Here is a 144,179-nt window from a genome sequence, read left to right on the forward strand (position 1 = left end):
AATTATCTGGCTTTAGGATATTAATTGAAATTAGACCAATTGGAATTTCGATGAACACCTCAGAATAAGCCCCGGGTTCTAATCCCCCATCACTTTCAAATATTTACCTCCAGGAATACGGGAGATTATGTCCTCTAACTAATCTTACATTGACTATTCCCTATTGACTTCTTCCTCCCTAAGATCGCTTGATAATAATAATAAACAATTTTTATTGCTCTGGGAGCAAAGTCCCTTGGAGCAGAATACATGTTACATGAGGTTTTGAAACCTATGGAGTGAAACAGGTTTACATAATGCATAGAATAAGGTAATTAAACCAGTCACAAAACACAATTTAACATCATTTGAACGAAACCTATAGTAAAATACATACATACAAATACAAAGAACAATAGTTAAATATTTAGCCTGATAGAACAGTAATACAGGATGCACCCAAAACTGGTGGGACTGATTTTCTCTGGCGCGAACGGAGCGGTGGAGGGGGGTCTGCCTGGCAGGGTAAGGTGGAGGGGGCTCTTAGCAACAGACCAACACCAACCTCAGTCGCCTGCGGACTGTCGTTGAGTGAGGACACCGTTTTTGGTGAAGCAAGTTTTTTGTCCGCGTCGAAAAACAAAATGAATCTGAATTTAGAGCAACGTTATTCCGTTAAGTTTTGTGCGGAACTCGGGAAGACGGCAACTGAGACCCTCGATATGATCAAGCAGGCTTATGGGGACACTGCCTTAAGTCGTTCCACAGTATTTGAGTGGCCCAAGTTGTTCAAAGAGGGTAGGGAGCTCGTTGAAGACGACCATCGCTCCGGACGGCCGTCGACGGCAAAAACCGACACGAATGTGGACAGAGTGAGGACACTGCTGAACACAGACCGACGCTTGACCAGTGAAGAAATTGCAGACCAGTTGGGTCTGTCTGCATCCAACGTCCAACGCATTATTTCACAGGATTTGGCCATGCGCAAGGTGTGCGCCAAGATGGTGCCGAAAATTCTGCCGTGGCGCGCTCGTCGTCAGACAGCTCCTGGCCAAATACGGCGTTGCCACGTTGCCGCAACCGCCCTATTCTCCCGATCTGGCACCACCGGACTTCTTCTTCTTCCCCATGATGAAAAGACAGATCAAGGGACGACGTTTTGACTCGATAAAGGCCGTTCAAGAGGCTTCAACGAGGGTCATCAACGGCATCCCCAAAGAAAATTTCCAGCGGGCGTACGGGGAATGGGGGCAACCATATGATAAGTGTGTAGCAGCTCAAGGAGCATACTTTGAAGATTATTAAGTCGATGTAAGTATATCGTCAATAAAATTCTTGCAAAAAAATCAGTCCTACCACTTTTGGATGCGATCCTGTAGGTCATTTTGGTAGTGTGGAAGACAGATATTCAAACATTTTCCTGTTGAATTGGGATAATTTTACTTTATTAGGCAAGCAGTTATGACATGTATGTGATGGCATGTACAGGGTTCGTCCGGAAAATAAGTGTACTGAGCTCAGGAAAAAAAATGTATTACACTTTTACATATCTTAAGCTAATATTCCTCAAAATAGGACCCTTGTGAGTCGATACACTTGTTCCAGCGGCGTTCCCATTCCTGGAACCCTCCCGCGAAGGCATCATCGGGAACCTCTGGAAGACACGTCGTCACGGCCTCTTTGACGGCGTCCAAAGTCCCGTATCGCGTTCCTTTCAAACTCCTCTTTATCTTCGGGAACAGAAAGAAGTCCGGTGGTGCCAAGTCCGGGCTGTAGGGCGGGTGCGGCAGCGTTGCCACGCCGTGCTTGGCCAAGAAGTCCGACACGACAAGCGCCGTGTGAGACGGTCGTGATGCAGCCGCCAGATGTTTTTGATCGCTGGCCGGACGCGGGCGACTCGTTTTCGAAGCCTGTCGAGCACTTGGACGTAAAATGCAGCATTTACAGTTTGTCGTTCAGGTACAAATTCGTAGTGGACGACTCCCCTTTTGTCAAAAAAGACAATGAGCATCGCCTTGATCCGAGATTTGCTCATGCGAGCTTTCTTTTGACGGGGTGATGATGGGGTGTGCCACTCCGCACTTTGTCTCTTCGACTTCGGGTCGTACTCAAAGATCCACGTCTCGTCACCCGAAACAACGTTCTCTAAAAAATATGGATCATTTTTTCAGTGATCCGCAAGTTGTGTCGCGATTTCCAACGATTGAGTCTTTGATCATCACTGAGCACTTTCGGCACCAACTTTGCACAAATTTTTCGCATCTGTAATTGGTGCCTAATAATCTCGTGCACTATTGTTTTTGGCACATTACACTGCTCTGCTATCATCCGAACACTAAGACGACGATCAGAGTTCAGTACATCGCGCACTTTTCGCACATTTTCGTCGGTGAGTGTCGTTGATGGGCGTCCAGGCGGTGGTTCGTCGTCGACCTCTTCTCTGCCCTCCACGAACATCTTGTGCCACCGAAAGATCATGTTTCTCGACATGGCTGACTCCCCGTAAGCCTGGTTAATCATACCGACAGTTTCGGTAGACGATTTCCCAAGCTTTATCGCAAATTTGATGGAATAGCGCTGCTCCAAAAACTTCGGCATCGCGTTCCGTGACGTGGGTCGAGCGTGGAGGTTCGCGTTAACAGAGCTCCTCACTACACCACAGCTCAGAGCCGACTGCCTTTTTCAGCGTCGCTTGCTAACATACCCCCCTCCAATCGCAGCCCGTCAGAGCGGTGCTGGGCGCGCCTGGAGCGGCGGGAAAAAATCAGTACACTTATTTTCCGGACGAACCCTGTATGTATACCTGAACAATGACTAAATTTGTCGGTCCTGCTTTTTCTTCTACTGGTTATACTATATTATATCTGCTGCTTGCTCTATGTTGACTGCGCTTCTTCCCTCCTTTTTATTCAATAGCATTGCCACCGCTAGTTGGCTCTCGTGCCCTCCTCTGTCTATTACTCTTTAACTATCACTCCATTTATCCTCACTATCCTTTCATCTCACTTCGTACAGACTTAAAACATCTCTATTTCCTCTTTCTATCTCTTGTTTTATATTTATTAATTGTCCCGTCCTCAACAATGCCCTAACATTCCAAATTCCTTTTCTAACTAATGCGGTCCTATTCTGAGTCTTTCTTCTGTGCTGTCAGTTTTGCTTACCCATAATATTATTGTAATAATCACTTGAATAATGGCCATATCCACATCATACGTGCATATGATAAAATAAGCACCCATTAGACTAAATGGTATTTAGAAAAAGAAACCAAAAGCCAAATTAGGAAATAGATATCTCCACTGCTCTCCCATTTTAATGCCAATCCCTATAATCGACTGGTGTAATGTGTTTGAGGCAATTCATGCTTTTTTCAAATTATAATATAGCGTTTTTAAATCAGTGGAAGTTAATGGCGTTTTCTGTTATCAAAAGTTTCATTTTTTTGTCTCCAATGTCGTGGCAACGGAAAAGGAAATTGACTCCATCCTTCACCGTTATCCCCCCTCTGCAGCTATCTGCTTTGGCGCCGATTTTCGTTCGGCAATAAACATTGCATTAAAAGACCCAACATCATTGAATTTTTTGGGTGATTTGCAATTCATTATCTCTTTCTAATTTTCACTCGTACATAGTGACAGCCATTGTCAGGACGGATAAATCTTGTCCCGTTACCCCCTTAGATAATAATTTGCGGCCATTCCTAAACTTGTCCAGCCAAGCTTTTGACCCACAAAACCCGTCTTCGCCATTAATTACGGCAAATTGTTTCGCTTCTCGATCTTTGAGGTCTCATATCTGTGAGAACCATTTAAATATGGACTCATCAACTTTCTCGCGAGTTATTTTTTTAATTAGTTGAATTCATAGGGTTGTACATATTGCATGATTTATTTTACGTTTTTTTATAATTGTTGATGGCGATATTTCATATTCCTTGGCAACTCTAATTTTTCATCCCATTGTCATTTAAAATGGATAATATCTGCTCCAAGGTGTTTTGTTTCCTTATCGACGACATTCTGTGAGAGTATATAATGCGGGGTAAACGGCAACATATCAATCGTAAACTATGTCCTGATACACCTTGTAGATTATGTGTGCCTAAAATTTTTCTGTCTATAAAATTGGAGTTCGGGAAATATGTGTATGATAATACGTTATGCTACGTCAGATTAGTTGTTCATACCTTGATTGATAACGTATGTGATGCTTGGTGGTCGATCATCATTGATCGATTTATTAAATCGTTTCAAAATCTAAAAGGCTCTCAAAATCATCGGCACTAAATGAGCCCAAGAAAGAGAAAAACCATCAAATAAAGAAACATTTACAAAGGGAAGGCAATTCATGATAGGGACCATACATGAGAAATGAAAAAAACAAAAGATTAGTGAAAAGTTGGACATGGAGCATAGTTTTGAATGGCTCGGAATCTTGGTCTTTGAGGCAAAGGGATTAGCGTAGATCGGAGGCATTTGCGTTGTGGTTATCGGGAGGAATGGGCTAAGTAAAATAGATGGGTAAAAGTCCCAGATGTGGTAGTGGAGAACAAGGGGGAGTTGCTGGGAAAAATCTAGGGTGAAGGTCAACGTAAACTAACGAAAGGCTATGAGAATACAACAATTTCAAAGTAAAAAAATTATTCGTCTTGACCGAATGTTTTTTAACCTTGTAATTGTTGCCTTATAATTTGAATTACCGGATGACTCCGATAAAAGCCACTGTCACGGCATCGCCCGCAGTTTCCTTGAAAGGTTAAGTGGTTTTTCAGAAAAAGGAAGGATAAGTTAAACGTTAAAACAGTAGGGAAAAAATTAGAACTATTAGTTTATAGTGAAATGTCTTCAGTAGATGGTGTTAGTGACGGACGTGTTTGCCGATTGGTTACAGTACTGTTTGCCTGATGACTAGAGTCCCTTAGTTTCTAACTTGGGTCATACCTCTTGGTCTACCTAAGCCTTCTTAAGAAAAGAGTTCTAATTGGTGCACTTAGGTCATGTGCCAATACATTCTGGGAACCTGCAGGTGGTATAGGGGAAGGAACGATCCACACTATCCTGAAGATGAGGATTTCACGCGCTATAGGCTGTATTTCAAGTTGAGTCTTGGAAATTTAAGTTATTTTTAAATATATTTATGATTTAAAAGAAACATATAAGTTCTAAAAAAACGTTATTATGAATTGGGAAGACACTTTTTACCATGGAAATATATTCTGGATGATTCCCTCTGTATGTAATAAAGATGTACCAATTCACGACTATTGACTTCGACAAAAGCTGGAAGTAATTTCCTCCTTGCCAAATAAAATAAATCCAATTCATTTGAAAGAGAGTATTCAACATATGACTGCAAAAGGCATGGACAGATACTTGATGAGGAGATGGTTCGTACTCTGAAAGAATTAGCAACCACAACTTCAACAATTTTACTATTTCATCTTTGCTAACATTTCCACGTGAAACATTGTGGATGCAGGCACAAAGGACAAAATAATGTGACGAAAAAAACGATTTATAGACAATTTAGTTTTTTATCTGATGAGTATTTACAACACTAAGATTTTGGGACGGCACACTCATGTTTTAAAAGGTATCCTAGATTATGGAGCACTGTTGAAATTATTAAAAATTTTTAAATATGCAGAATAATGGATGGTGGTATTTTTGGAAGATATTTCCGAGCTGCCCAAAATTGGATAAAGATCGGATGTGTTGCCATGGAGAATTGAGCTGTAACTGCAACAAATATACAATTCGACTTTTATGTTCGCGGCATTATCATTGCGTGCGTCAATAACGCTTAACAATAGGTGATACTGTTATAAACGGAAAGTGAGGGGGTGAGGAGGGCGGGGCTACCGGTGGTGGGGGTGCAGCGTCCAGCGACGAAAACGACTCTTCCTTCTCGTCCTCCGGCCCACTTGGCGGTTGTCTCTCGTCACAATAGGGACGGTGAAACCACATCAGGTGAGTAGTCTTTTCTTGCTAAAGCTCGATAAGTAAATTGATCCAGGTATGAAAGGAATTTTTGTAAGTATGTTTCTTGAGCTACGATGGGTGTCCGAAGTGATGTGGCACTAGGTTGGCAAAATGGTAAAAAGTGTTTTACGGTAAAAAAAACTTAAAAAAACATTCGCATGTCATTCGAGGCGTACCAGCATAGTTTACGAAAGGCTGGTTTATTTGAGTAAACACAAAACAAGCTTTTCAAATTTTGAGGCCCCAGCATCATTTGTGCCGTTGATGAGTAAATATTGCACTATTGTGAACGCTATTAAAGGGAGGTATAGGGCCTTACATAAGATGCATAAAATGATCAACCGCACCTTTACCATCACAAATAGGCTAGGTTCACATCATACCTACAACGCTCCGTTCATCGCCGCACTCCGTCCATAATCACGCACCCTTCAATTTCATGTACCGTTCAAAATCACGCTCCGTTAACACATCATTCACTTTCGCAGTACAACTTCTCACGCCGTCCGTATCTCGTGCAGAAAAATATTTTTAATAATTAAAATAGTATAATAATCACTGGCGAATAAAGTTTATCACCCAGTGGCTGCTTTACACTTATTATTATAACCCCTGAAATTGGATGGAAAGGGCTCAAACAAACCTCCAGGCAGCTGGTTTCATTCAACAATAGTTCCGTTTAAAAAATTTTATTTTTTCTTATTAGTTTTTTATGTTCTCATTTTTCTATTAAAACTGGCTGTTTTTCCCTGAAAGTTTGGATTTTCGTGTATATATCTTTCCATAAATCTTCCCACGCTACGTAATTTTTAACAATTCTACGCCTTGCATACTCATTTTCCTTCTTTTTTTCCAAATCTCCCATTTCACCACATCCAACATTTCTGTAACACTATCTGTTCTTTTGTACCCTGCGAATACACATATTGCTACCTTTCGTTGAACTTTTTCCATCTTTTTCATAAGTCCCACCTCACATGGGTCCCATACTATGGTCGAATATTCTAGGATAGGGCTAACCAGTACCTTATATGCTTTTTATATTGGGGCTATGCTACTTCCTTTTAAATTTCTCATTACCCAATGAAGTACTTTAAATGACTTCCTTATCACATTAACTACTTACTTAGGCTAGAGCAGTAGTAAGTTAGGGCTGCTATAGATTTGCATTGGCACATAAGTTTAATTTTGAATGAGGAATGGTAGTACTTTAGGTGCTCAACAGAAAGAAAAAGAGGGGAAATGAATACTAAGAGAAGTTAAGTTTGGCTTTAGAAAGAGGAAGGGGTAAACTGTGATAATATAGCCGAAACGGGGTCACTGATAGCTATTAAGATATAATTGCCAGAATGTGGTTGTTTTTTTCTTGAATGTCAAGATGAGTATATTGAGCACAATCAACAAACAATTTGGAAAGGAAAAGAGTAGAATGGAGATATAAGTGATATGTCGGAAATGCACATGCTCTACATTACCACTCTACACAAATGCGAGTACCGGATGGAAAATCAGGATGGGCAATACTGAGCAGGGTCTATATATATATATGATATATTCGTCCGTTATTACCAGTGTTTATTTACTTAAACGCGGAGGAAATGGTAAGAGAAGTATGGGAAGGGGTGTAGATAGGAATGAAAGTATACGAGTAAATGAACAAGTCTGTTATATTTTCGGGTGATCGAACTTTAGACGTCCAATAAGGCAAGTATTTAAAGTCATTACTGAGAGAACGCATTACAGAACCAGTGTCATGGGTAAGGGATGGGAATAAATAATATGAAAATGAAGGCAATGAGATCCTTAAGGAACAGTAAGGATCAGAGAAACATTAAACTTGGAGGAAATTAACTGGAGACGGTAGACGATGTAAAATGGACTTAGTAGTAAGCACATTGAAAGGAGGAATGCAATAAGCAAAGAAACTTTTGTAAAGAGAGGTTGATGTAATTAATTCATTGGTTATTGTTGAAGGTAGGTTTTGGATGAACATAGGCTATGCAATGGTACGATGACACCTTTTCTTGCTTCTACTAACGAAATAAAACCTGACAACCGGTACAACAACTCTGTAGGACTTCGAGGACTACAGAGCAGGTTTGATTTCCCACGCAGGTAAAATTGTTCTCAGGACCATCAAGAAAAGGATAGAGAGTAGGGCAAATGATTACTTAGGGGATGACCAGTTTGGGTTTAGGAAGGAGAGAGACACACGCGATACCATTGCAGTAATGAGATCACTAATCGAGAGGAATATAGAATACAATCAGGACGTACTTGCCTGTTTCGTAGATTTCAAAAAATGTTTGAAAGAGTGAATTGGGAAAAACTAATGAGAAAATTGCAGAAAATAGGAATAGATTGGAGGGAAAGGAGGCTAATCCGCAACCTGTACATGTCTCAGACTGCTCAGGTGCGGGTGGGGAACGGGGAGTCCGGATGGGCAGTGCTAGGAAGAGGTGTAAGACAGGGTTGCCCATTATCATCGCTACTGTTCAACCTGTATGCAGAGGAAATGATTAAAGAGGCATAGGATGAACTGGAGGTAGGAATGAAAGTGGGCGGGGAATTCGTAAAATCAGTTAGGTTTGCTGATGACCAAGTTTGTCAGTCAGCCAAGGGGTTGCAAGCATTGCTTAGTGAATTGGAAATTCAGTGCAACAGGTATGGAATGAGAATCAATATTAGTAAAACAAAGGTTATGCGATTTTCTAGAAAGAAAAAGGCTAAGCTAAACATTAAAATAGGAGGGTAAAAACTAGAGCAGCTAGAATAGTTTACATATCTCGGAAGTGTTTTGGACCAACATGGGCAAAGTAGTAGGGACGTAAGGGGAAGAATTGCCCTAGGCAAAGAGGCTTTCACTAGGAAGAGGGAGTTGATGACAGGGACGTTGAGTAAGGATGTTAAGAAAGGGCTCGTCAAAGCCCTGATATGGAGTTTTGTTATGTACAGCGCGAAAACATGGTCACTGAAGCAGGAGGATTGTACACTGTAACACTGTAAAAAGGGATAGTGCTTGGCAAACGAGGAAAGGGAAGGAATACAGGGTCGCACCCAAAAGTGGTGGGACTGATTTTCTCTGGCGCGAACGGAGCGGTGGAGGGGAGTCTGCCTGGCAGGGTAAGGTGGAGGGGGCTCTTAGCAACAGACCAACACCAACCTCAGTCGCCTGCGGACTGTCGTTGAGTGAGGACACCGTTTTTGGTGAAGCAAGTTTTTTGTCCGCGTCGAAAAACAAAATGAATCTGAATTTAGAGCAACGTTATTCCGTGAAATTTTGTGCGAAACTCGGGAAGACGGCAACAAAGACCCTCGATATGATCAAGCAGGCTTATGGGGACACTGCCTTAAGCCGTTCCACAGTATTTGAGTGGCACAAGTTGTTCAAAGAGGGTAGGGAGCTCGTTGAAGACGACCATCGCTCCGGACGGCCGTCGACGGCAAAAACCGACACGAATGTGGACAGAGTGAGGACACTGCTGAACACAGACCGACGCTTAACCAGTGAAGAAATTGCAGACCAGTTGGGTCTGTCTGCATCCAACGTCCAACGCATTATTTCACAGGATTTGGCCATGCGCAAGGTGTGCGCCAAGATGGTGCCGAAAATTCTGAGTGTCGACCGACAGCTCCTGGCCAAATACGGCGTAGCCACGTTGCCGCACCCGCCCTATCCTCCCGATCTGGCACCACCGGACTTCTTCTTCATCCCCCCGATGAAAAGACAGCTCAAGGGACGACGTTTTGGCTCGATAAAGGCCGTTCAAGAGGCTTCGACGAGGGTCATCAACGGCATCCCCAAAGAAAATTTCCAGCGGGGGTACGGGGAATGGGAGCAACGTTATACTAAGTGTGTAGCAGCTTAAGGAGCATACTTTGAAGATTATTAAGTCGATGTAAGTATATCTTCCATAAAATTCTTGTAAAAAAATCAGTCCTACCACTTTTGGGTGCGACCCTGCAGAATAAGGATGTTGGACGGGATGAAGGGAGGAAGGAAGTACTCAGAGATGAAGAGGGACCTGATGTAGAGTAGGTTGCGGGATTGCGTTTTGTTAGGAGTCACAAAATATTTATTTGGTAGTTGTGTCCATCCAAAACCTACCTTAACCGGTAGATTACCTAATAAAAAGTACATACACACACACACATCCAGGTAAAAATTTAAAGTAAACGAATTAATTATTGGTGTACATTTAGCCTTATTTGTTCCATTTTATTGAAAATCATTGTTTGCTATTCAATTTTCCTTTGATTGCACTTAAGAAAAGAATCATCCACAGAATTCTCTCCGGAGTGAACAACCCATCTTTTCTTTTAGGATATACTCTAGACGTTAAATATCCCACTGTATTTTTCGCCTTGGCTCTTTTTCCACAATATTTTCTTGATAGATTAGCTAAAATGGCCCACGGTGTCCCGTGGACGTGGCGTTTGGCTCTTGCCTTGGCTCTGGCGGCAACCGGCACCTGGAGAAACTCAGTGGTAGCAGAGGAGGCGGAAAACGTCAAGCTGGAGGAAGTGTATGGCTGGAAGGTCTTGGACTACGCGTGGCCAACCGAAGAATCCAGAGATGAAGCCCGCATCAATGGAACCTTTATTCCGAAGAACAATATCATAGTGAGTACGGAAAATTCAATTTTGCAATTCCAAATTTTACCCCTGGGGTCCGTAGCCTGGTACTTCAAAGCATATCACACATAACCCGCTAAAATTGACTCAATGGGGGAATACTCCCATGCCTCTACCTTGCTTGTATATTAAATCGAAGATCCATGTCTGCGCTCAAGGTCGTATGGAAATAAAAACCATTTCACGTTTTCCACTTATTCATTCATCCTGTAGACGATTTTCCATGATATTAGACATTATTTCTAGGCCAAATATTTCATCTTACGAGGGGCTGATTTAAAAAAAATGCTCCCCTCAGATAAAAGGCCAGTCTAAGATAATCACTCAGGATTGGAACCTTGGATCCTCCCATAGATAACGGAACTCCACCTTACTATGACGTCCCAGTCTGTAACACACTTTGGAGAAATGCATTAAATATGATTGCACTCAACAACGATCTTTCTTGAGTAGATAACAAATTTTGAATTACGCATACTGCAGTTAAGTTAAATACGAGGTAAAATGAACTACTACATTTATAATTATTGTGAATACCCGATTCTCGTGCAGATTGATTAAGAATACGAGGATAAGATAAAAAGTGAATCTCTAAAACATGCACAGCAAATTACTTATTTGAAAGCCACGCTCCTGTGAAGTAGGTAACTTCCTCATGAATGCAATGCCAATCTCGCAAAAATATTTCACTCGCCACTGTTCGCGTTGATTAAATTTATTCCTAGTGCTAAGTATAGTGATTGTATGTTTCCATTTCTCGTTGGTATGGATTTAGGGGGTAGACTAAGATAGAGCTTTTGGTCGGATAATTAAAAACAACATTTAAATCCACATCCCCGCTGCGTCGTATTGTAATCCACATATCAAAGCGCCTTCGTTCTCAGAGTTAGTTTCATGCATTTTTCTGCCGTTTACGTGCTTTTTTCTCAAATTCGTGCCCAAATGAAGTGACGGATGGGACATTATTAAATATCTAGGAATTAATATGGATGCTGATGCTCATGTTTGTCTCAACCCCGTCGCTAGTATCGCATCCGCAGTCTCTTCTAATCAAGTTCTTCCAATAAAATGTCACATACTACTCGTCACCAGAGAGCAACAAAGGTTCCGCTAAAACTCACAAAGATCATTATTACTTGAATCAGGCTTAATATTGAGGAAGCGTTCCGTATTAAGAGACAAATAAATAATCATTAGTAATTTTCCACACGTATGCATTGCAGTATTTCCGGTATTAAAAATTGATCTACATCAAGGATACAACGACCTTGATGATGATAGGCAACGAAAATGGTACTTCCGTTTATTATTAATTAAAAATTGGCAATTTTCCACAATATAAAATTTAATACGACCGGTTTCATTGTAACTACATCATCATCGGTTAACAGTCATCACTCAGAGTCCAGTAAATATGCTGAAAAGCAAGTAAGGGGAGGGTAGTGGGAAAGGGGAGAAGAGGGAGGAAGGAAAGGTGGAAGGCAGTATGGGTAACTATGTGAGGGTGGGAGGGGAAGGGGGTGGGGAAGGCAAAGTAACTAGGTGCAAAGACCTTCAAAGTCCGGAGAGAACGTCGTAGCTGGATGGAGGGGGATTTCCTGTTGGAGGGTTACCAATTTTTAATTAACCATGATATTATTTATTTCTTTAATTTACCAATGTCATCGCGAGTGATCTGCCAATAAACTCTGCGATGTTCAAGCAATAAAATAGGTTAATTCTTTGGAATACTTAGGAATATTCTTTTTTTTGTATTAGTCATTTTAAAGGCACAAGATAAGAAATTATCGTACGTATATAGTTGTGGGCGCTGCGCGCCCACTAGGTTTAAAAAGTTTAAAAAGCCAATGTTAAAACAATAAGATGTTTTCCTCCGGCAAATTCAAATACCTGCGGGAGATGCCGAGACAGTTATCTAAACGGAGTCATCTACTAATGTGAGCCGAAGTGCCGTCGCAAATGCCAGAATGTAAAAATTCCAGCCCCAGTAAATGGCGTCACTTTGTGTTAATGAATTTAAAAAACTCAGTAAAACCCACAACAATTAATTATGTTCCCACACGGGCATTGAATCATACGAAAATGGTTCTTCTAAATCCTGTGCCCGACTTTTGCCTAAGTCGAAACTAAGGTAGGAATATAAAAAAAGTGTTGTGGACTTATGTTAGTTCGTTTTGTCAACAGCGGCCCGACTCACGATTTTGTCAATTAAGTGCTGCCTAAGCGATGTCAGACTAATCGACACATTCACTTTCAGATCAGTGCCAAGACTTGGGGAGACCGAATGTACATCACTGTGCCTCGGTGGCTTCCGGGAGTACCTTCAACCCTCAACTGGGTCCCTTATAACGTTAGCGAGTTATCCACAGACGGGGAACCTCTCTCGCCACCCTTGAATCCTTTCCCCAGCTGGGAGATGCAGGAGGTTGGCAACTGTTCGGCCTTGCAGTTCGTGCAGAGCATGGAGATCGATCCACTGGGACGCATGTGGGTCCTCGACGTGGGGCGGAGGAACATATTCTCGGGTTCCCCGGACAATAGTTGCCCCCCGAAGTTGGTGCTCCTGGATCTCCAACATGATAACCGCGTGCTGCACACCTTCACCTTCCCGGACGATGTGGTGTCGCACACGAACAACTTTATCAATGACTTAGTGATTGACGTGAGCGACGGAGGGGAAGGCTACGATTGGTACGCGTACATTTCGGACCCCCAGACAGGTCAAGGTGAGATCGAAGGCAAAACACACGAAGTGGTAAAGGATATTAAGAATAATTTAGCAAAATTAAATTTATTGGTCCTCAAGACGCGTTTAAGTGCTGTGTCAATAGCTGATTAGACCATACTTCCTCCGTTTGGGGCAATTCAAGCTGTACTTCATGTAATGCGTCCAAATAATCGTGTCCCTATCGAAAAGGAATTAATGAGATGCTGAAGTTTTTAGGTTAGTTTTTACTGGAAATTTCCAGTGTAACTCACCTTACCTTTTCCTAAAATTCGAGGAATGATTAAGACGATTCAATTGTTGATTGATTTGAATCTAGAAAAGATCGGAAGGGGGGGAACGGTCAGAATAGAATCGATCAGATAGAATCATAACTCTTCAAAAAGACTTATATTTGAAAAATTCAAGAACGCTAGGATCTTGAGTATTTTTGCATTTTGCTAGCAAGTCTATTCATCAGGAATTTGCAATATAAAGTATGTGAAACATCCAGCTTCAGAGAGGCGGAATATTAGGGTGAACTTCTTGAGATATCTCTCCGCTGTATTAATTTTTAAAATGATCATTAAGTAATTCATTTTCGGTCAGACGTCTGAGCAACTTTAACATGAAATAAAGCGTCTTCCGTATCCTAAGGGATTGGAAACAAGAATCCAGTAACCTTATGAGAAATTTACGTTTCTAATGGATGCGATTATTTCCATATTTTTCCCATAGATAACGGGGGTGGCATCGTGGTGTACCATCTGGGCACCGACCGGGCGTGGCGGGTATCCGACTGGGCTTCCATGAACTATGAGAGCGGAGAGGCGTCCGAAGTGTACATCGAAGGAGAAAGAAGTGTGCTGAGAATGAACGTGGATGGTATAGGATTGTCGCCATTGGCCGAGGGCGCCGACAAACTGTTTTACGCTCCCCTGGGGAGCTTCAACCTATACTATCTCCCCACAGCCATCCTCCGAAACCAGAGTGCTGAATCCTTGGATGTGACCAGGGCAGTCGTCGACTTGGGTCCTCGGACTTCTCAGGTGAGCAATTGACCATGTCGCGTGGATAGAGGGGGAGAGACAGGACAACAAAAACATGCATTTTCTCTATCCCACCCCCCCAACGAGTAAAAATTGTTCTAATTATAGTAACGATTTGCTTATAAATTCCAGTAATTTGGTGTATTTGGAGGCTTGATGCAGGAAACAAATAGCGGTCCGAATCGGTATGAATTTTATCACCCATAATTCGTATTGTCCTTTGGAAACTATAACTCATGGAGATCATTCTTATTAAGCATCCACTGACATAAGACAGTGGTTATTGTTGGTGTTGTGACAAGGTGTAAAATTATTCTGGGGGTCTCCAAGAAAATATGTAAGTCCTCCCATTGTACCTGTAAGCTTACGCCCCTGAACTGGATGAAAAAATTCATTGAAGCAAGATAATAGGCATAGATTAGAGGCTTTTTGAGATCTGGCTGTGTAGGATGGAAAAGGTAAAATGGACGGAAAATAAAACAAATGAAGAATTATTTAGGTACCCATGGCAGTGTGTGAGAGAGGATTGTCCAGGGAAATCCAAAGGAGGCAGGATCGGAGCACTTTTATTGGCAATGGGATTTTGAAGACTTGCAAAGGGGAGAGCAAGGTAGGGGGATGAAAAGAATAAGCATGTTGGGTGGAAGTAAGTATGTGGGTTTTAAGAAGAGCTTATTGTAGTGTGTGATGTCAATTTGCATCTACTTAGGCTACTAGACTTAGTAATATAGTGGTCTTTGGTCTGTATCCATCAAAAACCTTACACGGAAGACTGTCAAATAATAATACATGTTAGTATCCTGTCTAAATGAAGAAACAAAACAATTTTGTTCTCTTTGGTGTGCTGTAAACAATGGGCCCCTTTGTTTAGTAAAATCAGTAGCCTACAAGTAATAAGACCTCATTAGATAGTGTATATTTTGTTCCTGTATATAATAAACTGAATGGAAGTCATGTAACACTGCATATGTGTTAATTCCATGTAGAATGAGGTTGGACCAATTATTTTGTGATATCCCTAGGCAGAGATTACCTGAAAAGACGTTTGAGCAATAGCTATGCAAGAATATTGCTACTATTATACCAACTCAATTACCATTAAAATTGACCTACTTTAAAATTTAACAAATCAGATAATTTAAAAGTTGCAGATATAGGTCAGGTAACCATTACACATCTTGGCTAATATCATTTTATCAACAGGGTGGCGGAATGGCAGTTGATAGCACTGGAGCACTGTACCTAGGTCTTCTTGGCCAAGAAAGCATTGCTCGGTGGTCTCATGAAGCTCAGGTAACAGTGGGGGATCCCTATGAAGCAGAGGTGTTGGCAATAGATCCTGACCGTCTCCAGGGTATAGATGGTTTTGGCTTTGATAATGACAATAAATACCTGTTTGTAATAACAAACAGAAGTCAAAAGATGACAAGATATGATTTCAAACAAGTCAATTTTCGTGTGCTCAGGTATAAAATTCAAGTCAGATCTTACATGTATCCCAACTGAATATGGAAGGCTTAAAAGATTACAATTAATAGTTTTTACTTAAGTACGATATGGATGGCGAACTTAATAAAATCCTGTTTTTTGAAGCATCATTTGATACAGCACATTCAACATGTATTCCAGGTATTTCCTGTATTTAGTGTAGGGTATATATATTTACGTTCATGTTAACCTAGGTATAATTCAATATTGTACTTGTTCATTCTAAAATTTACTCAAATAATGGGAAGAAATATTTACAATGATCGTTTAAATGTATAAAACCACCTCTCGCTATTTACTTTTATTGGATCAACTTTGGTTTGCATTACCTACATGCATACAGAATATTGTATTATTTCACACAGGGTGGGTTATCCTGAGATTCAACCTGTATGAACCATATACTATTGTTTCTTGTTAAGTTGAGTGGTATTTATTTTGTAAGCAAAGAAATCTTTTAAAAATTTGTCTCCAATAAACGATGGTAATAATGTATTATTGCTCATTTCTTAGTCATCAAAATTAACCTCATTAAGGAGCGTAACTCTATTAACAATAATCATCAAAAGATTAGATCAGTATCAGTTAATGTACCTGGAAAGAGCATTATTCTCACAAAACATTACCATTTCACTATTTGGCTTCTTTGTTCCTGTTTTACAAAGTCATCCGTGCTCATTATATGTAATAGGGGTAACACATTCAAAATTTGATTAATCAAGGACAGAAATTTAACTTTCATGCTAATGATATTCCATGGTGCCTACTCAATATACTAAGTATGTCAATAATCCTGTGCATTTTCTTTTTCAAACAAACTCCTTTACAACCTATCAGAGAGTGAAAATGGGTAAATTGTCTCTCAAATGAAAGTACCCTTCACACAAACTTTGAAGGATGTGTAAAGAACATGTGAAAGAAGCATGGATTTGCACAAGATTGTGACTCCAAAGGCAGTAACAATTTAAAATACAGAAATTGCTTAGATGAAATATATATCTAGAACCTTAGAAGATCTGGGAGAGCTTCATTTCATTCCAGGAATACCATCATGAAATACCTAAATGCATCAAAAACTAACAAAATATTTGATCATCAACTATAAATGTGGTAATTGATGAAAAATTAACCTTTGCCAGGAATCAGCAACAATCACAAAATCTATCTCATAATATCAGTAGTTTTTAACAGGAGAATAAACTTTTTGCAAGATACATTTATAGTTCCTTGGACATTCAACTATAATTGCTTTCTTCAGGGGAATTGTGAGAATACAATTGAGGAAAGAAAATTCTGTTCACATTCATAACATTCTTGTAGAGGAAAATTATCCCATTCTACATCTAAACAACATGCCTTAAGCCACCATAAAGGCATGTGGTGTGAGGTGTTAGGTTACCACCCATAAACTAGAATAAAACCACACGCAAAACCAAATCACGTTACCTCTACACAAATATTAATATATTCGTGCACTCGACAAACCTTACACGAAATGTAAGCATGTAAGAAAGTACTTACATGCAACAATATTTATTAACAGGATATGTATGTTCAAATCATGCTGTAGAACTGTTAAAAAGATGGGTCTATTAAATAAAAAGAATAACATGGAGGTAGAAAAAAACAAGATATCAATAAAAATATATGCACTAAAAATTCTAATTATATCCTATGTGATTGCTGTCATGTCAATTATGATCTCCAATGGTTCAACGAAAAAACAACATTTTAAATATATCCGTTCTACAATAAATTTCCCTAATTTTACATTGGTGATCTGATCTACCATAGTAACCGGGGGTCTGTAATGGGGGCCTGTAATATGTCCTTAACATCCCCAGATAAGTAACCTGCCTCAAATTTACAAAGTAAATTTAACCTTTATTTTAGCCTATGGACCACTAGTGGCTCCCATCCTAATTTTTCCAATAGCATCGTGACACTGCTACCTTGTTCGTAAAAACATTTCACAAACCTACCTGCTCTACATTGCACTTACATCTAGTTCCAAAGTTAAGCCTACTTCATAAGGATCCCATACACTCGCAGCATGCTCAATATAGGGCCTAATGCAAAATAACAAAACTCCTTCACCCTTTCATTACAATTTCCAAGTATTCTTTTAATGAATCTCAACTTTTTATTAGCTATGCCATAAATTTCACTAATGTGTTTTTCCCACGACATATCCGTAGTTATCGTTACACCTAAGTATTTTACCAGTTCCATACGTGTAATAATGGTTCCCTGTATAGTGTGTTTTCTGGTGATATACTTTTCATACCAAAATTTATGGAAACACATTTAATCAAATTTTATTCTATCTCCCATGTCTCACTCCACTTTTGGATTGCATTTAGGTTATTAGCTAATGATACTCTATCTTCATGGCTTAATATTTCCCTATGTATCGTGGCATTGTCACCAAATAGACAAATTTTACTGGAAACCTGAGGTCATTAATGCATAAAGGGAACAATAGCGGACCAATAACACTTCCTCGTGGGACATCCGATGTTATGCTTACTGCGTCTAATGATACCTTGTCTAGTAAAACCCTTTGCCCATGGCCTGTTAAAAAGTTATTTATCCAAACTATTACACATATATCAATCCATTGCCAGGGATAAAGACTTAAACCAAAAGATTCAATTGTTCCCTTGAAGTGGTTTACCATCATGGCTATGGACTGATTTCAAGTATACTTACAATCATTTAAACTATCTAACATACACAGAATCCAGACATACACCCTAAGTATTGAATTTAAAAAGAAAAAATTAAGGCATCAATAGAAACCATAGTGTCAAAAAAACATGACGATTTGAACACTTAAGCTTCTGCCTGGGCTTAAATTACTATTTCCCAACAATGGCATTATGGTGTGTTTCCATGCAGGTGTTTAGCAAACTGCATGCACACACATGTAGGTAATGGGCAAACAAGTAGGAACTTTGATAATTAACCATGCCGATCAGTGGCATAGGCAGGGTTACAGGGACAAAGATGTTATGCACTGCATGTGTGCTGAATATTTACACAAATGAAGTGAGTGGCATTTTTAAAATAATGACCAATTTTCATGTTTATACATTCAGATAGTGTTTCCTGTACAGGAACAGGATTAAGCATTTGTGCACAAAAATATTTACGAGTCAATTACTTTTTAGATAGGCCACATTTAATAACCACCTACCCAGCAGTTCCACAGGGCAATCCCCTTCCAGTGCCTCAAAGCCATTATGATGGCAATGAAACCAGATTATTTGCCAGAAATTTCAATATAAAAAATCATTAAATTAATAGTAACAATTGCATTTACTGAAATTTAAACCGGCAAGACATAGAATGAGTAGGAGCCTCCTCCTAGATGAGAACTGCATCCATGACCTCTTGAGCGGTGGTTGCCTGATAATTACCAACAATTGGTTAGTATTACCTGTAGGCCAGCAATACCAGGGGCTATGAAATCATAGCCAGCCAAATTAGCATGGGGATAAAAAAAAACATTGGAGGTAAGCCTAAAACCATCAGCTTAATTTCTACCAGTGTTTTGGTTAATTGCATTTTAGGCTATGTATCTCTCTACCATTGAAGCAGTAGTTTAAAACAGAGAAGACTGAATGAGAACTCTTCACACAATTCACAATTGTCAATGAAAACAGGTTTTTTGGTTAAGTAGTACCCGCACAACGGAGTCCAAGGTTTCCATTCTAACATAAGCAATGCACGATCAATTTCATTTGAACTTAAATTGAAATAAGTTCACTGTATATACCATGTTTTCAGGCTTAACTTTGTGGTAATCTGTTAACACTGGAGTAAAAAAAATTTTTTCACTTTGTATACTTCCATAAAGTGAAAAAAGATCATATCTTTAATAACATTGATTATATATTCCCCATTGACCTCCCTCTAATTCAAGAACATGCCTTATGACTGTCAACTATGAACCTTCCTGGTCACCTCCAACCCCCCCTGCACACTCCTGGGACCTCACTCTCCCCACTTGCTGTCACCCATCTCCTGTACCAACTTCAACTAATGCAGCCACCACCTCTTTCCCATCTTCATCTACATCCATACAATTATATAAATGACCTGCATGAGTAACTTTGTACCAAAGAATAAGGCCAATGCATTGAAACTAGTCGTACCTAATAAAATCTTTGGTGGGAAGATTTTTTTAATGTGTTTATTACTTCAGTAAGTTCAGTGTACATCAAATTTCTTCAATGATCTGCTCATGCTTTCACTACAGATTTCCAGCATTGAAATTGGCTAGGTTAGTTAGAATTTATTAAATATTTACCAAACGCAGTGATTTTCCAAGCTTATTCTCATATAATCCTACCAACGCCAAAACCAAAGCATTTGCTTGGATACAATAAATTTATTTGGTTTGTCTCCAAATAGTCTTCTTACCAAAATTTCTGTTGTCTGAGATTTGCAAGTGCCATTCCTAAATTCACCACATATTCTATGCCATCAAATGTAGATGTGCCTATACATTATATATCACATGCAGTTACCTCCAAAAAAAAGTCCCATATTAATTACCTACACCATTCACAGGATTCATTAACCAACTCATCCATGTTTAAGTTCCTCCAAAGCAATACCCCCTGAAGTATCCAATTAAAAATGTCTATGTTCTTTGTATTCAGTCTATTGAGTATTTCCCCTCTCATAATTGTTTTCAGCAGGTAATATATTATTACAATAGTCCATGTTTACAAGTGTGATGAGTGTAAGGTTTAAAGAATATCATGTGGCTAACACTAGAGCAAGGAGGAAACAAAAACAATTGCAATAAAATGCAAAAACTCAACATCATCTCAATATATTTAATTCCTTCCTTTCATTGAGAAGTACAATAGACAAGCTGTTTCAGTATAAAAAGTATAACAATAAAGTCCAAGAACAAGATTCAAGGGCTCAAGACGTAATGAACTTCTTAGGCCATTGACCTCAATACAATATGGAAGTATTTTCTTGCATACTAAAATAATGTCAAATCATTTGACAGATGGTCTTCAAAATATAACCGCAAAAGACTTTGATAGCTGCAAGAACTCAAGTAAAAATTTTCAGTAACAAATGCGTAGTAAAAATGTCTTTATTTGAAAGTGCTTCCAAAAGTTCACCATACACTTCCCTTAATACCATTTAGTTAACATACACTCACACACACATACAAGGGAAGGAAAAGGACCTTGATTACAGGTTCATGCATTGACATTACACTGTATTGACTATTGCAACAAAAATGCGGCGGTGGACTTGCATACATGAAAGAGTATTGTACCACTAGCCACTTAATTTCATGTTACAACTAACTAGTCACATCAAGAGTGAACAACTAATATCCAATCTTGATCAACAAAAAAAAATGTCATATTTGATAAAACTTGGCATCAAGTAAACTTCATTTCCAAAGGAGATATAGTATTCCTCTCTCCACATACAAAAATCAAAGAGTAAGATCAAAGTGTAGTAAACGATGGAAAATTGTTGTTGTAAACAAAATAAGTGACATTTCTGTAACTGGCTTTCTTTAAATGAGGGCTGCACCAATGAAAGTCAGCGCTCAAATGCTTTACAAAAATAAAAAGGATTTACAAACCCTATCGTTAACATTTCATATTCCAAATGTTTCTTAGAACAGATTCTAAGGAAATTTTTATGGAGAGTAATAAAAATTATCCTATATCATTAGTCTCTCATACATATCTTCACAACATCTTCACAAAAAAAGCACAACTTTTATGTGCTAATACCATTACTTTGCTCGCCATTTACTCTGGGATGATTCTCGTCTTCAGGCAACAAAAGGCCTTTGGTCCCTGGCCTCAAGTCATCAGCAATCACTGTTGAAGTGGTCTTGGGTACGAATGTGGTCCATTCGTCAGTATTTTCATCCAAATACTCAAAACTATTGAGGAATGCTTTTCCTACATAAATAATAAATGGTAATATTAGTTAGGTTTTTGTACAATTGAAGAATTTACATTGGAGATATCCTACTACAGTGAGAGAGATTTAGATGCTTTGTACATAAAAAGGTTTGTAATACTAGAGTTTCTCAAGGTTTTGTCATCGAGTTACAATTCTAACCATGCATAATATTGGCTTGAATACATGATTTAATTTGGAAAATGTTTCCAATCCCCAAAATTACAATCTGGGCTTCTAATTAATTTCTTGTAAAGGCTGAATTCGCTGATTGCCTACACAATACACCTGTAATAAGCACCAATTTGCCATTCCAGCACGACAATTGAAAATACAGCAACTTTACAAGCCAGATGTATAATCATTCTTTCTATAACAGCGCCTTGCTTTGACTCAAATATACCTAAAAACATTTCTACTATGACTACCTCCTTAGTGATAGTATGATTTATTTCCACCATGAGTTTTTTTGGGTTAACTATTAAGTAAATTCCAAGAAAGGCATCACCCCTGATTAAACATATACCATGAAAGTTTAGTTTCTAAAAGTTAAGGCTTAAATGACTAAAATAGCCTCTTTTGGTAACTCTATCAGGATGTATAAAATATGAAGCACCCTCTCAAACCTACTTCTAATAACCCAGGGAAAACAGATGCATCATTTCATTCAACTAACATCTTTAATTCAGCAAGGGACTGGTTTACACATCCTAAATAATTGTCAATACATTTTTCGAAGAAAATGGAACGCTTCTACAAGAATGTTTTAAATGCTAGTATTTTGGGTAATTCAGAGTTTGGTAGTACATTAGAAGAATTTTCCATTTACAAGAGAAATGATACTACAACAATATTCTAATATTAATTGAGGAAACATACTTAAGAACCAAGTTAAGTTTTATACACCTTAACATTTTCACATTCTACTGAGAAATTACATACCTCGATTATATGATAGACAGTATTTCATTACTGAATTAGTGTTTCCCACCTTTTGAATTGTGATGTGAAGGACAAACAACTACTGTGTGAATGTTTATTTGCAGAAAAGAATTAGCATTGACTCAAAAATTGTCCCTACTACATACTAATAAATTATGAATTTGAATATTCATGAAATGCCAATACAAAATTGTAAACTATTATCTCCAAAAATAAATTTTTACTATAAAATTCAGTCTAAACATGAGCCACAAACATTTATTTCTATGTATCTCTCTACCATTCCTTGAGTAAAACCCCAAAATCATTCACATTACCTATATACCCACAATTAAAACTCACTTCATCTATACTAAGCAAGAGGTTTCCAATAAAACGAATAAAAAATGCTTTTATCAGGATTAGTTATCTTAAATCAGAAGCTTAAATATAATAGTTTCTTTAAAATACATACATTAATTATCGAAGACTTCTGTGATGATTGCATACATAGTAATTAAGAAAAAATAGAAATTCCAAAGAGAATTATTCTTATCCAATTAATCATACCCGAAAAGCCACCGACAGCATACAGACGGTCGCCAATAACTGCCACTCCAACATTGGCACGTGGGGTAGTCATGTTAGGTCCTGGAATCCACATCTGCTTCAGAGGATCAAATATTTCAGTGGAGCACAGAGACTGGGTGCCATTAGAACCACCAACAACATACAGCTTGCCTGAACAACAATAATAAAAAACTCATCATTGCAGAACCATGAACAAGTAGTCTTCAATTTCTAAAGCCATGCAGCAGAACTGAACCGTACCTTTAAAGATGGCAACACCACAACCTCTCCTGGCAGTAATCATCCCCTTAGTGAAGCTCCATGTATCAGTCGTTGGATCATAAACTTCAACTGAGTTGAGGCAATTCCATGCATCACAGCCACCTGCTGCATACACACGCCCATCCATTGAGCACACGCCAGCTTGGTATCGCCCTACAATTACCAATATTATACATAATTACCTAAATGAAAACAATGGAAGATGATGAAATCTCTCTTAAATACCATATGCTTTTGCAAATTACTGAACTATAGATGCTTTGAAACCAAATAAATTTGTTGCCAACAAATTGTGATTTCCTAAATTACCCTTCCAAGAGAAATCTTTGACAATTCCTTGAAAGGTTTACTCTCAAAAGTCACTCGACATAATTCTGTGATTTACTCGTAAGAACGGATGCTTTATTGAACTATCTTGATATAATTAGGAGGGACATCTGAGGAGTCAAGGGAGTGTTTTTAGTAAAAATACAACATTGAAAGTTTGAAATGCTCCACGAGCTAATAAAGAATAATAATGACTGGAAATAAAACTATCACTCTACATAAAACAAGATGTCACTTTCCTTTCCCAAGATTGAAAGATTCAAAGAAAGGCACAACAAAGAGAGTTATGAATTGAGGGATGATGCACTTGCATTAAACCTCTATATAATTTTCAAATTAATAAATTTTACACTCCTATGAAAAATAATAGTTAACACACAAACAATCAGTACACAACATGACATTGTTGCGTGCGAAACTAGATCTTTTTGTGCTTCACCAACAGCACATTTTATTATTCATAGCCAAATAGAATATAATCACTCACCTATTTGTAAGGGAGCCAACCCAGTCCACTGTTTAAGCGTAGGGTCATAAGCTTCACACTGCTTAATGCCCACCTGGCCATTCCAACCACCAATACAGTATATCTTCCCCCCGAGCTCACAGACTCCTGAAAGCATACAAGAAAAGGGAGAGGGAAGGGATGATATAATTAGAACGAGGAGTCAACAAAGAGGTTTTCTTAGTTTCACCATATTACTCACAAGAGGAACTAAGGGAAAAAATAAGGAAGTGGGACAATAAACAGCCATTCCGCACACCTTATGCTAATGAAAGACCGCTTGAAATTGATACAACTTTGTGCTTCCTAAAAATCAATGAAGACCCTTTTTGTTCAGCATACCCTGGCAACAAACACGTTGGCTACACGTGACTGAAATTTCCATCAACATAATACAAGAAAAATGCCACTGATAAGGATGACCAAAAACGGGTCGACATTGTTTTTTCAGCATACAAGTAATAAAAATGCATGCACGTGAGAGAGGAAGGGCCCATTAATGTACTTTCAGTGTCAATTATGAAGTAATAATTAAACCCATGCAGCAGTTTCCCAACAACCTGTAAACTAGCATCAACTAACAAGCTCCAATGACCTTGCTAGAGTGCTTCAAACCCAACAACTCTTGCACATGGTACAAAAGAGGTGGGCCCTCACAAACTAATCCAAAATAGTAACAGGGAAACATGGTGATCGATCGTGAAGGCTGCCATTGCAGGAGCTATGTCTGCCATCAGCCAGGAAGGCAGCCAAAGGCCTTTATCAAGGGCTTCTGTAATTGACACAAGATAAAACTAAACTAAAAGAAAACAAGAGTATAGTATGCCATAGTAGGAGACTGCTTTGGGTCAAAACTACTACAACAACAAACAAAAATGCCCCTAGTCTTTTTACATAATTCTTAGCATATGGTTAAAAAAACATTTCACCATACTTACCAAGTCAGGAGATAGTAATTCTGGATATTTTGTGTTTAATCGAGAGAGTCCTAGAAATAAAAATCCCTCGTCTCTTGTGTGAGTAATGATAGAGTGCAATCCTGAGCAGCTTATATCTACAGAATTTTGCCGTGGATTTGCTAATTACACATTTCCACTACCCACACTTTTCAAATTCCATCCAAATCCACAATCCAAAATCCACAAAGAAAAAAAAGAGGAAAAGGTATCCCTCAGAGTGAAGACCAGCAGCTCTGGGGTCACACTCTACATCACAATTGCATTCTTTTTTGTGTATGCATGTGTGTGGCAATGTGCGCGATGATGTCATTTTCTTCTCTGGTGGGACAGTGTGCCTGCCCACCATCTCCTTCAATCTCCACCACAACACGTCACAGCTGAAAACAAAATAAGACAAAACTTTAAATGCTTGCTAGGGTTATGCATCCATTCAACACACAAATTCACCACAGGCATACTTTTCCCAAACATGCCACGGCGAGACTGGTCCCTGCCAAATCTAGATGGAATCTCTCTTTCTCATATACAGCATATCCTCGATATAAAGCAACTCTTTAAAAGTGTACTAACTCAAACTTAAAAAAAACTTGAGTTTGATTTTGGGCCAAGGCAAAATTTCTGAAAATCAAATGAAAACGGCCATGAAGAATAAAAACAAAATTAATGAGTGAGATACCTAGATAAACTTAAAAATTTGGCTGGAATGAATTCTGCAGATCTCCATGGTTTATGAGCATACTGAGGAGACAAAAAAAGGCTCTGGAATGCAAGTCCAGTGCATTTCCTCCTCAAGGCTTGGTTGAAAAGAAATCCATGTTTCCAGAGCCCATCCCTGAGATGCAATTTTTGAAGTAAATAAAGTGAAAGAAGTAGAAAGAGTGATACCATTAAGTGACTTGGGAAGCTAATTTCTTGGAAGACAAGGAATGAGTGTTATTCCCAAATAAAAAATGTGCGATCCACAATATTTGCATCAAACGACAACAGTTGACTAGCCTGAGCAACAGCTTTTGTATTTTCTACAGCTGCAGACATATCAAAGCTTACATCAATGCCAGAGATGAGTCAAACATGTGGACTTATTGGTTTAATTCAAAATTATGATCCACTATCCATGTCAATGTTCTTCCTTCATCTGTAACCCTAATAAAGCATTATGTCGAGGATATCCCACATTCATTCCCATTCTTTCTATCCTCAGTTCAATTGTCAACAGCTGCCACAGTTGCTACTGAAAATACGATTTCAACGTGACTAGATTCCTCACAATAGGCTGCAAGGGTGACTTCCTGATCAGCCAGTCCTAAAAATGTGACTACCAACTGGTTAATGACTGGATGAGATATGCTTAACATTTAACAGAACCTCCGACAAAATCACATTTATACATTTTTGAATAGAAATAAAAAAAGCTATGCTGACTGATTAAATAAATAGGTAAATAAAATTGAAACGCAATAAAATCAACAGGTCTTGCATAGATTAAGAGATGGATACGAATATCAGTTATTGTATACCTTACATTTTATTGTTGCTGAAAATGTGCATGAAGTCAGCTACATCACACACAATGGAAATCATTGGAAAAAGTGCATGGAGGAAACCACATTAATACGAAGTCCTAGGTTTTGCCATGCTGAAAAACAATGGAAAAATATTTGACTTGCACTTAATAACTTGACCTATTTCGGATACCTTCTCCTCGTGGAAATACCCCATAGCAATTTAATCAGTGGCATTTCTCTCAAACGATAAATTTAAGACATCAATGGAAATTGCTTTCATTAACTCTAATTTGTTGAAATTAATCAATTTAAATACCTTTAATTAAACAACCCATTGGTAATTAACTCTTCCATGGATGAAAATATGTTTGATGCAAACCAAATGATTAAGTACAACGCATGTTGACCATTAAGTAATCAACAGAAATTACTGACCAGCATTGGATCTAGCTAAAACCATTGAAGGCAATCGTCCCCAGCGACCTTCCTTTGGGTCATACACCTCAGCTGTGTCCAACTCTGTGGTTCCATTGCTGCCACCAACTGCATAAAGCAGGTCCCCAGCCACTGCTACTGCAAACCGGCCTCTAGCTTCCCTCATGGGTGGTAGAGGAGACCATGTGTTCTGAGCAGGGTGATAAACCTCAACACAACGAAGGCACTCCCCACGATCATATCCTCCTGTAAAGGCATCAAAAGAGATTTTATACATTCAATAAAATTCTTTGAAGTCATATTTAGACTAAAATAATTCTTAGCCAATCATCTCTTCAATTGCTTTTCCAAAAGAGTAAATTCTACGAAATGACTAAAAAATATTTAATGAAGCAGTGCACTCTATGGATGGGAAATATTTCCACTGTCACATATTGATCATGAGTCATACCAATGGGGGTATTTGTGTCATTGAAACTGTTAAATGTTACTTGAAATATCACATAATAGTGATATTTCAAGCAATAATAAGTTCCCAATGAACTTAAAAAATATTCTACCCAACCATGTCATCTCCCGTACCAAGACAGTTATCTGTTACAGCAGAAGCAGTCTTTGTCATCAGTTCTATGCTCACGTAAGAATGAACTATCACCACTGCAATAACTTCCACAATACCATGACATCCTGTGGATAGTAAAATGATATCCGCAGGTAAAATTCAGACACCACAACAGATATTTTATGCACTCACCACAAACAAGGAGGGATCCACCAAGACTTGCGCATCCCACGGCACATTTGACAGAGGCCATATGAGGAAGGGCACAGTACAAATCCGGTAACTGCCCTACCCCTCCTTCTATGCACTCTCCATTCCTGTCGCTGGCAGTCTTCCTCTTTCTCCTCCTCTGCTTTCGGACCTCACCTTCCTCCTCTTCATCTCCACCTTCCCGGCATGATTCTGCACTCCTCGACTCTTCTCCATCAGTCACTCCATTCACATTTGACGGTGATTCCACCTCCACTCCTTCCCCTTCCTCCTCCCCTTCTTCCTCCTCTATTGTGGCTGGTGGTGAGTCCAGAGTAGAAGTTGGGGAAGGACTAGAGGGTAGGTTTAGCCGTAGGAGAACAGACATTGTAGTGAGGCAGCCATCAATTGTGGCAAGGGCAAGAAAGCTGTGGTCTGAAAAGCAATCATCAATTGCTATTAGCATTACTTAAGAGAACAGAAAAGAGTTGCATACAATTGAGCTAAAAACTTCATATTACCATGCACTTTAACGGATGCAATGAGCTTCCATTCTGCTTCTGTTTGTACCTCAACCCTTTCATCTCCACTAATCTCCCTTGAGTACATTATAACTCTAGGTTTGGCAGGCTGTAGAGGACCTTTCCGGCGACTCTGAAATAAAAATACAATTCATATTATTTTTAAAGGCCAGAAACTATCATTCAATTGCAGAAATTAACATGAACCATTTTAAGTATCATTCCTTTGACTGGCCAATGCATAGGAAAATTAAACCTAACCTACGTATTACCTATTTATTTAAAATACTTTTCACTACACACTACAAGTGATAAAATATTTAAAAATTATTGCAAATCGAAACTCTCCTAAAATAAGGAGTATACATAGAAAAATTTTTTTATATTCACTATCATTACCAAGCTGTTATAGGGTAAGTTTCAATAATGCGGAAAATATTTCTTTTTCACTATTATCATATTTAAAAAAATCATAGAATGAGAAAAAATATTGCATTAAAATATTTAAATAATTTAAGTTTTGGGGAAACAGACTCGCAGGGGAACAATCATGGCAAATGAAAATCAAACAATATATTTTTTACTTCTTCAATACCAACCTTTGAGTTAATTTGAGATTTCTTCTTGATGGAGAGCTTTTTATAATCTTGCACCAATTCTGTATCACTCACATCACCTGTGGGTAGTTCACTGCAGTCTTGCAAAGAATTGTCCATTGCCAAATAAAGCAAATGTGTCTGGAAATGGAGGTGAAAATTATAAATACAGAACTACTCATAATAAATTTGCATGCCTACTTGTATACAATAATGAGTACACATGTGTACCTTGTCAGTGAGGGCTTCCATTCGTGCAGGAGGTTCTTCTTCTTCCCAATGTTGCCGGATCCAATCCAAGACAAGCCGACAAAGGGAATCACTGCCCACCAAAGACATCTCCTCCCTTGTTTGATGGAGAACTTCGATGCGGGCACAAGGCAGAGTGGAGATTGCAGGTGACTTGTAAATCTGGGAAAACTGCAATGGCAATAAAATTGATATAATGAAAAATTTATCTGCAAAGGATCGATTTATCAGTTTTTAGGATATCGTCGATTGTACCATGGAACAACAGCAGAAGCATTATGCTTCAACCTAAAAGCAATGTGTGGAGCCCAGTAATGAAAGCTGAAGAGTGTTAAAATATTTTCCCAGGACATAGAATAAAGGTAAGGGTGCAAGCAAGATGGAAAATAGATAAAATAATTGTAGCGTCTGTAAACTAATGTCCTGAACATGATATTTTTACTTGCAAAACCGCATTACATTCGTGAAACTACAGTAATTATGGAGTTTATTTCAGTAAACAATGGACTAAAATCACAATTTCAAAGAGGTGGCAAAAACTAGACCAAAATAAGACTTAAGAAAAAAGAATGGTATGCCTGTGTGAACAAAGGCGCAACCTATTTTTTTTAAATTGGAGAAAACATCAGTTCCTGGACAAATTATAACATTCGTTGATTAAATACGTTATAAACAAATATTTCGTAAAGAGGGGTTTTCGGATACATTCTCCAAGCAAATCTGAAAGTGCTAGTTTTCCCTCATCGAAAAACAATTGAGTATATTCTAAAGGAATAAAAAGGATCCAAATTATAAATCGCCGATGCCAATAAGTCAGCACGAGAAAACAAATGTAGGCATAGGAGACGACAATCATCCGATCTTAACAATTTCTGCACATCACCTTTCATATAACTTGAAAAGTTAGTAATATCACTAAATATATTGAAATGGAGAAAAACAGCATATGTACCTCTTTAGCAATAAAAGCGTCCACTTTGGACATCAAATGGTGGTTGCGGCTGATTCCAGGCAATGAGCGTATCTCAATGCAATTTCTAATGTCAAGAGCTCGAATGAGATGCTGACTGCATTCTTGGACGACCATATCCATTTTCAGTTGCCGCGCAGCGAGGTAAACACTCCTGACTTGGTGATCTGGTACTTGTAATCTGGATAGGACATAACAAGCAACACTTGGTAGAACGCGGTATTTAAAAATACGGAACGGAGAAATGAAAATAATATTCTTTAATAATCAAGAAAGTTTCTTCTTAATGAGCATGAATCGGCCACTAAAATAGTTTAATTAAAAAAACTATACTTCTAAAATAAAAGAATTACTTACCTGGCAGTATACGCATAATCAATTAATTTTTCAAAGGCATTTTTATCGAATATCCCATTCAGTTTGTAGGTTATGATATTCTCTCGAACACTTCCTTTAGATTCATCATCAGCAGAAAATAATTCAAACAAATATGGGCTGACACTCGCCAGAACAGCTCTATGAGAGTGTATTTCTGTACTTCCCACCTGACAGGAATAGAAAATGATTAATAATCACAGCCTTTACTCATTAACTCCAATTACTGCGAAAAATAAGTTGCTCGCAAAAATTAGCGTAATTTATCATCGTTTGCGGCAACAGTAAAAATAGCACATTATCATTACTACTTGGTACTCACGTGTAAGATTACATCACAGAAGTGTCTATTTTTTCTCATCATGTTCAGGGCTTGAAGGGTCCTGCCGAGGTGTTTTTCATCCTCAAACACCAAATCGTTGACTGGTACTTGCTCTATCTGATGCTGTTCAACCATTGTAGAGTGACCCTTGGAGTTGATGGTTAACTCTGTAATTGCAAAAACAGAAGTTAATATTAGTCCTAGTTTAATATCCAGGATATTTGCTTCGTTTTGGTGAAACAACCTCACACTAATATTTCACACACAAGTGTTTTACAAAGACACTCATTTAAAAATCAGGGGACCGTGCATTTCTATGGAAATTTTTGAACACATTTCCATTGAAACTTGCAAGGCGGCGATTAGAAAAGCAGAAATTATGAACTAATACATAAAACACGCTTTCAAGTGTATTTACCGTCATTTTCGGTAGGATACATGGCACTGGTAAATTATTAAATACTCTTGGGGTGTATCATGTACTTCTACTAAAGCCTAAATTAGTGAACCCGGGAGTACACTGCCAGCCAGCAACCATGCTCCTTCGGCGTTTTGCGGGCTAAGGCTGTTCCAATCACCGTCTGCCTCCCTAACCCAGTCTCCTGTTGGCTGTTCCTTTTTAATTTCATTTCGCTCTTCAATGAGGATTAAAATTGAGTAGCGGAGTTTTTTTAATTATATTATTTTTTGTACTTTGGTAAAGAAATTTTCGTGAGATTAGAATTTATTTTAAGCAATTATTCTTTAACCAACGACTAAGGCCAATGAATCTGTTCAAATGGCTACAAGATCAGCAAGCCACGTGAGTGCCAAGAGTTTTCTTCAAATAAGACAGCTAAAACTGAATCCATAGTAAAGGGATCATTGTCCTCAAGGCACCCGAAAGTGATCCACTTTTAGTCATTTTTAGTACTTGTTCAAGTTTAGGAGAAGTATTTACCATATCATTCATTCGTTTTCACTTTAACAGGCAGAAGTGAGCATTGGAAAAAAATAGCAGCATTCAGTTTCAGCGAAGAAAATACCGTCATTTCTAATGCTAAATGCCAAAGCATTTAGAATTTTGGTAAATAGCATATATAGCCTAATTGTTCAATAAGCTAACACATGGTTATCTTTTACCTCATATCTAGAGAGGCGGGGGTACAAGGAACAAACGCTAGTTACGAGCCAAATAATGACTGGGAATCGATTCTGAACAATTAACAGAGGTAATGAACTTATCTCATTCACTTAAACATACCATAATCTCCGGCATCCAATGAGTGTGCCATCCTCAAGTATGGTATACCTTAATATTAAGGATGCAAGTTTGAGTTTAAAATTATGTCGATTATCCAATGAAAATTGGTTGACATTGTACACATTACCAATAATCATGAAGAAAGCGTAAATAAGGCGCGGAGTGCGCAGTACGTAGCAACGGTAGCAACGCATTCTCTCCGAAAAGGTCAGACGTAGTTTTCAGCGGATCGATGAACGGCGGCTCGGCTTCAATGGCTAACATTTCACCTTGTATTGTCGGTCATCAACTGTATTTCCTCGAAATTGTAAAGCAGCCTATTTAAAAAAATAGTTATGACGTTGCAAACCAATTTTACGTCACTTATGTGACGTAAAGTTTTAACGTGTTGCGTAAAATTTACTGATTTATTCATGCATATTTTCGGTATATCCTTGCTACGAAAAATTCTTCGGTTTTTAAAATTACTTATGACGATTCCACATCCTGCATACATATTTTTATCACTAACCAATTGATAAACTATAGCTTTTGTTATTTTTCTCTCAGGAGTTTTTCTTTTCATGGGCATGGGTTGATTGTGTGCATGAAACGGCAAAATCTCTATCACCACCCTAATAAAATACGGTTAAAACCTGCCATGATCATAATAAAAAGAATATTTAAATAGCAAATACATGGGATGCTCATGCGTAAGCATCGTTTTCAAGGGATTTTCATTTTAATAGTAACCGAGAAATTGTCTTCTTCATTTTCTTAATATCGTACATTAGCAGTCGGAATGATAAGTAATAACGTTCCGCTCCTCTTGTAATAACTCTACATTTTATGCATAGTTTTTCATATTGATAAGTCTCACAGGAATGACTTCAAACTTTCCAAGGCAAGGTATAGCTCGCTTAGGCTAAAGGCTAAGCCATCACGGTCCACCATGCCCTAACGGCCCAATTAACCGCTGAAGGGTATTCCCAACACCGGAAGAGAAACTAGAGAGGCAGTCCAAGTAAATATTCATGTGACGTACATTCATGGGACGTAGGGCAAATAAATATTCGAGCATGAAAATTTCTGCCCTCGAGGTAGGAATTAAAATCATTTAAAATAGACAATCTTGTCCAGGATGCACCCGTATCACTTGAGCCTTAATGAATATACATTTACTGTTCCCAGAAATAACACCCAACAGCATGTACTGCTTTGAAAACTGTCAAGGCTATACGTGCAATATTACTCACAGTGTAATAATTCCAGCTGCTGTGAGATTATCAAGATATTTGCGGCTACTTAGAGCTTTATATGACTAATTAAAATAATTCAGAGAAAGCATCTTCTTGGACGACAGCATGGATAATGGTTTACATGACCAGGGAGGTAAAAATGAAAGTACGAAAACTCTTAATCATAAGTCTGGCTCATCCGATCAATGTGGATCTTTCTAGAATTTTTTTCTCATACCTGAGGACACTACCAAACGAAGCGCATTTAACGTTTTTTTCTTTTATAAGCAAGTGTACTTATACAGTATTGTAAGGGAACATTAAACTTTGTGATAAAAACTGGAATATGAAAACATTTTTATTTTCTTCCATGACAGAAATTCACAATCCAGATCTTATGAACAGAGTAACAAAACACGGTATATACTCATTACAATTTTTTAATATCTCTAACACCTCCCACTTCCAATTTCATAAACACGTATGACAAATTTTTTGCAGGAATAAAAAGATTGTTGGAAGGTTAGCCTAACAGGGTTAGCCCAACTGGATTAGCCTAAAAGGTGAAACTAGAATGGGGGACCCTCCAGTCACGAAGAGAGCAAATCAAAAATGAAACTTTTAGGGAGAGCTCTTAATTCTGACACCGGGAAAAATTAAGGAATTCCAACGTTAAGATGGCAGATACAATTTAACAGATGAAATAGAAAAATATAGTGACACTCAAAAACAAGATAAAACAAAACACACTTAAATAGCTATTGCAATAACAACAAAAACCATGGCAAACATTTTGCTATCATACTCCTTTTTGAGACGCTCTTCGTTTACTCACATTATTTAATTGAAAGAGTGGTGTCCTAACGCCATCACTTTGCCAAGTACCCAAGTAAAGGCTTGCTATAAATGAAGTAGATGTTGGTGCATAGTAACTAACTGTTGTGAATTGTCATTCCAAATAGCCAGACGGTAATCAGATGGCAAAAGCGAATACTTTTGGCACGCGCTATGCTCAACCAAGTTTTACTGGATCATTTTATAATTTGATCATTTGGTTTATGACTTGGGAAATGAACTCTTTATCTCCCTGGGGTCAACGGTGATGGAAAAATAACGAAAGCATACCTTAGTACCCTGACTGCGTTCAAATCAGTATCTCTCGGAAGAATGACCTATGCGGCACGTAAAAAGGTAATGAAAACTATTTAGGGGCTACGAAACATTCAAACTTCCATTGCCATTTAGCCGGACCGGAATTTAGATAGTTAAACTAATGCTTCTTAGATTCCTTACACTTTTTTTTAGAAAGGAAAGCGACAAACGAAAACCACACAGTAATACAACGCATATCTGCGAAATATAACTAATATTTTCCATTTCAAGGCAAATTTAATCAAGAATTCTATTCCGCCCTTTTGTTATATCACTTTGAAACAATTAAATGAACCAATAATGAAGAAGAAAATTTAATCATGCAAGCGTATTATGTATTATTTCGTGGTTCCTTATACCTAGGAGAAGGAGGTTGACTAAAGCTTACCCCCCCTTAAGAGGTAAGGCGGTGAAAGGAGGGCACTTGGCGCCGTGCCGCAAGCTATTTGTTTTCCCGTAAAATCGTTTCAAAATGAGAGAAGCATCGTCAGAAAGGAGTATATCGGGGTATAAGAATATTTAGGAGAATATGATGACACTATATATACACATGGACAGCACAATAGAACACAAATAAAATAGTAACACTTAAAAGGACACTCACATTGTAAATTGTTTAAGCTTTCGGCCTTCTCCGAGGCCTTCTTCAAGTAAGCCAAGTAAGACAAGATATATATATATATATATATATATATATATATATATATATATATATATATATATATGCACTCACATATATATACATACATACATATATTATATGTTTTTATATATATACACACACAGATATTGGATGTTGGAGACTGTGATAGAGGGGAACACGTTAGGTAAGCGAGGAAGGGAGAGGAAATAGGATAGGCATGTTGGATGGAATGAAGGAAGGGTGCAGAATTGAAGTGGGGCGCTTTTCAGTGTCGGGTTGGGTTTTGTTAGGACAGGCAAGGTAATGTATCGCTGTACTGTTGCATTGTCATTGACAATACAAAACACACCTAAACCAGTAGAATACCAATAATAATAATCTACTCTATTTCCCGGTCCATTTCACTAAAATTCTTGAACTTAAACCTTAACGGAAGCGAACAGTCATTCCAATTCCACCCATAGTCAATTTAAAAATTCTAAGCCACGTTAATTCCCATTCTTCTCAAAAAGAGGGACCTTTCATTAATACTTTAAAAATATTATTTATAAACCTTACCCAAAACCTTAACCTATGAATGCACCGGCGACCTATTCGCGGTGGCATATGCCATGCATGTAGGTCGACTGCGTTCTGCTCTTACTGTATCGCTTGGCTCTGAAGGTACGATATAATTGTACATAGCCTAAATCCGAGCGCCGCCAAAATTCAGACTTCTTTCTATTTTAGAAAACAGGTGATTCGGACAAAATTATCAGATTCTAAGCGACCTCGGTATTATCCACAGCTGCATTACTTGTTGCTATAAGCACACGAAACTGTCATCATAAACCCGATAGGCAGCAAAATTCACTCCATGAAATCACAGTTGCGATAGAAATTAAGGGAAGAAATCAATCCGTCAAGAGAGTCTTTCAATACTATTGGGCCTAAAGCATCGGAAGTGCATTTGGTACTTAAAAGTTCAAATTAAAAGTCTGGTCAATTTGACATAGTCAAGCCAATAATTGTTTCCCTCTTCTACGAGCCGAAAGTTAAAACTAATCCGCCTATTGACCACGTATAACACAGTCTGCGATTCATTCAAACCCTTTTTATTCTACCAACCTTTTATCATAACAAGAGAAAACTACGCTAAACCTATTATTTCTTATTAAAACTATATTAATACAAATTGACATCACTCAATATCAGTCCATATATATGCTCGCTATTTATATATACAAGATTTACATTACAAAAACCTCTCAATTTTCCCTAAGATCATCCAACTAATTTGATGTAAGATATAAACGCAGTTATCAACCCGAATGTCGATTGGATAGCTCACCCAAGACAGTGCAAATCATATTTCTCAAATTTGTATGAAATATGTGCATTCAACGTCGGACATGTTGGGGTCTAAAGTCAAATCACTTCTGCCAAAGCGGCAAAAAAACACTAATTTGTTTCGCGATACTCCGGTGGGCGCGTTTTACTGAGGATGGTTTCAGAATGATGTCCTGAAATCTGGAGACGGAAGGAATAAACGAGGCAATTGCTAACATGAAATATTTGAGAATAAATTGCCTTTTAACCAAGAATATTAGTCAGTAATTATCAATTCGAAAATATTTGAGCCTCCCAAGTACCCGAATTCACACTTTTGCCCCAGCGGAATGGACTACACCGATTGAGGGTGGGATATGCATTATGCAGACGTCGCACGACGGAAGCACTCACTTTTTCCATCTAAGACAACCCACGCAAACATTAAATCGAAGTGATTAGCCGTATATTTAGAAAAAAAACTTTTAAATTGCTAGCTAAAAGTATTCCTTAATGCCATCCAACGAAAATATCACGGACACGACAAAAAATATGTAACATTTCATCACCGATACGTACCACTCTCAGGATAAGGAGTAACCATTTCACAGGAATTTTTCTGTTTTACATTTAAACATTGGAAATTTTACAAACATTTTTTACTCATTATGGTAATTGACTAATAACGAAAATTATTCATACATTGTTGGTCAAAACAGATGTTCCTCAGCAAACACGCGTTCGCAGTTAATATACGGATTTATAAAACGATAGTGTAATATGTTAATAGGAACGAATTGATCATTGATTAACTTAACTTTAACTTCATCATCAACAGTATTTCAATCCTAAGATTGTTTTTCTTACTTCATCGCTCTCATTCTTCTCTACCCAGTTTTGTTCCCTCGTCCCCTGATAACTTATCTGTTTTACGTCCTTCTTCATTCGTTCTGCAGGTATGAACCTGAATGTACTAGCCTCTTGCTATTTCTCACAGTAATTGAATTAGGGTGCGCCTAAAGCTAAGATTATATCGCAGAATGGTCTTTCTCGCGGGATCTTCCCTTCATTATTCCCTTCTATTGTGTTTCTAACTTATCAATTGTGCCTCAAGGTATACCCAATCCATCTACTCTTTCCTTGCCATAGAGCTCTCCATCTGTTCTTTTCTCTACTGCTCTTCTATAAACTTCCTCATTCCTCATTTTGTCTGACAATTTAATCTTCAGTATGATCCCCTAGCGCCATGTTTCGAAGGCTTCTAATTCTTCGATGCTCCACTTTTCCAATGCTCTATGTCTATGATCCAGTAGAGTGCTCCATACGAACTTTAACTTTTGCTCATTAATTGGATTAATAATGGAACCACTAGTAGTAGGCAGTGCTAGTATCTACTGAAGGAGCGGAACAAAATCACTATATTTCTTTTTAAATAATCCTTGGTCCCAGACCCCGAAATACCTGAAGTAAAATCGTTGACTCATTTTCCTACTCTTATTAGATTGTTCCTCAGGCAGCAGTTTTTCCTCTTCCCACATATGTACTCAATGGGTGACTTATAACTAGGAAGAAAGTTTAAATCCCTGAGGTTTATCAAATGAGGTGATGCCCTTGTTGAATTCTCATTAATCTCAGGGAACGGAAAGCACTATATATTCGTGTTAAAACTTTTATATTAGATTTCACACACAATAGCCTACAGCTCAAAGAGTATGTAGTAGATCACTGTTTCAAGCTAAATTGCGACAAAAACGGATTTCATTTCTTTCATACCCTACCGAATTGAAAGGTTCCTAACAAACACCGCAGTACATTTTGTAAAGGCCCCATTGCACACTTAAATAGTCCACGGGATTAACCAGTCCACGATACGTACTTAAATACATAGATTGCGAAGGCATTAATAGGTTAGGGTATTTGCGATAGGATAACTTTTCGCTTTGGCTTTGGATTGACCTGAAATTCGAGATCGACCATTTAAAATTTTACTCAAAAGTTTTATAGTTATATCAACTTAATGAAGTGAGAAAATAGAAAACGGCAATCGATGGAAGATTTTTTCCGTTTCTACCATTTACCAAGGGTTCGCTCATTCCAGTTATTCAAGAATCAATTTCATTTCATAAATTCTCTCAATTTTATATTCTCTCATTGAGCGATCAGCCACTATTTTCATAATTTTCTCGTTAGTCGCAAATAGTTTATATTTAAAAGTTTATATAGCCAAGAGTTAAACCGTGAAAAAAAACAACAATGTATATAAAAGATATATATACTGGTTAACATTTTCGAAAAAAATATTTTGCATTAAATTGTGGATAAGTATGATCAGTGCTGAATTCCGTCAATTATCAAGTATCAATTCCGTCAGACTGCAAGGGGCGCTACCTCGCAGTTACATAGGGATGTAAGAAATTCACAGATCGAGGTGAGCCCAGACCGAAGCCAATGAATGAGGTTTCTGGAAATACAAAAATGCGTTCAGGGAAAAATGGGTAGAAAAAGTAATAACCATCAAGGTGAGCCATGAATAAAAGCCCATACAGATATTAGTCATCAAACTCTCCCCATTTGATAAGACATAAGTGGGCGTATATCGTGAGTAGAAGGCAAGGTCTTGGATCTTGCCGAACGGGGACCGTCACGTGCGGCGTCCGCCGCCTCGTCCTTCTTTCGTGCCGAGCCACCCTGGGGAGAGGGAGAGTGTTTATTTTCAGAAGGGGTCGAAACCGGCGAAAGTGCAAGTCGAGCTGCAATTTTGACCGTCACGCAACGGTGCGAGAGCACGGGGAAGTACGCGCGTGTCACGGGAGTTCTACTCACGCAAAGAGTTCACGAGAAATGCCCCTGACGACAAATTTCCCAGTGCGAGTACGAAACATTGCATTAAGACTGGCAATTTTTCGATCGGTTTGTTCATTTAAGAACTTGAATCGTCACGTTTTTTGGCGTTGTTTTACTGTGGAAGGGTACTGGAGAGGAAAGTTTTGAGGGGGATACGATAAGAGGAGGAGGTTTGATATCGAACAATAGGGATATACCAGGTTTTTGATGCCTTCATGCACGCTTGAGAGACATTTTCTGTGTATGACGAATATGTGAGAACCGGGAAAAAAGAAATACGTAGGGCAAACGAAGGCATGTTCTCGCGATGCGTAGGAGATAGTAGTCTTTAGTGGCCGCCCAAAACCATTCTTTTAACAGGTAGAATACATCGCGTCGAACGAGAACTGAACGAGAAACTCAAACCTCGTGTACTTTTCCTACACACAGACAAGTGGTCAGGATGTTGAATCAGAAGTTTCAAGTAAATTGTGCTTTTTCAAGGTCATCAGGCTCTTAATATGGAGATGAGGTTACAGAAAAATGGTATGTAATCTTCTTCAGTGCATATAGGAAAGAGTGCAGCCATATTATACTATAGTTTAGAAGGAGACTTGAGTTTAGTCAAGTTGATTTAAGTGGCACGCAAAAGGAGCATAATACTCATACCGCTCCACGTGAAGGACGGGGACTTAATCGTAAGGGTACTTAGTCAAGGTGGAGGAAGTTTTCTTCCTGAACATCCAAAGTTCACCGCATAATCTGCATCAGGAAGAAACCTTCCAGTTGTGTTATGTCTACATTTCCGCAATGGAACCTTAGAAGTCTTCACATTTCCATTAACACAAATAGGAATTTCTCATTTATACTTCTCGCTCACGTTAGCGTTGACAATTTATTTAATGAATGGCTTCATTTAAGTGAGGAAGAAAGAAGTATGTAGAGGAGCAGAAGAGGGAAAGCCCGTAAAGTGAACTCTATGGCGAAGAAGAACTAAATGGATTGGATACAACATGAGGCATAATGGATTAGCTATAAACAGTACAAAAGAAGGAAAATTGGAGAAAAATCTCGTGAGAAAGACCAAGACATAAGCACATAGAAAAAAATTGAGGGCTAAAAACAGGAAAGCTATCAGGGGAGAGGGAATTATCACTGAATAAGGAAGGATGGAGTGCTGCAGTAAACCAATCATATGATTGAAATGATGGTGGTGATGCAGCTGATAATGCCTTATGTTTGCAATTTATCTACTGAATGGCTTTATTGGCTTACTAATTGGTTTAGGGCTTCATCGAGCATTTAAAAATTTACATTTTTCCTTTACATCGCGCCCGCGGAGTATCACAAAAAATCATATTTTTTTTACCGGAGGTTCTGAATAATAAGCCGCTTGTAAAGAATCACTCCCCATAGTTGCCCCTGAATTATTTCACCTCTATGTAGCGTGTAAACTACAATGGTTTGTAATAAGTCTTCGTCTTTTTTGGTCAATTTTTCCAATGGACGAGAGTGAAATTTGTCTTGTTAAAACACATGTAGGTACTTGAAGTATAATTCAAATCGGTAGCATAGTCAGAAACTGATCTTGGGGTATCGCTGTATAATATTTTTAGCGTATTCCCTTTCATCCCTTTTAGATCAATGCCGACACGCTATCAACAGGTGTATCGACCCAAATCCGAATTTCGGTAATGCGAAGAAGTTTCCTCATGGATCCCAAGACGTAATTCAGCTCAGTTGAACTTTTCCCCGGCAAGCCCAATGCTTCAAATGGCAAAGCAACGATGAGATTTGTCTACTAATTTCATATTCTCTTTCCTACGCGACGTTGCACTGACCCAATATTTTAAATTGTAATTACCGAAATAATTTTATCGCGTGGTTCCTCGGTTGAGGTAGTCAGCGTGCTAAGTGTTAGAATTCTACACGATGTGAGCACTCGAAAAATTTTCTTTCCATATTCAATGCGACCATATCAGTTCTATCAATGAAAATGTCCTACGAATGGAAAATGCTGCGGACAATTAATAGCACGTTCATCTGTCAAGCTACCGACTAGTTTCGCAAAACAATACCCTTTCGACGTATCTGCAAAATAGTGGCTTGTTTTCCAAAAAGTTTAAGGCCAATAAGTTCTTCATATTCGGGTTGAATATCGCGGTGTTTGTATGAATTAAAAAGTAATTTCTATTGATAGCAAATATGCTTCAACACATATTTAGTTTCTAAAAATATGATTGTAAATATTTCATATGATAATTTCTTCAGTTTCAAAGACTTTTAGCTAAGCGAAACATTCGCAAAGGCAGTAGGCGTTAATCTGTACATGTTACTCGTAATACCGACATTTATTATAAGTAATGAAAAGCAACTATTTTTTCAATGTTAAATAAAAGAAAAGCTTTTCAGTTTTAACTGACTTTTGAATTCCACTCTTATTTTAAATATGAACTCATATTCCTTCCGTCAATTTTAAATTTTTTACAGAAATGTAATATAATCCCCACTGGTGGCCTAGCCATGGATATAGTTTTCGTTTCATCAAAATTTAATCAGCTCCAGATCTCTAGCATGGAATATCTACCACTGTTATTTGGCCGAATACTTGGAAACGATTTTTTCGTCGATCCCTCCCCTTGTTTTAGCGTAATACGACCGCTGTGTCACGTTTTTTTGGGGTGAATGTGATGGATGTTGAAATTTGAGATTCAGCGTTTCGGGGTTGCTTCCTCCCATTCCATGATTCTCCCCCTTGTTAGTTGATGCCATTACCTAGTTGAAAATAAAAGATCGGGATTGGCTTATTTTAAATTTTTCTCCTCCTTCGTTATTGGTTAAAATGATTCGGGCTTTAGAAACACATGTTGGGACCACATTCGGGAGTCATTTCGAGGGTCACAGTTGGATTGCGGTAGAGGCATCACCAGCGGTGGCGGCCTAGAATGCATCAAATAGTGTACTTGACCGTTGATCACGGTGGCATTGGTGATCGAGGGACATTTTCAAGAGTGTGCATCAGCCGAGTCATTCATCTTATTACAACATCTACATCTATTTACTGAGTGTACAACGGCTGACCAACTTCCAATATGACTTTGAAGACGAAGAAAGGGCTTCCCACGGGCCGGGATACGACAAAATATAAACTTTGCAAGGTAGGTGCCTTATTTATAGTATCAACGCGGCCCTGTATCATACATGCGTTTATGGAGATGCAGATTATTATAATTAGAGAGCAATTTGTTGTTTTTTCGCGTGCACCCAAATCCTTTATGTTATTAAGACCAAAATATTGGGGATACGTGAATAAGCATTTTCATAGATGATATGGGGGAATGAAAATTTCCTCCAATATGGAGCAAATAAAGTGATGCTGTTCCGTTGGATAACGAATTTCAGTTCACTTATCCGCTCTGACATCATTTACATTTTGTAATTGCGCTTACCTATTCACCTTGTGTAGTTAATAGATTGTTAAAATGAAGTCCTCTTTCACCAATGCACGGTCTTTTTAATAACCTAGTTACATCTACGTGATGTTTCATTATAGGTGATGCTTTTTTTTCAAACGAGATGAAATATTTTAGACTCATTGACCACTTTCATTAGATGATATTAGATTGATATGAGTGTGATGTTAATGAGCTGTAGCTACCTAAACCGAATAGACTTAATACTATTAGATGATCCAGAAAATACTATTAGAAACCAGTTAATACTATTTAGATGATCAATCTCGAATTCATAAATCCGGCTTCATTAGTAAATGCTAAAGTTTTTGTTCAAATCTAGGGATTGCGTGCACGTCATTGTGGAAATATATCTGATTGACGTGGATTGCACAGGTTCACTGGTGAGATATTCTCCTTATAATTTACTTTAGTATACTTTGAAGGAGTCAAAGTGACTACGAAAAAGGGAATTCAGTCTCAGTAGCGAATCGCCGCGTCACCATGGAAACCATCGCCTTCGTGAGAGTAACTAAGGGGAAGATGGACGATCCACACCCGGAGCCGGGGCAGTGGCCCCGCGCTAGGGCGGGGTGGCGTCTCTGCGCACTCGCTTTGAAAGGGCCGACGAACTTGGATAATTTATTCAAAAATCAGTTTACAAGTAACTTGCACATGCAGAATTTTTATTTCAGATATTTCAGAGGGTTCGCAAATCGACTTGTGGTTTTGAGAAAAGAACGAGAATCTCGAGATGGAGACTTCACTCAATATCACAATACTTTTTGGTAGAGATTATATTTTTTCCCGACAACAATCAAATATCATTAAAAATAAAAAAATATCGTTTATTATTACTTTTTAGTTGGTTGAAGGCAGGGAAACTAAATACAGCATTTCATTTAAATATTTAAGAATCGTATGGCTATTTAACAAGTTGACGCAAAGCATTGTCTTAATTGCCCTTTTCACGGAATTAAAAAAATCATTACGTTAATCTCTTGTCTTGTAAGTAAGTGTCTTGGTTAAGAACGTCTCAGAGTGAACTTGCTCATGTGATAAGTTGCTTAGTTTCAACCATTTCTGCATCAGTGATAATGCGTTCCATTACTTAACTTCAATTATTTATTTTCTATTGTACATTCAAGAATGGAAAGTAGGATCATTGATATCAGCCATTCAATGAAAGCCTATAAATTGCAAAGAAGCATATACTGATAGATATGATTCATAATCTTTTCTATGAGACTGCGGCGGTTTACGAGAAAGCATAATTGATCAGATTGCACTGAACCGGTATATCGAAATATTGTGAGGACTTTTTTATGTTTCAGTGCACTTGTGAATGTACATTCAAACATAAAAGGGCATGCGCGTACTTCAAAACCTTATGTTATTATTGAGAAACTTACACTCGAGCTACTTATATGAGGTGCTATTTTATGATTCCGCAGCTTTATACGAGCTAAATCGTCGAACAGAAGCATCTTTATTTGCAAGTAAAATGAAACATTTTTTAAGAGTAATTTGAGGAATATTCCGCTCAAATAACTTTAAGCCATATGTGTTGGAGAAACAGTAAATGTATGAGGAAAAGGGCATTTGAATGTCGTAAAAAAAAACAAATACAGTTCCATAGCCGCGTCGGAACTCCTTGAAGAGGGAGCAAATGTCGTTTTCTACCGCTACGTAAAATTCCACTGAATTTCAGTGAATTGATTGAAGATAGTGTGAGCTAGTTTTCAGGAACCACCCCTAAAAATGATTTTATAATATCGACCAAAGATTGACAATATCTGTGCACGCTAAGTAGAGAATAATGGCTTCGACACTCATTATTTTGAACTTAGTCGAAACAAACTGTAGAAAATTTTGCATCACCTTTGTATTGCGATATAAATGTTCAGTCATGTTAACGCTCCTTGAATCGTCTAGAAATTTTTATAATGTGGGAAGGTTTTGAATCTAAATCATCGAAGAATTTACTATTTGAAGTAGGTTATGTTTTAAAAATTATGTTTTTCTGTGATTAAAAAGTTTCAAAATTACTCTTTGTAATGTGATCTTGAAGTGTACCTATGGCAAAAATTTCGATAATTTAAGCCGGTGTATCTTAGCTCTGAATTCGATATTTATAATTAGTCAAGGGATCGATTTAACGCCTTTTTTCACGTTCGGTTTGAGGAAAAATTCTTACGGATAGATACGTTTTTGCATTACTACTTAATCCAACCAATGGCCGTTATTTTTCAAGAACCTCTCAACCGTTCACAGAATTCTTATATTTTGTTAATATGGTTTGATGCTTCCTTACCCCCGATAATTATTGTTCATCCTTTCTACCTGAAATTTTAGGTACTACATAGAAATAAAACCGACACTTGACTATTTCCTAAACGATCATATCCACATTTATCCATGGACACTTTTAGCTTGTTTCAAGGAAGCAGATGCCTATACGATATTCGGCAAGTAATTACTAAAACGCTATGCATAAGGAACACTAAAAAATATTAATAAGTTATTTTACTCCAAGAAATATTTTTTTAAATTTTTATTTACAGGGATTGAGGTATTTAATTTTAGGAAATATGTAATAGAAAATTTCTTAGATGTTGGATAAAAATAATTAAGTACATGTTTATTCGACGCAATTTTAGAATTGATAAGTTTCCCCTAAGTATAGCCGTGGAAAACTCAAATATTCTAATTGATAAATGTGACGTTAATTTGCCAGTTTGTCGTCGTTATTGTATTTTATGAATCACCAAGCCAGGTTTTGAGCAGATTTAGGTTGCTGAAGGGTTTGGAATAAATCGACAACTTCTTTTTCCGCTCTTGGCAGGTTTCATTGAGTTCATGTTTGATAAACATAGCATTGGATGAATATTGTATTATTTTTTTAATAAACTAATGATTTTTTAGAAACCTATGATTAAGTTAATAGTAGGAGGATATTTTTCCGTCTGTCGCAAAGATTAGCCCAGGGATATTGCCTATTTCTTTTCATCAAATGTAGCAGCAGCGGAGCAAAAGGATGATAAAATCCTTCTGGATTAGGAACACCTTCAGAACGAATAATGGATAGTTGTCTAACGGGTGAAGAAGTGTTAATTAAGAATAGCAATCTCGCTCTCTCTCTCGGGATAACGTAAAGTAAAACGTTGTGTTTATGATGATGAACTGGCATTTTCGTTTTTTGAATCCTTCAATTTTAAAATGAACTAAATTCCCAGAGGAAAAAAATAGGAAAATATTGAACCTAGTAATCATCTTTCATTTTGATTTGAGACAGAAGTAGGAATCGTAATATAAATTTGCGTCAAATTCTAAGTAAAAAAGCGATCGAGTTGTATAACAAATGTTAGATGAATATTTTGTTCCCTCTCCATTTACGGTTGATGTTAAGGTTTCTCAGTGGTTGTAGTATTGAACTCCAAGCTATTGGATGGGATTAAAATTTTCATTTTATAAAATGGATAATATCATTGAGCATTTCGAAGAATTCATTCTTAGAGCAAAAAAAGAGTAGAATCTGTTCCAATAGGTTCAAAGAATATTTCAGGAAATAACGCAGACTATGGTCTTTATTTGGGCATATAAAGTATCAAGATATGTATCGACTAATATGTAATTATACGTTAAGAAAACTCTCTTAGGGTTTGATAGTGTAGTGGGTAGAGCGCTAGGTTATTGACCGACGAGCCCGGGTTACGCCTCTGGGCACCCTCAGCCTCACCCAGACTACGCGATTTTTCGGGCACCATATTTGCCTGGAAAATCGCAAAGAAAGGGCTTCTTCACTGATCATTTTACACGGTCTTTGCCTTAGTTCTTATTACCTAGGAGCTCAAGCCATCACCTATCGAACCAACCTTCGGGATGATTGCGGTCAAGAAAACAAGCTTATTTCCTTCTTTAAGTATTTTAGAATATGAGTAAACGAAGTTAATATAAGTGAAGTGAACTAAATCAGCCCTAGGATTGATTACTTGACGTGAAGATGACGAATACCATGGCTACAGGAATAGACTGACAGTGTGGGTTTGTGTATTTTACTCAAGCCTGGAAATTCTCTTTTCAATTTAGATATAATTATAACTTGCCTCAAGGAATATGTAACACAGCAAAGGAAATTAATTCAACAATTTAATGTATGTGATTGATAGGGATCGCGGTAGTCCAGGGGTAGAGCGTTGGACTACTGACCAGAAGGCCCGCGTTCGATTCCCGGGCAAGCCTCTCTGGGCACCTGCAGCTCCACCCAAGATATGTGATTTGTCGGGTATCAGATCTTCCTGGGAAGCCATAATCGGACAGGGAAAGGTATTGGCCCCAATACCCTGATGTGTGAATTTCACACGCCGTCGGGCTTAGTACTAGGTGAACTCTAGCGTCACCTACCAAACCCACCTTCGGGGTGATTACTGTGTTTCAGGTTTTTTTAAATGTATACGATAGAATTAATGTTCACGAAAGATACTGGTTTGGTACATCAATAATTCTGCTCATAACCCTCATGCTTTAACAGAATACCAAACCAGTAAATAAGGCTATAATAATGTAAACAAAATGGGAAAATGAATGGAACAATTTAACCGGCGAGATTGGGATGCTGTTATTCAAAATTAGTATTAATTATATATGCCACTATTACAGCTATGAGTTTAATTCCAAAATAAAGCATTAAGTGGAAAATAATGCAAAAATGACACTGAAGTAATGCATAATGTATTCACCCAACAAGTTGTGAAATCAAGGGAACTTTCAATTTTAGATCAATTAGAGACGGAAATTGTTTTTAAATGTCATCTAAGGTTACCTAAACTTTAGTTTAAATATGGCACGTTTATTAATATGACCCACCATTAATCTCGCTGAAGGCGAACGTTTAAAGGGTAGAAAATGAGTTCTCAATATTTTCGCCACCATTGCTTTAGTTAATGAGGTTCAAGCTGTAACATTTTCCAGCCTTGTCATTCTCCACATTCCGTCAACTGCTCACCATGCCCGGAAGGATGAAAAACTCTGGCCACGCAATGCTTCGAAACCACTAAGCCAACGTCCATTGCACTTTTGTAAATGTCACAGGTCGTCGCCCACGGGCACTTCAAATACAGACGCAGAGGCGGACGTCGGATGCAGACAAGGCGTTGAGGTGGAATCAGTTGATTCGAATGTGGTTGGTTTATGCTTTACGTATTACGTCCGCACCTGTGTAAATACAGTAGCTGGGAATGACAACTGATAAACACATAGCTTATCTAGACTTGGATTTCATCACCGCGTGGGGAGAAATGTGGAGCACAATTTTAGTTTCCCCGTCGTGGATCAACACCTCCACTTACGCGATAAGTATTTGAGGGTACATGATTGTGGCATTGAGAAACTCAAGACGTTTCCTAATAAACAATATACCATGTGGTACCCGGAAAAAAAACTCCTGTGATTAGAATCGTTTGATGACGTGAGAACGTACTATTAATTTATTTAAATACATTGGTAGGCAGGGTAGTAAAGTAAACAAATTAATATGTAAATTAATTCTACATTAAGTTTGGCAAATGCTGCATTAAATCGAAGTAAATTGTGTGATATTACTGCGCCACTTTTGCAGTAAGAATGGCTACTTAATTAAATTTTAATTTTTAAAAAAGTGGTCAGCTATAATTGGAATTAAATTTGAGACTAATTAAGTCTTCGCCGCAATCGTGCGCCGAGAAAACACCAAATATTACATTTACGATGATTTTGCTCTAAGATGCTACTTTTGAATCGTGTATTTTGAGAACTACCGCAAAATTCATCAGCTGTTTAAGATGCTCTCGAAGAAACAGGGAAAAATTGCTGAAGATCTGTTCACGAACTGTAAGTTATCCACCATAAATCTAAACTATGGTAACTAATCACTCGAATGATAATGGGGTCTTCCTGGAGTAAAACCTAATTTTTCATGGATAAGTTCCAGTTAAGGGTTTTTTATCTTCTGCAGGAATGATATTGACATCACAGTCACAGTTTGTGTGATAGATTCAACGAAAAATTATGATTCCATCAAACATGTTTTGAGTCGAAATGGGGTGCTATTTATACGACACTTAGTAAATGATTATATTTTGTTTAAAACATAACAACTAGCATTATTTTTGAGCAGAATTCAGTTTACTTTTCTATTTTAAAATGATTAATGTTTTGCTTTAATTTCTAACAATTTTTTCGTGATTTATTCCTTAACTCGAATAAAAAAAGTAATCTGTAATCTTGTATAATTATATGGAATTAAAAAAATGACTGGTGACAGCAAAAGAAAATTTACACAAGAGCTAGTCATGAAAAGTTTATTCTCAAATTAATCAGTCGTTAATTATATTTTGTCGTAATATTGACAACTCTGTTTAGTGGCGGATAGTATATCTGACCATTTGGGTCTAGAGCGGTGACGATTCTAAGGAAACCTCAACACCTGAAATTTATGATTTTTTTGGGTACCAAATATTTCTGGGAAATCACATGAGGAAAGAAACTGGCCCTAAAATTCTATTGTGTAAATGGCGCATCCCTAAGGGCTAAGTATAATGTGCGTTCTATCCTCACGTATTGATTTAAATGGAAATTGCGCCACTGCTGTAGTTTATTGTTAGAGATGGGGCAATGGGGTAACAGAAACGGGGGACAATTGATGGTGAAGATAGCACCATTTCAATTCCAAACCGATACACGTTGACAGGACCGTGAATTATTTATCATTGTAAGTATACGTATAACCGAGTTTCATTTACGTACTACCATTGTGCATGGTATAACCTGAGGCCAATGTTGTTAGCTGTAATTCACGTTAGGACACCAATCCATAAAATATATGAATATATTTAATCATTCTGCCACCGAGGAGTCTTTATAACATCTCTTCCCTACAATAATAATGCTCAATTTAATTAATAATGGCATTAAGTTTATGCGGAGTAATTAAATTGCTCCCTTGAATTTTTCATGCGAGCCCACCAATATCGAAATACTATATATAGCGAGTCACGAAACACTCAAGAGTGCATAACGGAAAACGGAAGATGACATGTTATCTTCTCTCGTGGTGCGCACGCAAAGCGCTATGTTTACATTTCGACTCGTTGTTTTATGTGTTTGAAAAAATTCCAATGTTTTTCCATCGTGGTTTAGTTTAGAGTGCATGAAAAAGTTGCATCATCATCAAACACTTGATTAAAAACTAAAAATAAGATTACCGGAGCCTCTCATCCCGCCATAGAACTGTGAATAAAATCTTGAATTTGCAAGTTAAATCGTTCCGTTCTTCTATCACGTAATGGACCAAAATCAACAATGCATTAATAAAAAGCTTCATCAGTTACGGTATTATTTTACTAGCAATCGCCCATTAAACTACAAATTGAGACTTGTTAGTGTATATTGGGGTTTAAAGGAAATATTGTGGCCTTATTATCATTATGGTATATGGTTTGACTGCCGACAGACGTTTACGTAGTATTCGCGGTGATAGCCTTGCACTAATTGAGGCGGGCAATATGTAGCTAAGCGTTAAGATGGCCAAGTATTCGTCTAAGCCATGGAGAATACGCAAAGCGTTTTGCTTCCTCAAGCCAAATGGGAGTTATGCAATTAATGCAATCGTTTTCTTGTCCCTGGCCGCTAATTGTATTCATTCTACGTATTATGGGAGGGACGAAAGATACGAACTGCCAAACTATGGGCCAATAGCAAGGAAAATATTCTCACCTATTTTCATTGGTGCACTATTCCCTTCTACTTCACTAATTAGCCAATAAAATGACATTATCTCGATTAAAATGAGAATATCAACTAGCTAAACTCCCACATGAGGACCAGTGACATATAATCTCCTTAATAATAGTAACATATGATTCGCCATTACATTTTTTTATGGTTATCACACACGTTCAGGTTCATTCAACTTTAACTACTACGCCAGCCGTCTACTTCCAACTCCCCGTGATTTCCTGAGTGCATATGTCTCAATGTGTGACTTAGTGTTTTGCAGTCGGAAAATGTTGATTTCTTATTCCTTTCTTCTTCACTTTCCATCCATTCCAAACCTTCTCCTGAAAGAGTGTCGGATCAGCTTAAGTGCAATGCTGCCGATATCATCTGTGCTGCCGCATACACTTTATCCAAGTATTTAAGGTCTATACGCTAAATATTTACTCGGCAGTGGAGCTCTCATCCGGAAAGTGAGAGGTTCCGGGTTCAAATTCCGCGTGTATTATAATTTTCCATGAAAATGTACTCAATTCTCCCGTATGGTATCTTAAATCTTTTTCTTTTTCCCTACACCCAATGTGTATATTTACCATGTTAACACTTAGATGACTCGATTAAATAAAAAAAACATAAGAGAATATAGGAAAAGAAAGTCATGCCGAGAATCGATTAAAATATTCAGTGGAACAGTGGACGGAAGGAGTTCTATATTTTCAAAGAAAATCCGACAGCATATGATCAGACAGTTATGGAACAACGGTATAACAACCTACATACGGTAATTGACGTCGGCTAAAAATTTAACGTTATTCCTTCCCGCTTCGATCAGGAAATCTTCGGAGAAGAGCCTTTAACAAAAACCTTCAATTTTTCGTAACTTCCTCCGTTTAGTACTTACCGTTCATAAAAAAACCTTAATATTTCCAATTTTTTATCAGTCACGAATCTATCACGGTTGACACGTCTTCCTCGACTTCATCGCATTTAGGAGAGCGAGATATTCGTTCATCCACCTGACTCATCTGGGACAACCTAGGGAGACAGCAGCCGGCTCGGCTAGCTCGCCCTTTTATGTGCGCAGTTACGTCTGCTTTAGGTAATCCGTTGGAAGTGAATCGAAAGAAGAATCCGCTGTGGCTTGATAACGAGATTCCTTCTGTAAGAGACAGCGTTGCCTCTCGAAAGGCTAATCCATGATTGACGTCGGACTTCGGATATGCATTCAGGGATGGGGATCTGTTGTGACGAACGTTTTGCGTGAGGGAATGTTGAAATACTTGCATTTCATTTCATCTCGTGACATTATCGGGATTTCAGTTCCGAGTCCTATGGGATTTAAAGGTGACTGATGAGGTCAGAATTGTTGTGGGGATCCAATCACGTATGGCTATGGAAACAGACCAAGATTGTCTTGTTTGCCGTGTTCTGTAAGTCGATATCCCTTGGGAAATACCGAACGCGAACATTCCTAAATTCAATACAATTAATCGCAGACTCCTCCGTTAACAGAAGAATTTGTGTAAAAAAACAGCCAAATTTATTCTTGAACCGATTATAAGCAAAGTGTTACAACAAATTTCGTAGTTTATCGTAATTAAAAAATGTAAGCGTGTTTTTCGTCATTTTCTTAATAACCGTAGGCTATTTAAAAGGTACAAGTTATATGTGGAACATTATCCGGTTCAAATTTTTTGGAAGTACTTCAATTTTGGAGTCATAAAATTTTGAGAAATCGTTATAAAAATGTCGGCTAACACTTAAATGAACGAAAAAGGGTTTTCTTCAACTTCAGCCGTTTTGTTTTCTTATAATGTTTCTTTTGGGGATCATTTCAATTTTGAGCTTAATCGTAGATAAAGAGTTGATCGCTCGAAAGATTGTAAAGTCATAAGAACTTGCTCTCAACACAGATAGTCCTCTACCAGTGGTTACCGATTCTATCCGAATATTTCCGAGCATCAGGTTGATTAAAGAGCTAATCTCGGGGAGGGGAAATGAAAGTTTTGGCGGTTAAGGCGGCGGCGAGACTAGACTGGACTGGCGTGAAAGCAATAAACTGGTCGGATAACTTAGCAGCGATGTATTACGTGCCATGAAACCAGCGGTATATTTCACGGCACGAAATAACTATGGCAGATGGAGCAGCCAAAAGCCAACAGGAACCCATCCATTGCCTAGTGGGCACAGCTGTGGGCTGCGCTGCGGGTAGGAACACAGATTGTGTGACCGAAATATATAGTATGAGCTTTCAGGACGCATGCAGTTACGAAAATGTTCATCTCTCATACACGGCCGTCTCTAATGACACTGGATGCGACGAGGTCCCGGACGATCAATGTATACGCGGACCCAATCACATGCTCGCTACACATTATGGATTGCAGGGGGTCCTTTGAGGGGTAGGCTGTACCGTACTTTGCTTTCATTCACTGATCCGCTTAATTAATCTAACCTGATTGGAACGACCAAATGCGCGTTATTGTTTAGTTTCAGGTTTCCTTTCGATTTACAGCAGACGGTATTCCACCTTCCGTTTTCAAGCACAAACTAGTGAATCGTCGTTCGACTAGCGCACAATCGTCGTTCCCAAATAAAACAATTACGCAAATGCAGAATGAATAATTTGATTTCGCACTTTTACAAATGTTATAAATAACCCCACTCAGTTGAATTTTAACCTTGTAAAGAAATTGGTTCGCTAAGATGATTTTTTGCACATGCTGCGTTTAGGTTCAACAAGTTGTCATATTCAAGTTAAAGATTCGTTTTGAAAATATTCACTCAGTCATGGTATTAATTTATTTTTAATCCTTATAGAGTCGCGTGTACAAAAGAGGAAATGACGAGAGGCTTGGTGACTGAAACATGGCGGTCCAGGAAACCACAAGTCTCTAATTTAAACCCACAAGCTGATTAGATTATCCCCGTCTGCCTTTTGCGAGTCGAGCGGTTGCCACTCTTTCCCATTTGCCTTGCAAACTCTTTCGGAAGACGATAGCATATATTCAAAAGTGGTATTTTTAATTAATATTTCCGATTGCACTCAAAAGCCTGGAGTGTGTGTGTGTGTGTATATATATATATATATATATATATGTATATATACAAATATATATATATATATGTATATATATATATATGTATATATATGTATATATATATATATATATATATATATATATATATATATGTATATATATATATATATATGTATATATATATATATATGTATATATACAAATATATATATATATATATATATATATATATATATATATATATATATATATATATATATATATATCATATAAAATCCAGGCGTGGATATTAAAACACAGAATCCTTTCTTTGTTTTTCTGTGTTTGAATGTCTTAATCAATGTTTATATACTATGTGTGTGTATATAGAAATCAGCTGATTCCATTGAATGTAAGACTCAAGACCTTTTCTTCTTATCTCGACAATGAGAGTGGAGATGGGGTGATGTAATCTTGAATGTAATCTCCATTACTCTCGTCGGAGCAGTCACCTCAGGCAATTACTCAACCTTACTATCGTATATGCGTGAGAGTGGGTCGTACGGTGACCATGAGAGGACTTGGGACCCATTCATTCATATGGATGCCGACCGACTTAATATTCAAGAGAGTGAAAGATCCCTGATTCATGAAGTGAGGTAGTTTAAATATCTTCCATTAATACATGGCATTTGCTACTCGATGCAAAAAATAACAGAAAAGAAAAAATAGAAAGGTTAAGAAATAACTGCACCTGTTTTGAAAATTATGATAACTACTTCACTTAACAAACCAAATTGAGGGATGTGTTAATCATCGAAGAAAATCACAACGGTATTTGGTAGGGAGCTTGCTTAATTAAGCTTCCCGTTTACATGCTGCACGAGGCAATGAAAATATCATGTAGGTAGTCTCGCCCAACTTCTCTCAGATTCGATTTGTTTATGCAATCCGCATAGTTGACTATTCACCAACAGGTAAACCTTGGTTGAAATGTTTAATGCTGTGGATTAGCAAAGGCATTTAAACAAGAGCTCTCCATGCTTATCTGGTTTTCACCGCGTTTGGTGACTTTTCCTGAAAACAGTCTCGCCAACATTCCAGCTGGTTTCCTTCAGGTATCTGAATATTTTTACTTAGTTACTTCAACTGCTATATTATGGTCAGTAAACGGGACATCAAATGTAATATGCTGGTTTCTTTATTAGTAGAACAGTGTCGACGCTGGGTTTCCCTCCAAATCTTCCCCGTCCCACCAGAGTTTTTCGGAACAACCAACTGACCTCAGCATTGGTCTATTGACAATAGATCAATGGCTAATGTTACTTTCTACATATGAACACAGATGGGAAGCATTTCACGACAAATAACAAAACTAAAAGTAGCGATGACCGTGTTGTATAATCGAAAGGACTGGACCACTAAACTTTTTTGTGACCACTGCTCGAGTCACATCCTCGTCGCTCACATAATCTGGGACGATGAACTTTCGAACAATGAACTCCCAGACGACCGCGAAGGACGAGGTTTTCGTGTCTCGCTTGAGGCCTCCACTGGAATCACGTGCCTCTCCACTCCGCCAAGGAAAAGAAGGTAGTAGTAGTAGTTTTTAGGGGAGGCGACCGACAGCTAAGGTCATTTGCGCCATAGGGGATGGACAGGAAAGGATGAAGGGTGGAGAGAAACCCGGCGTCGGCATTAGCCTACTCTTTACGAAAGGCGCCAAGGGGTCCGCAGCTTAACGTCCCATCCGACGGACGCCGTACTCACTCAAAGTGCCCTCCACAAAGCTCCTCAAGTAGGGATCGAAATGCCTCTGAAAAATATTCAACACCGCCGGGATTTGAACCCGGGCCCTCAGGGTGGGAAGCCAGTACGTTAGCCCCCGCACCATCTCGATCCCCGAAAAGAAGGTTCAAACCGTTTTTACCTTGGTTACGTCCATGAGTTGGACATAAGTGTGTTTATTCAGACACGCAGGAATGACGCAGTTATCAGTTTTCGTGCTATTATCTGGAAAAAGCCATTGGTTTTACATTCGTCACGCGTAAACTGTGTTCACTATAATCTCTACCCTATCTCCAGCACATTCGCACTGATTCGAGCGCACAGAAAACACGAATTTGTTCATTTTTCAGGGACCAGAAGATAAAATATTAATCGTCGTGAAGATTTATATGTCCACATGGCAATTACCTAGCCATATCGTATATTGTTTCGACTCAGGTAGGCGCGATAGCTCTTGGATATTGGACTTACGATTAGATAAAATCTTAAGTAAATATTCCCATGCAGGTAGGGATGTATTTACCTGGCATTCGTTTTTTCTTCGGCGAGAAGGTAAAATCGAGTTAGTCCCGAGAGTATTCTCGCATGTGGCGATAAAACAAATGCTTATCAATTGTAGAACTTAATAATTTCCTCAAAAGTTAAGAAATCTGAAGGGCACTGTGTATTTATTGATAAAACATCATCGATAAAACATGTCTTGAAATATAATTAACAATATCTATGTGCTAATTATGGCTAATTATGAATGATTATTCTTGATAGGTTTTTCTTACGCTTCATATGAAAGGCTGAGCAGGAAACAATTTCATCTACATGAAAGCAACTCAAAGACTGTGAACTTAACATTAATAACAATAATACAGTTTTTGTAGTCTATTAAGTTAATGATAGTGGTATTAGAGAATTCATAATAAAATTGACTTATTTGAAAACATTTCATTTAGTTTACTGAATATATACAGAAATGTTTCATATCCAATGGAGAAAATAAATAAGAATTCAGATATAATGCTGCCTTGAAAAGTTGTGCAATTTTTCTTCCCTCTTATTCACGTCAAATATCGCGAGACAACTCTCAAAATTCTGCATAATGCTATCTTTTGTTAAAATATCTAAGTATTCCATTTGATGTAGTCTTTCCTTAACGATGATGCTGTTGCAAAATTTGCCTTTAGATGTTTATGTAATAACACATCTTTAGTCAGTTGTAAATACATTGAAGATGACTAGGCATTCATGCTGTGATTTTTCCTAATATTAGAAAAGCATACTTTTTTCAACTTTTATGCATTATAGCTTTTTTGGCGTCAATTTCGCTTCGACGCCAATTATTTCAACCTATCTGTACAATTCTATACGTTCAACATTTTAGTCGTGACTCTACATTTCATCATCAGTTCAAATGGTACAGTTGCCACTTTTTTACGAATGTATGCAGTAACTTAACCAATATTGATACTGTCAAAATAATGGCTTATAGCAGAGAATGATCAAAAATTAGCAGGATGGATAAGTGGAAAATTCAGTCGTGCTGATTTTTATGTGTTAAAAAGATAACATTAAAAAATTAAATAAACGTTTGTAAACGCGTAAAACAGTCGCAATGTTGAAAATAAGAGTAAAGTAAGCTCATGAGAGACAACTTCTATGCTGGGAAACAGTGATGCGGAAAGGTAAAATCTAACGATATATTTATTTTTGTGATCCCTCCTAATATATTTACCAAGAAACTGTGGGAGATGCTGTGACAGAAACTTTCATGCGAAGTCTTCCGCTAAATGTACATAACAATGCAACAAAATCAGAATGTAGCCTTGATCCTGATCGGGCGAATGATTTTTCCCTTTTGAAATTGTTCCAATATATTGAACTCACAAAAACGAAAATATGAAGTTGATGACCAAATGATTACGAACCGCCGAGATTCATTAAATATTGTGACCATTACAATACTAATGTGCAATATAGAAATGATATAGCAAATATGTATATGATAACAAATCTTTTTTAACGTTATTTTTTTATCATTTTGCTTTTGTTAATTTTGGCTCTGTTCATTTGTTTTTTTTAAGCTCTAGGTTATGTTCAAGTTAAGATCGAGAAAATGAAGCTAAATGCTAGAGGAAGTTTATTTATTAATTCAGAAATGATCTGATTCACAGATAACAAAATGTGTCTGGGTATTATCAATATCTCTGAGTACCCATGAACATTCATTTTGTAGATAATGTTCATCTTCGTGGCCTACATTGACTCAGCGAATACGTAAGGCACGACGGTTAGGAGGAAAAAACCTTTATCGCTCTATCACATACGAAATCTACCTGGATGAAGAAATCCATTTTCTTGTAGTGGGGGAAATTTTCCTACCTCTTCTTTTTATTTAAACTTGGACTAAAGTAAACGTTTATGCAATGGAATAGCAATAGCGATGGGAATTTATTTACCGCATGCATGGAAAATTTGTTCAGTCAACTCTCATGCAAAACGTACTAAGTATTAAAGTTCTTGCTGCAGTACAACTTATTCCTCCTCTTCAAAATTTCAATGAAGTCCTGATAATCTCTGAAGAGATGAAGTAAGAAGACTTATTCTGAAGTAAAAAATCTCCGCTTTTCTCAAAGTATCATCGGTGTGATGATCATGTCCTTCACGAATAAGCAGTTTTAAAGTAATAATATTTATACATGTATATCCTGAAAAGAGTTGGCATTTGAACCTTAGCTACATTTCAGTTGATATTATGGGAACAAAATGGTGCCGTGGTTAATGTGCTAGCATCCCACTCCGATAGCCCGGGTTCGAATCCCAGTAATTGCAGGATTCTTCAAGAGTTATCCCGATCCCTAGTAGAGTACCATGTGAAAAGCCCTTCAAGTGATCAGTAGTACACATAAGATCATCCTTCATTCTACCCGCTAATAACTAATACTGCAAGTTGATATTGACAACTTTAGTTTGTGAGGATCGGGGAGGACACTCGAGTGATGCATGAAGCTATCTTTCTTCTAACTATAACGGGAATATCTAACTTCCTTACATATTGCGGGATAGTCTGTCTTCGTTCCGGTCAAACGGCATCATTAACAATGGTTGTATATGACTAAGACAAACGCCTGTTACAGCATGCTTTAGAGGAAATTGGAAGAAGAAAAATACCACTCCTGACTGGAAAGGTTGGAGAAAGTTTCGGAGACTCCTTATTTATTTCAATCGAATGTTTCCACTAAATGTGACGCTCATTATTCCAAAGACGTTCCCCGTATTTTTAACCTGACAAAGGGACAAAGGGGTTCTTTGATCTTTATCTTTCCATTAAGATAGTTGAACTTGGGAGCGGGAAAGGTTACTGAAATAATTTCTTTACAAAGAAACTGAGTATGCCACCGGGAATGAAAAAATATTTTTAAACTGGGAGGGTAAAAATCACTTTTTTTCAATTTAAGTGATTTGACCTCCGGGACAGAAAGATGGAAATCGGTCGAAATCCGAGAGGGAGCACATAGATTCAGGTTACCTTGGAAATTTAGTTATGCACCGCTCCTCGTCCAAATCCAAGCATTCACAGCTTAGACAAATGACGTGTTACGACGTCGTAAACAAGAGATAGAAGGCTCTTCTATGAGTAATTGAAAGAATTTTCTTCGAAAATCCCGCTTCTCTTCATTTTGGCCCTGATCACAGTGAACGTGGTGTGCTGCCGGGTGTTCTCGCACACTAAGGATCCGCGTTAGAATTACGGTCCAGTTTAAGGTATGATTTGCTATAGTATTCTCTATTAGTTTTGTGAAAAGAGCATGTCTATTTCAGGACACAGTTCATCGGAACGATTTTAAAAACTTAGGGTCCTCGTGCGACTTCGGTCCAGGAAAGGCCATCGCATGACGTTGGACTTGCCCTTTACCTTTCCGCTGAATTCTTCCCGATACTTATTGCTCACCTATTAGTTAATGACTTAAGTAATCGTGAGCCAGCTACTGTCCTTAACTCGAGGTAAAATTTGATTCACAGATAATTTTATGCATACAATTTTCAATACTTCATATTTTTTCTGAAATTTCGATAACTTTTAAATAAGTAAGCCTTGAGTTACTGTACCGCTTGGTTTGTATGAATTTTTTGTGAAAGCATACAAAAGTAATGAGCAGAAAATATTAAAATAATTAATATATCTTCATAGAATGTTCTCGAGCTATTCGTCCGTTCATAAACTTTCTTCCGGTAGATAGCAGCAAATCAAGATATCATGAAATAAGAAAATGGGAACAGGAAGCCTATCTGCAATTTAAGGTGAAGTAATGACTATTCATAAAAGCAGTCGAAGAAGAAAAAATAAATAAAAGACCTTTGTAGAAGTACAAGGTGGACGTATATATATTTTAAGACGAAATGTTTTCAAGTTTTCCATAGTTAAGACCCTAATAATCTTGGGAAAAAACATGGCAAAACGTAATTCATGAACTGGTTTGCTTATTATTTTATAACAGCCCTAGTTTTAAAATATTTCAATCTCAAAATGTAAGCTTTTCCGAAGTCAATTAATGGAAAAGATCGCCATGAGTTTTTAATTTTGTTCCTGCTTCCAAAGTTAAAAGCTTCGGATTTATACAATCACTAAACAAGCTACGCATCATGTACCAAATCATGCCTTATAATCTTAAAAAGTTACATAGATATATCAAATGTTAAAGAAAAACTATCCTGAATATTTTTGTAACTTTATGGAATTTACACAAAATACATGTATTTAAAAATGAAAGATATAACTTAGTAATGCCACACGAAAATGTTTGTGTGGAATTTACAAGTTACTTCTTTCATTTTAAATATAAATTAAATAGCTTTAATTTGTGTCCTACTTCATTTGTAGGTGTACTAACCCTCGTCCCCCCTCATCCAGTAAAACTATATGTTAGCAACGCAGTGACAATTCCTCAGTTCGAACTCTCAACCTGAACGTAGTAAATTAAATTATGCTCAATGCAGGCAAGAGCAGTATGGTGGACAATTCAGTTCGAAGCGATGACACGGATGAAAGGATAATTATTGATTTGAAGCATGGGAAATCAGCTGAAATTTCGAACTGACGTCTAAAAACCCACCCCATAATCCTTGCTTGTGGCCAGCTGAGAGGGAAAATACGTCGTCACCACGAGGGCTTCAACGACGGGAAGGAGAGATTCCTTACGCTCCAGTTTTCGAATTCAGTGGATGCGCGTTTCGAGGATGCACTTCTGCGTCTTCCCGTCCCGCCTAGCGACCCGCGTTGTGGAATGCGAGTTGGCGTCATTGCTATGATTCTAACTGCCTCAGCAAAGATTAATTGTTCTTGCGGAACTAGGCGTCGATAAGGGCCGGTCTTGGAAGATAGGGACTCCTAGGGGGGAATGGGAGTTCGTGTGGATATTCAAGCCTTTCAAGTTTTATCAGTAGGTTGGGGGGGGGGGGGGTTTGGTTTGACCTGAACCTCACTCATGTAACAATACACATAATTAAAAGTATGCTCTTCGCACTGCTCCAAGCCCAATTCCCTGAGTAGTGATTCCCATAGTGTGAATTAACAATAAACGTTAATTGGTACAAAATAGAAAAATTAAGTTGATTATTGCGATAAAAATGTCGTGTTGCATCCCAAGCATAAGGACTGCATAAGAGTTCGGCCTATTAGATTAAACTTATTATGAAAACCGATCATATATACAATTTTTCTAGTGAAGCCAAGGTAATTACTATGATAAATTACCCACAAAAAATGACTCTTTCAAGTATAAATTCCTAAAAAGTAGGCAATAAGATGATATGAGAGATAATGCGCATTATTTGTAGAAAAACGACTCATTTTATTTTCAACTGACGCCGAAACATCAGTATCTCACTTCTTCCTGTAGTAGAAACGCATATCTTCAAGACGACAATGTTCGCCTGAGTAATCAGAACGAGCATGAAGGCGAGAGAAGAAACTACACGGTGAGAACCAGTTCGTGCACAATCACATTATATAAAGAAAAAAAAACAGAACTTGAGAAAACGTTCTTTAAGAAGCAATGTTATCGCATTTCGCACTAGCCCCACAGGAGGGTGTCGTCGGACTCTCTCCCACGTATCCGCGATACAACTTCATCAAGTCCAATCACGTTTCCGAGCACGCACTGGAAAAGCGCTTCCTGTGTAGCTGCTACTGCGTTCAAGACGGCCGCCGTCCTTCGTGAGGCAGTGACGTTGCCACACCAAATGGCTCAATGCCGTCTCTAGCCCTGCCGAAGGAAACCGGCAAAGACTGTTCAGCGTCTACGCCTTAACGTTGCCAATGCAACCTTTCTCCTTTTCATTCGGAGGAGGAATTATTGAGGCATCAGTCAAGGGCAGTGCTGTTTATTGATCGCATGCTGATGGCGATTCCTTGGCTTCACGTACACAATCTCGGGAATATTTCCGATGGCTATGGAGTGTGTCGCTTCACCTTAGCGTAATAATAAGCAATCAGTACTTAGGGATAATCGAGTAATCAAGGAAGACTCGTGCTAATTTTCAAAGAATTTTTCACTCCTGATGTCCATGTTTACTGCAAATATTTGCTTTGAAATCAAGAGCAACGAATAAAGTCTAATCAAAGATTAAAATATGTTTGCTCTTTAAAGCTGAGATCGTAAAGAAAATGTTAAAATTATTTTTGTCCTAATTCCTTTTCTCAAATTATCATCATAAACGCTGTTTTATTGTCCGTGGTTGACTATTACATAGAGAATTATGGAAATACCATCGGTAAAAACCAAAACGTTCCTTAGGTAAAAACAGAGATAACACGTTAAAAGCAGCACACAGGACAGACCAACAGAATTCAACGGGTTAATGGATAGTTGCGATTATGCAAAATAAAAAAAATTGAAATTTCCTGCACCCATAACTATGGAAAAATACAATTTGATTATTTATGCAAGACAAGGTTAATTTCCACAAATTAACACCTTCCATGGTTAATTGCGGGTAGATATAGTTGCAAGTTCAAATGAATATTATCTGAGATGGGAAACCTGTCCCACGATGCGGATACAATACGCCTTATGTCTAAGTACCTAGCAATGATCCTCCTTGGGAAATACACTTCTCCAGTCCTCACAAAGTTTCCGCAGCACATCTTAATACTTCTCCGAATATTCCTCACCCGTAAACCTTCTGCTTCAGAAAGTTTTCAAGCTCCTTTCTGTTATGAACTGCTCTTCAACCATTATAATTTGAACTTTACTCGTACCACTTAGGCGCAAAGAAATACCATGGCTATTCATCTAAGCCTCTTCCTGCGGGAAAATAGAGCCATCAAATTCGAGACACCCTCCTCCCCTGTCTCTCTCTCTGCGTCATCATTCATCATTGGTCGTTCAATCCTAAGATCGGTTGATTGCAGCCGACCGTCCTACCCTATCTGATGCTAATTGGCTTTCTTCCTCGTATTTTTTGCTATATACTGTCTTCCTTATTTTTCTGTATTCATCTGCTCTCTCTCTGGGTGTGTGTATGTGTGTACACATATACATGAGTGGTCTGAAAAGTTTTCGACCTCAAAAATTTCAGAAAAAATGTCTTTTATCTTTGTTAGGGCGGAAACTTTTCAGACCACCCCCGAAAATGTATACACACATATACATGTGAGTCGCGGTAGTTCAGGGGTAGAGCGCTGGACTACTGACCGGAGGGCGCCAGTTCTGTTCCCTCTCTGGACACCTGCAGCTCCACCCAAGCTGTGTGTGCCTATCCCTTTTCCTAATATCTATTTCCATGTGAATGAATATAAATAAATAAATAAATATATATATATATATATATATCGATTATACACAGTAATCAACCCGAAGGTCGGTTTAGTAGGTGATGGTAGAGTTCACCCAGTACTAAGCCCGACAGAGTGTGAAATTCACACATCAGGGTAGGGGGGCCAGTTCCTTTCCATATGTACGTGCGTGTGTGTGTATATATATATATATATATACATACATATATGTGTATATATATAGTATATATATATATATAAATATATAAATATATATATATATATATATATATATATATATATATATATATATATATATATAGAGAGAGAGAGAGAGAGATAATTAGGTACTACCTCATGTTGATGCACAATTAATCAATCGAATTGATCGACGCATTGTAAATGTGGAACTATTTGCTGATGAGAAATGAATCAAGTTCCAGTAGGGGAGAGGAATGAACTAAGATCGAGGAAAAGGGAGACGGATGGCCCAGCGTCGAAAACAAAACGTCTATTATATTTTTTTCGGAAAGGCCACACGAATGTGAGATGACACCAGTGTGATCGATGTTGGATAAGAATAGTGCTATGAAGGCGGATATTTAGAGACGAACAGCAGCTCCCCCCCTCCAGGTTGACCATGAACTTCTCCCTTTTACGATATAGGCACCCCTATTTCAGAAGAATGCCCGAGGAAAGAGTATTTTTCTGGATCCATAGCTTGGCGCTATAAAACAAACGGGGAAACGTCTTTTTGCAAAGTGGTGGTTATTTGGCAGGTACTAATTTTTAACCTTAAGGAAATCCCTTTTTTAAATGATTTTCATTTTTCTTTTTACTTAAAAGAGTTACGGGAGAATAACATGTAGGGTTTACCATTTTGTAGGGCTGACTTCATTGTGAATAAATGAAACGGATCTCTAGGGGAAAAATATTTGGATTATTGCCAACTAAATTCCGTAAACTTACGGTATTTAGTATCAACAAAGGAAAGAAGAACACGGAGAAACAAGCCGAACATTTGAGAGGCCGTAATTGTGTCGAGTGAGTGGACCACGTAACTTCTAACTCCCAATGAGATTTATACGGCTCGCACAATGCGTTGTTTATTTCAAAAGTGATATGAGCGGCGAAAGAAAGAATTTACCAACCAGTAATGATATTATTATTCAACGTAAAATTTCAAATTATTATCCCGCCGGTATATTTGGTACAACGACAAATTTTGCTAAGCGGCTGGTGGGTAAAATTGTAATGGTTTTTAAACCCTCTCGTTCTTGTCAGTACGTATTCATCTTCAAAAGCATTGAATTATTTACTGTTAAATATTATAAATTTTACAAATAAGCATATTGAATAGTGCCCTGCAAGCCACTGTTTCATTGCATGGCAGGTTAATTACACAGCAGAGTACATTTTGCAAAATATTTTTCTTCTCCATTGCGGTCGGACACCGTTGTACTGATACTTTATCGTGCGAGGGGAAAATTGATATCTTACATCCATCTGCTCAAAACTTAATCACTCTAATTTTAATTTCATGATCTCTTCCACCGTAGTAAGATTTGTCAAATAATACATTTTCTACATCATCGCTAAGGGGACATGCTTTTAACCAGTCACTTTTCAACCTAATCATCTGCATTAATTATTAATCTATGCACAATATACCTAAAATTGAGTCATGGAAATGTTTTCCGTGCCCATAACCTTTATTTTACCAAAAAAAGTCGTAAAAATCATAAAATTTCCATTGCGATAGCACAATAGCGTAGGAAAATTAATTAGATTGAAGCCCGAACTCGTCAACTTGGTCAAACATTTCGCCGTCGGGCTTACGGGGTGTGCACTCTACCATCGCCTACCAAACCGACCTTAGGGTTGATGGTTTTTTCATCGTATTGTCTAGTTTTCTTGCTCACGATTAGTTCAGGTAGACACAAAAAGATTGTAGTATGAATGTCGGCCTCGATAATGCATCATCACGGACCCGGGCGTACTTCAATATAGCCATGAATATTTATTTATTCCTCCATTAGCACTCGACGTTATCGCACTATTGTAATGGCGAGAGGGGTGAAAAATTTCGAGGGTTCAAATTCGCACGTGCGAGATTGGCGAAATGGGAAAGGGTGGTGATAAGAGGGTTGGAAGTGGGGGGAGGAGGAAGGAACGTTTTCAGTTCTCGCATAACGTGTGCGGATGACTTCATTAATTTTTGGCCTCGCGCAACAGCAAGTCACTTAGAAAGAGTGCTCACTTGTGCTATTATTTTTCAGTGGAGGGGGCGGGGGAAGGAGGAGCAGTTCTCGAGACAAACAAACTGCGCAAATGAGTGGAGTAACCGTGCAGTTGGCGGAAGGGGGAAAGTCGGAGGGCGCGGGGGAGGACTGGAATGGGGGGCGAGGAGGTTGGATGGAGCATAGGCAGTTCGGAAGCCATGACGTACGTACGTGGTGTATAGGTGCTCGCATTTAGAGCATCGTAGGCCGTTGAAACCTGAATATCGCGCAGAGAGTCGATGGATAGACATCGTGACGCAAATGGGCGATATTTCATTTCATACCAAAAAAAACCCATTTGCACTTTAGACTGTGCGATTCGGTATTAATGGAATGACATTTGTTGTCTCAGGCGTAACTTTATGGAATTTGCATAACATATTGAAATGAAATAATTGACTTTGTAATTCCACACACAAAAGTGTGTGGAATTACAAAGTCAATTATTTCATTTAATTTCAATGGAATGACTATTCACAAAACCGCTATTCTCAATATTTACGGTCTCTATGCGCAATATTTTCGAGGGGTTTTCAGTTGTTCCTAATTTTAAAAATTACATCGAATAATGTTACGCCCGTGTACTATTCAAATAATGCTGGAATATTTTTAAACCGATTCTAGGATTGAAAATTAATAACTGCCCGAGGGTAGCTTGTTTGATTTCGTCGGCATGATGCTGACTTACCGCTATATATTCAACAGATTCAGGCGAAATGCAGTGATAGTTCGTCATTATGTGAAGCAAATTTGCACTTTTCCACAGATTTTGGACTGTAAAAGTGCGAATTTGTTTCTCATAATTACCGCTATACCGCTGTTGAAAATACCTGCGATCACGATGAATGGAAAAGACACGTTAATGTGGATATAATGTGCTAAAATCTTCTTCCCTCAATGCATGAAGTGGAATATCACACATATCAAATTTGAATGGCATTGCTGGACGGATCGACATGGCAATATCGCAATGGAAACGTCTGGGGGAGGGAGGGAAGGTAATCGGGGGATGCAAGCGGTAGGAGGGGGGACGGAGGGAATGGAACTTCGGGAAAGGGTTCCACGACTTCTTGAATCATCGTCGGTCACGGTTCGCCCATTAACGCCACCTCCCCCGACCGGAAAGGGTTCTATTTTCCCAAAATATAACGCTCATTAACTGTCGTTAGGAGAGGTCCTCCTCCTACCCTCCCCTCTTCAGCCGTCTCTCCAAAAAATTATCTACCTGCCTACTATAAGAAGTGCCGCAAGCACACCTCTGTAAAAGAGACCGGGCCAGTCGTAAAGAGTTAACGTTACAATCACTTAAGCGGTGTACCACGCTTGCGAATGGATTCACACCTTAAGTGAAGTGTAGAAGGTGCTTGGGTAAATACATCGCACCATGCCCCCTCTCCCTAACGTATCCCCTCACACTCCATCTCATCCTTAATTGATATCTAGGGGTTTTACCCCTCCTTTCACCCTTTCCCCATTTCCCCCACTTACACGCACGCACGCACAAACACCCACTCTTCTCGCCCAGGGCGTAGCGGTGTGATTTCTCGAGTGGCTCTCTTTTATGGGCAGGCCAAAATGAGTCGGTGACGCAATCTTTTGACCACGAGAGCGCAAATTGCTCAATTTTTTTTATTTTTTTTCAGGTCCCCCTGGTCACCCAGACGTAATTTGCTTATTTTTAAGATTTCGTTTATTGCTCCGCTGAGTGTTGGAGGGTTTTTTTTAAAAGTGCTAACTCTGTCATTCACACCTGGGGAGCTCCAACACGCTCGCCGTCGACTACGTCAAAAACTACGTAGACGCGTCAAAAAAATAAATAAATAATATGAGAGAGGTAAGATTTGTCACTCTGAAGTAGTGTGCGTGTGTGTGTGTGAGTGTGTTCCGTCCTGTGTGAGTATGCTCACGTGCGCATACGTGCGTGCGTGAAGTGCCTCTTTGAAGCATTTCTTGTGTTTGTTTTAAACGCTACTGTGTTTTCTATAGATTTATTTCCATGACGTGCTTGGGTATAAAGAGACTCGGATGAAATATAAGCGATTCAGTTTCCACTCATGCATAAAATTCAATGTATACTCTCTGTCAATAGCAGGTCAAAAATGCTCCAAATTAGCTTTTTTTGCTATTATTTTGGGATACAATGAAACTCACGCCTGCAATGATTACTCATACAGTATGATCTCATTTGAAATATCTGATGAATATTAATAAAAACACAAACGTAACATTTTTACAAATAATAGTAATAAATTTTGAGATGATGATTTTCAAAATTATTCAATCTTCTTCCATACTGAACAGGAAGAACTTATTAATGCCATAGAGACGCCAGGGTAAACTCTTAACATTCATGGTGATCCGGTGATACATAAGTTATAAAATGGCATTTCATCGTTCATGTTTTCAGTGTTTCTCACTAGTCTTTCTTTTAATATAATCGGTTCAAAAGTTAATGGATATCCAAAACAGTGTAGTTCTATTGAGTCTAGGTAAGATGTTGATATTTTTATTTCGGAGATTTTTATCTAGTAGCCTAGAGTAATTCGACTACCGACTGAAGGTTCTCGATCCAAGTCGGGCTGATGACTGAAAATACGTGCCCTCGACATCACTCAAGCCCTATGAAATTTTTTAGTTCTAGATCTTCTTTGGAAACTTTTGACGGCACAGGGAAAGTAACATCGGCGGCCTACCCTGAACGTGAGATACGGCGCAGGACTTGGTTTGAGGTGAGCTCTAACCTCACCTATCAGACCACACTTCGGATATATTACTTTTTTTGTTTCTGATACTCCTGTAGGGAATCTTTACACGGAAAGTCATGGGTCCTTCAGGCGTTTGGAAAACAATGGGCGGCATGGGTAAAAAAAGTGGTCCCTACTACACTCTGGTGTAATTTCACAGAAGTTTGATCCAAACTTAAAGTATATCGATTTTAATAAACACAATAGTATCCACTTTGAAGTATTTCGTTTACATTAAAATCTTTAGGTATTATTTTTAAATAAAAAGTAGGTAAAATTCGTGTGTTTTTTACAAGGAACCGAGTGTTGCGCTGCTATCAAGAAAATTTTAATGAATATCCGCATTATGTTAGTTAAGAACCGATGAATTTTTTTCGTCTTCATTTTTGAAATATTGAACTTTTTCCTTCGTTTCAGTAATGACATCATGTTCTTCATGAATTTTCAGATTTAATTCTCTATTTTTTAACTTATAAAATCTTCAACATTATGCAGACTGCAGAATTTCCCGATTTGAGACATTATTCTTCTAATTATTTTCCGTTTTCCTCGATAAGTTTTTATTTCAAGCTGTATTAAAGAGTAAAAGTTTGATTTTAATACTCGCTGGGGCTTCTGTAATTATTGCTACTTTTGAAAATTGCTCTTTTTGGTTGCAAGAGTCAGCACTTATCGTAATGTCTCCCAATAACATTTGACACAATTTTTGCCTCTTTAAATGAATCAATATTTCCACAGATTCAAGTTGTACTTGGTGGTCATTAGTCCAAACTACACCACATTATAATTCTCAGGATAAATAATGGGGTATCCTTTCGTAACGAAGCATATAAATATTAAGGATGAACTATGAACAAACAGATAAATGCTGTTTGGAATTTTTCAAATCAAATATTTAAATGCCGACATTAGCATGCAGTGTCAATGTCAGCATAGATTTGAACGAATAGAGCTAGTATGTAATGGCTTATCTCCATTTCTTTCATTTTAAATCGTGTAAAACAGGTAATAATAATTTGTTCTTTTTTATTTTTTATTTACCAAGTACCCTGAAAGCCAGCGTAGGGTGCGTGGCAGGAAGTGATTACACACCGGAATACTTTTGAAAATTTCTCTCATAGCGCGGTCGGATGACATTATTTGATCCCTTATCATTCGTGGAAAAAGTGACATCTTAAATATATCTATTCTATACTTTATCTCTCTAATTTCATCGACATGATTACTCATGCCGGCGTGCGATGAAGCTAATAATACATTTTCATAATCATCATTGCCAAAGAGACATCCTTCCAAATTATGCAATAGGTTTAAACTGTAATTTAGCCTTCGCTCGACTTATTCCCAACCTAAATCCTCTAATAATTTTGATACGCTACTCAGCTTGTGATAGTAACGTTTTAGAAATCTAGCTCTTATAAGCTACACGTGATCCAATTTGGCAATCAATCCAACTTCATGAGAATCCCATACAGTATCAGCATACTCTAAATGAGGCATAACCAGCGACAGATATAAAATAAATATTTCACTTTAACCTTTTCGTCACAGTTTCCATTACTCTGGTAATAAATCCTAATTTTTTGTTAGCTGGTTCAAATATTCCCCGAATCATATTCTTAAAATATTCTCTCTACTATTGCTATCTATTATGAAAATACATTCGAGTTGGTGACGTATTATTAAGGCTTGATAATGTTTCGGGGTGGGAAACTGATGTATCTAATTTATATTTTTGTAATCGGAATTTTTTAAAAAACTTTTAAATTCCTTGAAAACGACTAGTCATCTGTGGATTTATCATTTAAAAGAATTGCGGTCACCATCTGTAGCGTTCAAGGCCACTTCGCATATGTCACTAAATGCCCGGCAGTCCCTGTTCGTCTTATCGCAGTCACTGCTCCACTAAGAGTAGAGATTTATCATTTTGCCAAACGAATCCTTGACTTTGAGCTTTCCTTTGAGATTGGGGAAACCATATGGTCGCGTAAATGTGCAAGGATCACTGTTCGCATGGATTCCCAGAGAGGTCGATGGGGGTATTATATGATTAAGGGAGAGTGGTCACATCCCTCCCTCACGTGCTAAGCTGATTATGACTTATGGTATCAGTAGCGTAAAACGTCCGCGCCATAATATGATTTCCCCAGGCGGAGCTCGCACTCATTTAACTGCTGGAGGTAGATTATGATATAATTGAACAGTAAGAATGGCCTTTGTTAAACTATTAATTGATTAATTATTTATGAGTACGTGTGAGAACCACAAAAAATGTAAATTTACTCATTTCCACCCATATCCGAAGGGAATATTTAATAGCCATCTGCTGAAAATTCACGATAAATAATTGGAAGGACATGCCCTGACAAAGTTTATGGGCGTTCATGTCGATGAATGTTTGAGCTGGGAATTAATCCTATGCTGACGATTTGTGTTCCAAGTTTGTTTCTGACTGTTATCTCCTGAGAATAGTTATATCCATCACAAATCAGAAAATTACCGTAATGTATGCTATAGTTATATTAGTTCTAGAATCAAGTACATCGTTGCAGCTTAGTACCATTTTCCCCATGCTTTCGTTCAATTCAAATGGTATAAATAGGCAAATTGAATAAATACTCGTGTAAATAAAACAATTAGTAGTACACTGCACTTTAAAATGATTAAAACTTTTACAATTAGCTTTCATTAATTTTTTTTATTTGACATCTACAGCGAAATAATGTTTGATGGCTATCAATGTGGATGCACATATTTATGACAAATGGAAAGATGCTGACAACAGAACAGTAATGTAGGATCTAAATTCTTAAACTATTTGCCTTTTTAGTTTAGCCTTTTCCACTGTTAACGTAGATATATGGAAAAACTTCAATGTATAATACTCTAACTCAGTTCACGAATTATCGGAGGCATGATTTCACTATTGTAAAATATAATGCTGTTCTGAAATGTCCAATTCATGATTGACATGTGGGATTACATGTCGTATAAATATTATGATACTTCATTTCATGTTAATGAAAAAGAGGAATCAATGCCATTAGGGTTCAATAAATAGTTATAGTTTCTGTTAATACATTAACATTTTCGTGCGAATCTGAATATTTCAGTTGGTTAAAACAGTAGCTATTCGAACTTTCAAATTATGGTCATATCAGGGAAATTTTGGTGGTGGATTCTTGTGAAAACATGTTTAGAATGAGAGCTATTGAGGTGTGCTTCAGATGATAGAATTTGAGAATTGGTTGAATGGGAAATGCCTTCTCCTCAGATGCAAAGCTAGTATTAAGCGGACGACGCTTCCCTTCAATGAGATGGAAGGATTGAGAATATGTTATCTATGATCGGTAGATGTCTATGACGACCGGATGGGCGTTTATTTGTGAATTCGAAATTGGATTTTGTTTGATGTTAGAATGGGGTTAAAGTGCCTTCACTAAGGCTTTTATCTTTTGGATGCGTTAGCGGAATGTACTGTTAGCTTCTTATGTTTTTCCGTGTCTTTTTCCTGAACGTGGTGATTCATGTCTTTCATTCGTCCATCCGTAATACAGGTACTCTAAAATATACATTTTTTTATAATAGTATATAACATTTTTCCTAGTTCTTGATATTTCTCGCCTGTAGACTCTCAAGGAAATGGTACGTATTCGGGCTATCTGTGCGTATCTCGAAATGATAGCTACATATCCGGAATTTGGCAAGATCGTCCGCCTCAAATTGCGTAAGGCTGGCCATAATACTCTACTAATTTTACTGCGCGGCGGCGTCGCGGGAATAATTGAAATCCACAGGATTATGAGAGGACAAAGGAGGCTAGAAATTACTAGTTGGTACGAAGCGTCTATCAAAAGTTGCTTTTTCGATGCTGTCACTCATCCCTAACGCTTTGGCTGCGAGTTCACAGGCGGCCTCCAGCTCTGTTCTGCTTAATCTCTCTTTTTTTGTGTGCGCAAGTCACAGACCAATGAGAAAAACAAAGAGCTGGGCCCGAGAAAAAAACCATTCCACTTCCTTAATTTGTCTCATATTCGAAAAGCAGATGTCTCCTCCGTCCTTTCACAATGCGAGATCGATTCATTCCAGCCATGCGTATGAGTCAACATCGACCGTAGCGTTATCTTGCGAACTTGACGACTCTGTAATGTGATTGATTCGAGTATTCAAACGCAGGCATTTCATGATGTATAATTGAATTTCCTCGTTTCTTTCGGTTACCTTGGAGCGCTGTCGGGCTGGAACTCATCAATGTTGATGTCCACTCATCGAATCCTGATTTTCCGGGGGATGGATATCCTTGGGGCCATTAATGAATTAGGATATATGAATAGAGCATGCGGATATATTGATTGATGTTGACTTTTCCGTAATTATTACGTGAATAAAGAAACAGCTAGTATACTATACAGCAGCAATTACGGAGATATTTTGATCTCTATGTGTTATCCTTGAGACACGTAAGGGATAGTCCATAAATATGCCACTCTCTGTTTGGGGAATTTTGTCCTTCAGCACAAGCAGTCATCTTTTGTGAGTATCCACCCAACCCATGTCATGTTTTCTTATAAGTGTCCGTCTCCACAAAACCTTTGCCTAAAGGCTGAATTCGATGAAGGATTCATTGCATTCATCAATCAAAAAACAAGCCTTCTTCAACGAAATTACGTGGGTAGATAGCACCTTCCTCGTAGAGATCGGTTTTAGCCTGTAGGTAGCTGAAACTGCAGTTTGGACTTCCGAAAATCCTTGAGGACTTCCGAAATACTTCGGAACAATGTGAAAATATTTTTTCGCTTCCTTTTTTATCCATATTATAGTTTTCACGCCACTGCGTACCGTCCGAAATGCCTATTCTAAAACTTTCCACATGCCCGATTCTCTAACTCCAGCAATTGTATCACATCCGTTGACTGTCTGCCTTTTAATATCTCCCACACCTACTTTTTATCTCTACAAATCATTTCCTTCGCCAACTCCCTCTCTTCACCCGCACCATCTAGCACTTCTTGGTTGTCCTCTCTGTCTAGCTCATCTCAATTGTCCTCCTATATGCACGCATTTATAAAGCCTTTTACTAAATTACTAAAGCTATAACGCCCATATTTTTTTCCTGAGAGGACAAGCTTTTGAACACTAACGAGTATGCTCGGCTTTTTTCATATTTGAGGTTTCACTTGTATTTTTTATTATGTCCTCTTTCAGTTTCCCTGTTATTATTCTCTCTTTTGCGTAATTGCTTCTTTTGAAATTATCCATTTACTATCAGATGTTCTTCAATCTTTTTATTCTTTTAAATTAAAAAATTAAAATTAAAAATTTAAATTAAGTTCCTGTTCCTTCAAAATACTTTCAAAAGGCCTGAATTGCTGTTTCTGGTCTAATTTGATTTGCCCTTTCCCTTCTTATTCAGTCTATAATTTAGCCTTGAGATAGTCATTACTTTCACCTTATTTTGATTTATCGTCGTTCAATGCATCTCACATTGTCCTCATCTCGTAAAAAATCTCGCTGAGTTTTTTTTGCCCCGGAAATATTGGACCAACCGTAGTGTACACATGTTATGTCATTTTATATTTGTTGATTTCAGTTTTATGAGTCCTAAATCAGGCAGTCACATTATCAGATGGGGTGTAGTAACTCGGTGATTTTTTATTTTGCGATATGAATGCCACAGATCTTTGCGGAGTGACGTCTATTTCATTAGGTCGATTCATCCATTGTTCGCGAATGTTTATAATCAACTGGGTGTCGAACTAATTAATGCTCTATCAACCCAAGAACTCACAATACCTAAATCTCCTCCATATTGATCTTATTCTTACTCGCATCCCTTTACATCTGTCCCACATGCGTATGTAGTTTAAAAAAAACACGAACGATTGCAGACAGTCCTCTGTCACTCCACTCGCTCACCATAGGCCATCCTGATGCGGAAGCAATTGCTCCCTTCACTTATGGATCTAAAGATATAAAACTAGTTCTCAAAACTCTCTGTCTCGAATAAGAACAAACGAAAATAAAAATAAAATACTGTTTCTTTCAACACCGGAAGGAGTTAAAACAAAACAATGAGCCATGATTTCGGCTCTCTCTGGCCAGTTCGTCTCGTGTGATATTTTAATTTATTTACATATACCCTGCAAGCCAACGCCAGTGTGTGTGGCAGGGGTGAATACACACCAGAATAATTTTACCCAAACATGACCCTACCACGGTTGAACAATGTTATTATGATCCCCTATCGTTTGTGGAAAAAAATGATATCGTAAATCTATTTAAAATTTGTATCGATAAATGAACTGTGTCGTCCATCAAATGCGTCTGTAGATTGGAATACTCGACAAATCACGTAGTGAAGCGAATAGTGGCAGTTTAAATCACTTCTTACGTGTAAGAGTTACGTTACGTAGCATTCGCAACAAGAAAAACAATACTGCTCCTTTTAAGAGTATTTTTTTATTTATTAACCACCAATCTTTTTCGTTCTCTCTCAATAACAATAACAAAAACAATTCTGATTCCTTTCTTCATAACTAAATCAACAATGATAATTTCCAAGAAAAAATTCATAACAACCAAAGGTAAACACAAACTAAAAGAAACACACGGAATGCTTAAATATGAAAAAATATTTTGGGTAATGCATTTATGCTAGGCTTCGTCTCTTTTATCACGGAAACGCGTGGTCAATTGATGACTAAATTTATTGCATCATTAATGTGCAGATTACGTCATCCAATGTTGTGCAAAATCGGAATCGGAAGATTAAAATCACATGTATTTTCATTTCAAAATGGTCTGAATTGTCGAATTATACGATTTATAGGCTGTGTCGCATTCTTGGACATTGTTTTCAAAGATGAGGTGCTGGCGATATCGTGCGAAGTCGCGCATGGAAAGAAGGTAGAATAGGAAAAGTTTCAGTCTAACTACGGTCGTATTTTTGGATGACATCAATGCGACTTAACATTCCTCGGTACCGTCCCAAGAGTTACCTGACGTCATTCCGATCAAATTCCGCTAAATTTCAAGAGCCAAACATTTCTATTGCGGTATTTAAATGCTCACTCAGGAAATTTCAAACATTTAATTTCTCTCCACTGAGAGAAATGATTGTTTACATAACCGACTTCTTAAATGTAAAAACACATTTCTGAATACTAAAAATTTCGTATTTGACGGTGATCTCCCGCTAAACTAAGTTTACTTTCAAGAAATGTGATTCAACGATATTCGAACAATTTAAAGAATGATGATGCACGCGGACTGAAATATTTCTTTGGGAAATCTAAAAAGTATTCGAGATAGTGGTGGAAGCCTACAGCTTCATTTTTGCGAAAACACGAAACCTCAGAAACTTCGTTCTATTAATTCACGGGATGGGTTCGCATTTGGAAGCGAAGTCACGAACTACGGCTGAACTCAATAATCCTCCTAAGGGAAATTAGTCCGATGCGCCATCTTCATTGATGGTTTCGGCGTTACAAATTCCGGACCATCGACGTGAATATGACTACGCGTCTCTACTCCCACACTCAGCCCCCCGAGCTAAGTGCCGACCTTTAATCACCGGCTTGCGGCGAGAAAGAAGAGTCAACTCAAGGGTCATTCAAAAAGCCAAGGGTCAAATTCTGAGCGCTTCCGCGCAGTGACATTTCCAGAGAGCAGAATAAAGAGAAGTCCCTGCAGCCGGAAACAAAATAAAAACGAGAGTTTAGCGAGAAAGGCAAGGTGGAGGAACGGACAAACCGAGAAGGGCGCTCTCTTGACGACGGATAGGACGAAGGCCCGCCTTCATCCCCCCCCCATGCCCTCCCCCTCCTCCAGCAAAAGCAGAGTCGACGGCCTAGAAGTGTCACGTGCAGTTGGGTTAAGGTCAGTCGCGGGAGTGCTTTCTGTACCGTACGAAGGGAATGCTACGCAGCGGCGCCCTAAGAAGAGCATATCACCTCGATCGATTTGTTAAATGGTCATCATGGATATGGACGGGAGTAATGAGAGCGATAGGTAGGTTCATCGGCATGAAACTTTTATTGAACCTGTTGAAAACGAGGTGGAAATACATAAAAATATATGCTCCCCCATTCAATAATGTTGAATATTAGAAGCCGCACAACAAACCTTATTCAAACACTACCTTGTACACCGTCATGATACTCTGAAAGCCACTAAGTAAATATTAACCAACGAGCAAACTTATACATCAAGCACAATATACAGAGGTATATCGTTAATCAACTGAGTGGTGACGAAGTGCTCAAAGGGAATATCTTTTGTTGGGTCGATTGATTGAACTTAATTTTACGCACACTGCCAACTAACTACACATAACCTACATTGTGGTAGAAGGCATCTCTAGTTGATTTTTCTTCAAATTCTAATCTAATTCCAAAGATCAGTTCGGATAAAGATCTGGGACATAATGCTTTGCACAACAGTCGAAATGGTTGTCGTAGTCCATAAGGTAGAACGTTGAACTACAAACCTGAAGTCCCGGGATCGATTCGCGGTAATACCTCCGGGTACAATCAGCTTCAACCAAAGATGAGTGACTCTAGTCAACCCTTTCACAGGTTATAAATTAATACATTACTTGATGAAGTTTATTCACCTATACTTCACATGACTATCATAGTTGGATTGGACGAAAATATGTGTATGGAATATGAGTGTCGATAAGTAGATTTCTCTTCGTTCCGAACGCCACTCGGTCGACCGTTGGGATGAAAAAAAAGATAGAATGTACGCGGCATTGAAAGCGTGTTCTTGTGCAGTAAGCATGTTAGGTTGTCCTGTTATTATACGGGAGCCCTGGAACTGTATAGCGGTGTTCTGGCTGTGTTATAGCGGTGTCCCTTTTAAGTCCACCTCATCATTTGGTCTAAGTACTCATTAAGTCTACCTCAAGTCTGACTCATTATTTTATCCAAGAGAACTTGTTATCGTTTTAGAAAGATTACATGTATTTAGAGGCAGGTCTTGTGAAATGATACGTATTTCGGAAACATTTACGCCTGGTTTGAAAATGGTTTATTTTGAGTACAGCCAAGAAGGGCTTACATTAACTACAAAAGAGGGTACTAATAAAAATACTGGTAACATTTTAACCCTGTTAGTTTATATCATTATCGGAAAGGATACATAAATACTGACTTTGGTTCATTATGCTAAACTAATGTAATACCACTCGACTGGCGAACGTTCAAAGTTCGATAAGTATTCAAATGCCATTTTTCACGAGATAAGTGAAATTTAAATACACTTAGAAAATCAAAATTTCCATCAATTTTGTGTCATAAAATAACTACCATTTGACACCGTTATACAAAGTTCTTCTCTATTTTTCCGTGCTGACGTCATAGACTTATATAAAACTAGGAAACAGTGTGATTGGACTCAGAAAGGAATCAATGGCTTCTCAAAAATAGTGTAAGAAAACGTATTTAAGAATCAAACGAAAGAGTTTAAATATGAAAATATTTCTTTTTCAAGTGGATCGAGAGAGTGGATTGACCTGATTTTAATTCATAGCAATAGTGGAGACAAGGATTTCAATGCCCATTATATAAGCATTGATTGCAAAACAGTGGATGAGGTGAGGACAATTACGAGTGCGCTGTTTAATTGGTGATCAGGGTCAAAATAATTAAAAAGCATGTTATCAAATTTTAGACCTTAAAATTAATTTTTTCATTCATATTTTGATGACATGCATGTTACTAACCGCAGCTAAAGAAACGAAACGAAGATAAGAAACTAAGAATTGCATTTAATAAGCCATATTTTTTTATGATAAATATATTTTCTATATATATATATATATTGTGAAGAAAAGAGAAGATATGTTTTTATGCGCGTACGTATTTATGGTATTAACGTGTTTTTTTTAGATACTCATATAACATTACCCCTAATGAAATTACTTGATATTTTAAGTGCGAGAGGAGAAATCAAGCTTCGCAAGCAAATTTTAATATTTTTCCATACTTTGTAATGGATTAATGAGTGTAGCAGTAGCAATAATAATTCTTATGAATTCTTCCTTGAGTTGTATTTGTAATTTTATTGAAATTTTTGAATGCTGTGCTCTTTCTTGAAAATTACCTCAAAATAATGTGAAATTGTCAGTTTCTCATATTAGCCGGTAGCAGCCTCTAATGAGTGTTTTTACGCAATTTCTAATTTTAAGCTTTTTAAATAAGATATGAATTAAAGTTATTATTGACAAATATAACTCTTGCATGATGTTTTCCTAAAGCCTCCGAGTAACATTTTCCTTTTGGTAGCTCATGAATTGCATGTCTGCAATGGATCAATGCTGCTGAGGAAAGAAATATTGAGTAAACACTCCGCGCAGTTTCTATTTTATATAAGATAATTGTTTACGTAAGGAGTCCTTATAATAAGATTGAACCGAGGCCAGCCAGTTTGTTAGATTTGTCCATCTTTTCCAGTTAACAGAATTGATGGGTGGTCATTCCCTGGCGATCTTCAACCGTTTTCCCTCCTCGTGGATGTTTCTTATTTACAAAGACAGCTAAACAAATAGTATGCTTGACGAACAATGTTTTAAATCTAGCGTTGTTTTATACGTGAAACTTTGCCATTCAACTTAATGTAGTGAATGATATAACGGAGAGACGCTAAATATTCTTACAAATTATAATGCATTCCTGGCAGCATCGGGGACCGGGTATCACGTAAAGAAAATATTGCGTGGAGAAGTCTCAAGAAAACAGTTGAATCACACTTATCCTAATTCCTGGCAAGAACGTAAATAAAAGACACCAGAGTAATCAACCAGAAGTTTGCTTTGATGAGGAAAAGTGATTGCAACAAAAGATAAATGGAAATAACACCTGTCTGTTAGTACATCTAAGGAATAAATAAGATCGTTTATTATAAAAAAACTGAATATTTACCATTTGGCAAGGTGCTGCCGATATTGCATTTTAAATATTTACACGTCATAAAAATACTCGTACAAGTGCACCATTCGTTATGGTGGTAAACCATATACGATACCCACTCTGAAGAGTATTACGTAAGATAACGTTTTCAATTTTCCTACTTCTGAGGTTTAGTCCATTCTGGGACGTAAAGTATCTCCTACTATACAAAAGCCACCATAAAACAGCTGAATGAAAAAGAAATACTCAAAAAACCACACAAAAGTGCCACACATGAACTCTCTATGATATTTTTCTTGGTTCAATTACAATGGGCAGTTAGATGGATTGCTTTATCTGCAAGCATAGACCAAAGGGAGTAGAAATATCGTAGCATCATAATTGAATCAAATATGTTTTTTGCTTGAGGAGTAAAGTTTACATCGAAAACAGTCAGGGTATCAGCAACTTAATGCTAAAAGGATATTTTTAGCGGAAATCATTACGCAATATATCTGCCAGAATAGCACCGGCAATGAATACGACTGAATGAACTTTGTGATTCGAAACCATGGCAAAGCAAAACCAAATTATTACGTTCTAATTATTTATTAATTCCGGGACTACAAGGCTAATCAGAGAATAATTATGTGTGCCAATGAATTACTATACATTCATAATTTATTTTGTAATTTTTAATATTATGTTTTCCGCGGGTTAATTGTTAAAAATTTTATGATTCCTGGAACTAAGGCATATATATTTTTAAATCATTAGTGGTCAGATAGAGTTCAGTGAAGCAGCGTGTATTTTTAAATTTTTATCTCTCTTCAGCACTTGATTTACTGGCTAAAATAATTCGTCCAATGCTGAGAATTACTGAGTAGTATTAGTTTTTTGCTTGAAGGAAAAGGGTAAATACAGATTAATCGAGATTCAAAAGAGGAATTCGGACATGATTTAACGATCCTGAGCACCCGCCAAAAATCCCACGGCACGACGTGGGCACATGGTGACTCTCATTATATAAATGAGCGAGACGGATCGCACTGCTCATTCGGATGGGTTAGGCAGGGAAGGGAAAAACCCGCGTAAATATGTTTGCTTCCTCCCGTGACATCGTTCGTCCCCATCCTTTTTCTTTTTTTAGCCAGCGAGATTTTTTGATGAATAAACATGCTCATGTGTCGCTGTAAAGTGGGTTTTTTTCGCCGAGAGGGAAAATTCGTGGTGGTTTAGTCGTGGAGAGTCAATGCAAGGAGGTAGGAGGGAATTTTATTGGGGTGGGTCGTGGGGGAGAATAGATTGGTGGAAGAGAAAGCCAAGTGGGGCGAAATAGAGAGAGAGAGAGACACTTTATATTTCAGAGGATGCTGAGTGCATTTACATACTAAAAGTTTTAACAGCCACCACTTTTGGGTATCTTGTAACACACTCTGGCGAGTACGCAAAATGGAGGAGTCCGTTATTAGCGTGTATTCAGGGGGATTTTGAACCGCTCGCATCGTTCTCCGCTGATGACCGGTGACGTGAAGCGCAAGGTGGGACTGCGGTGCTTTTCGCACTTGAAGGGCAAAACTACGGTCGATGTTGTCCCCTTCACGCATTTTATCATAATTTCAAGGGAAAACGCTCGTCGCACGAGCGGTTCTTGAATCATTGTTATTGAAAAACGTTGAAAGCATCGTCATCTATTTCCTGAACCAACTCCATGCGTGACAGACAGTGACCATCACAGTCATCATTACGTTTGTCGATGTTTTAGGTGCCGCTAGATACTCATAAGTGAACCACATGCGAACTGGCAGTATTTGCAAATAAATGTTTTTTTCCTCGTAAAATGACGAGGGATGCCGGCACGGGAATGCTTACTTGGCTAATAAACTTTTGGAGTAAGCGCTGCACTCCCCGCTTAAAATGGGAATCGATTTTTCATAAACTTAGGTATTTTGCTTTGTTTAGTACGGGAAGGATTATGGCTCGTAAACAATGCACTTGTTAGGCGCACATGAAATCGTCTACAAGCGGTGGCCAGCAACGTTTTATAGATAAGCAAAGAAAGTAATTCACGAAAACAAGTAAGTTTATTTACGATATAAGTAGCGTTGATAAATTGAGAATGAAAAGATTAGACGAAAGCTGAGGAAAGTGAGAAGCGGAGATAAAATAAAACGTCTAATCATTAAAGATGCATATTAATGTTTTGACCAGTAACAAATTTTATATGTACTTCGGTTTCTATTCAATGCAATTTACTTTTGCCTCTCAAGGGAATTCCCTTCTATTAGCGAATAATTCAAAGTAGAGATATCTCTAATAGGGAAGATGAACACACCGAGGTTGGTCTCAAAGACGGGGATAGTGACGCCCACGTCGGTCTCATTTACGTTAATCCCCTAATGCACTTGATTCCTCGCTGATGAGGCTGGGCCGACCGCTCTTCTCTTCCACCCTCTCTCCTCCACCACCCTCTTCTCTTTGTCCCGTGGTTCCATTTCCAGCAATCTCTCCTCAACCTCCCTCTCCCGACCCGTAATGAAGACCCTCCCCTAAAAAGGGTCGAGGCGCTTCATAATGCCGGCCTCTCCCCGCCCTTCTCTCCATCTCATCCCTCCATATGTAATCCATCCCATGGCTAATACTCCTCTGCTTCGTCCCCCCTTTCATTCTTTCCTCTTTAAAGTAAAAGGGATCTTTTTTAGATTCGTTCCTTCTCCTTGTGCCAACCCGGAAGAGTTTTATCAGCCCGCTCCGACACCACCCCTCTTTGCCTTGTGAGAGCTCCTAGAACCTAGTTGATGGCGACCGGGTTATGACGCGAGCCAATTCCACGTTTATTTCTTTTTTACATTGAGCCCCCATTATACTTTTTCGTGAACGCAGGATAAGTGAAGTATTTTTCTTCGTCGGGAGAAAATGCTCCAGGTTGGTTCTGTCGTAAACCCTACGTCCCTTGTGCACCTTACGACCGGGTAGCAATAGCGAACTCATGGTCAAAAGGGCTCTAAAAGGTGAATCAAAACTTTTACTGCCGTTTTCATCTTGTACATTTTTTATCCGTCGTTCTATCATAGAGACGGAGAAGGGGATTTATGTTTTTCTCTAGCAAAGTATACATAAATAACCGTTCGATAGTTTGACTTCAAACTTTAGAATATAATGTAAAATATTAAATCTATTCCATTTTTCGTCATTGTACCTGAGATTTGAAAAGTTTTGTATTAATGATTACGCAGTCCCTTCAGTGACCTTAGATAGGTAGAATTTTTATTTACAAAGGTTCTTTCTCATTTACTCTAGATATACTTACACCATAGAAGTAACCAAGTTAATTTACAATTTTCGAACTGCGGCTCCTTTACACATATTATATTATCCTAATATGAGACCAAGTATTTGTAGAAGCCTGCTTTGATGTTTTTTCCTAGAAGTATACACTGTGACCCCATCAGTTTAAGAAATGGGTTTAACGCATTTGTCTACAAAGTATATTTAAATAAAAATTTAACCTCCACTTTCACAGATAACACCGTTTTCATTTGTGAAATCTCCACACCTAATCTCAACGCAATTCAATTGCTGTTCCCATTTCTCCATCTGTTGATGTTCTTGCGGGAAGGTGATACTACGTAAAGGCTTTCTGTGGATAAAAATAAATTTATTTAATCAATGGATTTATATCTTCTGCTAGCACATGAAAGCCTTCTTCGATTTAGGTTGAAGTTTTATGACGTTAAGAGGTGCTCTGATGTTTGTGATCTCTAAAGAGATATGAGATATCGGGGTGGATAACAATTTTAAAATAAATGCGGCTAAGTCTAAATATTATAATAACCTTGGCCTACCTCTGTAAGAAAATTAATGAAATACGTTTGAAATATATCTTACACCACAATTTAACTTCTAGTTCTGATGCTGGTTTGCGTGCCAATTTATCAATTGACGAAATCCATGAGCGAGTCCTTGAGATATAATGCTGTCTATCATATCAAATCTTACTCTCCATAATTGCCCGAGCCTCATGTGTGCAGGACAGGGATTCGGGGCTCCAAAATGACTATTTATGACCTTTTGAAAATCATGTAAACACGATGGAGGATATTTTTTTGCATTGGAATTAGAGAGCTACATGGCAAATGCGTGAAATATGTTCTCACGCACGTTACAGGAGCAAGTCAAGTCCAGCGTTTTGCGCACGTAGGAGCAATGGTAATGAGCAAAAATGAGATGAATCGATTTGATCGCCGGATGTTTATTCGCAACTGCCACGGTCAAATATTTTCCCTTTCACCGAATTTCCCGGGGCGTGCTGGTTGCTGCGGGCTTTGGTGGTATTGGGGTACACGTGCACACATCACATAAAAGAACTGAGAAGAGAAAGGGCGTGATAGGCTTCTGGACCCCGCTTTGTGAAATCAGTCGGATTACCATAACAATCCAGGTGGATGCTTAAATGCGGGTGGTGAAAAAATTTAATGCACATCTATTTGGGCAACGTTGATTAAGAAAATTTAAAAAAATCCTAATGAGCTCAGTCACTTATTCTGAAATCAAAATAGCGTAAACGATGGTATCAAATTAAAAATGGATGTTTAAGTATATTCATTTATTGATAACATCTCTCAAGTCTATGTAATTTGATTATTGCCGTGTTTATTTATTGCATATTGAGTATGAAAGCAAATAACTAATTATCACATCTGCGGTTGTTTTAGGGAATAATAACTTATTGGTCATAAGTTACGCCTAAATAACTTCATGTGCTTTAATGATTTAGTAAGTAAAATTTTCCAGGAGGAAATCTGAGGCAAATCGCTCCATCAACTCAACTCAATGATTCTACAACATACCATATAAGAGGAGAAATTCTAAACGACAGTCTTCGGCTCAACTGGCGAGCACGATAACTACCGGTATCTGTCATTAACCAGTAGAATTTCTCCGCGCAATTTTCAGCGCTATTCACCATTATGCTCTTCTTTTTAACCGATATATTCAGTTGCGAGTTAACTTGTCCTTTAGATTTCCAAATGAAATCTAGAAAAAATAAGGAGTCACCATATGGAAGATATTCCTGAATCAGTGACATTCCATGGCTGTGTAAATGCACATGGGCATGAGAGTATTCCAAAGGATATCTACCAACCCAATCGCTTCAGGAAAACCTTACCTATTAACTTATCTTTCAGGTGTCCCACTGAATTAATTATATGTGGGTAGTTTCTCTTGATCGTTTGATGAAATAAAAATATTGTCGATTTCACATATTTTTATTTAACAATCAAAAACGACCGTTTTTTCGAACAGCCTTCATCACCATTTTCATCTAGAATTTCATTCAGAAAACTTGTTAAAATCTGTCTACCAGCAAGGTATAACGGTGAAATGTTTTATGCAATAGGACAAAAGGCTTCGTACGGAAGTCCATGAGACGCATAGTTTGTTCTCTGAAGTTCTACGGGTGATACTGTCTCCTTAAACACAGGAATACGCTTTCAGTGTGAGTTGAAACCCTCTCGTTATCGTAAAGTTTTTAGCCTGTCATAGCATGGGACCCAACGATGCTTCCTCGACCACTTTGGGAACCGACTCGCGAGAAAGAATTCGAGGACCTTAGCTTTCATTTCTTAAGTAGTGACGGTTTCCCGCTTGTTTTTCGGAGTCTCGGGGGCGACATCACGTTAGCTCTGGGACACCAAAGAATCCGTGATGGATAGAGCGGTCCGTTGCCTGGTTGCGCAACCGAATGCCGTCGGAAGTGCTGCTTTGTCAGAGATGAAAAATTGTTTACTGCGATCCAAAAACAAGCTGCTCAAGAAGAAATGAAATAGCTTGCACTCCCAATATAATGGAGTGAAGTAAATTTCGGAAACCTTTTTGCATTTTTGTGGAAAATTTTATCTCTACGGGATAAAAAAATGTTAAATCAACATTGTTTAAGTGTTACTTTTGGGGTTTCATTAGCCTCCTGAGAATACAGGAAATGATAATTTTGAAAAGAAGCTCGTAAAGTCAGAAATTATGGACGGTGTAAAAAATAAAGGCACGCGAAGTAACTTTTATAAAGACGGCTTACATTACAGTGACCAAAAATAAATTTCCAAGCCAAAAAGAATAAAGGAAGAGAAAATGTACTCTTACAAAATAAACAATGTCATAGAGGAAAAAATAAAAGACGTCCTTTCTTATATTTTTCTCTTCTGAAGTGATGGAGAGTAGTAAACTTCACAATTTTAGTAATCACGACTTGGGAGTACTGGAGAAGGGAAAAATAAAATGCATAGCTAGGTGATAACTAACGGGAACTAGAGGAGGAGGAAGACTTGTTTGAAGGCGCTTCCTTCGGTGTCAATAGGAAGGCTTGGCCTCGGCACGTGGAGCTCTTAATGGTAACCAGTGTGAACCCCTTTGTTCGGTCAAGTGACTAATAAACGGATGTGAGAGAGAGAGAGGGACCAGAACGGACGTTAGCCTCTCTCAATCGCATTCGAAATATTTATTCATGAGTGAATCTGCTCACTCTTACATTCGGACTAACATATTTATACAGGTGCGTTGCATTTTCAAAATCTTGGGTGCACTATTTGAAAGAGATTGCTTGTTTTATTAAGGTAATTATCTACCATTGGCTCCGCTTTGCAGACTGAGATTAACTCTTTTAAATTAGAACACACCCTTAGGCGCAACATTTTCTCGTGTTCCGCTGAATAAGATAAGTACTTGATCAACATTCATTTAAAATAAATAAAAGGAAGGCCTGAAAATAGGATATACTATATATACACAATAATCTACCGTAAGGTCGGTTTGGTAGGTGATGATAGTGTTCGCCCAGTACTAAGCCCGTCGGCGTGTGAAATTCACGCATCAGGGTAGGGGGGCCAGTTCCTTTCCCTGTGCCGGTTATGGTTTCCCAGGAAGATCTGGTAGCCAAAATTTCATATAGCTTGGGTGGAGCTGCAGGTGCCCAGAGAGGATTTCCTGTGAATTGAACCCAGGTCCTCCGGTCTCTAGTCTAACGCTCTACCCCTGGACTACCGCGACACAAATTGACACTGAAAACTTTGATATGGAGCGTAGCTATGTACGGCGTGGAAACGTGGTCATTGTAGGAGGAGAATAGACGTAGATTGGAGCCTTTGAAATGTTGATGTGGAGATGAATGGAGAAGGTGAAATGAACCGGAAGGAAAACAAACGAGGAAGTACTTGGTATGGTAGGAGAGGAGAAGCGATTGCTGGGAGAAATTCTAAGGGGGCAGGAAAAATGGGTGACAGGCGTATTGATCGTCAGTGGGATGTTAAAGACTGTTATTGAGGAGAGAATGTTAAGCAAACTAGCTAAGGGTAGGAACAGGATAGGGATGTTGGACTGGATGAAGGAAGTACACAGAGATGAAGAGGGGCTTGTTGCGGTGTTGGATGTTGGGTAGTGTTTTGTAAGGATAAGCAAAATATTTATTTCGTAGTTTTGTCCATTCAAAACCTACCTTAACCGGTAGATTACTAAATAATAATATTATTTATTCATATGGAAATAGATGTGAGGAAAGGGAAAAGAACACAATATATGTACCTATCCCTTTTTCGTTTATCTATTTCCATGTGAATGAATATTTGTTCGCCATATGGTGGGTTTTCGTATTTGAATGTGAATACATATATATACGAGGGTCATCCGGAAAGTAGTACCCGTTCGTGCCGCATGAAGTGCTGACGACGCGAGTAGCCGCTTGACGAGGTCAGATAGCTTCAGTGGCTTGTCTGCCTTCTCTGAGCCAAGTTGCGTGACGCTAGCATTGCCTGTGTTGTTTCTGTGATTGTTTACAATGTTTAAAAAAATTGAGAACGCCGCCAGTTGTGAAGTGAGGGCAGTGATTAAATTCCTCAATGCAAGAAACGTTCGCCCATGTGATATTCATCGCCAATTAAAGGAGGTGTATGGAGACAATGTAATGGACGAGTCGTCTGTTCGGCGGTGGTGTCGCAACTTCAACATGGGGAGGGGGAACACACACGACGATGAGCGTTCGGAGAGACCGTCTGTCATTACAGACCAACTGGTGAGCTCAGTTGACGAATTCGTGAGGAACGATCGGCGCGTCACAATTGATGACATCTGTGAGCATTTTCCCAATGTTTCTCGAACAATTGTTCATGAAATTGTTAAACACCATCTGCATTATGCAAAAATTTGTGCAAGATGGGTCCCTCGCGTATCTCAATGAGCTGGCGGCGAAGGACTATGCAGCAGGAATACAGAAACTTGTCACACGTTATGACAAATGCCTTAATTTGCTTGGAGATTATGTTGAGAAGTAGTTTAAAGTATCCTCTTTCAAATAAAATTTTTTATGTTTGTTAATATTTACTTTTGTGTCTTTATTTCACGAACGGGTACTACTTTCCGGATGACCCTCGTATGTATATATATATATACATATATATATGTGTGTGTGTGTGTGTGTGTGTGCGTGTGTGTGTGTGTGTGTGTGTGTGGTCGCGGTAGTCCAGGGGGTAGAGCGTTTGACTGCTGACCGGAGTGGCCCGGATTCAATTCCCGGGCAAAGCACTCTGGTCACCTGCAGCTCCACCCAAGCTAAGTGATTTTTCGGGTACAAGGTCTTCCTGGGAAACTATAACCGGCACAGGGAGAGGAATTGCCCCCCCCCCTACCCTGACTAGTGAATATCACACGCCGTAGGACTTAGTACTGGGTGAACTCAGCCATCAGTTACCAAACCGACCTTCAGATTGATTACTGTGTTAATTTAAATTTAATTAAATACACGTGTATCGAGACTCATCTTAAACCCAAGACAGACTCATCCGAATATCCCACATTTGCGGAATGCAAATACGGTCCAATTATGGAAACAATCGTGGAAGTTGAACGAGATCTCTGTTTTTCAGAAAAAGTTGCCAACATGGAGATACATTCAGACTCAAAATCTATATTTTCAGTTCTTGCAGTAATTATCACATTAGTCTGTAATGCTTTCTGATTATTCTAAGTTTTCTTGCGTCGTCAATAAAAACGTGAGCGTTAACTGATGACATTTAGCAATGACTATAGCAATAGTTTCCATATTATGTTCAATGTTATGCTAGTTTCAAACTAGTTTGACCTCTAAAAATAAAGAAATCGTGCACAGAGTTTTCGTCCAAATGCTCATTTTGCTAAAATCCGTCACTCACCCAATTATTTTAAATATTTTAGGGCTTCCATAACGTGAAAAGAACATTGCATATTTATGAACGTCGGACGAGTGAATGGACACGCGCTCGTTCGTGGGCGTCCAAGGGCTACCCTTCGATGCTTTATGACGCTCGACATTTATGACGCGAAATTACATCGTACGTCGTTGCTCGGACACCGAGTGCCATTATTGAGTGAACGCCCACTCCACTCCTCACGACTCATACATGAGATACGTGAAAATTATAGTACAAACATGATGTCGCATGCAAAGGATTTTTCTTAGGAAATTCTTAATTAGCCATTGCGTTAGAGTTAAGTGAGAATTTTTTTCGAGCTCGCAAACGTGACCAATCTCGATCTGTATTCTCCAGGTGAAAGGGTACGAGTTTGCAGAATGTGTACCTGCATAGAATAGCAAGTGATATCTGCCGGAATATATTCACCTCCCTCCCCTAGACTTAGGAAGTACGCCGCCCCCTGATGAAAGGCTTTCGTTGAGGGGGTATAAGCCCATCCACGGGGGCTTCATGATATTGCGGCGCAACTTGGAATTTTCTCGTTATTCGATGTGCAACACGTGGACATGGTTTCTTGTGGGATGGACTGTGGTCACGTTATTCCACGATATACCGGAAATTTCTCGAACAAACCTGCATTGGACGAGGGACGCTTATTAAATCTCCATTAACGTCGATCATAAACGCTCAGGCTAGCCTCCTAATTGTCATTTCAACGCTTCAGTTCATCCCCACTGTCGAGCACTTTTTCGAAACCTCACGACTGTAGGAATGACGCCGCAATAATAATAAAAAAATTACCAATGGGGGAAAAAGAGGTTATGCAACTCGCATACGCCGGACCAAGGTCACCGGCGACAGCAAAAAATTAAGCTCACTTAATATGGGGGCGAGAAGGGGGAGACAGAGATAGAGAGGGAGAGTAGAGAAGGAAGGACGAAGGGAGGCTGGGTCTACCAACTTTTGTTCTTGCACAACCTGCGCGCGAGCCTGGGTCATTAAACCTGATCATTCTCCCCAACTCGTTAAAAGATCTCCGGAATGAGAGCAGTTAGGAGAACCAACCACTCGGTCATTGAATCCGGAGGATTTAGCTGCTACTCAAAGGGGGTAGCCCTCTTAATTTACGATAAAATTTTATCCCTGAATGATACATCCTATTTCTAGTCATTATTTCTTTTTAGCTTTGAATACTAATTATCTTTAGTGCATTCTAACAAATCAAGTATTCCTTCTCGCCACAGGGAACCGATAAATTAAATAGTGTCCAGTTGTCGACTTTAACCTAATTAACATATAACATAAAACGTATAATTACATATATGATCATGTTTTTATTAAATCCAGCTAAATTTTAATTATTTTAAAGAATTAAAATTGTAATTTTAACTAGATACAAGAACAGGCATGTTGGACGGAAGGAAGAAAGGTCGAAGGTATATGAAGTTTAAGAATGACTTATTTTATTACAGATTTTAAAGTATTTATTTGGTGTCGTGTAGTTTTGTACTTAGAAATGTACATAGAAGAATCTAGGAAGTGGATCCATAAAAATCTACCACTTTTTGCAATGATAAATAATCAGGATAAAATTATTTAGATCCAAAATTATTTTCAAATAATTCGAGTACTTTATTTCTTTAACTACATACAGTAAATTGTTATAATCTGAGCCTGTCAAAACTTAGACCTGAAATGCCAAGAACGGCAAACGTGGCTCTTGCCTCCATTGCTTCCTTCCTTGATTATGCCACCTCACTTTATTTCTCCCCGTCGGGGTATGGTCATTTACTTGTACTCGCCAAATATTGTGTAAGGGACGTATATATATCGTTATCCCGAACACTCATTGTAATCAGACTGGCATAATACTCCCCATTTCTTAATTTCTGCAGTTCTTCATGCAATTGCAGTAGTTTCCTGATGCAAACTCGCCCTCAAAAAAACACTGACCATTTCAGTTTTTAATGGTTAATAAGATGATAGATGGAACCAGTGAATAAATCAAAATGGTACATTGTCTACTGAGTGAAACGAAATTTTTTTGTGGAATATGTACGAGCACTGTGAATGTGAGAAAAGTAATTCTACGGAGCAAACGGTTAATGATTAGCTTCAAATGATATAAATACTTCACAATCAATTGGTAAGTCATAATTTCGCATTGAATTATTTGTGTGTTGATTTTTGGTATAACTGAAATTAAAACTCATATAAATACCCAGAATTGAGACTGCTAAGAAGTGTTCAAGACTTTCCGTGATCAGAAGCCGAGTTTTTACGACTGATGGCGTTAATGTGTTTTCAGTTGTTCGCCAATGTTATAAAATTGGTTCAAAGTTAAATTAGTCTGCTTGCGAATAAAAGAAGAAGAATGATTTCGATTGTGATATGTTCCAGTAGTGTGATATTGTACCTTTTAGAATAATTTACAAAAATAATTCTTATAGGTATATTAATGAAGAAGAAGTTAATGTTGGGATTAGGTTGATAGATATGTGAGGATTGACTTGGGGTCGGTTTAACCAGATATTCTGAACTACTATGAGCGACCGGCGACGACGTATTTTTCAAAATTATATACTTCCAAAATCTGCAGAAAGATAATGAAAAATCGGTTTAATTGAATATTACTTGGGGTGATCTAGAGAGTAAATAGCCTAATTTTAATTTCGTCTTTGCCATGCTTATTTGAGATCCGCTCGAGGATGTCTCACACAAAACAGGTACCGAAAGTATTCAATATACTATAGAATGTAAGTGACGTGGAATTAATAGGCTATTTCTTTAAGATTGTTTTGATAAAATTAAATATGTCATTATCAGTAATTTTAGGCCTGACCTTGGAATTGCGTAAGAATAAAATCTCTCGATGATAATTATTAAAATTATATGGTCGATGCTGATTCATACCTTATGCACAGTCATTTATGCATCACCCATTATTTCATTGTAAGCCCAATACTTCCACCGATCGGATAACCAATGTAATATTAGATTGAAATATAAAAAAAACAGGAAGTAGACTTCTGTGAACAATGCAATTACATTGAAGGTTATGGTTGAGGTAATCTTGAGTTGAAATAAAAAGTTCATTCATCACAAACAAGTTATTCAAAGAAGTCATTATTCACTTTGAAATTCTCATCTCCCCATTTATGATTGGCTATCTTCCACCCTCACATCTTTCCATCCAACATATCTTTCAAGCTCTGCTTGAAATTCCGAGTCCATCTTATAACCATAAAAGCGTATTGCGAACGATATGAGTGATTTAAGGAAATGAAATAAGTAAATGTCAAATATTAAGAGTTATTGAAATGAAATTCTTTAAATTGTACATAACCCTATTCAAGAAAATCCATTCAATTTATTAAATATTGAAATCCAATGCCAGAAAATTTTAGTTACTTAAAAAGAATTAGACCAGAATCAACAACCCAGGACTATTTAAGCCTGTCACGTGTAATCGTTATTTGAATTTGAGTATATCAGATAAAAGGTTTCACATATTTATTTTCAATGCTTTTTCGTAATTTTTTCCCACATCTCATGATGTGATTATGCCCCTACCCATGGAATTACAATTTGATGAAGCACTCTTGCGGACCAGCGACAGCTGGAGATGAATTTTACCACAATCCAAGGACTTTTCGTGAGGCATATACCTAAAACAATAATTTACAAGCGTGCGGTTATGAAATATTTTCGTACTTCCGCAATCATCATGAAAGTGGTTCACTTCAACGCATAGTGTGTAGAGTTCCTTGTTTATTTGGATCGCCGCCAGTTGAATGAGACTCTCCCACGCATTAATGGGGCAATTAAATGATCCTACCAGTCTGAGAGATCGCCTGTCTGGTTCTCGATGACCTAGGCTTTTGAAAGTCGTCCTGTGGATGGAGTAGAACCTCCGATCCTACGTCAGCACTCCATTGGGAAGAATAACTACTAAATAAACTCGAGGATTAAAACTTATGCCAATAGACCTTACATCGTGCTCTTTACCAACCCGGAGACAGTACTAAAATTAAATGCTCGTAAATACGAACATACTCCAGCGCCTTCACTCAGCTCCCAAGTAACTCCCCCAATGTTGGAGTTTCGGGGACCCATTCCGTCAACGTTTCTCTCACGAGTATAAAAATTACGATAAAACATGTACCAGTTGGTTAATAAATGAAATTAGAAATTATCCTGGTAAAATAGTAGATTTTGATTTAGGAAGGCGGGAGATGAGCCTTTAAAAATTATGCCACGATCCACTCGCAATTCCAGTTGTGCCAGATTATGAGAAGCCTTATGTTGAACTCCCAAGTCTCAGCTCGAAGACTTCACCTTTTATTTATTTCTGGAAAATGAAAGTGTCAAAAAAGTTAACTGCAAACCACAGATAACTATCGCTCAAAGTTAAATGAAATATATTGAATATACGATATATAAATTTTTTAAGTGAAGCGACGCCAATTTTATGTAGAATTTCAGAAACGATTTCAGCCTACTGGTGATACGTTTCATTATGATCAATTCGAGAGTCTGCAGTAGGCTCAGTATTTACTCCATACATCTGTGCGCAATAAACTACAGTTTGTAAGCTGAAATTTCTGATCTGGAATTCAACGGTGTCCTTGGTTCCCGTCTAGTCGTTAAAAGCTCAGCCGCATGATCATCCTTAAGATATTTGATTGAAATATAATCCGAAACTTGGTGAAGTGCGAACATTTATTGGTTCGGTGACATACAGGAGACGTGGAAACACCCTGAGAGATTTTTTTTCGGCGCATAAATTTTAAGACTGGACATTTTCATGGAAAGCCAGGAAAAGGGGCGGCTGGAAGGCAGTTGACTACGGATATACTCTGAAGAGCCACATAAAAACTGTATACCGGCGCGGCTGTCTTACGTCGTCGACGTAAGGTACGCATTTAGCCACAGCTTTGCCTACATGGCAAAACTTTGTCGGGATTCCAATGATAGTCGCACAATGAGATATGAGATTTTCCTGGAATATTGTCCTGCTTGAACTCGGGGAGTGGCTAAAAGAAAGAACCACGGAACCCCTGACCCGGTAGAAGACCCGAGAAAACTTCATCAAAAAGAACCAGAACACCAGACTTCCACAGATGTTAGTTCTAGTACTAAAATCCGCAATGGAGTTAGTCACCTTCTGTTTTTCCGTGGGATGACGATAATTTCTGTTGTTTTATCTAGCTTACGGCTTGACATCCTTAGCACTTTTCTGCAATTATTGTCTTATCTAGCACGGGAAAATTACACGCTTTAACGTTTTAATGACAAAAATATTTTTGTTCCTGGCCAACTATTTTTAGCGACATGAAAGTTTGACGCCGCCGTTCAACGATTTTGCACTTTTTTTTGGAATTTCAAGGTTATTCGGCAAATCTTGTCACATAGCAACCTTCACTAATCCGGAGAAAATCAATTATCATGACAATTATAACGTTTAGCATCGAGGTAGGATACGAACCCGCGGTATTGGGGCTGGGCGACTACCTCGTTATCCGCTTGACTCGTCGGATCTTGGCTTTAGATATCAATAGTCCACCTAGTAGATTCCCTTCAAATCAAAAACACCACGGATCAATCAATCAAGGCACTATGCGTGGAGGGGGAGACAGAATAAAAAATCTAAAGGGAGAGCCAGACGACACGGCGCCGTTACGCACACAGTCTCGGAGAGAATTAAGCTCATTTTGGAGAGACGAAATGTGGCAAGAGAAAAAATAACAAGCAAGAAAAAGCCAGTAGGTTTCTTATTTTTTTCTTTACGACGGGCTTATTAATTATGAAACGCCTAACTTACCGGTTTGCGAGATATTTGCAACTTTTGCGAGAGGGGAGGTCGGCGATAAAATACCACCACGTTCGTTTGTCAGTCCCTCCGCGGCCACTTTTTTGCGGTGGGTCGGCACCGTCTTCAGACCGGCAACTAAACAAGAGACTTCGGAGAGTCTGCGAAGGTAGGCAAATACAAGGGGAGGAGGGGATAGGGGGAGAAGGAGGAGGTCTTGGTGGTTTGTCGGCCCCAGAGGAGGGCTCGGAAGGGGTCGGAGGAGGAGAGAGGCGGGGAGAGTATGGTGGTAAAAGCATGGGAAGGTTGGGAGGAATTGATGGATGGGAGGGAAGGGGTATGGGAGAGGACGAGTAGAGAGATGGGCAGGGAGTAAGGGAGTGGTTGGAGACACTCCCACCTCCAGCCATTAAGGACTCACCGGTGGAAGTCACGTGACGCATTCCACCCCACTCTTTTCTCCCTTCCCCACCTCTCGCGTTTTAATTCCCCCTTTTTTGGTTAGCCGCTCTCCTCACCACATTTCTTCTCCCTCCTAGATCCGCTTCCACGCCCCCTGCGACCGTCCTTCGACTAGCCTCCCCCTTTTAATCCTTACTCCCTCCGACCTCCTCTGTTTCCCAACCCCTGAAGGAGAGAGAAGGTTAGTTGGGTGGGGAGAGAATTGAGGAGGCGGAGGTGGTAGGGGTTGATGTTAAGGGGTGTCCCATTCCTTTACGGACATCACCGCTACCACCTTCCCTATCACCACTAACCGCCACCATCGTCACACACAAAACCACACCCCTCACATCCCCAGTCTCACAATTGTTCCCCTCCCCCTAGAACTCCCTCCCTACCCATGTCTCACTCAGTCGCGACCGCGTAGACCGTACGATCCATCCTCTCCATGCTTCGCCACACAGCCGAAGCCCTCTGTCGCGGAATCATGTTAAGTTTCAGCCGTGTAGTGTGGGCCCAGCTAACTTCTGCTTGTGTGGTTATGTTATTTTCACATTGTCAAGGAATTTACATCCATTCGTGAACGATAGTGTTAAAAAAAACTTCAAAAAAACTGCCGAAAAACTTGTGAATTAATGGCTGGAGTTGAAGTGAAGGCAATTTTTCACAAATATGCAGGCTGTTGCATAAAAAATGCTCATTCTTTACTTTGTTCGAAAAATTTATTCTGCAAAAATTTAATTTGATCTTATATTGTTCGCTTAATGTATCTATATCCTGTGCATATGTTACACAGGTTTCATTGATTTGACCCCTTTGTTGGGTCAGCAGCAGACGTAATTTAAAACATGTTTCAATTCACCTACCCCTGCTCTGATGATAGAAACACCCTTCACAAATGCGTTTCTTTAGATTGGAGAACATGAAAAAGTCACTTACAGCTAGTTGTGGACTATAAGGAGTTTGAGTAACATATTTCACGAAGATTTTCGGGAGATAATCGCGATTTCGCAGCAGCCAAAAGAGTGTCATCTGCAATTTTTTCTGTTAGCAGCGCGGGAAATGACATTTTAAATATTTCAGTTAGGTCTTTCAATGTTATTCAACGATATTCCCTCAAACGGCACCACCAGTGTTAATGTTCACTTCCGTAAAATCAACGACCAAGAGATCCAAGTCTACCTTCCTTTGAAATCATCATCTCCCCACATTAACCATTATAAGCCATATTGCCATAAGTCATACGATAAAGGGAAATAACAGACTGAGAACAGGCGAGCTGAACATGATTCAATTTGAAACGGTTGTCGTTGATGAGATACTGCTTAGTAACATTAATTAAACGTGTACATGTGGGTCGCGGTAGTCCAGGGGGTAGAGCGCTGGACTACTAACCGGAGGGTCCCGGGTTCGATTCCCAGGCACAGGGCACCTGCAGCTCCACCCAATCTATGTGATTTTTCGGGCACCAGATCTGCCTGGAAAACCATAACCGGAAAGGAACTGGCCCCCCTCTCCTGATGTGTGAATTTTACACGCCGTCGGGCTTCATACTGGGTGAACTCTATCACCACCTACCAAACCGACCATCGGATTGATTACTGCATTTATGGTTTATATGTACTATATCATCAACAAAAGGATAGAGAGTTGGGCAAATGATTACTTAGGGGATGATCAGTTTGGGTTTAGGAAGGGGAGAGGTACGAGTGATGCCATTGCAGTAATGAGATTATTAATCGAGAGGAATATAGAATACAACCAGGAGGTATTTGCCTGTTTCGTAGATTTCGAAAAACCATTTGATAGAGTGAATTGGGGAAAACTAATGAGTATATTGCAGAAAATAGGAATAGATTGGAGGGAAAGCAATAATCTGTACATGTCTCAGACTGCCCAGGTGCGGGTGGGGAACGGGGAGTCCGGTTGGGCAGTGTTAGGAAGAGGTGTAAGGCAGGGTTGCCCATTATCACCGTTGCTGTTCAACCTGTAGGCAGAGGAAATAATTCAAGAGGCATGGGAAGAAGTGGAAGTAGGAAGGGGATCGAGATGGTGCAGTGGCTACCGTACTGGCTTCCCACCCCGAGCGCCCGGGTTTAAATCCCGGCGGTGTTGAATATTTTTCAGAGGTATCTCGATCCCTACTTGAGGTGCTTTGTGGAGGGCACTTTGAGCGAGTACGCCGTCCGTCGGATGGGACGTTAAGCTGTGGACCCCTTGGCGCCTTTCGTAAAGAGTAGGCTAATGCCGTCGCCGGGTTTCTCTCCACCCTTCATCCTTTCCTGTCCATTCCCTATGGCGCAAATGGCCTCAGCTGTCGGTCGACTCCCCTAAATACTACTACTACTAGAAGTCGGAATGAAAGTGGGCGGGAAATTCATAAAATCAGTTAGGTTCGCTGATGACCAAGCTTTAGTTTGTCAGTCAGCCAAGGGGTCGCAAGCATTGCTGAGTGAATTGTAAATTCAGTGCGACAGATATGGGATGAGAATCAATATTAATAAAACAACGGTTACGCGATTTTCCCGAAAGAAAAAGGCTAAGCTCAAAACATTAAAATAGGAGGGCAAAAACTAGAGCAGGTAGAACAGTTTACGTATCTCGGAAGTGTTTTAGACCAACACGGTCAAAGTAGTAGGGACGTAAGGAGAAGGATTGCGCTAGGTAAAGAGGCTTTCACAAGGAGGAGGGAGTTGATGACAGGGACGTTGAGTAAGGAAATTAAGAAAAGACTCGTAAAAACTTTGATATGGAGCGTAGCTATGTACGGCGCGGAAACGTGGTCATTGAAGGAGGAAGACAGACGTAGATTGGAGGCTTTTGAATTGAGGCTACCTGCTCTAGTTTTTTTAATGTTTAGCTTAGCCATTTTCTTTCTAGAAAATCGCATAACCTTTGTTTTATTAATATTTATTCTCATCCCAGATATATGTATGCGTATATGTAGTATATACATATATATATATATATATATATATATATATATATATATATATATATATATATATATATATATATATATCACATTGAGGCAATAATACTGTATGAAATTCATTTTTCGCACAATATACTAGGAGTAAAAATTTTTATGATCACTCTTTATTGAATAACCCTCGTAAATTTACTCTTCTAGTGACTCTGGATCAAGTTGTTTGTGCGCAGGATTTACTTTCCTTCCTCTCATATTTCTCGTTTTTTAGTGGAATTTAACTGGATCATACAGGTACCTGTATATCTGCTTCCGGATAGCATCATCCCTCAATTTTGTTTTGAGCTCATGACTCCACGTTATTGTCGTTGGATGGATGGATAGGATGACATACCTCGTCAGTGATAAATAAATATTGAATCATCCAGAAGGATGGGTTCTTTCACAAGAGAGGTTTTTGCTTGCTTTTCACGTTCAGCTACCTCGGGATATTTTTAAGTTCAACAGTTATATTTGCATACATCTGTTGTAATTTTTATACAAGCATGAAGAAAAAAAACTTTCCATTTTTGAAATTGAGTTGATTTATAAGAGTGTTTAAATTGATTGAACCCAAGCTGAAATTATGTGTACCTTATGAAATTCGAGATGGAACAAATACAATTTCCTTTTGATCAGACATCATTTTCAAAGGATATCTCAAACAAGGAATAAAGAAAGCGGAATACTTAAAAAAATGTAAGGTCAATGAAAAAAGGGTTAGGATGTCGTGGATTACAGAGGAAATGCTTAGAAAAAATGGGCGAAAGAATGAAATGCATAACAGCCAAGCAGAAATAAAGATAAGAAAGTGCAACCACCTAAAACGGAAGCTGACACGAGATACCAATATGCTAAATTTAATGTCAATTAAATAGGACGAGATTGTGGCTAGGTGGAAACAAATATGGATGAACTGCGTTATGAAGTTAATAGGCCAGATAGTTTGGATATAAAAAGGGAATATGCTGATAGCGAATGGAAAATCGGAATGGGGCAGCACTAGGCAGGGAAGTAGGACAGGGGTGCCTATTATCAACTGTTTTTTCAACGTACAACATTTGCGGGTGAAATGGTGAGAGAACCTAGAAAATTATTGGAGAAGGGAGTGAAATTATGTGGGGAAATCTCCAAATCATTTAGATTTGCAAATGGATGACCAGATTAATCAGCCATTATTTGAAGCATTGCAGAATCAGAGTGATAGGTATGGGATTAAAATTAATTATAATAAACGGAGGGTACTAATATGGGAAGGTTAAGACGATTATTAAAGTCGGGGGCATTACAAAGAACAAGTAGAAAATATCACCAATGTAGAAGTGCTTTGGATGAGGGTAGGCATAGTGTTTGGAGCATTAAAAGAAGAACTGCGTAAGGTAAAGAAGCATTTAAAAAGAGGCGGGAGGTGATGACTGGTTCTTGAAGTAAATATGTGAGGAAAAAATTATTAAAAACTTATAAATGGATAGAAATTTTATGTGGTTCAGAACCTTGGTCGTTGATACAGGAGGAAAAGCGTCGATTGGAAGCTTTTCAGGCGTGGATGTGGAGTTGAGAAGGGCAAAAATAAAATGAAAGACAAAAAGGAAAATACGCGATGAAGTTCTAGGAAAGGCAGGGGAAGGGAGAAGGTTGTTTGGAGAAATTCAAAGAAGGTAGGATAATTTGGTGCCCGAGGTACTGAGAGGCATTTGGGTGATGGAAACGGCAACAGAGGGGAGAATACTGGGAAATCGAGGTAGAGGATGTAAAAGAATAGGCATTTTGGATGGAATTAAGGGAGATAAAAAGTATGTAAAGCCAAATAATGAATTATTACAGTGTGTAACACAGGACAGAGGGCTAAGCATCGATTGCGGGCTTAAAATTAGATTGTAGTTCCATAGTCGATGAAAAACCTACCCCAAACCTAGTAGGCTACTCCTAACGATAATTTTGAAAGAAAAAGTTTGATTAAAGTCATCAACATCAATTGAACCCTGGGCCGCAACATGATAATGTAATGAAATCCTTTTTGATCAGTATTACCAGGGATCAATAAACACCAGTAGTCTCTGTATGGCATAAAAATATTGTAGCTAAAATACTTGTTTTTCGGCCAATGAAAGGTTACATTGCATTCTCTTAAACATTCGTTCACCTCATAGTTGACATTCTGTTTGTTCGTGAACATCGCAAAAACAGAAACATGGCAGCGTGTTCATGGACTGATACATTTTTAACTGATGCAATCAGTTGAAAGTGTAAAATGAGTTAGCGGGTGATCCTAGAGCTGGCCATCGGGGGTTTAGTCGTTAAGTATTCGGCTGAAGACCGGAGCTAGCCGGTCCAAATCTGGATAGTTCTGGAGAACCATAGCTTAACTCAAGCTGGGTGAATTTTCGGGTGTCTCTTTGAGGATAATAGAGGCAGTTCAGGTTAGGGGACTGACCCCCTACGTTTACGTGTGAATTTCAAAAGATAGGATCTAGATACGATGTGAGCTGTGCTCCATACCCTCGCATCAAAACAACCTCCCGGTTGATTACCGCGGTAATTAGTAATTAATGACCGGCGTTATGGAACTTCAGTTCCACTATGGCTCGGCTTCGAGCTATCTGCGGTTGATAAATTCCTACGTACGTTCTTAGTGGGTACCAGTCACCGGGATCATCACCGCCTCGCCTCTCCACTCTATCGCTTGGGGAGGAGCTGCCGCCGTCTCCCTTCATTGTTCCTCCTCCCTTCCGAGAAACTCTTTAAGCGTTCGATAAAGCAGGCAACAAGTTGGTTTATTCCGACTCACTCGCACGCGTATACTCGCTAAGACGGTAATTGTGTCAGTCTTTTATTTCTTTGTCTCAAGCATCAGCATATCGAGTCATCTCGCGTGGTTGTAATAATTAGCGAAACTGCACGGAAGATGTAATGTGTGGCGCTCAAGGCGAAACGCGATATTTGACGCAAAATAAACGGAGTGATCTTTTTGTCTGAAAATTGTACCTATTTGTTGAGGGTAGTTGTAGGCACCCGCATAAACTTTTTTGGGAAAAAACAAATAACTAATGATCCTAATTTCGTGCACGTGAATTTCATTAGAGACTTCGTCGAATAGTGCGCTAATGTGATTTTAAAATGCACGGCGGTAGTGCTTTAGCGAAAGGAGCGATTCAAAGAGAAAGAGTGGAGGACTTTCTCAACGGATTTTTATAATCCTGTATTGTGGTGTCGATTATGTTTGTCTCACTTTCCAATATCGTTTTTAGAAATAAAAAGAAGCAGACAAGGATTCTCTGTTTTTATCGTAAAAAAATTTCATACCTTGAATGCAGTGTCAGAGATTTCCGTTTTATGTGTTGATTTTACTTCCGTTGATATTTCTGTCTATATTGGCAAGGTATGATCCCTTCTGTAACTATTGTGCCAAAATTTATGCTGGATGGAATTTATGATGTTTACTCTGGGAAAAATTTAACAGAAGGGAACTACTCCGGTCTCACTATGATATATTAAAAGACTCCTCAACAAAAAATTATTATAACCTCAACCGGTAAAAATGGTGCAATAAGAAACACTTTGCATCATCCATTATTTCCAATAGACAGGGGTGAATGCCAAAAAAATCAGCAAATTCAACGAGGATACCTCGAGCATTAAGAATCATAAATTTGCTGTTATTAATCGGTTTTATTCTACCTTGTTATGTAAAGGTGTTGTAATGCCAATATTTACACTTTTCATTAATCCTCATTTGAACTTTAATTCCCTCGGTTGGGTTCAATCCGTCGGTGGGATGAATAAACTCAATTAAAAGATGAAATTAGGACTGGAAGGTTTAAAACCGCCAAACGAACCAGTCAGTTAATTATTTAATATCAACTTTGGCTCATCTAAACTCCTATATTAACTTAAATACCAAGAATTTGAATCCCCATCAGAGTAATCGATTGAGTCCTGTTTACCTGAATCATTTCAGAAAAGGATATACCTTAGTGTTTCCCGGGTCATAAGTGCTCAAAAAACTGCTTCCGTTTACGAGAGCTGGATCTAACTTGCCTGCCGCGGCCTTCCACTCTGACTGCTCGCCCCTCACACTTCTAATCCGGACGTGGAAATATTATGACAGCCCGTTAACAATATGATTGTATTTTTTTGTTTGTGAAAGGCTATATTCTCACATTATAAAAAAACTGTACTCTTGGTTTAGTTATTTCGGCCGTGGACAAAAATTTAATTCCATAGAATTTCCGAAGAAAACAAAAAGAAAAAAGAATGAAAACAACTATTTTACCCATAATTTTGTGGTGGAGGGCCAAAAAAGATGTTTGATAAATGTCCAGAAAGCAGCTTTCAGATTAAATTATTCCCCTTCACGCCGCTCTTCTATTATTCAAAGATAATAGATGACACTTCTGCGTAGTATCTTTGTTCAAATATCGTAAAGCGATACTTTCGCTCATCAACATCATATTTATAGAGATTTTTGTATCAATTCGCATCGCACAAGTTAAACTCGGTAACATTTGGAAAGTTTTGGAATTTTAAATGAGAACGTGTAGGAGTACAGTGGTAATAAAACCTCACATTTATAATGAATGAACTATTTCTAAGGATTACTCAGCTTAATATAAAAGAAATTCTCCGTGACTTCGTGGCTACACATTTATGCCTTTTAAGGAACGATTCGTTAAAGTCGTCATTCATGGGTAAATTGTGGTAATACTGGTAGTGACTGTATTCTCATTCACTCTGGGCCACACAATTCTCCCAAAAATGACTTCATACATGATATCTTTGGCGATCTTGCTCTGAGAAATTAGTGTGGACGTGTGGGAAAAGAGACTTTAAAAAATCTGGCTTCCTTAAAATATACCGCGCGATGTATATTCCAATCACTTAGTTTGATGCGTCGTTTATTTCGATTGCATCTGCTTAACTGGATGAATCTAGCTTTTCCATGGCGGTTGGCGCAATCCAATAATACTACCCGGAGTTCTTCTGTGCTGCCACAGTTCCACGAAAAAAATAATACACTGCGCGCGCAGTTCAATGCCAATGACATACATACCTATTAAAAAGGGTAAGGTATAATTTTAATATTCCGAGTTCCGAGTCGAGAGTTTTATATGAGTCATTCAGTCTTCTTAAAATAAATCTCGCCGTCTCTCTGCGATCTTGAGGACGTCCTTCCGTTATTGGGCCTTCTTTCTTGGAAATAAGGACGCAGAGGTGGTAGGCACAACTTACTACATTTGGGCCACGTAAGAAGCGTTGATTGTAGGAAAGGAAATTCTGTGAAAAAGAACTATTGGTTGGCTTAAGAGGGGGAAATATATTTTGTGACTATGTTTCGCAAATATTTTTTAATCTGATATTTAGTTAAATGGGCAGGGGAAAACATAGTTTAAAATAATTTGATGGGTGAAGCCGGACTAATTAACCTAGAATACTAAGTCCCTTAATTGCGATACAGTAATTGATGGTATACGAAAAATAACTGAGCTTTCCAAATATTCTGTTACACACCGTGCTGCTGTTATCTACGAAGTTATAAGAAAAGCTGGGCAATTGAAAAGATCGGGAAAAAACAAGATGATATAAATATTTGGTCAAAAAAAACAGAACTTCCAGAACCTTCGGTACATGGAAATGGTCCTTGATACATAGCCAGCGTCATTATTATTCAAGAACGACGAAGTTTGCAGGCATCGTTTCGTTGAAACATTCAACTTTGCAAGGCACACTTACTATTATGCAAATTTAGATTAGAGCGTGGTCATTAAAGCATTTAAACTCGAAAATCCGGTCGTAGTTGTGCGAATATTTTTCGGAAAGAAATTTTGGTCTCTAAATCTTTGCCATGTGTCAACTTTAAAAAAACTTGATTCGTGAAAAGGCATGCTTAAAGTTGGCATTTAAAAAAGTACACGTTTTATGCCGAATAAAACCAAATGAAAATGCAATTCTGGCCATTTACTTTGACTTTCGTATGACTCCCATATCCGGTAATTTACTTTATCATCATTGTTATTTGTTAGATTTCTCATTCTTATTTATAATTCAATTGTAATATTGAATATTGCAGTAGGTTTGCCAAAGGAGACAACTTAGACAAAGATTATTTCCATGGTTATTCAAGAAATAATTTAGATCTAAAGATCCTAAATAAAATGCTGAATTTATTTTACGAAATGTTCCCGTCAATTCCTCCAGTTCTTCGGTCAGTTTTCTTAATTTTTACAAATCATTTTAACGATCCATGTCATCAAAACTTCCATTTTATTGTTTCATGTTCTAATAGCACCTCTTTAAGTAATCAATTAAGCAATGAGCGCACTTAAGGCCTGTTTCGAAACCTTTCGTCTAGAATTCATCTTACGGGGGATTGCCGGGAAAGGATAGCTGGTATACGTGTAGCCCCTCGGTCGCTCTGTTTGCACTGTGCATAAGGGAAAGGCAATTGACCTCAGCAGTTTAGAGATAAAAAGGACTCAAATTCCGTGAAGTCTTTGATGCGCTACTTTTGTGCTATGCCTCCCTTATCTGCTCGAGCCCTTGTCCGTGTTGCCCAGTGTGCTTTCCTTGGTCCTGCTTCTCTCCACTCTCCTGCATTACCGTAAAAGAAAATCATTTCAGAGAGAATCCGAGTTCATCCACCTTTCCCTGATCCCTTTCTCGGATTCTGAGTCTCTCCTAGAAACTCCCCTCATCCAACTTTTATGCACCCCGCTTGTTTCCATCATCCTCCTCGCTGTTAAAGTGACCCACCCTCTATCCTCAGTGAAATATCTCCTATCTCGTACCACACACGCCTTCCCTTTAAGGTATTGGCGTATGCGTGTATGTCTCTACCACACATCGATATGTATATATATATATATATATATATATATATATATATATATATATATATATATATATATACACACATACCTATTCTTAACAAGATGCGTGTGTATGTATATATATATGTATACATATGTTTTTGTTTATGAAATACATATATGTATGTATGTGCATTCGTTGATGCCAAATCTCATACGCACTAATTTTTACGATAGTGAGTGCGGCTACGTGCTTGGGTTAAATACCGACGTTTGGTGGTTATCCAGATGCTGACAGAGCGCCATTTCCAGATCGTGATGCTAATCGTGGGAATTACCGGTGACGTATGTTTGTTTTGAATATTATGGATTGATGTAACTTCGTAGCATTCGCACTCACGAGCGAAATAATAGGTTTTGCGCTTTATATAATTTCCTCCTCAGCTCTTCCTGCTTAGCTTACTTAAACTTAGCAGGGGCGTAGTGTTAAAAAAAAATGTAACTCTTTATTGCTAAATTTTTAATTTCACCGAATGGATACAATAATATCGACACCTGTGGGAGATAGAAATATATTATATCTACATACATTATACCGTGCAAGTTTGAGCGTGTGGTGGGATGAGGTTAGGAGACAAGAGCCGTCTTTTATATATAAACCTTGATTAATTCATGAATATAAATTTCCATTCACAAAAGTATAAGATTACACATTCATTCTAACAAAAAAACATCGTTAACCATGTTTTTTTCATATTCTAATTTTGGAAATGGAGATGTCACCTTTTTCAGAGCAAACCGTCAGATTATCAACTATAAGTGATGCGGTAGATGGTGGACGCAAAAGTTCGCGGGTTCCGATCCCGGCGGGTCGACGGTGGGTATTTAATTGTCATTTCATCGCATTTCAGTGAATGAATCGACTATTGAGGAATAAGATAAACTCTTTAAAATTCATAAATAATTAATTAATACGGTGCTACCGGTTTCATCACATTGATGGCATCTTCAGATGCCACCTAAGGCAGGCGTCTCCTGTAGATGTAACTAATGCGATGAAACCTCCAGTACCGTATTGATATTTTTTTTCTGAATCTTAGAATATTTATCTTATTCTTCAAGATGAAAGTTCACACTGTTTAACCTGATGCTATTGAAAATATTATAACTAATCTAATGTCGCCTAAGACATTAAAACACCATACAATTTCAATTACTACGACTCTTTCTCTAATTGCGTTGTTGCCCACGGCTCTAAAATTATTTCCACCGTGTTCGATATTTTTGGTAATGATCCATTTCGACTGTGACGGTTATCGCAGTCGATAGAACCCCTAGAAGGGCGCGGTCACATGGCAGTTGCCCTTTCGAGTAAGGAGAAGAAGAGGGTGGGACTTCGTAAGGCGCGCGCTTGAAAATCGAACATCGCAGGGATCAATTGCCCCGGCCGCCTTCTTGGATCCAGGATAGTGGGGATCGATTCCCGCCCGGCTTGGGGCTGGGGACGAGACTCTGTTTACTCTCTCACCCTCCTGCCCCTCGCGATTGGTGGCGGGAGCGGCACGGGGGAGGGAAAAGAGGAGCCGGGTGGGAGGAGAGAGATTTCGACCCGGGGAGTGGACTGCGTCTGAAGGACCAGAGAGGGAAGGGGTGGGGAGAGAGAAGCTTTCGTCAGCCGTCCGCTTCATTGCTCATTTCAGAGCCCTTTTCTCCGTGTTGCAGACGTCCCACGAGTCGAGTGATTCACCGAGTGGCGATGAGAGGTTGAGGTGCGGGGGACAGAGAGAGAGAGTGGGAGAAGACAAGAGGGAAGGCGGCAGCCGTATTTTCAACCTCGCCTGCCTTTGAGAGTAGAGAATATCTCTCGGGAATTCATGCAATAATCCGATTACACCTTCGTCGTTTTACTCTGGAATTAGTATCCCCAAAGGGGAGCACAGGTTGTTTGCATTTTATGGTGTGCGTCTGATATTCATAATATACCAAGGACTGAAACGCTGATGGCATATCGGTTGCAATTTTCCTGACCCTGCCACTATCGTCGATGGGACTGAAAGGGATTGCTTGAAATATATTTACATGAGATCAATGACGTGACTTGAAAAAAATCCTCACCAGGGAACAGGGGAATTTTAGCGTGACCGGAAGTACTTGGGGATCGGAATGATGCGGTGGCTAAGGTACTGGCTACCCACCCAGAGGGCCCAGGTTCAAATCCCAGCGGCGGTAGATATTTTTCAGTGATATTCTGATCCCTACTCGAGGTGCTTAGTGGAGGGCATTTTGCGTGAGTACGCCGTCCGTCGCATGGGACGCTAAGCTGCAGACCCCTTGGCGCCTTTCGTTAAGAGTAGGCTAACGCCGAAGGCGGGTTTCTCTCCACCCTTCATCCTTTCCTATTCATTCCTAACGACGCAATTGACCTTAGCTTTCGGTCGCCTCGCCTAAAACTAGTACTAGCCGGGGGTACTTATAGTCCGCAATAAACCTAATTTGTGCCAAATTATTATTTTTTCGCTCCTTAATGGTGCAAATCAAATTCAATCGGGTAGCTTTATTAAGCAGAATTAAATTGTGCCTTGTGATATCAGTGCTCAGGTGTGATTTCAAGTTTAAAGGAAATCTATTGCGTCCATTATTCTGCTAAAAGCACATTTTTCACCGTTTTCAGCGTGAATGTCCATGTAAAAAACGTCTGCTTTCGTTAGAATATCCCCCACGATCCCCATTTGTGAAGAGGGGGAGCTTACCTAGATCCAGTTGCATGTTTTGTATTTTTGCCGAGGACATTTTTTTCCAAGATTCTCCGCTAACGCGTTTAGCACGCGAAGGAGAGACCACAAATGACTCTTAGACAAATCGGTTTATTCCGCTGAACCTGAAGCTGCCGCGCCCCTCCTTACATCACCCTCAGACCCAAGCTTGTACGTGGATGTGGTTTTATAGGGAGAAAAGAGAATTTTTTTATCTCAATATTTTAAAGCTGTTGATTATATTAAAGTCAATCACCAAAATAAGTCGTAAATTTTTTGGTCATTCACTTGAGTATATTGTTAAAGAAGAGGTCAGCTTGAGCTTACAAAGGTTAAACAATGTTTTCGTGGATTATGACCACAGTATACGAAGATTTTTGGCAAGAAATGTCTCGCGACTACAAACAGTGTGTGAGTTTTTAGTTCCCAATGATCATGGAAGAAATGAATCTAGAGATACGCTATACAACAGTAAACTAAATACGAACACTACGTATAACAGAAAATAGGACTGAACGTTTGGTACAGTTTTCAAAGTTAAAAGACAATTAAAATTTTCTCCAAAACAGTCGTAAAAGTGACATAAAATACACAGATATCATCATGTGAAATTAAAGACGAATGATAAATGTTTTAACGTTTATTTTCACCATGCCCACGAGCAATTACAACTAACTTCAAACCGACCTGAATGCACGAAAAATGAAACTATGGTTATTTTCTCAACGATGAGTAAATTTGCCATTCTATGTAAAACGATTGAGCGTGTTCCGCTTATATGCAATCTCATCATCGGATCCCTTCGTCTGCATACCCCCAATTCTTACATTTCCTATTCCGAGAGCTTCGTTCTAAAAGCCAAAGAGGTCATCATGGTGCAACAATCCTCGAATCTCCCGAAGCAATGAGGGGGGGGGGAGGGGGCTTTCAAAAAAAGCAAACCGAATCGGCGAGCCCAATGATGAACATCGCTCAATAAAATCTCACCTTTCATCATTGTTTTTGCAAATCCGGTGGCGTCAACTACGGGCATTCGACGAGTGTCTTTAACAGGGGAGTGTGGCGATAAAGGAGCAAGCAGAAGAAAAAATGCGATGGTAGGTTTAATCTTTACACTCCGCAGACTGGTAAGCGATAACTTTGCAGCCAGCGGTCGGGAAGCAATGGCTCAGGACGCATTCGCTCCAACGCAGATTCATGATCGAGCAGACGCTCGAAGTTTGGGTTCGGAAATAATGCGTGAGAGCGGGGTTGCGCATTTATATTTTATTCAGCTGGTGCAATTTCACCCTCTATTGACCATGGTAGGTTTACGGTGGATACGAAGCAATCCACAACCCTACGCTGGCCCTAAATATAGACACTGTCCCAGTTTCAGTATCCTTGGAGTATCTCTAAGGTAATTGTTTAAATCTGAGGAAGGTTGAACGAAATGATCAGAAAGATGTTAAACATTAAATTCCATCGATATTTTACCTAAGCTGATTCTCCTTTATGCTGTAATTATCTACAAATGAATGCCGATAAAATTTGAATTTTTCGGTTTCGCAACAATATTTGTAGTTTACTTACGAAAAAGAAGCATTCGTACCCAAAGTTCAACAGAAAAAATCAAAATAATATTTTTCTTCTAAGTTATCTCTAATATAAACCATGAAAATATTGATTTTCATGGTCAATATTCGTCATTTGATAAGGCTTGGACTCGACAGAATATCTTCGTTCTCGCCAATTTTCTCTCACTAAATGTTTATGTTTCATCTCATTCTTCTTTTGAAGTATGTATTAGTGCTGAACTGCATGGTCAAATATTCAACTATATGGAACTATATTCAACTATATGGTCAAATATTTTATTCCCAAAGTGTGAAACAAAATTATTAATTTACAACGACGCCAACCAATAGACTACACGAGATAAAAGCAATTTTATAAGTTGTCAGAGGAGGCAATACAAGTAATCAATTTAAGAGAAAGTATTCGCCAACTGCACAATGCATTACCAATATATACTTACGCAGAATCAAAATATCGGAGCACCTAGAAGTGCATCTATCTAACCTGATTCTTTCACTAATCTCACTCAATGTCAAAACCACTTCCGTCTCCTGGGTTGAATGTTTAACGAGATTACGTTTATAAACGAGATGTAATAATAACTTACAGGTATTATAACATACCTGTATTTCACACAATTAGTTTTATTACAATTAAAAAGCAAGTATGAACTCAACTTTGAGTGTAGTATTGCTATATTTTGCCGCAAGTGGGGAGAATTAAGGGGTAAAACGTGTTCTCTATAATTTTGGACCGATTTCAAAGCTCCATTAGGCTGGAAACTTTACGCGTAACCGATTATCGCCATTATATCGCCGATCCTTGTCTGCTATTAGCGGACCCTCGACAGACTGGGTTGCGTGCCCTCGGAAAGTGTCTCGCGTTACCGGAAGTGATTCCCTCCTTGCATTAATGCGTGTAATTTCTGTAAATATAAAATGCAGGTAATAACAGATTAAATGATTAGCCTTGTTCATGAATGAAATACAGTACGAAGTCACCGAATCGTTTAAGACTATATTTTTAAAATGAAAATTTTAAGAAAGAGCTAATTGAACTTGAAGGGGTTTCTGTCACTTTCATATGGCAGATCAGAGGCTGCTTGGGGGTGTGATTGTTAGCGGAAAATATTTGAAGACGCGCAAGGATGATTCAAAAGTTTTTCGCGTCGTGCGAAGATAGGTCCTGTACTTTTGGTTCCTGCGTCATGAGCTAATAATTCACAGTGCCTTGCAGCACCAAGCGCACCCCTGTCGCCCCCGTTCAACGCCGTTGGAGTGCTGCCCCTTTCGGTTCGCAAAGCTGGGCGCCGGCTGACATAGCCCCACTTCCTCCCGACTCTCATTTCTTGTACCCTGGGGAAATATACGCGAGAAGAAAAAAAAGAATAAGGCTTCTTGCTGTCTGCCCTCCCCATTTCTTTTATTCCTCCCTCTTGCCCCACCACGTGTAATCGACAGCGGCCAAACTTGGGGATTTTTGTGCCATTTAAAATATTCCAGTACGGCTGATGAATTTTTCTAGAGTAGGATTTCATCTTTGAAAGAATTCATAGTTTCCAACTTGGAATGACTTGGAAAGAGGTGGTTGCAGTTTTTATTACCCCCGAGTGTTCTCTTCAAAGTTTGACTTTTCTAAGAATGTTTCGTCGGCAGTTTAATTCACTGTAGATAACTAAGTTTTCTTTTTAAGTCGCCACTGCAAGCGAGTTAACTTCCAAATTTAAAATAATATTCAAAGAATACCTACCGCCGCGATATTCAATTCGTTCTTTTCACATACGAAAATGTGGTCGGCGAGAGTAAAACTTGGTGTCATATTTAGTTGCATTTCATTAACCGGACGTTCTTTAGTTGAAGATATTTCGATTTGATATTTTACATTCTCCATGACTCGTTTCGAGAGGTTGTGGTGATCTAGAGGTAGCTACAAATTCAATTAACGGCATATTTGCAATGAATCTTTACTGTCAGTTACTTAAATAGCTATCTAAACTTCTTTCAGTAATAGGTCTGAGTTTCGATTCTTTGTTATGTAGGATGAAATCGTTTGAAAGTGAACTCTCGCCTTCCTTTTCTCGACCAGTCAGGATTCTGGCAGGCAAAATATCATTATTAGAAAATTCGCTTCAGGATTCTTTCATTCTGTTCCACTTGCTTAACCTGCTATTATGCACAGTAAAAATTCTCATTTAATTTTCCTAGGGAACCAAGAATAGCTTCACATATTCCAAAGAGATTTACTAACGAAGGACAATGTGATACATGAAGATGTCTGCCAAAGTCTGACGGTTGAAGGTACGATATAAATCGATGATAACGCGTCAATTCAACTAATAGTACCCGATAAAAACATCTTCTCGAAGGAGCACGTTGGACTTCAAAATTCAGAATTACTTTTTTTCCTTAAGTTCTGTTGAATTAGAAGTAGTATTAAAATCCTTATGGCTTCCTCGAGAAAAGCAGAATATTTTGCACGGCTTAGGTGCATAAGTTTTGTTAAAACACGAGGGAATATAACGCTAATAAGGCTTAATTTTTGGAAACCACATCAAACGTTTAAAATATTGTATTTCTAACCTTAAAACGATACAGGGATTGCTTATCGGAGTGGTATTTAAATGAGAGGAGAGGATTTCGTTGCGTAAATGTAAGATGAAGACCCCTCCCCTCTTATCCTCCGCACGAGCTCATGATTTTATCCATTATTTCATAAAAACAGGATATTATTCAATATTATTAATTATGACGCAGCACTCTTCATCAAGCACTAATAATATCGCGTAAAACTGACCTTCTGGGGCTTAAAAAATGACAAAAAAGGGATATTAACCTCCCCGTAAAAGATTCATATGAACGTTTGCTTAACTTTTTTAGCATAAAAATTTTGACCATAGCAAAGTGGGCTTCATGAGGACGCAGATCACGAAGTATTTTGCGCAGTGGGAGTCAATTACATTCATCTACCTTTCAACTATTTTTGCCACCCCAAAATGTTCTACCCCTTCTATTAATACATAATGCCTTTGTTAAACTAGCGACTCCCCATTTTGATATATATTAATGATTATTACCTGTCAAAATAAATTCGAAGGGGCAAATTTTATAGGCATCCAACTCTTGAGCCTATCAAATATTGCACCATATGTGATGATGTTTTAATGCCTAATGGCGTCTAATCCGGTAGTCATCTTTTATTAGATAAACGGATTCGTGCCTCGTAATCGAAAAATTCGTTTCCGGTCCGGCAACCCATGTTGGATATCGAGTGGGTGTGCAGGGGACGCGCGCTGCGTTAAGAAGCGGCGTGGGATCCCCTGGTGGCACTTGTTGTATTAATACCGATCCTCGGTTAAGAGGGATTGTGGGAGGTGTGCGGAAGAGAGGTACGTATTCGCGTGGGGATCCGAGTAGGGATTGTAGATGTGGTGTCTGTTCCCGCATCCTTCTTCGCCCTCTCTCTCATCCCTTCCTCTCCACCTTTCTCCCCTCATCTCGCCCTGTCCCCCAATCTCTCATGCCTCTCTGCTCCTTCCGCGTTGCTTTCCTTCTCCCCATGCCGCCACATCCCCCTTCCTCTCACCCTCTCACTCCCTACCCCTTCTTGTGCGGCTCCCCAGAGCACTGGGCGTGGGTGTTTGGACGGAGGGAGGTTGGGGGATCAGGGTGCTGGGAGGGGCAGTAGGGGGGGGATTTTTGCCCCAGGGGGCGGCTAACAGTTTGGTAGGTTGCCCAACGGGAGTCGCCCGCGTTGCTCTTAAGCCCGCGGACACGTGAGACTTGGCGGCGTGGGTGGATGGTGGGGGGTTTCGGGAAAGAGGGAGAGAGAAAGAGAGAGAGAAAATGTGTCAAACTTTGAAGGGTTTCTTGTCCACCTATATATCACCTTTGCTATATCTTTTTCCGGCCTTTTCCCTTTTCTCCTTCAAACCCCCTCTAGTCCTCTCTCTCTCTCCCCACCAATGAACGTCTTGGTGTCTCTGTCGTTCCTCCCTTCCCCCTCTTCTCTTTCCAAGACGGTGAAAGTCATCGATAGGTTAAGCCCCCTCGAGCGATGAGGAGATATATATATATAGAGAGAGAGGGAAGAAGAGAGAGGAGATGAAGCGGAAGCAATCAGCAGACAGCCTTACGTCTCCTTTTTATTATTTTCCTCCTTCCTCCTCTCGGAATACCGTTTCGCAGACCAGGGAGCTCAAAAGTGACGTGGCATTTTAATTGGAGGTGGGAAACCTAGTTAACGGGTGGTCAAATCCTCATGGTGGCGGGAACGGAATCGCGGCAAAATCATTTTTCTTTAACCCGCAACCGTGTTTGAGGGAGGTCGGACAAGGCATCATCATCCCTCTCACGGACGTTATTTCGCTGCTTAAATTATCAGACTTTCTACGCTCTACTCTTGCACCAAAGGAAGTTTTCCGAGCTTCTTTCTCTAACCAGGGCCACTTTTGAAAGGCGCTTACTGGACCAGTGTTTCACTTGGCGCAAACGGAACCGGTTAGTAAAGGGGGGAAGGTGTCGGAGAGTGTGCGTTGAGAGTCGCTTCTCATAGTCCTCATCAATCAATAGCTTTGAAACGTCCCTAATTTTGTGACTCGTACGCTCATGAGGTGAAAAGTATTTTTTTCCAAGTTTTATATTTTTTAACCATTATTATCAAAAAATCATTTATGTTTTGCATTTATAATTCTGTAGATGAAAAGTTGCTGCCTAACGTATCTAAAATTTAAATTGATTTTAATCGATGTCATATAGTCAATTGGTTATTGCACTGAATGTGTAAGACTTCCATAGTTTAATTTTTAATCTTCAACATATATGATATGCAAAGCCAGACAATCAATAAAACATACAATTACAGAAAATCGTTATCATATACCATAGTGATATAATCTTCATAATATGCAATAGTAGTATAAATTAAAAGCTTATAAATGGAATACTCATTCTGGTCCCACACAGTCAGTTCTGGCTTGACAGCAGGTGCCACATAAACAAAAATGATAGCTTAAAGTGTTACAATTACAAAGCTACATATATTATGACACGCTTTGTTCAAAGTCCTTAACTGTATAATAGCCAGTCTTTTATTATCCCTTTCACAGCATTTACAAACTGTAATATTCTTAAATCTTTATGTATTTCATTAAAAATTAGAGTTACAGCAACCTCCAATTTTCTTCTACCTTGATTTGTATTGATTTTTTGTTATATACTTAATATTTTCCCTTAACGGCAATTCCTTTTTATTTAAATCGGGTATTTTATATTTGTCATTAAATTAGTTTCCTATTTTGATGACATAACTATACAGCTTGTCTACAGGCATAATTCCTAATTTTTGAAAGATGTTTCTTCCGTCTAGAATATTTTGTATTTTTTAAGGGAGCGAACATGAGTTCGAATCCATTTTAACTTCACTTCTGTCTATTGCACTAAGAGAACAGTTTTATGAATTAAAAAAGTGCATAGTTAATGACGCGAGGTTAATTATTTCTAAAAGGGAAAACAAAATGAGTTAGTTACGGTGGTCGAAATTTAACCAGCCAGTAGGTCCTACTTCTGGGGAATTTGTTGTTTTACCATCTTCTGACGCGTAATTGGAGACTTTCCTCAGCCAAATTCATTATCCTTCGTAATTACCCTAGGCTATTATCAATTTGGGATCCAATGGTTGTTTTTGCATAGAATACCCTTTGGTTAAAATTCTCCTCGTTTCAGGTGGGTATGATCACGGTCTGACGGTCGTTTCAAAACGGTGACAGGTTGGAAAGGTGCCAACTCTCCCTTTCCAAGGGGAAGGTTCTTTCAGCTTTGAAAAGTGAATCTAGGTGGTGGATTCAGGGGTAAGTTGGGAGGACACAGGGGACGACGAATTCTAATGTATTTCACGAGAACATAACACCGTCCCTAATATACCCGGCTACCCATAAAAAAATAGGGCGAAGGCTTATTGTGCCAAGTCAAGAGGATTTAATGAACTCTCCCGTCCAGGCCAGGTGGATCTGGGTGAATCTGGATATTTCCAAGGCGAAAAGATTCCCGGTACTCTTGAATGAAAGCACACGCCTGTTTAATTTCCGAAGCAAGAAAACTGTTTAGAAACAATTATTCAAATGAGGTGACGCGGACAGTTCAGAGAACACTCAAATAGAATTCAGCAGAATATGTGAATATATCCGAATGCAATTGAAGAAGAGGTTTAAATTCGGGCTAAACATTGAAGAGTTAACTGTAATGCTGATGGTATGCTTCTAAATTGACCCCGGAAAAGTATTATGAATAATTTTATCCTTTCTTCCGCCACGCCAACGAACACCCACCTATTCGTTTCGAGTATGATTGAACCTAAACGGGGTTCTCACCGAGGGAGCGAAGAGGTCGAGGGACGGGATCTAAGATCGTTCGCCATTCTCACCGCGGAAATACCCTGACTACGTGATTTAACGAAATAAAAATCAATGTACAATGGAAAGAACCTTGTTTCCACTGAAAATTAATTTGCATTCGGCAAAGAGAAGATTTTCAAAATATCGGCATTGAGAAGGAGGAGACGGACGCAGAGCGATTTGGTGGATGAAATGAGGGGGGGAAGGAGAGAGAGTGCGTCAGCCGAAAACGGCCCCATCACCAGGCCGTCAATCTCCCGTCGTCTCCACCCGGAAGGAAACAAGATTCGAACGAAACGCGCAGCTCCCATTGAGATGAACTCACGTAGATGGGTCCAGGCATCGTGTGGACCTTTCATTTGGTCCTCCCTCCCCATCCTTTTCCCGTACCGGCTCACGTGGGGTGGTAGGGATGGGTGGCGGCAGGAAAAGTAGTGAGTGGTCGGGGCACACGTAATCCCGACGTCCCCTTTCTCCCGACTCTGCTTTCTCGTCGTCCCTTGGGACCCACTCCGCCCCCCCCCCCTCCGGTCGGTTATCTCGATGTCGTGGATCGCCCGGCGGAATGGAATAAATAGCACACACGCGCGGAAGGTTTCGATCGACAAAAATTCAAGAATGGAGCGACCGGATTCCTCGTCCTTTTTTGGTATTGATATTGTATTTTTAGAGGCGGTTTCAACAGTTCGTTTCGACTCATTGACACGGATATCACGAAGGAGAGGAACAGAGAGAGAAAGAGGAGGAGGAAGGAAACGAAATAAGTGAAAAAGAGGGGAAGGTAAAAGTGAAGGGTCAGGAGGTGGGCGGATTGAGGAAATCTGACGCTTGACGAAGAGCTTCTGAATGGATACTAACATGGACACGAAAGATTTCATTGATCTTATCGTTCGCCTGGGGGCATCCAATGAATCAAGACTCAAAATTGTTGTCGAGCATGACGTGAAATGATGGATGTGGATGTAAATCCATCCCCCGTGGATGAACATTCAAATTTTTCCGTTTCCTCAATGTAAATTATCAGTTCTAAACCGTTCGATTTCGATTTATGTATCAATTCCCTCATTTGGTGCGTATTAATCATGGTATTTTTGCTCACGTTTCAGTAGTAGTGGATTTTGAAAAACACCTCAAAACGGCTTCGGTAGCGTTTTCGCATGCGATCAAAAATAATTTTAGAACCTCTATACTTGCTGAAAATTTTGAAAATTCTGTTAAATGATTAAGTAATCACATCCATTTAGTGACCGCAACTCATCCTAGAGCGGATAATTTTATTCACGAATGACACCAGATATTAAAAATTAATGTCGGGAATTTAAATCATTTTAATTTTCAATGTTATTAATGCCAAAAGTATTCCCCCTTGGACACGCCAATGTGTTCCGATAGGGCGGAGATTATTAAAGGATTTTAGCTTACCGGCAGCAGGTTCAATAACCCCCAAACCTACGGAATGAACTGTGGTTGTTCGGATTCAAGACGAACGCCGTACTTATGCATGGCGGCCACGTACGTATGTCGAAATGATAGTTGACTCCTGACTTAATTAAGTGCTCGACCCTGTGGTGGGCTGGGGGGGTGTTAGGTAACGTGAACGTCAACCCCCCCTCCCACAAAGCGGGAGGGGGGGTTGACGTTTTTATATTTATATTAAACACTTTATTATTATTATTTATACTTTTTTTTATATATTTTTTTAAATTTTTTTTATATTAAATTTTCATTTTTATATTAAATGTTCAAACAGGTCGTATGGGATAATGGATCGAACAGAAGCGTTCACGCCCGACACATAGATCGAACCCGCGACTTTTGAGCTGCCTAGTTGGCACATCTGTCCATCGAACATTGTGACCATTTAGCGTATAATATATTACCCCTTTGAGCATATGAAAGAGAGCTAACGAGGGGATATTCCGAGATCAAATTGCGCAGCAGTCGCATCCGTCGTTCCCATGTTTATCCACATCCTCGCAACCATACGGACGGAACGATGGGGAACATTACAGGATTAAATCGGTAAAACGAGACGGAGCACTGGAAGTCCCTTATCGGCCACAAATATTTGATGCCAAGGCGTGTCGGTGGGCGCGAAGAAAAGCGTAGCACAAGACGGCGCTCGCTCCTGGGAGGGCAAAAAACTGGGCCACGCGCACGCAAACGCGATTGTCTCGCGGGGGAGAGGGGCAGGCGGGGAAGGAAGCGGGCTTGGAATCGGGGGGTGGAGTGGGGGGGAGAGAGAGAGAGATTTTGTGGTGGAATGGAAGGAAATGGCCGAAAGGAATGAGAGCCATTCAGTGATGACGGGGTTAAACGGAAATCAAAATAACAACACGACTCACATCCCACCGTCTTCCTCCCTCTTATCACAGTATATTGACATTTGATAAGTCGTGTTTTCCTCACTACCAACTGAGAGAGAGAGAGACCGAGAGGAGTTACATACAAACCTACTTGTTACCCTGCAATCCACCGCTAGGGTGTGTGGCAGACGGTGTGATCACACACCAGACTACTTTAGACACTTCCCTAGCGCATTCGGACGTTATTCCGATTCCTTATCGTTCGTGGGAAAAATGATATCCCAAATTCAACTGTTCTACACTTAATCTATCTAAAACTACCCTTGATCATTTCCCTGCGTGAGCATGTGTTTTAGGGCGTATGTTTGTCGGAGATGCTTGTGTTGTGGAAGGTGTGGAACTAGCTGGGGTTGATGAGGTCATGGATGGTACTCGGAATGTGAGTGAGGCTGCAAAAAAAATACAAATATTCGCCCCCTCCCTGCTCACTCGGCTGCTATTACTCTTCTCCTTTTCCGCCCCCCCCCCAACAGCCCCCAACCCGCCCCGCGTTTCGACTTTGAATCCCATTATCCTCCATCTCCACACTTAAAGGAGGGAGGAGTCACACCTACGTGCGCTTTCGTCGGTGTTATTGTTTTTCTTCTCCCCTCCTCACCTCCTTCCCTTTCCCCACAAAGGGGGGTCTGTGGCTGGTGCCGAGGTTTATCACGAAAGCGAGGGAAACGCAACCAACCAGCCCGTGTGAGCGAGGGTTCAGTTATTGCGCGCCCGTCATCGCCTAACCTTCCCCGGGCTGGAGTGTTTGTTGTCGTCTTCGTCACACTCGCATGGGGGGGAGGGGAAATTTGACGGGGGTTACGGGAGGTTGCATGGTTGTAACCACTCCTACCCCCCCTTGTTGTCGTTCTCAAAGGGAATTCTCGTGCAAGTGGGAGGTGGGTTGGTTTGCCTTATGAAGGTTGGAATTACTGGGTGCCAGGGGTGAGCGGGATTTTTTCCCCGTGAGGGTTTCACGGGGAAGTAACTCACCCGGAGGCGGGTCACACCAGTCCGGCGACGTCGCGTCCATCATCTCCGCAGTAGATCGGGAGGAGAACACAAAAGAGGGAGAATATAATAAAATATTCTCGGTGTATGAACTCCTCGCACTGTGGGAATCAGGTGGCCGCCATCAAGACTACACGAGGCCCCACAACTATACTCTTCTTCCACCTCCCCTCAACCCCCACCTTTCTCCCTTCCCCTCCGACCCCTTCTGCCTCCCCTTTTACCTCCCCTCTCTCTCTCTTCTCTTCAACGATCGATAGAGCAACGTTTCCTCCTACTCTTCGCCTCCTCCTCCTCCCTCCACACGCTCCTCCAACTCTCCCCAAACTCCAGCGAAACATACATTCTCTCCTCCGTCTACCCGCCCTCCGTTTCCTTCCTTGCAGCGACAGGTGAAATGGCATGTTTCACATACACTCCTCCTCCCTCCATCTCCCATTGGAGAATCTGAGGAACGGAAAAACCTTTAATGTAATTGTTTTTTTTTGTCGGGCATATAAGTTCGGGGGGGTGGGGGCAACGAGGAAGAAGAATGGTGGTGTATAATTATTTCACATGCGCAGAATCCGCTCGGTTACTAAATATCAAGCGCGCGCGAGGTAGCGTTTCGCTACTAATTCTCTTGGTGCTCGAATAAAGAACAGAACGAGATAGGGAGAAAATTTGGCGTACCTTTCACGCCTCCATTGAAATAAAGAATTGATATTTTGTTTCATTGCATTTTTTTTGCGCGTCCTTGCTACACTTACTTTACATGTCCGCTCCTGCGACCACTGTTTGGCGCTCAAGGGAAGTTTTTCATTGTTATTTTTATTTTTTATTTTCTCCGTCCGGGGGAGGGGCGTGGACTGAGAGCGCGCCAGACGCCAACGGACCCTGGCGGGGAAAGAAGGAGTTACGTACCAGAACCACAGGCGGCGTTCGAATTGTCTCTTGGGGGAGAATTTATATGGTTGTAATATTGGCAACGTCACGGTGATGAGTAATGGGAACCGATCTTTCATACTTTTTCTCGGAATGTTCAATTTTATGGGTCTCATATCGGAGTTAAATTTAGGCCATCTTCTTATTTAGGGTGTTTAACTTAAAAAGAAAACATGATAGTAATGTACGTTTAGAAATTATCTCAAGTATTGCAAACATTTGCGACCGCGGTTTCGCAACTAGGAACTGAGTTTTGGGTAAATTTGCACACTCGTCCTTAGACTTCCCTTGTGTCGCAAGTGTTGCTAAAAACACCTGTTGGTTGTATGTACTTTAAAATTTGATATTTCTGAGGGATAAGCTTATTAGATTTTTAGAACGAAAATCATTAAAGGGTTTAATTTATTCTTCACCCAGCGTGCATTTAAGGAAAAGGGCATTTAAATTCCTGTTCTCGTTAAAATCGAAGTTTTCGTTTCAAAGTTACCAACAGTAACTTACTTGATTGCATCACGAGGAAGGAAGTTCCCAATAGAAGTTTTCCGCTGGTGAAAATAAACTCCCGTGGCTAGTCGCGTGACTGTTTAAGCGGGCATATTGATCACGAATGGACTCCACTTTATACCCCTGTGACGTAATGGTTAATGATTGGACGACGCCGAGAAATCGAAAGCCTTTTAGGATGATGATTGATGCACGGGAAGTTTTCCACCTAGCTACTCAAATCGAAATACAGATTTCTGCTTTTCACATTACTAAACACTTTATCATCTCGAAAACATTATCTTTACTGTTTATTTCTACAGCCATCGTGGAGACGTAATATGCGACCTGATGCCAACGGTGCTTAACATATCATTGTGATTTAAGAGCTTTTTTTACAAACGGGAGCGTATTGCAAGGGCAGTGGTATAGAGACTCTTCCGCCGTAATTCCCTCGGATGAGATCTCCCCCTAATCGAGCAGACCGGGAAGAGGTCATCGTTCGATGGGTTAGTCGGTTAGCAACCGCCGCGGGAGATGACGATCTTATGATGAGTTCCACAGTGCCACTCGTCGTCATCTGAGGGCCCGGACGGGAATTATAGAGGCGATGTGGGAACGATCCACGGCCCCGATTATCCTCCATGGTTGGCTATTGAGGTCGTTAAGAGTAGTCTACCCCCCCCCCCCCCAATCACCCTCCTCCCCAGGGATAAAAAGATTTAACGTGCCCTTTAGCGCATGCTAGGATTTTACATAATTCAATTCTGGGATTTTTTCGTTTTTTTTATTGTTGTTACATGTTTCCTCGTTCACACTGTAGTGCTAGTGATTTTCGCGCAAAGATTTATTCCGTTCGGTTTTGTGCGGTGTCTGCTCCCATTTGGAGGAGGTCGAGGTCGATGGTCATCGAACGTCCACGCTCCAATGAAAGCTTAAAAGAGTTAATTATACACGAAATAGTGAGGATTATATTAAGAGAGAAACTTGTGCAATGGCAAATTTTTACGTTCGTTATAATTTTAAAGATCCAACAGTTAATAGCTCATTTATGTATTCCGTTTGATGGTGATAGTGAATAAAAAGTAATTGATGTGGCCACAAACCTATTATCAATATGGAATCCTGTGGTAAATGAAAACATGATCCTCTTGAGCGGTAGCTGTTTCTTCATTTTACATATTAAAATTATTTATTAGTAAAATGGCTCATTCGGCTTCTTCATGAGTTCCATAAAGGTGTGCTTTTAAAGACGTATGGAATGTTAACATTCTTATAAAATGTATTAGGTAATGGTCTCTAGCTCGGTAATGTTATTACTAGCAAAGGTCAGAGTTATGGCATTAAATTAAACTTGAGATACCGTAAGATAATTACGCATTGTACATAATCACGATAGCCTATTTCAGTTTATATTAAAATAAGTGTTTATTTTTTGCGTTTTTTTTAAGTTTAGACACTCTCTGCGTGCATTGCCACTTAGGAGAACCTGTTGATGGGAAACTTTTGAAACCAAATTGTTGCATATTTGAAAACGTAAAATAGATTGTTAACCGATAACTCTACCAGTTTTAGCTTCAGCAAAAGGTGAAAACGTTTCATTTTTTTTATTTTTCTTCTCGGCACGAAACCTAAACCTCCGCCTTGGTAATTGGCGTTGTTGGAACCGCAGATCTGGTGTTATTTCTACGTTTACATCTGCTATACTATCAGCTCTGAGTGAAATTTGAATGGTAATTGGGGTAATCTACTTTGACGTGAGAATCTTTAATTTTATTATTCTGATGCCGTGCTAAGAGTCATGCGAGTGATCGGAAAAGCTAGAATAAACAGGAAAAATCTCTGCATTGATACGCTTTTTAATGAGAAAAGATGGAGAACAGGTAAGATGGTTACATGTCATTATCGAAAGAATTTTCGCAAAATTTTGGAACCAAATGGTGTATTCTTCTCTGTAAAGCCTGTTGTTTACATGTATCCTCTAATTAATGCAAACTTTTCTTGCAATACAGTCTTTCACACCACCGAAATTGAATCCTGTATTCACATTGATCTTTCGAACTATTATTCACGAGGTTCAAGAATAAAATAATATCAGTTTAAATCATTAAGCTCTCTCGATTATATACAGTAAGTAGATGACATATGCAGGCGATCATCATTCACACACTCTCCCTGAGTTCTGCCAACTCCCTGATCGCATCGTAGTATTGAACGAGGGCGTAAGAGAAATTTAGAAATGGACTGAAGATAACGATCTTTTTCTTAACTATTTAAAAACGAAAGCCACGCTCATAGTTAATTATTTATTAAAGATCATCACTTAAGCTATTATTTACGTACGCCAGGCTTACCAACAAAATTGATCAAGAACGCCTCCCTCAAGTTAAATTTCGTGATTTCTACATGCCTTAGTGTGATTCATTCGCAATTCCGATATAATTGTTGCTAGCATTATTTCTTGGAACCTTCATGGCATCAGTTAGAAATTCTACGTTCCTCTTCATTAATTAAAACTGCAAACGCATTTACTTCCTATCCCCATCCGAAAAATGCCCATTTCTTCACTAATATTTCACTCATTAAATCTCCATATTTACCTAACTTAGGCTGGCTAAAGCTTTGCAATATTAGAAAATACCTATTGATTTCTTTTATTTTTACTATGATTCGCGAGGGTTTTCGGAACTACCTCTTTGAAATTTATGATAATAGATCAGCTTTCACAAGTAAGGCTTCCCACATCAAATCAATTTCTTTATATTATTGAAAACCCTGGATCAATCTACATCGAAAGTCCTTTTCTATGTCAACCCGTAGACTATAAAATTCTTTCTCCTTCGTTCTTAAAAATTTTGGTTTCATACATACATTTAAATATGAATGGCATGGTATTTTACTTAATCCTAAACTATTTAAATGTCTCCTTCGAATATGTTATTTATTGAACGCCTAATGTTAAATGTTAATGCCGATGCCTTAGAATAAGGTATTATGATGTGTTATAATAATTGCCACCCAAGTACTTCTTTTTCACTGAGGAGCTAGAACATTGTACATGTTTCAATGGATGACAACCAAAGTAGAATAAATGAATATTCTATTCTATTAAGTTTATTGAGCCCAAGTAACTATCACGATAGTAATTTTTGCCTGCCAAATCTTATTTATGCTCTCAACTAGCAGACATTCTGGTATTATGAGTGAGGAAGGATTTATAGAGAATAAAATTATGATAAATTTGAAAGAAAGATGTATCGCCAATGAAATAAGGAGTTAGAAACTGAGAGGCAAAGTGGAAGAGATAATAAAATACTATAAAGTTAATATCATACCATTTCCCCCAAGAGGAGCTAATTTTAATACCAACAACAATGTAAATACCATTTTCCCCCAAGAGGAGATATTGGGGGAAATGGCATTAAGAATTACGTTGGCATTTATCTAAAATAAAGCAGGACGTTGCGATTTAAAAACTTGAATCATACCCCGTGAGTCTGACAGACTACGAGATAACATTTACACCACTCATTCGGCGGGGATAAAATAGATCTTATTTAACCATTAAATTAACCATTATTCATTTAAATCCATAGAGCAGGCGTCCTAAAGGTGTTGTTCATAGACTTTCTTATATATTGCCTTAACTAGAGTTAGCGCCACCCGGAACGATTCCTGATTTTGCTGCTCCTTAATCAATTTAGCTAAATTTTGTGTACATATATCGTCGTATAGAGTTGTCACATGTCGTGCATATCGAATTGTCAAATGTCATTCATATTGTCGTATCGAGTTGTCAAATTCCGTCCATTTCACCACATCCGCTTCATCGTCTACAACTATATTAATCATAACGTCTCATCGACCCTGGACAAATATTTTCCACCATAAACAAGCATGGTAGCATGGTCGATATGAGTAGAATAGGGGCGTGGTGTCCATGGTTCGTCATAGCCTTACTCCCGTGCCCTACGCGATCGAAGGACGTTTCCGAGTTCCCATCGTCCCTCGTGGAAAAGACTCTTCCGCGTTATGTTCCGCGTGCGCCGCGTTTGCAAGGGCGCAAGACGTAAGCACCAGGGTCTTGTGTCAAGCGGATGCAACTATCTCCCCGCAGGGAGTCACTCACTTGCGCACGTCCCGACCTGGAATGCATGCCGAGGACTGATGAGCGCGAGGAAGAATCGGAGAGGAGGAGATCACCCTGCGCTCATCACGCCCTCGCACCGCGCCCCTCACCATTGGAATCCCGCGAGATTGCGAAACGTCCTCAACCCCCCGCACCGTCCGGGAGTAGGAAAAAGGGCGCTTGGGAAAGGGACTTCCTCCTCTCCTGAACCGCATACGCAAATCCCTCAGTCCACTAATATTCTACCGTCGGTACATTTTGGACTGAGTCCACTTCTCTCCTGAAAGTGTTTTGAAATACTCTGTACACGCTCCTTCTTATCCTGGAACCCATAATTATAACATTTGACGCATTGCGATTTATTGTTTTTTTATTGCAACGACGTATGTTTTGCGCCTTTTCGCAATGCGAGAGTACTCATTTACTCGTTCGTGGATTTTTTTATTTGCTCCAAATTAATTTCGATCTTAGGTAAGTATAATGGCAACAAAAAAATCATTTTTCAGGGCTCCAAGGCCACCATGAGAAGACTTACAATAAATGTTTTCAATACGAAACGTTTTAATTCATTGCAAAATTAAATCGATTCAGATGGAAGTTTATGTGAAAAGAAAGGGTTTTCTAACTATGCGTTTCTCATGTGAGGTATATTCGGAAAGTAAGAGCCGTTAGACCATAAAAATATATATTCTTCAGAAAATTTTTTTATTGGTGATTTTTGTTTCTTAAAAACCTACTTCACTTTTCTACATAATCGACATTCACTTCTAAGCACTTTTCGTAACGTTGCACCAGCTCCTTTAAATTCCTCAGCATAGAAGTTTTCCTCCTGGGAATTAAACCAGTTGACAGCGGTGGTCGTAAGTTCCTCTTCGTCGTCATCAAATCGCAGTTCACCAAGCTAATGTTTTAGCTGCAAGAAGAGGTAATAGTCGCTAGGTGCGAGGTATAGGCAAGGCTAGGGATCCAAAAACGCTTCTCCACTCAACATTTTTGCTCTTTTAGTTGGTCGGTAAAAGTACATCGTCAATACTCAACTCGTAGAGAATTTGTAATATCCCAGAATTTCCGCAAAACTCGTGTAAATAGTGATACGTCCAACAAGGGGAGATTTATCAGGTTGGGCACTAATCGTCAATCACCGATCAGATTTGATTCGCCCTTAGAATGATTTCATAGGTCTGGATACTTGGCCTGCTACTCCACATTTCATCATGCACAGTTGTGTAGCATTTTTAAAGTCTGAACAACATTGTCGAAGCTTTCCTTCACTTATTACCGTATTTCCGTAAAATAGACACAACTCTCGATGAATTTGGGCAATTGATGATCCTTTTGAACACAAAAATCGAATCACAGCACGCACTTCGCAACTGGCAGAGCAACGAAATTCGCGGACATTGCTATCTGCATTCACCGACAGGAAAACGGCAATTGGGTCACAACAATAAATAATCAATAAATAAATAATCAATCGATGGCGCAGTGTGCGTACAAATTTGTTCCGACCTGCCAAATGTGTAAATATAAGAAAACGGCTATTACTTTTCGAATGTGCATCCTATAATGAGTTAGATAGTTAATTTTTACTGAAAATATTGGAATTACCCCGACCGTATTTCATTCTTAACTTTGTCTATTTTAAATGATCGCGTTTTAAAATTTTGTTCCAAATTAAAGAAACTCTCATCCAAGTTGAACAGGTTGAGGCAAGTATCAGTATTTAAAAAAAAAACAGCTTTGAAATGGCAATGGTTAATGGGACAAATGAAAAAGGATTCGTATTTTAGTACCACAATGATTTATTATAAACTTAATACATGACCGTTCTCATAATTGTCAAATTATGTAGTTTATTTAGGCTTATTTTTATAAAAGAAAAAATATATCTATTTGCAATAGAAATGTCTACTAAATTTAAAATATAGTAGAAAAAGGAGTGTATTGCTGCACATTAAAACATGAAACAAAAAAATGCTTATCCAAGGAACGACGACTATTGTGGGAAGAAAACAATGGCAGTACAAGTACCTAAATTATTTAATGCAAAGCCAAATTATCTACATTTATTCCACTCTCTTAGAGAAATATTAAAAAAAATTAAAAAATGATTGCTAACGAATATTTAACATGTATTTTGAAAAGTCTAAATTATCAAAATGTTGAAGAAGCTTTAACTTAGTTTAACAGAATTTTGAAATATAGCGTTTCTGAAAATTCTCTTAGAAGCCAAGTAATTTTTTACAAAATGTATTTTAAATTTATTATATGATCATAAAACTTGTAAATATTAAAGTTTAAATGACTGCAATGAATTAGTCGCGTTTTATGATTTCCAACCACCCTGCGAATAAAGGATATTATAGGTTGTTCTACCTTCGGTCTCAGCTGCAGAGAAAATATGCAAAAACCTTAATGAGATTACATGCTCACACAACAACAAGACAATACTTATACTTATACTTATACTTATAGAACAATATTGATTGTACGACTACCCAACCACGAAAGTGGGCCTTTCAAAAGTGTAAGTTTACTTGCATCGCTCCGATATGACCTATTTCTCATCATCTTCATCCCCTTTTAATTAAGGTTCTGAACTGGAAATCCATTCCGAAATGAAAGACTCTCTTAATTAGTTCGGGACTATGGGAGAGTATTTCGAGAAGTTCAAGGATGGAGTGAAAACAACCCTCAAATTTCATCTCTGGTAAATACAAAGAGAACCTTCTATTTCTCGATCTGATTTCCTCAACTCACTAATTGTACCCGAATAGCACACGTGTTCTGTCTCAATAGTTGAAGCGAATATCACCGAAGCGAGCATTTGATTAAAAGTTAATAATTGTTTTCACTGTTTACCTTCATCATCTCTTTTCCTTGCAAATCAATAACTATCCCCTTAACCTCTCAAACCTCATTCACAGACGTTTCAAATAATCTAGTTTTGTTTGATTTGGTACGAAACAATTACCCATTCCCCTTCGACTCGAAAGTACGGTATTGACAGTGTTTCAAATATTATTTTGCGTTGCTTGTAAGTGATCACCATTTGGGTATTGTAAATATTTCACCAAATGATAAAAGAAACCATATTATGGACAAAGCTAAAAGTTGTTTATCATTTTGTCATGAACTCAGAAATTCGTATTCAAAATCCTGTAATTTGTACAACAGGTGTCCCTTTCTTCCATCTCTTTGGCACTTGTTTTCCAACTTTTGGCTGGATTCCAAGTCGAGTGATATTATTCGTGTCCAAAAATGCACGAAGACTTAATCGAAATGCTTCAGTACAGTTTTGTGGTCCATTATTGATGATTCCATCATCTTCAGAGTGAATTTGTAATATCTTTTGGAATTTTCGGTTGCCTTTCACTTAGATGTATGTACCCTTGCGCCTACTTCCCCTTGAAAACGACAGTGGCGTGACGGTACCGTTCAAAATAATATATTAACCATGGAATTCGATAGTTTCATGTGAAACTTGGCGTAACTTATTTGTTTAAAAGTAGTTGCACAGTTTATGATGAAATGTTAAATTTATGAACAATTATATGAAAGTTATGCGGAAGGTTTTTACTGTGGCTTCAATCAACTTGGCATTAGATTTCGCCATCTTCTTACCATGGCGATCGTCTTGACCTCAAGCCTGTCACACTTAAATAGTTTCTTTCTTTCAAGAGGTCGTTATTTTTGTCGAAATTTCGTACTCTCCGCCGACCGTTCAGCTGGATATTATTTTTCCTTGTTGACGATCTGAATTTTTTTCCTCGTCACGCATGAATGTTCTGTCAGCTGGTGTAAACAGTGATTTTTTGGAGATTGCGAGATGTTTTATCGCGCGGATTCCGAGTACTCCTGGCGAGGTTGCCGTCACTAGAGGTGTGGGTGGAAGAGTTTTGTTTCCATTTCAAGACTCCTTCCCTTATCCTTGAGAAGAATTGACGCTTTCCGTGATAAGATGTTGCCTAATTTGTCTTTTTTTGCTCGATTTCTCCTGTTTTGTTTGACTTTTAAGCTAGAGACATTTGCTGTTGATGTCAGAGCACGAACAACGGAGAAATCGGTCTGCCTGGTGCGTTCTTGAGATGCCTGAATGACTTTTCCAAAAAAAGGGCGAAGTTCGTTGAACGAATCACCTTCATAGTTGGTTTTATTATTTCAAATACTTCTGCATTGATTTGACATTGATTCCAATGCGACCTCACACGGATCCTAGCCAAAGCACGCATGGCCCATCACAATCGCCATGTACACGAAGCCGTTTTGCATGGAGTTCAGCAATAATTATTCCTAAAAACTTCAAAATGGTGTAAAGGTGCTATTTGTTACCTATTCAACCATACAGTCGGCCATCCATCTTTCTCATATCCTTTATGCCCATAAAGTCTATTCGTCAAACGTTGCCTATACCCAGCAAAAAAAACAGAATCCGCAAGTTATTTAATTTTGTATGCGGATAAAATAATTTGTAATATAAAAATGTCGACGAGAAAGCTAGAGATTATTGGTAAATGCTTCGTAAACGTTGTATTTAGAATCATCACATGTCGTAAATTTGAGAAGTGGCTGGTAGCAGCTCTTCAAGCTGTCTCCCTTCTATCAACCCTTCAACTGAAGTCTTCAACCACAAGATGTGACCGACTTTTTTCGCTCATCTTATTCTAATTAAGTTTCCACCAGTTTCCTCTTTCTTCGCTCATTTTTCGATGTGCTTCTTCATTTGCTACTCCTTTTTCGCACATTTTATTTTTAGCAATCTTCCCAATAACCTCTTGCCGAGGAAAAAAATATTTGGCGCATGCTTACGAGTAGCCCGAGATCCACAGGTTATTGTTGAGCTTGTTGTTGGGCAGGAAAAGCCGTCGTTTTGGCGGCGACCCTTTAGTAAATTATTTAGTAAGCTCTGTATTTGCGAAACGCGAGATAAGGGTTATTCATATCTGTCACTCCAGCTTTCTTATATCCGTGCCTGGTGATTAATATTGTCGATCCGATACAGGCTACAAATTAAATGAAGAATGAAAAGATTTTTTCGAATCTGAAAAGGGAATAATTAATTTTTTAAACATCTCTTCAAAGCATTTTGTTTGACGATAGATTTCCTTTACGTGAGCATACAAAATCATTAATTTAAATCTTCTATCCCGAATATCCGCTGAAAGCAAAGTGTAGTTAGAATCATTTGAGTCATGTGATCTTCCCTAGAGTTTGAGTTAAATCAGAGAAACCTCGTCTACCGGAAAACCCAACTGGAATAACATGAAATAGGGTCTCATAAATGTGTCCACACTTTGAAGGTGTCCTATTTTTTCCCCAACATTCAGGGCGGCGTAGAAGGCTGAAAAGCAACGAAACGCTTCAGGCCACGGAAGTAGTAATACTCCGACACTAATATCTAAGGGAAAAATCTTTTATCTCTTGACACGTTACCACCACATACGTTTCTTGTTCAGATTTATCGCCATATTTGTCTTTTAAAGCGCAGTATTTTTGTTTGGCCATTTCACATCAGCAGCGGTCCACTCGGTAAAAGCGGGCATACTCATATAAATATATATAATTTTTTTACACTCTGAAATTGTTGCATTGAAATGCACATTAGCGGATGACTCCGTTAAAAGTTACTGTTGCGGCATCTCCCGCAGTTTCTTTGGAATTTGTCAAAGTGAAAACACCATAAGTGTTTAAAGTTGGCTTTAACCTCGTGGACTGTGGCGCCTCGCGCACGACTACGAATGCCTGTGACATTGTATGTACGGTATTTCGTCACAACATCTTGTTCCTTTAAAAGCCCAAAAATTTCAGAGTTTAAGAGGACGCCTCGGTAGCTTAAGTGGCTAAAGCACTCGACCGGATATTGAGGGATCTGGGTTCGAATCCCAGTCAAGGCGAATGATTTTTACACTCTGAAATTGTTGCATTGATATATAATTATGTTATATATATACACACAGTATATATATCCCTATATATATATATATACATATATATATGTATATATATATATGTATATATATATATATATGTATATATATATATGTATATATATGTATATATATATATGTGTATATATATATATATATATGTATATATATATATGTATATATATGTATATATATATATGTATATATATATATATATATATTAATATATATATCCCTTGCTTAATATCATAAAAATATATAGTTCCTCATCGCCAACGAATTTCTACAATAATATTGATAGAAGAGTGCCTGATGTTGCACACAAAATAACGCCTATTTCATCGTCTTTAAATCCTCCGTTGAAAGTCACAGATCGTGTGCACCAGTTACGAAACTGCTGACCTCGACTAATTATTGCTCGGAGACTGCAGTGCCGACCGTATAAGGCTTCAGATGCCGTTAACAAGTCATTACGCCGAGAAAAATTCAGTCTTCACTCATCTAAGATCTTATCGCCCACTACGAATAATTTTATCTAATTTTCTGTCTTCGTTAAATCAATACACTTTGCTTAAGGAAGATGATTTTATCAATGATTGATGATGCTTTCAACATTGTATACTTTTTGATTTCCTTATTTCCTTCCTTTTCCTGTTAGTTCTCGTACTTTACTACTGACTTCCAAACTGAAGCTTTTGATGTGAAGGATTCTTACATATTTTCTACGTAAAATTCAGAAGACGCATCCGCGGGGGTGGGGCGGGATGGGAGAGGGGGCTTTTGAGGGGGTCATGTCTCCCGTTTGGAGAATATTTTTGGTTTTAATTATATTCACAATGTATGTTACTTACACCTGTATGCGCGACGCTAATTTTGAATACTTGCTGTTTCTAGGGCACTTATCTTCTCGCACTGCAGGATGCGCTGTGGTCTATACAATAGTGCGATCATTATAAAATTTGGTATGATTTTCTAAGTAGGAAAATTTTATAAAGTTACTTTTATTCACGTACTAATATGGCCATTAACACACTCGTATGGACATTCCGATCCCTTATAAATCCGTTACTGTAACTACTAGCCTAAATTTCAGCCATAGGACTATAACGACGAATATTACTAAGAGTATAGTATGGCCCCCTTATCACTATCGGTTCACGTTCAACGATGACATCGGCGATTAAAAATAAAGCTGATATGGGAAAAGTATGAGGTTTCAAAAAATATCCCTTCTTTCATCACTTCAAGGAACATAGAAGCCTTGATTTTGAGGGAATGCCCTTTATCTAATCCAATGTTTTCCCGTGGAGACACGTGAGATCGATTTTATCCCCCCTTCACTTATAGAGTGCATAGTCACAAACCAGAGGTAGTAAGCAAGTAAAGATGAGTCAGTTATACGAGGATAGAACTCACCTAACGATAAGGCTAAGGGTCTGTGTGATTCCCACATCAGAGAGTCCAGTTCCTTTCCCTGCACAGACTTCGACTTCCCAACAGATTTACCAACCCGAAAAATCTACCCCACTTTGGTGGAGCTAACGGTGTTAATGTGTCCTCCCGTCAGTGACCCCACAGAGTCCCCCACTGGACTAACTATCTGCTCCTGTGAAACGTAGAAGTACATATTATTTCCTAGTTAAATGATGCCCATTTCCAGTCTAGGATAAATCATCAGTATCAATATTTAAATTCTAAGATTGGTATACTGTAGTCCATTCTTCTGTCCTCAGTGTTGATTCCCTCGCTCCCTGATAGATTTTCTCTTTAAAGTCCCTTTGTGACTCATCCTATGTGTTTTTCTCTTGGTCATTCTCGTGACGTCTTCCCTTCCAATAGGCATTCCCTCTATTACACTTTTATTTTTAGCTACTCCATTATGCCTCATGGTGTGTCCAATCCATCTAGTTCCTCTTTGTCGTAGGATTCAGAATATGGTCCTTTCCTCTTCTTCTCGTCCATCGCTTTGACTATTTAATCATCAGCGTTGTCCCCTAACATAATGCGTCAAAGGTTTATATTCTTCACAGATCCACTTTCCCAATGGTCCATGTTTCTGATCCGCAGAGTGGAATGCTCCATGGGAAAGTTAGGGCGAAGTGCTTCCTTGTTTGCAACCTCAGGTTCTTTGAACACTGTAGTGAACTCTTCTTCATGAATTTTGCTTTCCTAGCTTTATACTTATACGTCGCTTGATTCCGGCTGTGTGACGCAAATTGAACATCGAAAAATCACTGTGGACCTGGGCCTAATTTTTGACTCTGTGTTAATTTATGTCTCCCATTCGTCTCTCTGCCGTCTCAGTCGTATTGGATTTGATGAAAACACTCTGGATTAAAAAACTTGTTACACTTTCGATATGTCGTAAAAAGAGGAGGGATAATTGAAATGAATGATAGCGAACCCTTAGATTTGTATCCTCATGTATCGCATTGAAATACAGCTCGAAATGATAGTTCAAAATCGAATGAACTTTGAGCATCTCATTTGATTCATCAAAAATCTATTTTAGGCTTGGCTTGGTTTGGAATGAAAAATGTTGACTTTTTCCTTGAAGTAGCCATGTTAAGTAGAAGCATACTCCCCAATGCAAGAAGGCATGCTTCCAGTTTCTGGAAGAAGGAGAAGACTTAAATATATCAATTAAGATTGTTTTCGAAAATAAGAATAAAATAGCATAATTTATATAAATAATTTGTGTTCAACCACGAAATTTATATAAATAATTTGTGTTCAACCACGAAAATCCTTGGTGGTGAATCTTTGAAAACCACAAAGTAATTAGAACGAAAGCGTTGACTATCATGAATATAACTGTTTCTTATGCCTACGTCATAGGCTCACATTATCAATTAAATAAATTACGAAATGTAATTCCAACAGAATAATTAGATGAGTGGAAAATCCTTAATATGTTCACACGTAATCGTAATGCATAAAAATTAATTATTTCAAGAGTACTAATAAAAATACTTTCTCGTTCGAAATAATGTAACAAAATACTGCATAAAGGTCATAATCCTGCATTTCTCTTTCAGGATCTTAAGCGTATATTTCTTCCGTATGTTTCGGATTGACGTATATGGACCTCTTAACGCTATCTAAGTTGGTCCAATCAATCAATCCTGCTGCATTCGCGAAGTAAATAGGATTTTAATTTATATGTTATTTGTTTGAATTTTTCCACCCTCAAGTAGCATTTAATTATTATTTAAGCTTTTGAAACTGCAAAATGGAATTATTTTCACGTATTTTATTTAATTTTTAAGGAAAAGAAATAGATTAGTCTTAAAAGACACAAAAAACTTATCTCCACGTGCAAACAATGACTAAGTACTCCAGAATCATCTCAGAAGGAAAAGATTACGCTCGACAAACCCATGTCGGTGCACCATAGTAAATATATTTTTAAATAACAGCTATAAACAATAGGCAATAAAACAATCGGTGGGTTGCTGTAAGGATCAACCCAGGATGTGGAGATATTCATCCCGTGGACATTGTTCCCCGTTGCTGGGAGGGCAGGAAGAGAGGAGAGGAATCACCAGACAGGCAGGGGGCGAAGGTCAATGACTTTAGGGGGTGGGGAGGATGGGGAATTTAAACAGTAATTGGATAGATGCCTTTGCCGATCGAGTACGTCCATTCAGCTGGAGGATAAGGAAAAATCATTCAGGAAACAGGACGTCACAGTTTCTGACTCACTGTCAGAAATACGAGTATCGCACGGATCTTATTGCGAGTTACTTTATTGCTTAGTAGGGCATAAACGTTTTGTTCGAGCTGAATTTGCATAACTGAAGTAATTTTGGGATGGACCCGATGGAAAAGCATTACTTTACGTTGTCTGACTCAAATCGTTGCCATGCTCAGCTGAGGTATTCTTGCCTTGGGCTTTTTTCATGCTGATTTAAAAGCCATCTACTGTGAAAATATATTTGTTGCATGCACGTTCAGTCATAATCATCGTTATTTACGTCAGACAACTTGGTCTTGGTGCCTGTAACCCTTTCACCACAACTAATTTCAGGTTCGGCAAAACCTCACCCTTCGTTCCGTTTCAAGTGCCCGACGGTTTCATAGAAAAAAAACGATTCCACGACGAGCTCGGTATTTCGTCCACTTTCCTATGTCTCCTCCTGAAAGCTGGTAGTTTTCACTCTAATCCAAATCTTTTCGTCAATACCATTAGAACACTAAATGCTTATGATAAATTCAATCCACCGAGCAAAACTATTAAGCCCTTAAAGCTAGAGCTTCCCCTGGTGAACACTATGGTGACAATCCATCCATACTCGACGTATTTAGATATAGCATTTGACCCGTTTATTCCTTTTCCTTCGACCAACCCTACCATCAATAACTCAAACTCCCTCCGCATCATTTCCCCCCACCCCCCGGATTCATCTGCAGCTCTACCGCTTGGTGTGGGCATTGGATTCCTCTATGATATGCCTCCATTCAGTCCTTGTTCTTGCTTTTTCCTTCCATATTGACACTCCCATTGCCTTCAAATCATCCTCCACACCGTGTAGCCATCTCTTCCTTGGTCTACCTCTTCTTCTGACCCCTTCCATCTTGCTATTAAGTATCAGTTTGGGTATTCTGTCATTTTCCGTCCTTTCTACATGGCCCAACCATGCCAGCTGTATCTTAACTGCTTAGTGAAAAGTATTAGGGGACCAATGTGATGAATTATATTGATAAAAAGTAATTAGAATCTGACAATATACTTAAAATTATCGTTTTTCCAATAGGTACATCGTGAATGTCCGCATACGAGTCCATCGCTGGTACAGGTGAAAGTATACTTACATATTATTGAATTTATAGCATTAAAATGATAGTGTGTGTGTGTGTAAGCACGATTGATGATATATATTCAATACATCCCTCTTATTAACTCGAGTCTAATTCTATTAGTCGGTTTGTGCCCGGTTATACTTTTTTAGAAGCAATAGAAAATATATATAACTAAGAGTGATATCGAAATCCTACGTATACACTTGAGATCTTATGCGTGTACGTCGGTTTTGCATATGCTTTCACACCGTTGAATACATTTTTTACTAGCCCACTATTTCCCTTTTAACCATGTACTTTAATTAATTTGATCGGTATAGCACAGGATTGCCTTGGATTCTGGTTTCATGGAGAATGGTAAGAAAGGAATGGAATGAGAAATATACGAGGGTCATCCGGAAAGTAGTACCCGTTCGTGAAATAAAGACACAAAAGTAAATATTAACAAACATAAAAAATTTTATTTGAAAGAGGATACTTTAAACTACTTCTCAACATAATCTCCAAGCAAATTAAGGCATTTGTCATAACGTGTGACAAGTTTCTGTATTCCTGCTGCATAGTCCTTCGCCGCCAGCTCATTGAGATACGCGAGGGACCCATCTTGCACAAATTTTTGCATAATGCAGATGGTGTTTAACAATTTCATGAACAATTGTTCGAGAAACATTGGGAAAATGCTCACAGATGTCATCAATTGTGACGCGCCGATCGTTCCTCACGAATTCGTCAACTGAGCTCACCAGTTGGTCTGTAATGACAGACGGTCTCCCCGAACGCTCATCGTCGTGTGTGTTCCCCCTCCCCATGTTGAAGTTGCGACACCACCGCCGAACAGACGACTCGTCCATTACATTGTCTCCATACACCTCCTTTAATTGGCGATGAATATCACATGGGCGAACGTTTCTTGCATTGAGGAATTTAATCACTGCCCTCACTTCACAACTGGCGGCGTTCTCAATTTTTTTAAACATTGTAAACAATCACAGAAACAACACAGGCAATGCTAGCGTCACGCAACTTGGCTCAGAGAAGGCAGACAAGCCACTGAAGCTATCTGACCTCGTCCAGCGGCTACTCGCGTCGTCAGCACTTCATGCGGCACGAACGGGTACTACTTTCCGGATGACCCTCGTATATGGGTAACACATTATAGCAAAAGTAAATCCTATGAACATCATCAGGAATAAAATCATACCGTATAACTACCATTAAAACTACAGCTTACCACAGAAGGGTGTGCACTACCACGAACATACTGAGAGGCTTGGCGAAAAAAAAAGAAAATTGATTTACATCTGGTTTCGATACTAAGCCATGGTTATTCTTCCAAGTATTTGACCGAAAGAAAAGTGTGAAGTACAAAAACCCTTGATATCGAAACAAAACTATGGATAGTATTCAATTATCGATTTTTTTTAATCCCTACGCGCGTGAAGTATTTCACCCTCCCCTTAGATAGAGATGAGATAGCTCCTAGGTCCACCCAGTTTGTGATTTAATCAAAATAAATCTGTCAATTTGTCGAATATTAATTGTAATACTCTAATCTTTAATTCAGTACTATTTATTTATCGTTAATTGTAGTCCAGCGAGTAGAGACCTGGGCTATTGATCGTAGGGCCCGGGTTCGATTCCGGGTGACTCCTCTGGAAACTGAGAGTTTCACCCAAGATGCTATTGTTTGGATACCTATCTTCCTGGGAAACTATAGGTGACACAGGGAAAGGAACTGACCCCCCTACTATGATGTGAGAAACTGGGTTGATAATGGCGTTATAAGGACACAAGGTTCATGGCAAATTTGCTTATTATAAAGATGGTTACTTACGTATGTAGGGTTCTTCTGATTGTAGTGAAGGTTAGTAAGAAAAAGGAGGTAGTTTTGGTTCCAAGGCGGTAATATCACGAGGTATCTTCTTGATGCTGAAGCTTGCAAATGGATAGTTGATGTTCTATTTAACTGTGATGTGCAATGAATCTGAATTTCTGAATGGTGAGGATCGACGCTTATTGCTGCGCTAAAGAAAATTTGAAGTTGAAAGGTATGAGATGAACAACGAGAAAAAAGGAATGATAAGAGAAAGAGATGAATAAAAACTACAACTGGATCCATTCCAAATGATGGGAACATAACAGCATCCCTTACTGTGCATATGCGTGCGTTTTGGCGTCTATTCGGTAAGTGAAGCCATCCAGTATCTTACCTGGGTACTAAAACTAAAACTATTCAACCACTTTGGTCCCATGATTGAATACAATTTCAAACTAATTGGTGGATATTAAATGTTTTGAAATAATATTTCCAACGTCCTGAGCAGAGGCGCCATAGCCAAGGTTTTATGTTTTGCAATTGAGACCGGATTCAATTCTAACAAGTGTGACACATTCTGAATTTCTCTCTTCGAGGATGGGAGTATTTCCCATCCTCGAAGAGAGAAATTCAGAATGAAAGTATCCAGGCGATTGCATATCCTAAATCCAACAGTAGTGCAGTAAACGTTGTTGTGGTGGTTTGAAAAAAGATTCTCTTGCAAGGCTTTAGCAGCAGTCTGCATTCTATTTGATGGATAGCAATGAAAGTACAAATGTGGCAATGAATAAACCTAAGCAACGCATGGAAATGCTTATTAAATAATAATAAAACTATTAAATATGCCGCTAAAACTAATTAACTATGAACGTAATGATAAAGCTATTTTAATGATAGGTCCCTCCTAAATTAGATAAGGAAGATGAACTGTTCCACCATGATAGTGTTTTTTTTCATGCTGTATGCACCCCTAAGCCATTAAGAGGTCCTGTAACAACACCTTCCTTAGCTCTTCCCACTCCCGAAGCGTCTAATTACTTCAGTAATGCTAGCATCTACGAGGCTTGCGCGTTTTCGTAGCGAGAATGTCGCCTCTGAGTCTCATGGTACAAGGAAATTAGTTGAATAACTTTTTATTTCCTGATAGCATCGTTTCCATTTGGTATTCTCTTCATGCCATTTTCTTAAGGTGCAAAATCACTATGTATTTAAGAACTATGTGAATCTGTTTTAGGTATTGCACATTTACTGGCATTAGCCTCTCTTTTACGTCGAATTGAAAGTGCTGCCAGATCTTGCTGTGTATTTTACTAATATAAGTGGAGTTAGTGAATAATTCTTTTATCGGTAATTATCGGTTGGGGTGATTTGACCGTTTTAGATTAGAGAATTGTGCGTCCCGATAGCTCATGTCTTGAATTTCCGCTGCGATTTTGCATATATAGATGAAGAGACTATTTCGGGATACCTTAGAGATTGACTGAAAGCTGAAAATTTCGAATTATATCTATTCTAACGTATAATACGAGTTCACGCCTGCCTGCATTTATATACAAACAGAAGTATGGACCATCCCGAACCTTTGATTAAGTCTTTCAAGTAGCGTAAACAGTGAGTGAAGTTTAAGTAAACAGAAGTTCGCGTTACCCCACAGCAAATATTATTTCGTTTCTATTATTTCGGCAGTTATTTCATTAATTCTCAAACAATATCTGTTTATCCTCAAAAAGTCGGCTTATAGTACATCAGGGCCAAGAATTCATTCCAAGCATAAGAAAAGATTGCTTCTAAAATTCGCGGGAGATATATCAAGAGAGATGAATCACGAGAGACGAGAGGTTTCTAAAACTGCCGCTATGGGCGTAGTCTCACTGCCTGTAGTTGCCTCTGGCGTCTTTTTATTGAACTAATTGTGTATGCATCGTGTTTGAGCGCGTTTGTGACATCTTAAAAAGGCATTTGAAATCGCCGAGCCTCTTCTTATTGATTTTTATGTAGTGTTCTGCTGTTTAAGGTAGACTTGAATGCACACAAACGTAATACCTACCATATTTTTGTTATAGTGATTCAAATAAACTGATTCCATCTAAACAGGGAGCATTTTTGTGACACTTCAAGTTATTTTTGTAACTTCTACTACTTACGTATGTATTCATTTCCCAAACAAATTGATCGTCAGTAGCTCATTTGTTTTAAATAAAAGTTATACGAATAAATGAAAATGTCATCTTACATACTAAAACAGAGAAAATAAACGTACATTTAAATGTCACAGAAATTATTTAAGTTTCATTTATAACAGTGATTTTTTCTGGCTTTTGAAACGCGATAGCAAATGTATGCATATTTAAAATAATGAAGCAGCATGGTCATAAAAATATTCACTTTAGTTTCCAATTCTGACATGAGAATGTGCAAATTGACTTTAGAAAGGGATATTTTTCCTCTTTGACATGTATTGAATTCCTAGTTTACTGCTGAAGGGAGATCAAAATAAACAGTGTGGCATTTTTGACAAAAAACAAAACAATATTTATTCCTGTCTTTTCATATTTCCGCCCTCAAGTTCATCTTACTTCGCAATCATATATGAGTTTTAATATGTTCGTGCCTAATGCTTTGGAATAGATTTGAAATTGTTATGTGCTCTCTTCTTTAAAAGTGGACTTGGTGTACCTAATAGGATATTTTTGAAGCTCCGTCGATATGAATGGGTAAATAAAAGACTTAAAAATAACTAAGAATTCAGCTTCTAGAGTTTTGCAATGTTTTTGGATTTACCAGAGAACCCCACCAACATGCCATTAGAAATTCAAGAAATGTCTTTCGCAATTGGTAGCTTTGATTTTGTTAGTTTTCTTCCACTTCTAAATGTTGGTTGTATAAAGATGGCCTTACTTTTCAAGCCGCGTGGGATGTGATGGCGTCATATAACGGAAGATCATTATTTTCAGATGCAACCCTTAAATAAAAGATGACTTTATGCTATCTATACGGTATTTATAATAAACAATATACCATAACTGGAGGATATTTGTGAAATTACTTGAAAAGAGGCGGCTTTTTCTGTATTAAGTGCAAGTTAGTTAGATTTTAGGGCTTCTATTTTTTAAGTGTTGTAATACTAGATTATTAGGATTCATTTAGCTTTCATTTCTGCCGTCATTTTCGCAGTGCACCTAACATTAAATTATTGCGAGAGATGCAGTTTCATTTTCTAGAATTTCATTGCACAAAAACACATTTAAGAAGCACATATTCCGTTGTCTATAATTTCTCTCGTAAGAAAATCCACAGAGACGGATACTCGGGGATTGCGCCAAGGATTTTGTTTACTAACGTACATTAATGTTAAAGCTTCCTAATTGCCCTTAATGCAAAAACTAAATTTTTAGTTGACAATACGTCATTTAAAGTACCGTAAGATACTTTTTATTAACATCCATCACTCACGATCACCTTTTGTATTCAGCCGTTTATCTTCCTTATTGCCAAGTGTATACTTCAAGAGAGGCATTTTATTTCGCGTAAATCTCTACTGGCCATTCAAATTGTGTTCCTTAATTGCTAATAATTAACTGTACTGTAAAACTGATTTAAGGATAGCAAGTCGATCGGCCATCGATAAATCATAATTGGGGTCATAAGAAAATGTGTTGAGATTTAGAAATACGCGATCATATTTAGCCTATGAGTATATATTGTTGTTTTTTAATTCCGACCTTATAAATAGAGTCTACAGCGATTATATATTTGAATAAAGGTGTAGCGAAAGTAAATTTTACTTGAGTTAGTGATCCTATTTTAGTTCTCTTATCTTTAACTTAATTATTCTTCTATGGAGGGGCGATGGAATTCCAGCAAGAGAATAACTCTGATAAAGTATAATTAATTATCTCCTTACCGGGAGGAAAAGTGATAGGTCAGTAATTTTCTAATGATTTTTACTCTGAAAATCTCGGGTAAATGTCCATGTTTTCAGTTTTTACATGGTCTGGGAGTCGTTTGTCTTTACTCAAAAATCTATCTCTCATTTTTGAGGTGTAAATGGTCGAAACATTGGCAAATTCGAATGTTATATCAATGATATTTTTTCTTAACTCTCAAAAGAGACTGATATTTTCACTAACTCGACTATTTCTCGCTATTAAGTCCACAGCTCAATTATTCGCCTACGTATTTATCTATACCGTTTACTAATTGGTTTTCCCTTTTGCATATGAGAATTGAAGTACCTACCTAACAATCCATATCATCGTAACATATTTCGTACCTTTTGGACTCCAGGTAATTTTCATTCATTGCTGAACAAGTATAAAATTCTCAGAGAAATAAAATCATAACTTATGTTCTCAAGATCTGCTCCAAGTCTTTTCAGCCTGTTAACTTATTGCAATAATTTATTTGTATCATTATTTCTGCTATATTGTCATATATGCCACATGTACTCTATATTATCAGTGCATTATCAATCCTTGTTAGATACTGAAGTTATATACAATTTCACGTGAAAGGAGAAAATGAATAATCTTCTTATTCAGAAATTAATAACTTCGTTGCACTCAATTAAATATAATCAACTATAGTTTTATCTTGAGTAGGATGTGCGTCATCTTTAGCAATTTGATTTTAGAGTGATATGCCTTAAGATTTTAATATGTTGAATATTCGGTTTTGTCTCAAAAATTCCAATTTCTTTTAAACACCTTGGTGTTTTACACTATTTCGTCACCCCACGTACCTGATGGTAATTATACTGCATTACCAAACCTGGAATGCAATTGCTATCACATCAAACAAACTGGGACTTTCCCGTGCAAATAAATGGTTATTTAATACCATAATAAAAAGGCGAAAGTATGCCCAAGCGCATAAAATAAGCAAAAAATGGAAAATTAAATAATTTCCGGTATTTAGCCCATAATGTTTATGAATAATCATTTTTTTAGTTTATCATTGAGTTTATGATGCGATAATTTCGAAGTGTAATTATCATGCACACTGACCGGGATCCCCGATCAAGACGAATGATTTTTACGTTCTCTAATTGTTGCATTGTAATGAGCATCAGCGCACTCCGTTAAAATTTACTGTTGCGGCATCTCCTTAAGTGTCTTTGAATTTTCCATAAAGCGTTTAGGACACCGATGCAAATGATACATCATTAAAAGTTGATGTTAAATGCCGAAATATGTCATTTTAAGCCTTTTTTCTATTAATGACGACTTTCAGTGCTTTACGTCGTATTATCGAATGCATTCTTTTTTTCAACACAACGTCCAAACGGGAAATTGTTCTAATCGCTTGGTTGTGACCACCTCTTGCTTTTTTGAACACCAAATGTCGCTGAACCCAACCATTTGGGTACAAAATTTGGATTACATATATGTTTCCCGATATGTTTTGCTCTGCCCTTAGTGTGCCCCAGAGAAGGGTTACAGAGATTGGTTACAGCGAGGATGGATTGAGGGAGAAACATGAGAGCGAGACACCTTTCCCAAACGACATTTTGAATGAGTCATCATGAGTCATGGATGGGCTATAGGAATGTCAGGTTTTTGATGGATTTTTCTCTTCGATAGTACTAATATTCTTCGCTCCAGAATTTTTATCGCGTGAACATTTCATCGGTTTAAGTGAGGCGGCGATCGGGATGTACCAACTTGCGCCTCGTTTCCCTTTTTGGCCGTCGTAACGCTATCTGTCGTATGCATAATTGTACTAGCACCGAATAATGCATTCTTTCCCCTTTCCCAACCCCCTCCCTTACCTTCCCCTCCCTCCTACCATCCCTCACCAACCCCTCCACCCATCGTCTCTCTTACATTTTTTATCTCTTTTACTTTTCGCTCGAGAAGCTGAAATGTAGGTTAGTGGGTGGGATAGGCGTCAGGACGTGGAAGTGTTTACCTTTCTGCGAAACAAAGCGTTTGGGAATACTCGCGATTTTTTTTTCGAATGACCGGAGACGGATCGACTGCTAAATAACAGGCCTTGGCAAACGGCCTCCGACGGTGTTAGAGGGAGAACTCTCCTTTCCACCACCCCGCCCGTCGTGTGCAGGTGAAATCTCTACTAGTCCGCCTTTCGAAGATTATATAGCGCTAACCCTGTGCCACGACCATAGGAGCGTGGAAAATCGTTTCGGAAATGTCGTCTTCCTGCCCCGGCCACCCGATCTCGGAATAATGTTCCCGGCTAAACGATCCGCTCTCCCTATCTTCACCTACGGCAATTTTTCGTCGCACGGAAAGCATTCGAGCAATCAAAGTCCCTCGAGTACTTCTTTCGGACGAAAGACCTTCTCTTCGTTCGTCTGTGAAGGCTGGGCGCCTCTTTCCAAAAGAATAACTTTCATATTTCTCGTCCATTTTATACATACGGGATCATTAACCATGAGCACTCTTAGGTTACATCAGTGAAAATAAACGAGGACAGAACTTATTCAATGTGTATGTTTACCGGGACGTTTTGATGTTACTCGACTCCAGGTTCATTTCACGCAATCATGGAAATGGAGATAAGGAAAAAGGGATAGCGACACATACAAAGAACGAACACAGGAGAGGCGGGGAAGGCGGAATCGAGCACATTACAAGTGTAAAAATATTTCCTTGGCCGGGACTTGAACCACGGATCTTCCGACTTTAATAATACGTAATTAACGCTGAAATCTGCAGAGGCCTTATGCAACCAGGTGCCCTGATTTCATTTTTTGTGTGAAATTCACCCCTCACCTCTCCTATTCCAGCAGTCAGTACACATGTTTCTTCCGATGAAGACGGAGCTAAATTCCGTCGAAATGATCAAGAAATAACGTCCGAGTGTTCTTTTTATGTGTTTTTATATTGTTTGTTGCTGTCCAAGTTTTATATCCATATGAACATACATGCATATATGTGTATATATATAAAAATAGATGTATATATATATACGAGGGTCATCCGGAAAGTAGTACCCGTTCGTGCCGCATGAAGTGCTGACGACGCGAGTAGCCGCTGGACGAGGTCAGATAGCTTCAGTGGCTTGTCTGCCTTCTCTGAGCCAAGTTGCGTGACGCTAGCATTGCCTGTGTTGTTTCTGTGATTGTTTACAATGTTTAAAAAAATTGAGAACGCCGCCAGTTGTGAAGTGAGGGCAGTGATTAAATTCCTCAATGCAAGAAACGTTCGCCCATGTGATATTCATCGCCAATTAAAGGAGGTGTATGGAGACAATGTAATGGACGAGTCGTCTGTTCGGCGGTGGTGTCGCAACTTCAACATGGGGAGGGGGAACACACACGACGATGAGCGTTCGGAGAGACCGTCTGTCATTACAGACCAACTGGTGAGCTCAGTTGACGAATTCGTGAGGAACGATCGGCGCGTCACAATTGATGACATCTGTGAGCATTTTCCCAATGTTTCTCGAACAATTGTTCATGAAATTGTTAAACACCATCTGCATTATGCAAAAATTTGTGCAAGATGGGTCCCTCGCGTATCTCAATGAGCTGGCGGCGAAGGACTATGCAGCAGGAATACAGAAACTTGTCACACGTTATGACAAATGCCTTAATTTGCTTGGAGATTATGTTGAGAAGTAGTTTAAAGTATCCTCTTTCAAATAAAATTTTTTATGTTTGTT

General features: G+C 38.7%; 2 protein-coding genes across 5 annotated transcripts; one reads left to right on the plus strand and one right to left on the minus strand.

Moving 5' to 3' along the window:
* The first annotated feature begins 10,370 nt into the window (after nt 1-10,370).
* On the plus strand, nt 10,371-18,970 carry LOC139694117 (major royal jelly protein 1-like). The gene is made up of 5 exons (XM_071592546.1): nt 10,371-10,586; nt 12,856-13,324; nt 14,041-14,351; nt 15,555-15,749; nt 18,941-18,970. Exons 1-5 carry the CDS (start codon nt 10,371-10,373, stop codon nt 18,968-18,970), a joined length of 1,221 nt encoding a protein of 406 aa, XP_071448647.1.
* A 1,699-nt stretch (nt 18,971-20,669) lies between these two features.
* LOC139694246 (influenza virus NS1A-binding protein homolog A-like) lies at nt 20,670-118,575 on the minus strand. 4 transcript variants are annotated; one of them, XM_071592704.1, is made up of 14 exons: nt 94,212-94,390; nt 93,876-93,965; nt 31,086-31,252; nt 30,746-30,933; nt 30,371-30,569; nt 29,401-29,589; nt 29,173-29,310; nt 28,574-28,706; nt 28,056-28,487; nt 27,302-27,547; nt 24,385-24,510; nt 23,550-23,723; nt 23,289-23,459; nt 20,670-21,796 (listed from the first exon to the last, which is right to left on the minus strand). In XM_071592704.1, exons 3-14 carry the CDS (start codon nt 31,218-31,220, stop codon nt 21,609-21,611), a joined length of 2,319 nt encoding a protein of 772 aa, XP_071448805.1. In that variant the 5' UTR covers nt 31,221-31,252; nt 93,876-93,965; nt 94,212-94,390; the 3' UTR covers nt 20,670-21,608. The 4 variants fall into 4 exon arrangements, with proteins under 4 accessions (XP_071448805.1, XP_071448802.1, XP_071448804.1 ...); XM_071592701.1 differs by lacking the exons at nt 93,876-93,965; nt 94,212-94,390 and adding an exon at nt 118,451-118,575; XM_071592703.1 differs by lacking the exon at nt 93,876-93,965 and having other exon boundaries at nt 94,212-94,558.
* Between the last annotated feature and the right edge of the window lie 25,604 nt (nt 118,576-144,179).

This window comes from Hetaerina americana, unplaced genomic scaffold, assembly GCF_022747635.1.
Source record: "Hetaerina americana unplaced genomic scaffold, ioHetAmer1.1.p SCAF_5, whole genome shotgun sequence".
In the NCBI taxonomy this organism is placed as follows: domain Eukaryota; kingdom Metazoa; phylum Arthropoda; class Insecta; order Odonata; family Calopterygidae; genus Hetaerina; species Hetaerina americana.

Coding starts and splice junctions, on each gene's coding strand:
- LOC139694117 (XM_071592546.1), top strand. CDS start 10,371: ATGGCCCACGGTGTCCCGTGGACGTGGCGTTTGGCTCTTGCCTTGGCT. Junction 10,587..12,855: donor TTCCGAAGAACAATATCATA/GTGAGTACGGAA, acceptor ATTCACTTTCAG/ATCAGTGCCAAGACTTGGGG. Junction 14,352..15,554: donor TGGGTCCTCGGACTTCTCAG/GTGAGCAATTGA, acceptor TTTTATCAACAG/GGTGGCGGAATGGCAGTTGA.
- LOC139694246 (XM_071592701.1), bottom strand. CDS start 118,493: ATGATGGACGCGACGTCGCCGGACTGGTGTGACCCGCCTCCGG. Junction 29,311..29,400: donor TGGAAGCCCTCACTGACAAG/GTACACATGTGT, acceptor CTCCATTTCCAG/ACACATTTGCTTTATTTGGC. Junction 24,511..27,301: donor TTTAGCTAGATCCAATGCTG/GTCAGTAATTTC, acceptor GTATGCTTTCAG/GAGTCTGTGAGCTCGGGGGG.